The sequence below is a fragment of the Hermetia illucens genome, chromosome 4, assembly GCF_905115235.1.
Source record: "Hermetia illucens chromosome 4, iHerIll2.2.curated.20191125, whole genome shotgun sequence".
NCBI classification, from domain to species: Eukaryota; Metazoa; Arthropoda; class Insecta; order Diptera; family Stratiomyidae; genus Hermetia; species Hermetia illucens.
The window spans coordinates 93,033,567-93,177,745 of record NC_051852.1 but is presented as its reverse complement, the minus strand read 5'-3'; the positions used below and the strand labels follow the sequence as shown (position 1 = coordinate 93,177,745).

Below are 144,179 nucleotides of genomic sequence, written 5' to 3'. Positions count from 1 at the left end.
GCGCGATCTCCTGATTGTGTGTTCTGCAATAGAGTGCCGGATGACGCTGAACACACCTTTTTCTCTTGCGAGAGGTGGGATGGCCTCCGCCAGCAGCTTTATGCAGACACAGGCGAGCTCTCTCCAGACAACATTGTCAGAGAGATGCTGAAGAGCGCTGGCAGCTGGAATCGTATTGCGCATTATGTTCGGGCTCTTCTTACTGCGAAGAAGATTGAACTCGACCGGCAGAGGGATCGGACGGTAAGGGGTTCCCTGAACTAACAACTCCCTTCCTCCCCTCCCCTCCCGTTGGTGAAAGGAATTCCCTGACTTGAAGGCTCCCAAAGCCGGGAGAGCGGGAGGGCTAGCCCGAAGTAATGTGTCAAACGGTTCCAGGCTAGTTCTCTGATGACAGGGAGGTGTTTAGTTGGTAGTCCGCCAGCGTGCTGTTGCGGGAGTCCAACACTCTGTGCGTAAACGCATTCACCTACCCTACTCGAAAAAAAAAAAAAAAAAAAAAAAGGTCTCGGTCTTATGGATCTTTCATCGTAGAAGGTCCTAGCCCCCTTCTCTGAGGCAGTGCCGCATATTCTATTAAATCGAACCCACGGTTCTTGCATCAGAAAAATATACGGGTAGTCCTGCAACTTTGTTAGCCTCGCTGCCAGCAGGTAGCAAGATATTTTGGCATGCTGCAGATTATTTTGACCAATATTTATGTTTTTCGACATAAACTTAGCCTAATGTGTAATGGAAAACTGTTAGAAGCATATGCCGCGGTCCGCCTGTGATGGGGTTTCCCCCACACCCTATCGCTAGAGACTCGGACTCCTACTGGTTGTTTTACCTGAGAATAACCGCAATTCCCATGTCCTTATCCATGAAAGGTCCCATCTCATCCCGCAGAGCATTCGTCTGTTTTCTACTTAACACCCTTACTGGTTTACGGTGTCCGGTTTGCATAGATTCGATCACTCGGACTGGCATGAAGTCAGTTCCGTTCAAGTTTCTGCCTTCCCTTTCTTCCGCCTGTTTCGGAAATGGTGTAGAAGAAGTTACTAGTAGGTAGAATTCACCCTGTAGTCCCCTCGCCAATGCGAACCTCCGCCACTGTATGCATTATCCTCCGCGCGCAACCCCATTGTAAGAAAGCGCATCAAAGGTGCTCCAGCGTGCTCTATATTATGCTCGTTGAACACCATTATTGTTCTTCGCTCTCAAAGTAGAGATGATGCTCTACAGTTTCCTGATATGATCGAATTTCAATCTATAATATCTAGTAAAAGCGGAGCACCATATGGTGACTTCCGTTGAGCACATTCCGACTCTTTTGGTCCATTTGGAATACCAAGCTAAAACCCTACACGTTCGTAAATTTGTCCTTCCTGGCATTCATGAACTTTACCCTCCAGTGTCCGAAGTCCATACCCGGGTTCTGTTTACCCAACATGGGAATGATGCCCACTGCCTTCCTTTGAGGGCCCGGTAACCAACATTGGACATGTTCTGTCCCGCAGATCTCAGTGTTCGCAATAGTAAACTTGGGCCGACCGCCAGAACTCAAACCTGCTGGCGCAACTTTAAAGCAACCTCATCAGTGTACTACCCCTACAGCAGCAGTCAGAAATGAGGCTGCAGCTTGCGCATACGTTCTCCTCCAGACCAGCTTCATTGAAATCTCGCTCGCTGATTTGATCAGCTCGCGGCACAGCGATCCTAATCCTCGCGAGAGGCGCGGATGTAGGAGCACAATAAAACAATTTCTCACCACATAAGTGTTTGTTTTACGCTTCTTGCGCGCGTTACCGCAGACAGAAGAGTTTGGTGCATCCAGTATGAATATCACCGGGTTTATCAGTTTATCCCCCCCGAAAGATTCCGCTTCTTTACGTCCGATTTCTCTGGACATTGCCACACCTAGTGGTACAGCCATGTCGATGTCTTTATTCCCAAGGTACTTTATCTTTCTTCGCAGGACCGACTTGGGGCCATCCCAGGGTCACGGTGTCCGAGCCGCTAGGGTCCATTTACACATATTGGCGTTAAACCAGTAGCTTCCATGACACCAGCCCCTTCGCGGTAGGCACTAAGTGCAAGCTTTTCATTGAGTCGAAAAACATGCTTTCTACAGACTACTCCGCAGGGGGGCATGAATATGGTGAGGCCTCCAAAATCGGCACCTCGGTCGTGACGTGATTGCTCATGATCGCGGGTGGATTGGATACCATTTGAAGAGTTCAAATCCCTAGTTTCAATATTGATGTTTAGGTAAAACTACTACAGGTTCCCCCACCACGACAAGGCGGGGTCCGAAGGAGAAGTGGATATTCTTGTACTTATTAATTGAACTGTGATTTGGTTTTCTTAAGTTCTCTCTCAAATTCATGGCTAGGTGTTATCTATGTGTATCTGCTCCATTTGCAAGAATGACTATGATCCAAACAAAATTCAAGCTTTCGAAATATTAATGGAAATGATAGCAACGCATCGTACTTCATCAAAGGCATGTGTAACCTACGACGTTAGTTCTTCCCGAATATGTTTATTGAAGATTGAGCCAATTCGGGAGGAACCTGATTTCTTTCCGAGCGTTTCTAATCGACCAATGAATTTCATAATTTGAAGTTTCTCCCAGGCGCCCTGTGTGAATTATCTTTCATGGACGGAAGGTGTTAAAGAGCCTCAAGCATATTATTACTTGTATTCCGCCGCTTTTATTGCATTGCCCATCAAATGGATATTCAAGCTGATCGAAGCAGTCTCGAAAGAACGAAATTTTTAGAGCCAAATAGAATCTCTTCATCTACAAGCGTCATTGACGAGCTGTATCGCTTTCTGACATCTCATGGTCATCAAATAGCAGCAGAGGTTTTTTACTCTCTTCCATATCTCGAGGCTTCAGGGAGTTATGGACCCCGCCAACAGCCTCCTATTTCAGTTTTTTGTCTGCGTTCTATAAAAATGATTTCGTTCCATTCTTCGGTTTACCTTATCAAACAATTTTTTGTTTGAACTCATGACTTTTTCTTACCTAAACTTTGTAGATAGATCTTTAGCGACGTTGAGTATGAATGTGGACCCAGGTCGAGATCTCTAGACTTAGATGAAGTGACAGATTTTTGGGGAAGAACAAGTTTCTACCTCACGCAAGAACGAACATGGGTCCAAAAACGACTGGCATTATTTTTGATTACTATCTTCAGATGCTGGCATTTAATTTTTGAGATGTTTTTAAAGTGGTAAGAAGTAATTTATTCTAATTTAATTTGAAGATACGCACACCTATGCATTAGCACTATGAAATCTTATGGATATCATCATAATAATATAGTTCGGCTTCATACCTGGGCGGATTTTTAAAACGTAAATTCGCAGCGGAATTCACATGTAATAGAGTTATTTTAACATGCCGTCGATGATTTATATGCTAATATGCATTTAGAAAATCTCTGGCTTTTTGTTTTATTTCTGGAGGAGAATTTCTTGTTTCTGATGGATGATGTAATAGGAATGCCGCAGCTACCGTCATATCAAAAAATAACATTTGGTGCTGCCCACTTTTAAGAATATGGCAAAGAAAGTTTAGATTTTTGTACACTTTGAAACCCAAGGAACAATTTAATCCTTTAAATAACAAGTAAACCTCATCAAATCATTAGCAATAAATAAATCCGGGACTCTTATCCGTTGCTACTAAATGTTACGAATCTGCTAAAATCTCATCAGTGAGGGCGCTGGCTTGACTTGGAGTTCATCTTTTGAATGAAGATGTTAACAAAGTACAATGAGAAGCAACTTACTAGCAAACTTATTACACATTACACGTACGTGGATAATTAAAGAATTTTACGGTCTGTATTTAATACCAGCGAATGCGGACGCATTCTGGCCTAAGACTCAGCAAAACGCTTGCTAGATACATGATAATGATAATCACTTCAAACTAACAAAAGTGTGAGGCGGGACAGGCTGAAATCTCTGAAATTAGGGGGAAGACAAGAAATGAATTTGAATGAACCAGAAGAGGAGAGATCAAGACAAAACGTGGACAAAGTCATGATCTTTAATTACTTTTAATGACTGGTACTTTTCGGGCTTGCATTCAGATGATCTGGTAAATAATTACAATTTTTACAAGAGTATAATGATATAGCGCCGGTATCAAATTAGAAGACATTTCATTGAGCATCCTTTTATTTGATATTTAGCAGCGAATGTTCTCGTTTTTCAATAATTGGTTGCAATCCTTTGTTCCAGCACTTCTTGAAACTGCACCTGCATATAGAGGGTCACAAACATATTCTGGATTATAATATACATTCTACCCGTCATTATGGAAAAAGCTTCATTTGATTATAAACTGAATATTAGTTTTCATATTCTCATTTCACATACCGACCTTTGATCAGATTGACAATTATTGCTGTTAAGATTTTAGATGAAGTATATGGTAGTTGGATTTTGAATTTGGATTGGATTTTAGATGAAGTATATGATAGTACCACAGGGAGCTGGAACTCACGATCAAACATAAAACTTGGGAAACGTCTCCTGAACTAATATCAAACCTATCTCCGGCAACGAAAACAGATAAACGATTTTTATATTTTCTTTATGCGTTACAAAATATTCGATGCAATTCACCTGTCTAACGGAATACCCCAGCTTCATATACTTATCGCTGGATTTCCGTTAGTAGATGTGATGCTACCTGCTTCAGTCGGAGCACATCAGCACCAAAAATCGAATGTCTGATGCGTTCATAGGCAGGTCACTCACATAGAACATGTTGTGATGAAAAGACTGATCAATACCCTCAACGCAGTTTGACTATCACTACAGATTGCGATGCGCCTGCCCTTCAATCGCCCGTGCATCACCCAGGTTGCCGCCCTTAGGATCACATACACTTCAGCCTGAAAGAACGTTCTACATTCTCCCAAGGAAAAAGCCCCCTGCTCCAGAACCCTATTCTATTTTGGAGCCATCGATGTATATCCTGCCACGCATTCTTCTGGTTCATCCTAGTTTTTCTACATTTGATAACTTCGTATCTTCTACCAAACAGATTCAATATTCTGTGTCTCACGTCCATTGTTTCTCTATAAATTTAATCGAATTCGTCTCTGAACTGCTCCCATTGTGGTGCTCCGAATGAACATATCCAAGGGTTGCAAATTGAGTGATACATTTAGAGCTACGCCGCATGACACCGGTAATACCTAGAAATTTTTTTTTGTTTCACCTTAACCCACCACACTAAGGATGCATAAGTGACTGTCGGCCTAATGATAGTGTAGGGAAAAAGAACTTTAAAACTTCAAGTCGTAGTATTATAAAACAAAATGAATATTTTTAATATTAGTCTATGCGACGGTGTGGTTTAGTGATCTAGCGTTTTCTGCTGATCCTTTCCTACTACTTTCAATTTTCGTCTTCTTCTTATTGCGTATTTGATATTTAAAAATGGGAAACACAGGAAATTATCAGAAATATAAATAATTTTTACTTGTTTGGATATTACCAATCTCTACAATTCGGCCATCCTGGCATGCCATTCGCCTTGAATGACTAAGTAGATGATGGTTTTAGATAGCCAGCGCAAATACTCGTCGACGTACGATCTTCACCATTAGATACACGTCGCCCATCATATGTGCCATTAGGTTTTACTTTTAAAATTTTTTACGGGCCAAAGAACTTAGTCTCGGTATCAACTGAATGCTTCTAATGGCTACAAGATCATCTTCTGCATATGTTGATGCCTCTTTTTTGGCGTAAACTGCAGAATTTTCTGAATTTTGGAAATTTGAAGCTTAGCTGGCCGTCGTAGTGCATTTCTCGACTCATCGAATTGGATTTGCAACTCCATCACCAAAATTTCTTTTAATATAAGGTCTTCTGATTTTCGCATCTTAGTTCCTGTTAGTAACCGAAAGGAAGTCATCCCCGATGGAACGTCCAATTTAAGGTTTGTTTAAGCTTGTTGACATGCTGATCCTATTTTCTTGGATTATTAATGGCCGTTTTTGACAAAGTTGAAATAATAACTCGATTGAGCCTCTCAACTTGTCGGTTAGGTTTTGGCAAACCGCTTAATCAAATGATGTTGTTGACTCAGGAGGGCAAGAGAGATCTATATCAAATTGTCAGTTTTGCCTTCTGAATCAAAACAACTTGCCAAGAAGATATTGCACGTGATGACTCCAGGAAGCACTGTATTCACGTTGATTTGCGGATGGTGATGCAATAGGTGAATGCTCCGCGTTCATATGTCACAAGAGAATTCCTGAGACGTGTGTTTTCAGCCCGGTTACATATGGTTGACCGCTAATTGAGAGCCGCTAAGGTTGAGGTCAGGTCCAAGCGGATAAGACACTTTTGGGCCTCCAGCGTGGAGTTCCGCTTACAACTCGTGCGCCGTACCCCGTAGTTCGGTAGGTCTTGCATTCACCAATATGAATGCTGAGCCACGCACTCAGTATAGACTGGTACCATTGTGGCTTTTCACAGCCGAAAATTGATTGTGGTCACATTCGTGTTTTAAAAAGACCATAGGGTTAGGTCTAATCGGCGGGTACTCACGTAAAGCCAGGAGAAAAGAACGGAGCCAGACGACATCGTATCTAAGCTTTGGAAAGCGAAGAGGTGGGATCTAACACTGTAGCTTTGTAGGTTCTTCAATCGAGTTGTTGAGGATTGTAGAAAACCATCTACCTGGCAACAAAGCACCATCATTTCAATCTGAAAAAAGAAAGGTAGCCGCGCGGAATGTTCAAATTACCCTATGCATTCTTAACAACCAAATTTTGGAAATCGTTTAAATAACCGTGAATCAAGCAAGTTTTGTTAAGAACTGCGGAACTACTGGGGTAAGATGTGTGGTACACTTACCAGTGGAGAATATTATAGAGAATATTATAATTACCCTCTTTACAATGTATTTCTGGATCTAAAGAAGGCGTTTGACGGTGGAACCCGTACATTTATCACTAGTTTAATTTGCCTAGTGTTGATCCGAAAATTAAAGCTCAAAGTGCGGCGGGTATGATAAAACCGTTTCGTGTCTCCGGCGGTGTGCATGAAAAAAGCGTCCTCTCGTACGTCCTGTTTGTTCTTGTTGTGGACACTGTCTCACGGGATATCCGAGTATAAAGCTCTATGCACTTCTTTCTGAAGATCATGTTTCCTCGAGCAATTTGTTCAAAAATAGGTCTCAAACTAAATCAATATAAAGCATCTGCCGATTTGCATGAAAAACACACTGTCCCTCTCAGTAGCAGTGACCTACCCGAAACTGAGTGATCTAAATATCTCGGATCAATGTGATGAGCCACTAGTGAATTGCATTATAAAGGTGCTTCACGCGTCAGCGCCACCTGGATGAAGTGGTGTTCCACAACTGATGTTCTTTATGGTCGACGTATCAACGAACGTCTCAAATTCAAAATTTACCGCTATATCGTCTGCCCCGCTACCTCCCATGGTTCTTAATGTTGGGCGACTTTGATAGTCAATGTACGGCATCTCCTGAGTCGATTGGTATTCGACGTCAAATCACGATTCAAATCCCACTGCCACCAGTGTGATTTGAACCCCGACCTTCCGTATGACAGCTTTGTACTCTAACCAATCAGCTATCCGGACACAATGCTCCTTGATGCTAGCATTATTTGGGCCATTATCCTTTCCACCCCATCGTGGATGGGCAGTCGACAGTTGATGTCTAACAGAACCATCCAAAGATTGTGTGACCACTTGCAAGTTCTTTCGTGATACGTTTGCTGCTTCTTTTTCCCTGACCAGCGCAATAGCAAATTTCCCTTGTCATAGCGGACACTAGGCTGAAATTCTCGGAATTTTGCTCGCTATAGGAGTTCGAACGCGTCATGCCCGCCATTACTCCCAACGGTCAGTAAAGCGTTCAACCCCTTCCGTCCATCGATCCTTTTCTACGACTCTGCAGTCAGCCCAATCTTATGACGACCCTTCGCAACGTTGACGACTCGTACAGCACCCAAGAAAATAGTCCAATTTTTATCGATATTTTCAGGCGGGTCCAAAAGTCTAATCAGCAAAATAGTTCTCCCATTGTTGAGCGAAAATCGGATCATACAAGCGATCGATGTTGAACTTAAGGGGTCATAGCTTCCCAAGCCGGTAAAAAATGCCAGACGCAATGCGCACGCGAAGACTTGTGACCATCAGGTGGTGACCCTTTTCAGGCCGACGTCAGTGATCAGTGGTCAATATGATTTCCTGTACGGCGTCGGTAAATTGAAATCCAACTGACCTTATGACAGCCTCTGTGCTCGAATAATGAGCCACCAACAACAAAGCGGTAGAAGTTGCAGAAATTTACAGACTCCTCCCACTATCGATACCGTCATCAAGACCGTGATTCCCACCTTGGCATTTAGATCACCCATCACACCACTATATCGAAAGTCGCGTACACCGAAAGCACCAGATCTGACCACGAGACTGCCCTTTTGAAAACCATCCATCGCTGTGTGCGGAGCTTTTTTTGTGTTCTGATCAATTTAATTAAAAACTGTGCAGTATTTTGAAAGTTTGATTTCTTTCAATTTAAAAGTTAGTGATACTACAGTCGCACCATATTTCTTCGCTTAGGACCAGAATGTACAGCTTATATCGTTGGAATTCTCCTTCACGTTTTAGGAAACCAGCATCCTGAACCCTCGCTACTGTCGTCAAAAAGCAAGGTCAGTCCCTATCCGAGGCGTTGCTACGTTTCGGTTGCAATGAAGTTTCACAATTTGCAGGTTGCTAGCCAATAACTTTTTATCCCGTTTAGTCGCGTCTTATGACAAACTGGGAGAGCTTTGAATATATTTTTAAGCCCCAACTAACAAAGAAAAATTTAGATAATGTTTATCTGTTTATAGGATAGTTTATATTTCCAATATGTGTACACATATATCTTAGATAAAAGCTCACTGAGGATGAGGGCAACTGATTCTCGAAATACCAATATATGAGGAAAACTCACTATTTATCATTCAAAAATAAAATTTGTCTTTTTCCGCCATTATGTATGTATCACTATGTATGAATAGAAAAACGAGCACAGACACATTCTCATATAAAAAGAACACCAAACTTTTACACCCGAAGTGCCTAACCTCTGGTATTTCAACTTATTTTACATTTTTGAATTGAATATCCTATTGAAGTTGTCCGGAACTTGGTTCACTAATGATTGAGAAGGACTTTTTTAAGTTATAATTTTGACAAGTTTTAATGAGATATTTCTCATAAGCGAACTGAGAAATAACTAAATTGTAAAATCCACAACACTACCTGGAAGGAATTTTTGAACTGTACATACCAAACGGTCCTCCAGGTTGGGGGTTGGGTAGGGCTGACAACCCTACACGGAAAACCGATGTTACGAAGCCACGAAAGAGGCCTCGGACAGGATGGATCTTACAACGACGAACCCGCCAATGACAACAGATTAACGATTTGCGCATTTTCTCTTGGAACGTGCGCTCCCTGTACAGACCGAATGCTGCTGAGCAACTAGCCGATACCCTGTCCCAATATAAGGCTGATGTAACAGCGTTGCAAGAGATGCCATGGACAGAGACCGGTTTCCTGGAGAAGAGTCGCTACACCATATATTATAGTGGCCATCCTGTAAACCACGTGCTCGGAGTACATTTCTTAGTCAACCAAACAATGAAACCTGCTGTTATCGGCTTTGAAAATACAAGCGAACGGCTATGCACTCCGCGTTTGCGAGGCAAGTTTAGAAATATAAGCATCAACGTTCAAGCCCCTACAGAGGAGACTGCAGAGTCGACGAAGGATACCTTCTACCAAGCAATTGAGCGGACCCTCGAAGCCTGTTCCAAGTATGATATTAAAATCATACTTGCTGATCTCAACAGTCAAGTAGGGACGGAGCCCGTATTCAGGCGATACGTCGGCCCCCATACGTCACAAAGCTACTTTGCCCCAGCTGCAAAAAAAGTTGCAACGGCTGGTTTGATGATGAATGTAAGCTAGCAACGGAACGGATGAATGCTACATACTGAGTAATGTTGCATTCTCAAAAAACGCGGGTACGCGCAGACACTTATCACGAACTCCGTTGAGCGGAGAGCGACTTCACAGACGGAAAAAGGAAGCCTAGGAGGACCAACAAGTCTGTGAACTAGAAAAGTACAGGGAGCAACCGCACCAGGCGCGCAAGTTTTACCAACAAGTCAGCAGGATGAAGCCTTATACACCTCGATGCTCATCCTGCGGAGACAAAGAGGAGAGCGATGAGTTGAGTACTTTGATGAACTACTGAACAACCAGAACATCGGCAAGTTGGGAGTCCCGCCAACTGAAGACGACGGACCAAGTATAGGAGAAACAGTCCATGCAATTCATCGGCTTAAAAATCATAAGTCACCAGGTGCCGATGGAATTACAGCCGAATTCGTTAAATATGGAGGCGACCGGTTATATCAAGTGGTTCATCAACTTGTGTTCAAGGTATGGGGCAGCGAATCAATGCCTGACGATTGGCAATGAGGCATTATCTGTCTCATACATAAAAAGAGAAATGTCACATAGTGCAGCAATTATAGAGGTATCACATTGCTGAGTACCATCTACAAGATACATTCTCTATCTTGCTCGGATAGCCCCATACGCCCAGAACATCATTGGCCCATACCAAAGAAGCTTCGCTCCAGGCAAATCAGCAACAGATCAGATCAGTTGGAATATGGACAACAGTTACCCCATCTATTCATCGACTTTAAAGCCACCTATAATAGCATAGCCAGAGTTCCGACGAAACTGATAAGACTGACTGGACTGGCCCTGACCAATGTGCGAGGTCAGATAAAAGCAGCAGGATCACTCTCGAGACCATTGAATATCAACAACGGTCCAAGACAAGATGATGCCCTATCATACGTCCTCTTTAACCTGGCCCTCGAGAAAGTGATCCGTGATGCCGAGGTAAATGCGATAGGTACCATCCTCTTTAAGTCCACCCAACTACTGGTCTATGCTGACGATATCGACTTGATGGGGAGAACCCCCCGAAACGTACAAACTGCCTTCATCCAGATCGAGCAGGCGGCGCGAAATCAATAAAGAGAAGGAAAAAAAAAATACAATACAAAATACAATACGTTAGTGGCAACGTCAAGACCCAAAACCAACCAACCAATAATCAAATCGCATTGGTCAAACGGGAAGAATAAAGATAGGAGACTATAACTTTCAGACCGTTAATAATTTCTACTATCTAGGGTCGAAAATCACAACCGATAACAGCTACGTGGATGAAATCCGCGCACGCTTGTTGTCAGCCAACAGAGCCAATTTCAGCTTACAAAAACTGTTCCGCTCGAAACGTCTCACCATAGGGTCAAAGTATTTGTATTACTGGACAAGACAATGATCTCGCCAGTGCTCATTTATTCCTCGGAGACTTGGGCAAGAAGAATTGCGAATTCTTGGCCGCGTTCGAGAGAAGAATCCTCCGAAGAATTTTTGGCCCTCTACATGAAGATGAACGATTCCGTAGCCTACATAACGACGAAATCTATGAGCGATACCATGACCCTCCGGTTATGGATAAAATCCGGCTCAATAGGGTACGGTGGCCGGGTCACTTAATTCATATGGATGAAGATGATCTAGCCCGGAAAGTCTATAAGGGCGATGTCTATGGTAGAAAAAGAAGACGAGGCAGACCCTGCCTAAGATGGAGTGATGGCATAGGTCAGGACGCCAGACAGCTTGTAAGGATATCAAATTTGGCGGATAACCGGGATGTCCGGAGTTCCTTATTAAGTCAGGCCTAAACCGGGTACCGGTTGTTGCGCCGTTGATGATGATGAAAAATAACTACTTCACAATTTCAATCCAAAGTTTTTGCTTTCTTACTGTTTATCTATTTATTATAAAATACATTTGATACTGTACAATACTTCCTTATGATTAACTAAAACCTTTTAAATTTGTGTCTGGATAGCTGGTGGTTAGGGCACAAAGTAGTCGTACGGAAGGTCGCGGTTCAAATCTCACTCGTGGCAGTGGCATTTATATCGTGATTTGACGTTGGATACCAATCGACTCAGCTGTGAATGAGTACCTGATTTAAATCAGGGTAATAATCTCGGGCGAGCGTAATGCTGGCCATATTACCTTCTACAGTGTACTGTTATCCTGTAGCGTACCGTTACGGTCTTGCATGAAGTAGTCTAACACACTTCAAGACCCTGATCCAATGTGGATTGTTGCACCAACGATTATTATTATTTTCCGAGTTATCACAATCTCGGCAGATGCCGGATTTTACCTAATACAAGCACTAAGTGCCAAGCATTTAGGCTCGGGCGATCCTACCTACTTAAAAACTAAAGGGGCACTGGTGGTAGGTCAGTGGGAGAATCCGTCGAGTACTCCCCGCAACATCGAGCACGTATGCAGAATGGTGTACTTCTGCATGGTTTGAACCAAACTGTGCGGAAGTCCCAGGACATCAAGGGAAGCCGTGAGGGATTTAGGTACAATACCTGTAGCTGACAATATTATGGGAACTACAACCACCCGCTCGAGACGCAAAATTTCTTTGATTTCCCGAGCCAATGGCTCATAGTTCACCTTTTTCTCCACGTATTTCCGTTCAATGTTGCTTTTATGGTGGATAGCAACATCAATAATATACGCGGAGTGACCCGCCTTGTCAACTAACAGTACGTCAGGCTTGTTGGGTGCGGTATGGCGATCAGTCAGAACTTGCCGGTCCCAATACATGCTGTAAGCAGAACTATCAAGTACTGCTTGCGGCTCATATCGGTAAACCGGACAAGTTCCCGTGATCAGCCCATGCTTATATGCAAGGTTTTGATGGATAACCTTACGTACAGCATTATGTCTGGTGATGTTTTGCACCGGTGCCATAACAGTACAGCCAGAAATGAGATGGTCCAACGTCTCTAACGCCGAACCACACATTCTGTACTGGTCGTTCTCCACCCGTTCTTTCATGATGAGCTTTTTATAAGCTCGGGTGGCGACCATGCCATCCTGAATTTGGACAGCAGAGCTTCCTTCAGATCACCAACTCGAGCATGGGTTCATTGCAGAATTCCTAAGTACTTGTAGAAGTCTGTCTCGGTCATAGCTTCGATGTGGCTGTCACCAATGCTATGTCCGGCATGCGGCTCGTGATGACCTTTGCGGATGGCTTGGATTCGACATTTGCCTAATCCAAACTCCATCCGAATATCACGGCTGAACATGTCGATTATTCGCAACAGACTTCTAAGATGGTTGTCAGTACCAGCATACAGCTTGATGTCATCTAGGTACATCAAGTGTGTCAATTCGCACTTAGCACGTAGCCCATACTTTATTGCAAAACCATGCCCTCTAGCATCATTCAGTAGCCATGAGAGGGGGTTCAGTGCCATACAAAACCAAAGAGGACTCAATGAATCCCCCTGGAAGATGCCCCTCCGTATACGGATGGGCTCTGAGGTATTACCACCCTCAGATGTACGCACTGATAAAGTGGTATGCCACCCTTCAATGATTGTCGCCAGAAACTTTATTAGTTTCGGATCAATGCGATACAGATGTAGGATGTCGATTAGCCAGGTATGCGGAACGCTATCAAAAGCCTTGGCATAATCGATATAGCAACTGAAGAGGTTTCTTTGGCCTCTAGTTGCCTGTCCTACAGCTACCGAGTCGATAATTAGTTACTTTTTGCAACCCTTTGACCCAACTCGGCAGCCCTTCTGCTCCTCGGATAGAATGTTGTTGGTCTCGAGGTGCGCATTGATCCTTCCACTAATAATGGACGTGATGAATTTGTAGAGGGTTGGTAAGCAAGTGATCGGTCTTGTGTCTGCGGGGTCCTGCACTGTGTCCTTCTTAGGGATTAGGTAGGTAATCCCTGCAGTGAGGAAGGGTGGATATTCCTCCGGCCGACTTATGATCTCATTGATACTGCGTGCCAACCGACTGCGTACGCTGGTAAATTTCTTATACCAGAAGTTCTGCACCCGATCCAGACCTAGGCCCCTCCAGTTCTTCGAACTTTTTAGGGCTCGTCGAACTTCCTCTTCGGTAACATCCGCAAAATTCATACCAGGTGTATTGGCATGGCGGGTGCCTTCGGCGGTGATCCACTCAGCATGCTCAGCATGCTGGGCAGTTAACCCCCAAAGTCCACCCCAATACTCTTTCGCTTCCGTCACCGAGAACTGTATTGTCTGGGCGCTCTGTTGGGATTCGTTGAGAGATCTGAAAAAGCTCTGCTGGTTCCTCGCGTATGTTGCATTCTGGACACATCTGGAATAACTTTTGCCATACCGTCGTAACCGACTGCATATGACAGAAAGTTTCTGTTTTAGTGTGTCCAGAATTTCAACAACGGGTGTTTCACAGGGGATGGCATAGTTCCGGTAAACTCTCTGCACTTTATCTCTCACCCGTCGGCTGGCATTGCCAGTGCTGATCTGAATCAGTCTAGCAATATCCTGCCTTAGTGAGTCCCGCCGACGTTCCAGACGAATTTTCCATGGTGGATCCCTTTTGTCACTCAAACCAATAACATGAAAGCGAATCTTCTGACCGTGCAATCTGATAGCCGCAACTGCACCACAATACACAAGTGATTGTAGTTGCAGCAGCAACATGTCAGCACACAGCAAAGATGCAATTCCATCATTGATTTGAGATAGAATTCCCGGAGTTGCTGGAGATGCATAGAGCCTGGGAATACCTGGTCTATGCAAAGGATCCATATCCGAGAATTCTATACACGCTCTTTGGAATTCGTCCCGAACCCCAGCGGAAACCTCAGCTGGACGGTGGAGAAGAGTGCTTCGGCGAGTACTGAACCGGTTGCCTGCAGTGCGGCGTGGTGTTGTTGATGCTGCCGCCTCTGCCCCCATCGACTCTCGGTCACCAGTTTCCCCGATGACCTCAAGTCGAACACGTTCCCTGATGGGGGCCGGGATTGTGTCGCTGCGAGTAATAAAGCGGTACTGGTCTGCGGCTCGCTGCACAGTCACGAATCTCTGGTGCAACAAGGGGCGGTAAGACGTTGTACCCGCCTCCGCCGTTATTTCGTAGTAGGAGCGGATGATGAAGAGGTTCATTTCTTCAGTCCATTTCATCCGCTTCCTACGCGAACCTGCTGAAGTGGTCGCCACAGATTGTGGCGAAACAGCTGCAGCAGGCGGAGCTGTGCTCCTGGCCGTCGTGGCGCCTAGACTTCGAACCACCCCACGACTAGCGGTTTCGACGCCTTGCTGTCCATTACGAGAGTCACCAAGTCAGACGACTCCCGCCGGTTATCTGTACCAGACCTTAAATTTCTCCTTCTTCTCATTTTTGGTGGTGCATTTTATCCCTAGCTGCCAGGTGTTGAGATAGCTTCCGTAGTGAGTACTCTGCAAGACTGCAAAGTTCCTGCACTTTCCTCACCTACCCCCTGAGACGCTGCGGTGGCGTACAGCCATTCAGACTGAAGCCGTCCATCCCTCCTCCTTCCCTCCTGTATTTTTTACCGCTATCTCCGAAAGGTATATGTATATGTATAAATTCTTTTGCGTTTTTAATTTCAGTTGTGATACACACTATAATTATTGTTATATATAGAATGTTCTGGTCCACTGGATTAGAAACGTATTATGACTAGGCTTCAATCCATTTTGGCAATATTCTCATTTCATTATGTCAACGAAAATTGCAAACATTCATTTTCACTTCAAATATGGTTGGCTTTTATTACAAAATATACATATTGTTTGCAATTAGTGAACTATCACATGAGGGTAATATCATACGTTACCGAGCCGCTTGATAACAATGTGAAACAGGAAAAAGCTTAACATTTTGCGTCCTTTAATTACTTACGCTGCTTGTCTAGAGCTTGCAATGAAAGCGTATAACTACGGCGATAACCCCTTTAGGAAGCTTTTGCCTGTTGTCGCTACCCTCACATCCCCAATATATTATGTCAACAATAATCCGATTCCCTTGTATCCATTTGTCCTACTTGGAATCATGATGCTCGTGGCTTACGTAACTCGTACGGTATTCTGTGTTGTCGCACTTGAACAGGTGTCATTACATGACTTCCACTATCGAAAATCCTGTACAATTAATCCGTTCTCATGGAAGCGCCGGTGGGAGGCGGTCCTGATTAAAGCAAGCAATAGGCTGCTCCTATATTCAGCTGGGCTTCCTACTACGTAATTATCAACAAATTTCCGATGAAATTCTGCTCTGCTCTCCGCGTTATCGTTAATATTAATTGTAATGCATTCCTACTTTATCCATATTCCGGCCCCTGTTGGGTAGTTTTCAATCTGGGCAGAATTCCCACGGTCCATAGTCCTCGTATTACCATATCTCGTAAACTGAAATACGTGCCCTCAACGTTTTCCGGTCACAGGATTACAGTTCATTTACAAAATAAATTTGCAAAAGTTTTTCCGAAATGGCAGTGCTAAGAAACGTAAAAATAGTTAATTTCGTGACCATTGCAGTATATAATACGAAGAAAGTTGATTCGCAAGCTCAAACGTATATCTTTTCCTCGAATCTAGACTCCATTGTACTTTGTTCTGAGTAAAAACTCACCAAGATGCACGGTACCGGAAATTGTTTAAAAAAAGACCAGGTTGAACTTTTCGGCTTTGAAATTTACTCCATCTTATTTAAATTTATTATTAATTATTTTTAATTTTTTGAAAATTTGTAAAGCAACCTAAGAAACAAATTGTGTGGCAGTTCTCTACTTTATTATGCAGACATGAAGTCTGAGTCCAGGGTTGACCTTAGGAAACTAGTGTCAAAACACTAAGAGGTTTACTGAAACGTGCCCCGCTACATGTGAAATTCGACATAGTTCCGTTTTATACTGTATATTATCCTCTTTTTTTATATTGTCTTTCGTTTCCGTCCATATCCTCTTAAAAATTCACTCTGACATTCCAATGACTCGTGGGGATTTCAATTCAAATCCATTGGGAGGGAGATGTAGAAGGGCAAAATGCATGTCCGCTTTTATCTACGATTCAATAATTAATCGAATTTCGAATCAATTTTCCGGAATAATACAATGAAAGCAGAATAAATGACCAAATTCTCTAAAGAGTGTTTGTGTTTCCCTGCGGGCGAGGTGGAAAGGACTATCGATGCACTGATTACATACGTGAACAAAAACATTGTTACTGCCAGCGAGGCTACAAAATGAGCGTCAAATTATTGTTATTAAAATGTTTACAAAAAAGTAGAAATCTGAATAGCAGAAACAACAATTGCCGATGATTGCCACTTATATGAGAATTCATAATAAAATTTCGTGTAGTGAAAAGAGGATACGTGGTTTAACGTTTATATGTTGAGGGTAGTCAAATAAATTGGCTTTAATTAAGTTCGCTAATTGGATTTTAATTATGAAAATCATGAAAAGTCCATGGATGATTATGCGGAATACTGCACCCATTTTCGACGGCATAGACGATAATAGCGAAAGTGAATTAGGTCAATTTTAATCCGATGAATCCGTGATAATACGCCTATAATTTTTGATATCGCCTTACTGCATATTCGTTCGCCAACTGGACAATTTATATGGTTTTCACGTTCGAAACCTTCATGATTAATTCATTTGTTTCGATTGAGCCGAGGATATACGGCGAAAGTTATTCAAAGCTCTCCAGTTTAAAGAAACTATATTAAGAGGATTTATATTGCGTTTGAAGAACGCATATTATGTAAAACAAACAAATCAGTTTACTATCTGTCTGTTCGTCTATATCTCTGTTTGTCACAGACACGGCCCTCCCAGAAAAGGTTAATTTTATTAATGCGAATAGTAACAAGGTTGGAACGGTGAGCCCAACTCATATAGTGAGTAATATCCTTCCATGTTGAGTATATTATTCGCGCCCCTTTTACTAGTTATAGTGCATCCCTTAACTACAGCATTTCAAACAAGTCAGTAACCGATGAGAATTTATACATATTTCCTTCTTCCAAGTTGTGTTACACTTCGCAATGAACATGCAGGCAATGTCCGTAAATATTCCTAGCTTCTCCAGGTATTCCCTGGTAAGTATTTCGGCCATAATCTGGGTGAGGTTTAAAAATCCTTTGAGGACTGAGGTACGTATCCCCTCATGAACAACTTGGACTGCTCCACTCCTACTAGGTTCACCTAGTACATCTTCATTTTTCAATGTCGTTGCCATGAACCGGTTTCCAATTCCACAGAAGTGTTCTGGTCCGTGTAGAGAGGCCCATGTTACCTTCTTAGCCAGCTCGACCGCTGCCTCATTGGCTTGTCACAACGAGCGTGGTTGTTCTGTGGTAAAAAAGTTTCTTCCGGAATTGTTTATTTGTTTTTATAAACATGGTAAAGTTTATGGCTTGCGGTTTCGTCCAGGGCAGAGGAAGCTCATCAGACACTGCCTCACCTCTGCCCTGGGAGCAGCGGGACCGAAGTAGTTACAAGGTGGTGTTTGATCCCTTTTATTCATTCAAAAATATGTTATCTGTATGAATAATAACGAACGCAAATATGCCTTGCAAAAATTTTTAGGCCTAAACCGGCCGATAATCAACTAAAATTTTGTTTAAGAATCGAAGTATTCCTAAGTCCACCATCCAGTTAATGGCGGACCGGACCAATTGGAATGCAACATGATTTCACGATTTTGAGCCACGAAACCCTCATCCTTGGGCAATTTCTTCCAAATTGTTTGTTTAAAGTTCAGCCCGTAGACCCCGCTGTCCATCGGCAGACGTCACTATCATAAGAGGTTGAGCGTTACTAAAATTGAAGTTCAGACAGAGGAGAGCAATGAACAAATCCATATAGGAATTTAGCCCCGAGTAGGTTGGAATATTTGATCCGTACAATTTGTTTTCATACTCTATCTGGAATTGCTCCATCCAAGATGTGAAGAATACCCTCTGGATTGTTTGGGGCGTTTAGTGATAAGAAATATCTACCACTTGGCTCGATTGTAATCCATTGCATAGACCAAAAAGATGTATAAATTCTCTCCTCTATCCAGTTAAAACAGAACACAAGAGACTTTCATGCAATTACATACAACTTCAAATCCAGGCCTATTATTTTGCCTGAAATAAGAATGTCGACCCGCCACCGATACTTCTTTCCCCATTACAATGCCTGTCATTTCCCACAAATTCGAAACCCCCCCCCCCCCCAAAACCCCCTGCAATTAAAGCTTACCAGCGCCAAGAATTTGATATCCTGATGCGTTCATAGACTAGACACTCATATAGAAAATGTTCTGTGGATTCCGCTTCTTTATTGCATCTTAGAGAATCCCAATTCTGAACATCTGTCCAGCTAGCAAATTATGACCAGTCAGAATGCCCATAATACTTCTACAAGTATTCCTGCTTTTCAACCGGATAAACTTTGTCGTATCTTTGTTTAGTCCCACCACAACCGAGTACCCCGAGCAGTTCCACCGTATTGAATTTGGAAACAGAGTTTAATCGACTTCAACCTTACTGAACGATTTTTAAAGTGATCAAAATACCGTCGTATGCTCCGAAGAGAAATGCCCACTTATCGTTTTTATTCGGGTTGACTTCTGCTCCCTGAACCATGTTCCGGGAATCAGAAGGCAGCGCAAAAACTGGACCAGAATGTCTAAAATAACTCCTAGGAGTTTCACTAGTTCGGAAAGTTGAAGGGTTGTACCCCTCATCTCTGGAAGGCAAAGACCACTCATTTTCCTCCCTTTTGTAAATAATACCATTGTGGTTTCATTTGGATTTATTGGAAGCCCATGCCTGAGGCACCAATTGTCAATCAAACCAGCGGCACTTTGTGTAGTTCTATACACCGTTCCAAAATCTCGACCAACAACTAGCGCAGCCACGTAACCAGCGTAAGCTTGAACGTTATTAGCAGATTTTGCAGTTCATATTGTAGTCAGTTGGTCAACATACTTCACAAAAGTAGCGATTGCACACTTCCTTGAGGATAAGCCTTTCGTCGCTTCCGTTGTTAGGTAGCAATCAACACCCACGTGAGCATAGCGTAGATCCACTTAATTAAAGTTTCATCAACACCATGCTCTCTGGCGCCATCACAGAGCTTTTAGAGGGGCGTCTAGTCAAATGCCCTTTCAATGTTCATGAACACCCCCATCGCGTACTCGCCTTTCAGAATTGCATCCTGCATCATGAAGAGCAGACTCACAGGACATTCACGTTGGTAAGCATGTTAATTTTTATTTAGTGGTTGGGAACTTAGCGCCTTCTTGCATATGTGACGCTCAACCAGTTTCTCCAGTTATTTCAGCGAAAATAATGTTATCCAGCTTTCCCAGGATCAGGTGTGAAGACTACTTTAGCCTTCTGCCAAGAGGAAGGCATGTAGCCTAGAGCAAGAGATCCTCGAAAAATATTTCTTAGCAACAGCTCTAATTGCTCGATACCCTCCTTTAGCATTGCTGGATAGATCCATCGATGTCGGGTGTTTTGAAGTGCTCAAATGATAGTATAGCAGCTCTCACCTTTTCATTGGTAACAACCGCTTTCACAGTGTCCCAATTCCCCTTGCAACACCTTCATCTTGAAAGATTACAGAAACCGCCAATTCTCTCCCTCTCACTTCTGAAACCTATTCTTCTGGATGGTGAGTCTGTGTCTGAGTGTCTGAGTCTCAATTCACTAGTTCGTAAAAGTACCATCCGGTTTTTAAGAGAGTCCAGCTTCATTGAAACATCGTTATTATGGACTCTGCACAGTCTGTAAGTCTCCCGTTACCTTCCAGTTCCTCACAGTATGCTCTAAAGGAGTCTTGCTTCGAACGTTTTACGAGCCTCTTATATTCACGTTCCGAAGTTAGGAAGTTTAACTACTCTGCATTCTTATTGCTTTTGCAAGCACGGTTTGTTTAGAAGTCGTCTGATTTATTTCCTGAATCTGTGCGTTTCTCTGTTCCACTACTGAACCGTTTTACTGCATTGGCTTCGAGAAATAGGACACGCCTCTTCAAACCACTCTGGAAGTATGCGATTCAGAGTTTCCAATTGATCGCCAAAGGAGTCCTGAGTCGCCAAGAAGTTCGTTGAACTGTGTCCAGTCCATTTTCCTAGGATTCTGTCTTTGTATTACAGACTATTCGAAATTCAAAGAAACGGTGATCTTAGAATGAGACTTCATCTAGCGCTCGCCAGTCTCCAATTAACTCTAATAACTCTAACTGTGAAGTGCAGATTGTTAGGTCAATTACTTCACTTTTTCCTGGCCCCACCAATGTTTAAGAATACTCTACTTTCGCGGTCTTCAGACCAACTGAAGTGATTAAACCAAAGAGCTTCTTTCCTCTAAGATCGCATTTGCTACTTCCCTAACAATTATGCTGAGCGATCGCAGCACAACCTTTTACAAATTTCTGGGAACAGAATTGCCTCAGTATGATTGGTTCTAACAATTTTGACATCAGAGCACAATCCCTCGGCCTCAAGGATCTCTTATCGAAGAAGATCCTAGTCACCTTGACTGATCCAATATTACAGATTTTGTTAAAACGAATCCATACCCTTGTACCAAAACTACATAAAGATAGTCAGTCGATAGGCCAAGGCTTTGGCATGCTGCAGGTTAATTTGACTAACTCAAATGTTTGTAGATATAAATGTAGTCTAATATGAAAACTGCTTCTTACTGATAAGTCTGCTGCGTTCAGTGGGATCTCACCGAGGTTAACAGATTGTCTTCACTATCTGTCGAAAGTACCGCCTTCTTGTGTACAATTTCGCTGCATATCGCCCATGTCCTAATTCCCAAGAAACTTTGCCTTCTTTCGCAGTACCTTCCGTGGTCGTCAGCTGGAAATCCAGATAGGTTCACGGTGTCAGGCCTGCAGAGATCTGCTTCTACATACTTGAACACGACCAGTTGCATCCTACTCACCAGCTTTCCTTTCTTCCGCCTTTCCCAGTGGAGGCGAAGGAGAAGGCTCTGACTAGTAAGCTTGTAGTCCCTTCTCCTTTGCGGCTGAAGTTTCCTTCTGCCGAGCCTTCCTTTCCCGTTTTTTTAAGGGTTAGGTAACAATGTCACTAACAGGCGGCGGTTGGCAGGTTTCCAGTTCCTCTTATTAAGGGAGTTGCTGTACTGCCTTTTCTGGCTGTCTGTGTGTGGCTGTGGGTGGATTCGAAGTCTGTAACTTCGCAATTGGAGAGTTACTATTCCTCGTTTCCATCTTTTGTGTATTACCCTTGTGTACACCATTAGTGTAGTAATAAACTACTACAGGCTTGCCCACCACGACGAGGTGGTGTCCAAGTGGCAGGTAGGCGGCCATCCTTTTTGAGAAAATATTCTAAAATATTGTTTATTTTTGTGCTGCGTGCAGTTTATGTTACATGTTTTTATACATCATTTAGGCTCCCCTTGTCTGACTACCTCTGCAAAGGGGATCTCCTGGACAATTAGTGACCCCTTCGCCCTTTGGGCCGGTCTCGGCGCCTGCTGCACTGCGACATCTACGGTTCGGAGCGGTTGGAACAGAAGGTTTTACCTTTACCCTCCGCTACCAGTCAGCGAACATTCGCCTCTGCTATGTCCTTTCAATATTGCCTGCGGCTTACTGTTGATTAAATCGCTTCTGCGTCTCTCCAGACTTATCTGCACGAAGAGGTGCCAGAGAATTCGTGTTTCTCTCAGACAGATCTCCTTTTACTTAAACGAGACACCGAGGGAAACTTGACCTCAGTTCTCGTGGAGCATTTTGAGCACCGTATCGGTCTCCTTGTTCGTATCCAAACCTTTCAGAAAGATGGTTTGCACCATTTCTTGCTTTGGGGTGTAGGCGATGTGAAGGGTTCTTCGCTCACTCACTCTCTTGTAGTTCGTTATTTGTTGGCATTTTATTCAAGTTTCCTTAGTCCCTGTCTGTTTTATTATAAATTTTGAAAACCCCACGCACGTTTGTTTTGTTGAAAACAAAACTTTATTAAACCTGGTTTACTGTATGTCTGCCTTTTTGGCTCATGCCATACTGTTATGTGAGGCTTTTACTCAATTAAACCACCCCGCTTTCTACGGTTACCCAAGGAGACTGCCATTTCGGTATCAGGTAGAGGAGCAGTATCAGCATCGAACTGTGGTTCGTGTCGTAGTCGTGCTTAAATGCATCATGTCTTCCTCTGATCCACGTTTAGACATGTGGGATAAACCCGTGAGTTAGGGTTGCTAGTTTGCTAGTTGCTAGTTGCGACGATCGGTACAGGATTCGCCGATTGCATATATTCACCTACATTCACACGCATTTTTGCTAACAATGTTGTAACCCCTGATTTCAGTCTTTGGTCAATCATTCCTTCGCTTGGTGACCAAAACTACCTCGGTTCTATGCTCTACGCGCGCCAGACTAGCGTCTTCTAGCCAAGATGTAGTTTTAAAAATTGCCCCGCAACTCCAAAAAAAAAATTGTGCACCCCCCTTTTGCATTTATGAGGACCCCCCTTAAATTCAACGTAAAAGGATGTAACTCACTATATGTGTGAGGGTTCACAGTTCTCACCTTTTTACCAAATTTGGTGTCAATCGCTATAACCGTCTCCGAGAAAAATGCATATGACGGACACACAGACGGACAGACAGACAGTTACCCCATTTTAATAAGGTTTTGCGTTTACACAAAACCTTAAAAAGGGATAGATCACACATGCAGCAATTACAGGGGTATCAGGATGACCTACCATGCGTCCTCTTTAATCTGGCTTTGGAAAAGGTGATCCGTGATGCTGAGGTAAATTCAAGAGGTACGATCCTCCTTAATTCTCTTATCTAGGGTCGAAAATCACAATCGATAACAGCTACGTTGATAAAATCCGTGCACGGGTCAAAGGTCAAAGCTCTTACTGTACAAGACAATGATCTTGTCAGCCCTCATGTATTCCTCCAAGACCTGGGTTCTTAGCAAGAAAAATTGCGAACTTTCCGCCGCGTTCGAGAGAAAAATCCTCCAAAAAATCATTGGACCCCTACATGAGGATGGACGATTTTATAACCTACATAACGTCGAAATCTATGAGCGATACCATGACCGTCAGGTTGTGGATAAAATCCGGCTCAATAGGCAATGATGGGCGGGTCACTTAATCCGTGTGGATGAGGATGATCCAGCCCGAAATGTCTATAAGGGCAATATCTTTGGTAGACAAAGAAGAAGGGGCAGACCCTACCTGAGATGGTGCGATAGCGTAGGTCAACTTGCCAGACAGAGATTTCATCCCAGTGCCGCACGTGACATTCAGCGCCTTATTATGTCACTCTGATAATAGCTATTAGCTTCACCAAATTTACGTTGACACTCCATGCTCGAGTTATTGAAAGCCTTCTCGAAATCCACGGATGTAGCGAAGATCGAAACTCCATACACTGTTCCACAATAGTCCCCGGGTTGTTGACGTGGGCAATGCACGTGGATCTACAGTGTAAATCTCCCTGCTATGATTCGATCAAACTTTCAGGGTAATCTTGATGCGTTTGAAGCTTATCTTTGCGACGGCCGTAAGTACGCAAATAGCCCTCCAATTATCACAATCAGGAAGGATGCCCTTTTTTGGAATGTTAAAGATCATCCCTTTCTTCTTCTTTGTGAAATGTCTCGGGCTACGAGTGGCTTCAGCAGATCCAGAGCGATGAATAACTCTACGGAGAGAACGTCAAGTTCAGCGGCTTTACTTTGTTTGAGTTCATTGATGGGCAAAACGATTTTCCTTCTGGTTGGAGGAGCAGTCCGTATGCACACCCTACGATGACTACCCACTTCATCAACAAGACCCTTCACCGGATGCGATATGTTTAAGAGCTGTGGTGAAGTGTTTTTTCACCTCTTCTGGTGATCATCATCGTCAGAATGTTTAGGAAGGTTTACGATCACATGTAGGTTTTTCGGGATGCAGTATGTACTTCTGAAACCAATACGGCACATTTCGCTTCCATAATCAGCGCAATAACAAATTCCCTTTTATAACGGGGCACAACACGTTGAACTTGCCGGGATTTCGCTTGGTATCCGATCTCCAACGTATCACATTAGCCATCACCTGTAGCGATCAACTGAGCATTCAATCCTTTTCGTTAATAGTTCTGCTTAAACGCTCGTTTAGTGAGCCAGACATTATGACCCCAATTCAGCACGTAGTTGAGGACCCGAGTAGGACCCGAAAAAAGAGCACTTTTCTGTGGCAGCCCATTATTCATTGATATTCTCAGGCGGGTTTTTCAGGGTATCTGCATCAGATCAGCGAGATAGCTACCGTCTCTAGCGACAGTGGCATCATATAAGTAACCGATGCTGAACTTGGTGAGTTCCAGCTCTGCAACCATGCTAGAAGTGGCGAACATTATGTGCAAACGAAGGAAATCAACCATCAGATGATAATCCTTTTCGGGGTTTATTTCAGCATCTTTCTTGTGACGTATCCGCATCCTGACGACAACTCGTAAATCTACAGCTAATGGCAAAGTAGACAATCTGGTTACTCGTAGGGTCACGCTCAGTTTAAACCCAACTGACCTTATGGGAAGCTCAGTACTGGAACAATACGCCACCAACGACAAGGTGGTAGAAGATGTAGAAATTCACTAATAATAATAATCGTTGGCGCAACAATCCAATTGGATCAGGGCCATGAAGTGCGTTAAAGCACTTCATTTGAGGGGGTCATCCCGTGTGTTGGGTTGGAGAAATCGATGGTTTTTTTTTTGCATGAATTGGATCTATATATAGTGGAGAATATGTGGGCAAAGGGATTTTCCGATATTCCGAGTCATTCAGGTTGCAGCCGCGGCTAGAGTACTCGATGAGAAAGAGCATCAAATCTGTTTTTACCTGTTAGTTTTTTACCTGAGCCTTATAAATTCGAACACCGGTATAAATATAAAAAGATGGAAAACCAATCAATTGTCTAAACTTATTTGCTGTTTGGAATAAAATGGATAATCCAGTCTAGAGTGAGCACTGAAAGGCTTTCAAGCTATACTCAGTCATATTTTGTTGTAAGTATTGTGCTGTTTGTGTATTCAGTGATTTTTTTAAATGGATCGTACGAAGGGAGATCGCTTTAACTTTCAACGTCATGCTCGCATTAAAAAAAACGAGTATTTCATGGGAATCGATACTTATCAGAGAAGAAAATGGACTTCGCATCAACATAAGCAAAGAAACTGTTAGCAAGCATGAATATGGATGTTCCAATTGCGATAAGTTTTGTATATTGTATATTGGATTTTGCTGGAGTTTTCTCCGGTATTTCTGCAAATTTCTGCAAATAATAAAATATACGTAATAGTAAACAAGTCGGGAAACCGGAAGCTGGACGCTTCAGGTACGAAAGGTTTTGTGTATTTCTTAGTACGTAGCACGTAATATAAGTATATGTCCGCTTTCGGGTGATATTGACATTGATAGTCTTCAATTTTCAAAGAAGCAACAACTTCGATGTATTATAAATTTGTTAGTAATAGTGCGATTTCCATCAAACTTGGTACGATCATGCTCTACATTATAGCCTACATCACTGTCGAATTTCGCGCTGCTAGGATGAATTTAAGGGGGGTTTCTAGCCAATTACAAAAAATTATAGTAATATACTATTATTAACTGTCTTTGAACAGATATCGGTATGAAGGGTATTTCGGAGCCAAGGCACCATATAGTGGCAGCCTCCTGATTTTTTTCAGATTTTTCGGTTTAGTAGTTTCTGAGAATGACCCCCTTAAAGAAATGATCACTTTCAACCCCCCGCACTCCCCACATTTCCATGAAATGTCAAAACTAAGACCGGCTTCGAAAAGTACTAATCGAGACCTTTTATTTGATATCCCACATGACTATATTTGATGAAAAAAAATTTTACACCTCCCTTTTGCATGTATGGGGACCCCCCCTTAAATTCAACGTAAAAGGATGTAACTCACTGTATGTGTGAGCGTTCACAGTTCCCACCTTTCTACCAAATTTGGTGTCAATCGCTATAACCGTTTCCGAGAAAAATGCGTGTGACGGACAGACAGACAGACAGACAGACAGACAGACAGACGGACAGACAGACAGACAGTAAACCGATTTTAATAAGGTTTTGTGTTTACACAAAACCTTAAAAAGGAATGCGTAGGCCATGTCGAGAAAAGAATGCGAACGCGCCTTAGAAATACAAAGAAGAATCACAAAGGCTTTGGTGGAAAAAAGGTTGGAAATCTTACTGATAAGGCTATTAACGACCTCACAACATTTTTTGGGCTAGCTATTCGTCGACACGCAAATTCGATAGAAGGAATGAGGCAAGCAATTTGGGCAACTTTCTTCCATAAATGTTCTACAGACGAAAATCCTCAGCATCACAATTGTCCAGCAGGCGAGGACATTTGGTGCAAATGGCGGAAAGCGGATGCTAAAGGAGAACTGGATAGTTTCCACCACGAGAAGGCACCTTTGACTGAAGAAGATTTGCACGAGATGATCTCTTGAACAGATGTTTAGGAGCAGAGACCCAGAATAACAATGAGTCGTTAAATGCATTGATCTGGACTTTCGCTCCTAAGCACCTTCATTCTGGGGCCAAAGTCGTAGAAATAGCCACTTTTCTGGCTGTAATTATTTTCAATGCAGAATTCAATGGCATTTTCAAAATCCTAGTGACAATGGGATGTCACGTTGGTCACATATGTCAGGTTTATGTCGACCGCCGTAATGGAGCACGAATTTGGCGGTCCGAACGACGATCGACTGACCTCGCTGAAAGAGCCAGAATTGAAACTAGAGAGCAACAATCGGCCTTACAAGACCTTTTTGAAGAAATGGAGGGTGCTCTCTATAGACCAGGTATCGCAGATGAATGCTGAGTTAAAATTTTACTGTTGATAATCACATTTAAATTTTCAAATGCGTTTATCTCGAAACTGCATCTTGAAAATCGGCCACCATAGCTCAATATCTATCCAACCACTTCTTTAATACATACGGTCCGCAAACTAGGATAATTGTAATCGGACGGGTCGTTTTTTTATTCATAAAAAAAGCCGTAAAAAACACCAAAATCCAAAAAATTAAGTTTAAAAGCCCACCAAAAATTTATCTTTTAATATTTTCTAATTATCCTAGTTTTGCGGACCGTGGAATATTGTCCACATTGAAATGCCGTTTAGTTTTTTTTCTCAGATGAACACGGCGCCCTCCAACGTGGCAGCAGAAAAACACCTTTTTTTGGAGATGGGTGCATAAATTGACACGTATTCCAAAAACTAGCTACGATATCAAGCTGAAATTTACCACATATACTAAAGATATCAATAAACATATGGTGAAAAAATCACGTTCCTATCTTCATCCAGTCCTCCAAAATAATTTTTCAAAAAAGGCAAAAAAAACGGCCTTCACACGGGATGACCCCCTTAAGACCCTAACGGTACACTACAGGATTACAGTACCCTATAGGAGGCAATGTGGTCAGCATTGCGTTCGCCCGAGATTATTACCCTGATTTGACTGAGGAACCCATTCACAACTGAGTCGATTGGGGTCCGATGTCAAATCACGATACAGAGAGATTTGAACCGCGGCCTTCCATATGACAACCTTGTGTTCTAACTATTCAACTATCGGGACACTCCGGAAATCCACTAGCCATTCTTGTGACAGTAATCAAGACCATGTTTCCCCATCACATGTCCGAGTAAGGTGTTGTCAGAGCCCACCTTGGCATACCATTACGATTACAATGTCACCTTTAGGAAGCCTCCCTTGAACTGGATGTAACAGACTCCCTGCATTATAGAACCCATACACTATCAAACAAATTGGACAACTCAGGCTGTTGCGCAATAATATGCTAATGTATGGGCGCATTTGATGCGTTGCGCAAATGTTTGACGAAATTCAAACATGTTTGAAATCTTTTACGCTACTGAGACTTTGCGGAACGCGCTGTGTTGTGTATGGGGATATTGTGCTCCGTTGCACAATATTTGTCAGGTGGCAACTGAAATATAATTTTCAAGAAAGCACAATTTTCAACCTTGTCCCCGGAGGAGGTGGAAAGTTTATAGAGGAGGAAGGAGATGGTGCCTCCTGTTCAAACCGGGTCAAAACCCAATGCGCCCATCGCCCTTAAAAGGTTATTGTCATTCAAAGTGGGGTTCCTTTTAAATCAGCATGACCAAGTTGAATTTTCAAACCTACCCCATGAGGAGGATAGAATAGGGAGGATAGGTAGAGGAAAGAAAGGTTCTCTTCTTCTAAAGCCGTTAAAGGACAGCGAAACCCTTCAAACGATAGGGTTTAATTTTGAGCCGTATCCCCGCAGTGATAAAAGATGTCCTCTCTCTCAAATTCCCTCCATCTAATGGGGGGTATTTTGTTATCATCATGGTAAATTGAGTTTGCTAACCACACCCCCGGAGAGTAGGAGTGTAAAGAGGATATATAGAAGGAAAAAACATGTCCCTCCTTTCCACTTCTGTCAAAGTTATGGCGCTCCGAAAGGAGCAATTTTCGAATCATAAATAAGGTAGAGTAATTATCGTCCCAATGTGGAAGCGGGGCTACAGAGGGGGTCACCCCCACCATTCTCCCCCTCCCGATAACAATACAGAGAAATGCAATATAATTTTAATGGCATGTTACTCGTTCCATTTCCAACTTGTAACTAATGTTTGAACAAAATTTCACTAAGCGTATGAGAATTACAATTGCACAGCGCAACGTTGCGCATTGCTCCGTTGTGCAATTTGCTTGACAGTGTATGGGCCCTATTAGAAAACAATTACGTGTTTTTCTATACCAAGGTAGTAGTTTCACCTGCCCAATTATCATATCCGTTGCAAAGAAAACCAATTCAGAACGCTCATTTATTAATTATAATGGTTTAAAAATTGAATTCTCACAAGACGAGAAAGAAAACACGGTGATTGGCATGTGACGTCATGGAGCGAACAATTTGAATCTTATCTACGTGAAGGTTATTAGTAGAAAAGTGGGTTATTTTTGCATGAGAGGACAATCCTTCAATTTACCTTATGTTTCGGCAGTAATGATAATAACGTATGTAGCAAATTCTGACATCTTTTCCTGGGTGGCGATAAAACATACGTTTCTGAAAGATTCACAGGGGGCAAAAAACTGAGCACTGAGCAGAATTCGAACCCTGGCCCGGTTGAATATTCTGTGACTTAATTTGAATTTGAATATCAGTGACGTTTGAAAAATGTTAACTCACATTCAAATAATCCCCAAAATTTAACTTTGAGATTTTGAAGATTTAATGAGCAACTGGCAGTTGTTGGTCTACTGAAGCTTCTTGACGCGATTTGTGACGTCACACACAATGGCGAGGGTTTTTCAGTGCGTTTGAGTTTGGTTGAAATTTAAAATTTTTAAAATAAAAATTTTCTCAAAAACGGTCTTTGAGGGTTTTGTTAGATGGTACCATAGAAATTATTTCCGTCCTTGCTGTACATAAGGCGGGAAGTCTATTGCTCATAGGAAGCATCCTTCTCCACTATGTCAGAAGTCTCCGTTGGTACATAACACTGTTAAATTATGATCCTCCTTACTCTGGACCAGAATCTTGAAGTCAGCTGCCTATGAAAAACTGGCATCCAGGCCAAGAGTTTGCACCTTGGCAAAAGGGCGAGAATAGGTCTCTGGTGTTGAATCGTATGCAAGACATGAGAATCATCATGTTTCATATACCACATTCAACATAAGTATAAGCTGTATCGGTCATATAGCATTCTATAATCACAACCCTGAGATACGTCTTTTATACACGAATGGATTTACACATATTCATTAGTCATAATTAGAACATGTAACGCTCATATGAACAGTGACCTGCTTTGCAATAAATCCTTAATGACTCAATTTAAAGACAATAGCATAGATCACGAAATTGACACAATTAGCCACCTCATAATGCAATGAAATGTAATTATAGTGACAATGCACTGCTGAGTTAATGACTGCAATATAAACAGTCAAACAGAATATAGGTCGGTTCTACGAGTATAAATAGCATTAAAGAAATGTATTGGCTTAAGGTGAATAAATTATTTAAATTAGAGGCATTCCACTTTTTATTTTTACACTGGCAATTAAAATGACATTGCATCCTTCAATCATCGGAATCCAATCCAAGATGCTGGAGCGGTAGATGGAAAAGTTTTCAACACCAGGGTCCCACCATCTTATTTCGTTTAGGCCCAGAATGTTTGGCTTGCGTGCGCATATTGGCGAAACCAATCACGGCTTTGGTTAGCCAAAGGTCGTGGCCGTGAATTCCTATCCGAGGCGTTCCGATCCGATACCAAACTCGCAGAAGTGATACGTGCAGCCGGAGATTTATCTCCCCGGCAGTTTGGTTTTAAAACAGGAAAATCCACAGTTAATGCGGTCATGCAAGTCGTGGATGCCACTCCACGAGCGGAGGCACATGGCTCGACGGGCGGTGCTCCTCATAACGCTGGACGTTAGAAATGCCTTCAATTCCGTAAGATGGGAAGACATTTTAGGTACACTAGACAATACTTTCCACGTACCGAACTATCTGTTACGGGTATTGAGGGACTCTCTGAGGAACCGCTCTCTGCTCTATGAAACACTAGAGGGTCAAAGGAGGATGGAGATCACGTCGGGAGTAGCACAGGGATCCATCCTCTGGAACGCTACCTATGATAGTCTATTTATACTCAACATGCCAGAAGAGTCGTTTCTCGTCGGCTATGATATAGCTTCGCTCGTTTCTGGACACACAGGCACAGGCGTCAAACAGACTTGGTAATTTGATGTGACGGGTAAGCAGATGGATGACCACTCATGGTTTCAACCTTGCTCTGGAAAAAAATGAAGTACTCATCCTGACTAAAAAGAGCATCCCGACCCCCACATCGTTCGGCGAGTCCATAATCGACTCAAAATCAGCGGTAAAGTATCTCGGGCTGATGTTTGACTCAAAGATGAGCTTTTTTGAGCAAATCAAAGCAGCAGCGAACAAGGCTGCAGCTGGATTTTCGGCGTTAAGTAGATTAATGGCAAATATTGGGGGTCCTATGTCTAGCAGGAGGCGTCTCCTGATGAATTCCACGCAGTCTGTCCTGCTCTACGGTGCTGAAGTATGGGCTGACGCTCTTGGCAAAGAGGTATATCGTAAGCGTCTCGCGCAAGTACAGAGACGAGGAGCTTTGCGGGTGGCGTCTGCGTACCGCACTGTCTCTGCACCACTTCTTGCTAAGGAGCGTCAAGCCATGTACAAGCGCAAGGGAGATGAGCCAAGGGAGGTTGCTGCTTGTTGGCAAAATGAAACTAGAGGCAGATGAATTGCGCGGCTCATCGCAACTTAGGTGCGTGGCTGAATCGGGACCATAGTGAGACTTAATATTTCCTTACCCAATTTTTAAGTGGGAAGTTTTCAGTCCTACTTGGGATTGGAAAGGTGCGATCTCCGGATTGTGTGTTTTGCAGTGGAGTTGTGGACGACGCCCACCACATCTTTTTTTTGTGGAAAGTTTGATGTGATTCATCAGCAGCTCTATTTAAACACACTGGATCTCTCTCCAGACAACATCTTCGAAGAGATGCTGAGGAGCGCTGACAGGTAGAGCCGTGTTGCCCATTACGTTCGGGTCCTTCTGGTTGCTAAGAAGATTGAGCTCGACCGGTGGAGGAGCCGGATGCCAGGGGGTTCCCTTCCTCCTCTCCCCTCCGGTTGGTGAAAGGAATTCCCTGGTTTGAAGGCTCTGCAAGGCAAGAGAGGTTGGGGCCTAGCCCGGTTCCTGGCTAGCTCTCTGACGATGGGGAGGTGTTTAGTTGGTAGTCCGATGGCGTATCAAACCGGGAGTACAACACTGTATGCGTAAATGCATTCACCTACCCCACCCCCCAAAAAAAAGTTTAAAAATATGCAAATATGATTACTTTTTCGAAAGGATACCGTCCTGCCGTCCAAATTGCACTTTCTACTTTTGTCGGTGGTCCATACTGCGTTTTCTTCTGTATGGTTTGCTAATAACCGCCATGTCCACATCGAGCTCTGCAACTGACTGGCTCAATAGATCATATCTGACCTCACACTGGGAGGGGAGAGCGTTTCCACTTCCTGCAGCGTGACATTCATGCACTCAGGATCTTTGTCCCAATTTCGTGCCAGGTGTCCTTTTTCGCCACATCATTTACATCGGTCAGACCTATCATGCTTGCTTGTGGAAGATCTGGTTATATGACCATACTCCAGACATTTAAAACATATAGCAAACGATATTTTCTCCCGAATCCTATAGACAACCCATCTGATTTTGACGTTGCCAGCTTCCAGAGACTCGTTTGCCCAAACAACTAGCAAACTGGCAAGTTTGTCATTTGCCTGCTTAGCATCGGATCTCCCTTGACCTTCCGCAGAATCTCAGCGTAACAAGAGTCGCCTCTTCATTGCATCCGAATGGGGCTTCCTTTTGTTACCTGCTTCCTTGGCTTCATATTTGCTCCCACCTTGTAGAATTTCATTTGTGAAGCCGATTTGAAGTTCAATCGTTGCACTCCCCCCATTATTGGTTCTTTGGTCTTTCGGCTTATCGTTGGTATTAGAAGCTTTACGCCTGTATCCCCAATTCCTTCTCTGCTCCTTTTTACGCCCTCTACAATTTTCCATTTTGGACTTGTTTGAGTGGCTCGTTCCATTCGTTTGGTAGTAATAGGTACCTGCCATAATGGCGTCACCGTATATCACACACACTTTTTCAGAAACGGTTGTACCGAATGATACCAAATTTGTCGGGAGGGCGGGTACTGTGAACGCCCGCGCAAAGCTATATAGTGCCTAGGCTTCGAAATAGCCTCCATGTCGACATCTGTTCAAATAAAGTTGATAATAGTATATAAGATTATTTTTTGTAATTTTACTAACAAAGTCACAGTTACAGACTTTGAGCGCCATGCATGAATATATGCATACACATTACGTGTTGGGCACAAATTGGACAAATATCCACTCAAATAGTTTCACTATATATAAGAAATACATGAAACATTTCATACCTGACGCGTCCAGCTTGCGGTTTTCCCACTGGTTCCTAACTAGGAGTTAGGAATATTCGATATTAATTTTAGGATTTGGCCGTAGAACTACTGGTATCAGGCGTTTCCCTGACAGATATTGTTGTCTGGAGCTGTAAGTACAAGGACTACTATTATACATTATTAAGGATAAACTAAAACCATTGCCGGGTCATTTTAAATCCAATAAAAAAATATAAGTATTAATTACATTCTTGTCTGGGAGGGCAAAAACAGCTTCCCACAGCTCACCTTAAGTGACTAGATTTAATCTAAGCTAGACAGTTTTCAGAATAAGATTAAAATCGTTGAGAATAGCCAGAAAGTGAAGTTCTATTTTAAATACTTTTTGTTAGCTAACGAAATACTTCCATTTTTACGAAAATAAATATAAATGCATATACAAAAACACTCCTTCAAAATAAAGCGTAGAATCGATATTATTCTGTAAAAAATAATATTTTCTTAGAAACGCTCGTCTATGATCTTAAGTAGAACTCTTAATATAGAGGTTTTATTCTCGTCTAGACATTGCATGGCTTTTCTGCAGACGCCAAAGTTTCGCAATTTCAAAAGAACTCGAGGACATTCCGCTAAATTTATCCCTTTTGACTCCAGCTAATACAAATCTCGACAGTAAATTGACTTGTTGAAGTCGAAGTAATATTCACGAATGACTTGAAGCAGCAGTCACACGTCGCATTCGGAACGTTCACCTCACAAATAATAGGAAATTGTTTAGTGCTTCTATGCAGATATTTGCTCATACCTAGCCGTATGTCATATATCTTTCTATATCATTGGTAAAAGTTCAAATATTCCAAGGACCGGTTTATTCCTTGCAGAGTAACTCGCGCTACGCTTCGTTGAGGCTAGTATGACGCTTTGCTGATCCAACTTCCAATTAAAGCATCAAACAAATTCCACTAAAATTCCACTTCAGACGTATGTAGCCCTCGATGCATCATATCACCCAAAAGATATCCTATGTTCGTGGGTACCAGATATTCCCTAGTTCAAAGGAAATCACATCACTTCTTGTGACATCATAAAACTGACTGGGAACCGTATCATTGCCATTAGCACAGCCAAATGAAATCATCTGTGAATTATGATTCTTGTTAGAACAGAGCGTCATATCTCCAGTTCAGAATCCTTTTACAGCTTGTCGAGCGCAATGGAATGGCATTACATTGAAGCCGACATCCATTCACAGATAGTGAATGTGCCTGCCTCATTTATTGGAAACGTTAAGAGCATACTTGCCGCTCGATAGTGCTTAAGTTCAAATAAATTAACAGCTTAGGAGTTGCTTTATGGCTCGCATCTACGTACAGTCGACGGTAGAAAAGCAATCTGTCGATTTTATCTGATTGCCAACACCAGCCTGAGAAATTTTCCTGCTAAAGACTTTTGATGACGATGAAAATTAAGTTGTCTTGCGTTCAATTATCCTTAAACTTAACGACGGGAAATCGCTTCCCTAACAATCGCAAAAGCAACTTAAAACTCATTTCTCAAACAAATATGCGACATTTATCATTGTGTTACTGATAACAAAGCTTATTTTTCTAGGAAGTGCTACTTGTTTTGAGCATCAGATGTGTTAGCATGCATCCTCGGATAATTTTGTCCCAGTACATCTCCTTGATGCCTTATGACTTTTTCGCTCCACGCCTTAAAGCAATCCTTCGTTGCCATAACTTCTCAAGATGGATGGATCAACATTTTGCGAAATTGCGTGCACATATGTCTCTTACAACTCAGTCTCACCACATTAACGAGCTTTGAGATCTTTGCACACAACATTAAACATTGAGCCCAACCTCAGATATGCAACTGTAGCATCATCATCATCATCACCATCACTTTCGTCGCCCAGGAAAAAATTCAGTAACAAAAGTGTCGTTGCTTGAAAACTTCTACTTTATGGAGGTGAGGAAATGCTTTAAGGACGATTAGTTATGTTCATGGTTATCGTGATTAAGGAGAGTTCTGGTTTAGACAGTCGTGAGAAAAAATGTATCTCCATTTGGATAATTTTTTAAGGAAATGTCACATCAAATTATCAGTCCAAAAAGACGAAAATTCTTTGATCAGTTACCTCAACATAATGTCTCCATTAGCAAATCTAACATAAAAAAATTATTTTGCGGGATAACAAAAAATGTAATTTACGCAGATTGATTGAAGTTGGCAACATTCTTAAAAAAATTCTAATTCTTCTTAGTTACCCAATGTTTGTGCCATTTAAGAAGATCTGCATGAAACTGCTAATTGTACCAAAAATAAGCAGGAACTGTGGTAGGGGTGGTGGACCACATGGTTAACTACAGAAGTTTCCCGGTCTATGCTGAAATGAAGCGAAAATCGCAACCAAAACAACGAATTCTACGCGTCGGGATATGTATTTTTAAGGGCTTCTCCCAACATCGACTTAAAAGAAGAATCAATTTATGATCTCAGTACAAAACGTGATGGAAGAAATGATGCGACCCAGATCTTCTTCTGGACTACAAATAGTGTCAGCAAGGACAATATAACACTTCCTGTTTGACAAAGAAATCGACAAAATGGTCATATTCCAAAAGCATCTCACCCACAAAATCAATTTTCAAATTGATGAAGAGTCCTTCTGTAACACTAAGCATCCGGAAGGGAAAGCCCATGCCTGCAGTGGAATACATATCAGATTTCATATTAAGCATTATCTTCTAGAAGATTACTGCAAAGACCGGCTTCAAGCAACTGCCGTGGAACGCCGAGATAAGCATCACTGCGATCTACTACCCTCCAAAATTTGAACTGACACATTGAAAATATTTTTTTAATATTCTAGGGAACAAATAAGACTAAAGGCACTCATTGGAGATCAAGAATGATCACTCCTAAAAATCCCGGGCCTGACTTACTTTGGTGCTACTTAAAAAGTGAGGCGGGAACTAAGTTCCCCTCGCTTCACCATTATAACATTTGCGAGGATCAATTAACTCAGTGAATTTACGAAAATATATACGCGCTTGATGACCTGGTACAAGGTAGCACAAATTCTGTGAAACGTATCCTACCTCTACTTCCACGCAGTGACCACTGGATGTTTTGCCATCAAAACAGCAGGCGGAAAAGGGTGAAGGAAAACTTTCCGCGCCATAAAATTGAAAAAGACTATCTGGACTGACCCTTTTCGCAGCGCGTTGAACAAAGGGCTAATGGCACTTTCTCGGAAAATATCAACGTATCCAGCAACCCAGAATACAACCTCAGATTGGATGGGACAAACGGCAACGACTTCGACAACGTAAAATGGACTACTCTTTTGCATCTTGGAATGTGCCATCCCTTTTTCGAACGAATGCACTGCATAAGCTTCTCTAGGAAGTATCCCGTAACAACATTAACATCCACGTGCTCCAAGAAACGAAATTGAGTAAATAATTCTGTACCTTACACAATATTTCATCATCAACGGAGCAACAACCGATATCCGGTCTAATCCTGCCTTAATATGGACTTCCAGACACTCCGGTTTTATGCGGAAGTCCATCAATTCAATATCCCTAAAAGCTCTCTGGCATCCAGACCTACGACATCACTCCCCTTCATGCAGAGTCTGCATCGTCTTCTTTTCCTACCATAGGCCTTATAGACTTTCCCGGCTTGGATCGGATCATCCTTATCCATAGGAACTAGGTGACCCGACCACCGCAACCTGTTGAGCCGAATTTAGATAGCAAAAATTATCAACGGTCTCAAAGTTGTAATTTCCTACAGTTCACTGTAGTGTACCGTTACGGTCTTGAATGAAGTGCTCTAACACACTTCAAGGCCCTGATCCAATATGGATTGTTGCGCCAACGATTATTATTTCCGAGTTATCACAATCTCGGCAGATGCCGGATTTTACCTAATACTAGCACTAAGTGCCAAGCATTTAGGCTCGGACGATCCTACCTACTTAAAAACTAAAGGGGCACTGGTGGTGGTGGCCGGTGGTAGGTCAGTGGGAGAATCCGTCGAGTACCGCCCGCAACATCGAGCACGTATGCAGAATGGTGTACTTCTGCATGGTTTGAACCAGACTGTGCGAAAGTCCCAGGACATCAAGGGAAGCCGTGAGGGATTTAGGTACAATACCTGTAGCTGACAATATTATGGGAACTACAACCACCCGTTCGAGACGCCAAATTTCTTTGATTTCCCGAGCCAATGGCTCATAGTTCACCTTCTTCTCCACGTATTTCCGTTCAATGTTGCTATTATGGGGGATAGCAACATCAATAATATACGCGGAGCGACCCGTCTTGTCAACTAGCAGTACGTCAGGCTTGTTGTGTGCGGTATGGCGATCAGTCAGAACTTGCCGGTCCCAATACATGCTGTAAGCAGAACTATCAAGTACTGCTTGCGGCTCATATCGGTAAACCGGACATGTTCCCGTGATCAGCCCATGCTTATATGCAAGGTTTTGATGGATAACCTTACATACAGCATTATGCCTGGTGATGTATTGCACCGGTGCCATAACAGTACAGTCAGAAATGAGATGGTCCAACGTCTCTAACGCCGAAAGACACATTCTGCACCGGTCGTTCTCCACCCGTTCTTTCATGATGAGCTTTTTATAAGCTCGGGTGGCGACCACGCCATCCTGAATGGCACACATGAACCCCTCCGTTTCAGCAAAGAGCTCCCCAGCACACAGCCACCTGTTCGACAGATGCAAATCGACAAATGGCTGCCAAAGACAATTCACGTGTTTACCGTGCATTGCCTTTGACTTCCATTCCTCGATCCGCTCCTGGTCCGACTTCACCCCACTCAGAGGATTGAAAGATCGATCCTTCAAGTTTAGTGGAGTCAGTCCACAGTCTGCCTTACAGACAGCCGCATGCAAGGGGCTCGCCTGCTCTTTACTGTAAAAATAAGCGCGCAGCGAGTCGACTTGGCGATGATGTTGTGCCGCCACGTCAACCACGCCCCTACCTCCGATGTCACGAGGCAGGTTCATCCGCTGCACGGCAGACTTTGGGTGATGCATTCGGAATTTGGACATAGTTGTCCGTATCCGCCGCTGGACGTTTTCCAGGTCGGTCTTCGTCCACGGCAATATTCCGAATGCATAAGCCAGTGAAGGGATGGCGAATACATTCAACGCGCTCACTTTATTCTTCCCCGAGAGATGCGATTTCAGCACCAGCTTTACACGTCGCAGGAATTCGGACAGCAGAGCTTCCTTCAGATCACCAACTCGAGCATGGGTTCCTTGCAGAATTCCTAGGTACTTGTAGAAGTCTGTCTCGGTCATAGCTTCGATGTGGAGGTCACCAATGCTATGTCCGGCATGCGGCTCGTGATGACCTTTGCGAATGGCTTGGATTCGACATTTGTCTAATCCAAACTCCATCCGAATATCACGGCTGAACATGTCTATTATTCGCAACAGACTTCTAAGATGGTTGTCAGTACCAGCATACAGCTTGATGTCATCTAGGTACATCAAGTGTGTCAGTTCGCACTTAGCACGTAGGCCATATTTTATTGCAAAACCATGCCCTCTAGCATCATTCAGTAGCCATGAAAGGGGGTTCAGTGCCATACAAAACCAAAGAGGACTCAATGAATCCCCCTGGAAGATGCCCCTCCGAATACGGATGGGCTCTGAGGTATTAGCACCCTCAGAAGTACGGACTGACAAGGTGGTATGCCACCCTTCCATGACTGTCGCTAAAAACTTTATTAGTTTCGGATCAATGCGATACAGATGTAGGATGTCGATTAGCCAGGTATGCGGAACGCTATCAAAAGCCTTGCATAATCGATATAGCAACTGAAGAGGTTTCTTTGGCCTCTAGTTGCTTGTCCTACATTATTATTGTTTTCGTTTGGCCAATGCGTTTTGATGTTGTCCGTTCTTTGGTTTTTGGCGCTGCCTGTTCGATCTGGATAAAGGTAGACTATACATCTTTCTGTTGATCTTCCAATAATGTTAATATGGTCAGCGTAGGCTAGTAGTTGAGTGAACCTGAAGAGGATAGTGCCTATCGCATTTACCTCAACATCGCAAATCACCTTCTCCAGGGCCAGGACGCATGATAGGACATCCCCGTTGTTGATGTCGAATGGTCTCGAGAATGATCTTGCCGCCTTTATCTCGCCTCGCACATTGGTCAGGGTCAGCCAAGTCAGTCTTATCAATTTCGTCGGGATACCGATTTCTCTCATGGCCGTATACAGGTTTACCCTCGCTATGGTGTCATAGGCGGCTTTAAAATCAATGAAAAGATGGTGCAACTGATCTGTTCCTGATTTGCTTTTTTAGTATGGGCCAATGATATTCTGACCATATGGGGCTATCCTAGCAAGATAGCGGAGAATATCTTATAGATGGTACTCAACAACGTGATACCTCTATAATTGTTGCACTGCTTGATATCCCCCTTTTTATGTATGGGACACGTAATGCCCCATTGCTAGTCGTCAGGCATTGATTCGCTGTTGCATACTTTGGGTATCAGTTGAAGAACCGCTTGGTGTAATTAGTCTCCTCTATATTTAACCAATTCGGCTATAATTCCATCGGCTCCTCGCGGCTTATGGTTTTTATGCCAATGACTTGTACGGACTTCTATGCTTGGTTTTGGCAGCATTTGTGAGTTGTCTTCAGTTGGCGGGACCTCCAACTCGCCAATGTTTTGGTTATTGAGCAGTTCATCAAAATAATCAATAATCCAATATGCCCATTCTGTCGGAAATCAGATTTCCCTCTTTGTCTCGGCAGTATGAGTATGGAGGTGTATAAGGCTTCATCCTGCTTGCGCGCCTGGTGTGGTTGCTCCCTGTACGTTTCCAGTTTGCAGTCTGTGAAGTCGCTACTCCGCTCGACGGAGTTCGCGATAAGTCTCCGTGCGTGTTCGCGTTCTTTGAGAATGCAGCACTACCCGATATGTGGCATTCTTCCGTTCCGTTGCTAGCTTGCATTCATCGTCAAACCAGCCGTTCTGACTCTTTTTGCGGCTGGGGCCAAGTATCTTTGTGGCCGTATCAATGATGACGTTTTTCAGGTGGTTCTGAAGGTCATTTGTTGATGCTTCATCTCCAGGGTCTCTGTTCACTGCGATTATTGCGACATCCATTTCTCCTTTATAGGTGTTACGGAGGGTTGTGTTGTGAATGGTTTCAGTATACACCCTCATCTGATTGTCAGAGGGGATTGTAGGCTGTGTTATAATTCGAGCTCGGAGCATTATGCCTACGAAGTAGCGGCCCCCTTTATGTTCTTACATTTATCAAAGAGGTGGCGGCGTTCGATCAGCACGTGGTCAATTTGATTGAAAGTGATCCCGTCGGGAGGGGCCCATGTTTGTTTGTGGACCGGTTTCGGCGCAAACCAGGAACTTACAACAACCATTTCATGCGATACTACTAACAGAATAATCCGCAGTCCGTTATCATTGGTGTCCCTATGTAAGCTATGGGAGCCAATGTGTCGCCTGGATACGGGCTCCCTCCCTACTTGACTGTTGAAATTTTCAAGTATGAATTTGATATCCTACTTGGGACAGGCTTCGAGAGTCCACTCAACTGCCTCGTAGAAGGTATCCTTCTCCGACTCTGCTGTTTCGTCTGTAGGGGCATGAACGTTAATGAAGTTTGTATTTCAAAATTTGCCTCACAAACGCGGAGTAGCCTTTCACAGCAGGTTTCATTTTATGTCTGACTAAGAAACCTACTCCGAGCATATGGGTGACTGCTGTTACATATGATGAAGCGACTCTTCTCCAGGAAACCGGTACATGTCGAACGCATTTCGTGCAACGCTATTACATCAGCCTTATATTAGGGCAGGGTATCGGCTAGCAGCTCAGTGGCATTCGGTCTGTACAGGGAGCGAACGTTCCATGAGAAAATGCGCAAATTGTTATTCCGGTTTTCCGTGTAGGGTTGTCAGATCTACCCAACCCTCAACCTGGAGAACCAGTTTCGTCCCGTTTCTATACGCGGGAGACTCGCCTACATCCTCTCCCGTCTGCAGTTTTTCATAAAGAAAGAACTCCCAGCGATCACCACGTGGAGGTGGAGGTAGGATTTGGCAGAAGAACTGTTGGTGTTGAGTCAGCAGTCGTTTCCCAGGTTTTATGCTCCATCGTGAGTACTAACACACGTTTCGTCCTGGGGCGCATACTACTCTTTGACCGCTATCGTATCTCGATTAGTACATGAAGAATGTTAAGATAACATATTGAGACGAAGGTAATGCAAATGAATCAGAGAACAAAAAATATGTATTGTATATTCTTAACAAAAACGGTAAGCGTGCGAACGTCTGCACTACAAAGCCGTCAAATTGCTAATATGAACTTACGGAATTCAGCTATGTGGTTCAGCGACACTTCTAATATCCAGTTGCTATAGACAGCCAGTCCAGGATACTACAGTGGTATGTTGGTATATATATGAAAACTGAAAATATCCAGAGCGATTTAAATTTCTGACAATATGAGGAGATTTCATTGCAGATAAAAAGTATAAAGGAAGGTTAGCTTCCCATCCTAACCACTTAGCAAGGAGACTGCTACAACAATCTAGTGTCAGTCGATAAAACAAAATGAACACTTTCCTAAATATGACCAAGCCACCAGAATTCTGTCCTCTAATTAACAGTACCTGGCTTCGACTCCATCTCAGTTTTACATTCCTGATTTGTTCGGGCCAAAGTGTTATTTATTTATTTAATTTAACGGACAACAGACAGAGTAAACTTCAATTATATTGTCCTCAGGAGGAGGAGGAAGCAATAATCTTATCTTATGCTTAAAACTACTTAAAGTAGAGAAGTCAAAAGAACCAAACTGTTCGGGGAATGAAAGTAGACTTCGAGCTCTAGGAAGGACAAGTTGAAAATGTTTGCGTTACGTGTGTCACAAGACGCAGGACAGCAGGATATCGTTAGCGACGGAGCAGTCTATCAGACCCGAGGCAAGTTTAAAAAATGCGCATAGATCCAGATAGGATCTACGCTGTTGTAGGAAGAGAAGATTCAGAAAGCGGAGGCGGGTCCTGTTGCTTTCCCTAGTTTCATTCGTTTAGTTATTTCCTGGACTACAGTGGCGTTGATAGGTGGAATTGCTCCAAATATCGACAGTGCTTGTGGTACTTAAAGTATTCCCGCCATCTAACCATCGTAGCCTGTCAATCGGTTAGTAAAGTATCGATCACGGCATTAACATTACAGAAGCGTACGATATACTGTGTGCGTTGGTGTCGACTTTTGACAAGTCGATGTAAATATCTCTCGTCGTCTCAGGTATCCTGTTTATCGTAAAGATCTCTGTAATGGACCCCTCGGGTCACAACGACAGTTTTCTTCGCTTTCCGGATGACATTCTTGTAGATTTGCCAATTGGCTACGGTTTCATCGCCGAGAGGTCTATGATAGAAGCGTTTCTTCGCAGGAACCTTCATTTGGACATCGTTATTCCAGAAGCTTCTTGAAAGCAACGAAATCAATTGATGAGATGAATACCGTATTAAATGTATCTTTAGATATCTATCCTATCTTAAAAATGAATTATTTATGGAACACCCCAGCAATCATGATCAGCACCGGCAGACCAAACTCTTACGAATGGACTGGTCAAGAATTGGAGGGTGTCAAATGAACTTCCTTTTTCTTCACAGAATAACTAGGCTGGACGTTAAGGGCTACTAGAGGTAGACGGTCATATAAGGGGAAAATTTCGTCTAGAGATGACTGTAATCGTAATGGGTGATCTAAATGCCAAGGTGGCTCTGACAACACCATTCTTGGACATGTGATACGCAAACACAGTCCTGGTGATCGTAACGGTAATGGTGGGAGGTTCATGGATTTTTGCAACTTCCACCGCCTCATCATTGGTGCCACGTTGTTCAAGCCTGTCATAAGATCACCGTACAAGCAATCGAATTGACCACTTCGCGGCCAGCAGAAGATTTTGGAATTGTCTCATCGATGTGTGCGAAAAGAGAGGCACTGATATCAACTTCGAAAGGGATCACAATCTGATCTGGCTGGGACGGGGTTTTCCGCAAGCCGTCCGGCGCGTGGATTGAGAATTTACTACTGCAAAGCTACTTGAAGCGGAAGGTGGCCCAGAACGCAATGATTTCAAGGGCGTATACCGCGTCACGAAAGAACTTACAAATGGTGGCATATCATTCGATGGTCCAGTAAAGGACGACTTCTCATCCATGATGACGAGTAACTGAAAAGGTTTGAAAAACGTTTAACCACAGTTTTTAAACGCACCACATCGAGAGAAGTTCCCACTCTTGTGGATGAAATGCTTAGTACCGCACCGTAACGTACGGGCTGTTCCTCCAAGCAGAAAAGAAATTAGTTTGGCCATTAACGTACTCAAAGAAATTAAAACCGCCGGGCTTCACGATCCCTCCGCAGAGTAATTTATTAGTGCACCTATAGTTACTACAGATCTGCTGCTTCCACTCGGAAATCTAGGAAATCCGAGATTTTTCCGAGATGCATTACCACATCAACACCCAAAGAATCATTTTGGAACAGCACGCGGAGCACAGACTTTCGCTGAAACTTCTCTTCATCGATTTCGATAAAGCCCTCGACAGCATGAACAAGTAGTGTATCTGAAAAGCTCTACGCAGGAGCATTCCGGAGAAAATGCGAGTGATAACCATTATCAGAGCGAGATATGATGGCGCAAAATGTCACATCCTGCATTTAGGTAAAATCTCGGCGCTCCCAAGCGGTGTCTGCCAGGATTGCAGCATGTTACCGATATTATTTCTTCGTCTTATCGGTGATGTCCTCCTGCTGTCTTGTCCGGAGGAAGTAGAGGAGTTCAATTGACTATGCCATTTTTTTCCCAAACACCTCGACTACGCTGATGACACCTGCTTGCTCTCTCACCGGGTCATAGATCTTTTCCAAATAGCTCTGCAGTTGGAAAAAGAGGCAAGAATAGTTCAAGTGAAGATAAACACCTGCAAAACTAATAACAGGTCAATGTTTCAATGAAGTCGAGCTGCATCAACAAACAGTAGTCCCGGTCGCCTTATAATTTATAATGATATTATTTGACCATAAAAATTTGTAGACCAACAAATTTCTAAAAACCGCAAGTGGATTGTTTGTCTTTGTCCAGAACACCTACTAAGCAGATATTTAGTGGTTTGTGCACTGAAATTGGCAGTGCTAACTAATGAGCCAGACATGTTTGACGGCTGCATAAAACATTCCAGTCACAGGACTTATGTGTCAAATGAATAATTTTGATATTTTGTTTTTAAGTTAAGACATTTAATTTTATCATACTGGATCTTCATATACTGGCAAATTTTGCTGCATAAAAATACTTCATTCATCATCATGCGCGATTAACAAAATTTAATCAAACGCAAAATACGTGTGCATCCGAAAATGGATTTTTCGATTAATCGATTTGGACGTTGGCCTCACCTCCCTATATTTACACTACATATTGACACTAATGTTCAGGTTGCGCAGAAAAATAAATCTTCGCGTTCACTTGTCACTTCGAGTCCATTTAATTATTCATGGACGTGTTCAGTGATTTCCTTCGAATTCACGACATTAATTTGTTTAATTATAAGGGAGCACTTTGTTCTGTTTTGGGTCGTCCTCACTATGTATATGGACATAAACTGAATTCGTCAGACCTACATGTACGTGAAATGCTCCGACAACTCATAATGTTTGATGGAAATATCTCCCCTTTTTTGTATACATTGACCTCTCCCAGCCAATACTAGATTGAAGTAATAAATTGGAGCTAATTCCAGACGAAATAGTTTACCCATGAAGACATGTCCTGACCTCGACATAAAAAAATAAATTTTCGTTTACTTCGGACTTGAAGAGCAAATATTTTGGGATCTGGTTTATTTAGGCCGAATCCGTGACTAGACAGAAAGTAGTGGAAAGTTTGGCAAATATAACGGCTCGAGGCGTGGAGTTCCCAAAAAAGGATTTTGAGTTTTATTTTTAGGTCCCCTTAAAAGATATCGTAATTGGATTCTGTCAATGAAAAAGAAGATCGGCACAAAATAAATGACTCTTCAAATTTAGGTAAATCGAAAGGTTCCAAACCCTCAACTATATGTGCCCATAATAAAGTGAAACGAATGTAAGTAACTTATTTCCCAATTACAGGATCAAGCATTCCCTCAACAACCTGTTGTCTCGCCATTGACACACGTTCTTCCCAAATACCTAGGCAAATAAACGAAAATAGTGCAGCCCCCGTTTCCTGACAACTTCATAACTTCACATTTCTCGTAAACTTCCATTCACCTGTAATCAATAAATTCCTTGATGCCTATTAAAGTAATGCGTGCCCTAATCAAATATGTATGCCTGATATCGTGCTTACTTGCACACTGGTAACACTATGCGTCCTCAGCGAGCCTAGCTCAATACGTTTTAATGACTAAGTGGAAAAAATACTAGGGAAAATCGATGAAGTAGCAATAGCAGCAGCTTTCTACCTTTGGCTGGAAAGAAGGTGGCTCGTGCTCGGATATGTGTCGTGATGTGACGTAAGCGGAACCCAGTCACCTGGGCTCCTGCCTCAAGTCATTTCCATCATCAGTATTCAAGACCATGCGAAAGGAATATAAGCGACAATAATGGGGAGTTATATTTGTCTGCATACATAGTTAGGTCCCCTGATGAACTATGGCCTGTGGGTTACGGCGTTAATGTATTACATCTTGATAATTTTCTTTGTTTTCCTGTAAGCGAACTGATAAGATGGTCGATGAACTTTTGCTCACGGGGATGAAGCAAAACGCGAACTTGTAGCCGTAGTACTTGTTTAATGTTGAACATTCCAAATCCATTTTTACCTTGAAATGTTCAGTAATGTCCACTCCTAATTTTCTAGTGCTTTATTGAATTTATCTACCAATGAATTGGACTTACATGTGATGCTGCAGCTTACGATACGACAGACTAGTTTTGTGGTAGTGAATGCTTTGACGATAATTATTTGATGGTAAAAATGTTGTGTCCATCAAGGATGATTGACACATAGTCCGAGCCAATTTGCACATCACAACGAGCAAAATACAATGATTATTCTCTTCTTCCAACAGAGTCTGATAGGAGTTAATATAAGTTTCTGCTTCTCTCTGTACCCCGATGACATTAAGATAGAATACAATTCGCGATTTTAGCTACCATTTGATCGCTTCTTTTCTGCTATAGCGGTACGGACGGATATCGGTCCTTTATCTTTGGAGGTTCTCGTCTCCATTCTTCCTGCTCGAGCGAATGAGTTCTCTACTGTGGAAACCGAACTGTGTGTCACTTGCATTTTAACTGAATCCTCCCATCTGGTTCAGTGGTCTTTTACCATCCGCCTTGCCTCGAGCTTCTATGCCGTAACCAAGAAGACTATACGAAGAAGTAGCAGCTTCAGCGGCAGAGAGGCACGGAATCTCATTGGTGTGCCGGTTATCCCAACAGAAAACGGATGCTTCGGAAAGATTGACCTTGAATGCATCCACTTATTTGCCTCTCACTTCCTCGGAGAGCAAACATAGAGATATTACCGAGAATTTTGCCCGTACCCACTAACATCAGCCGTTATGAGCGAGATTTTGCTCGTGCAACTCCCGTCGCGGTTGAACGTGTGCAAGAATTTTTCGTTTCCATAAAATTGGAAAGAATGTGCTGGGAGTTGAATTTCCTGTATATAGTCTTCGTAGCCGTATCACAGGACCGAATCAAAGTAATATGACGGCTTCACACACGCACCACACGCCAAAATATTTACCTTCATTTTGAGTATCAATACGGCCCTCGTCTACAAGTGCCTTATACTAGTTAGAGACATACTACCAAGTTGCCAAACAATTTGTTGGTTAGCAAGAGGTCACACGTATGTGAGAAAGTTTGCGTTTACCGCAACCTGATCGCGCACAAGCTTTTGGAAAAATGTTTGATTGGTCTAAGCCACTTACTCAGGGGCAGTGAAACGAATAAAAGTTTTAAGAGGAAGACTGCTATAGACATCACTGGGTAAGTGAAAATTTTATATTATTATATAGTATATTATAGGAAAAACATAAGTTTCATTTTATTTAATTAAAGCAAGTAAGCAAAATTCTGTTTTTGAACCCCGTACATTAAAAATATTTTTGATTCATTCGTTTCCTGCTGATAAACTCCCAAGAACATGCGAGGCGAGGTCCAATTCGCTTGCAACTGCCATGTACAATGGACATTCGACGTTGGCGAAGTTCATTCCGAGTCAGCAAGTTTCACCACAAACTGCATTTCACACCGCGCCTTCATCTCGCATCCTCCCTTAGATTTTTACCAAAAAAAACGAACCTTCTCTCGGATTGGCGACAAGCGCTAGGTATAGTCAACTTTGTTTTACTGTTCCAAGTCACATAATTTTGCCAATTAGATGCTTGTCTAATACTGAGGAATCCGCGAACCACAAGCACTGTAAATAAACTGCTTGCCAACTAGTCCGCTCCCCCATCAAGTGGATGACAGACTTAAGTCTCCGTCAATTTTCTAAAAAAAATTAGATTAACTTCGGCCGGTTGAATTTGACTAGGCGGTTTTTGTCCTGACTACAATTCAGGCACATGCCGCGTTTTTTAATTCAATAAGTGGACTCCCAAGGAAAATGTCGATGAGATTATTATGCTTCTACTGGAATTCCTTGCGTTCTCGTTAGTTATAATGCAGAAACTATGGTTTCAGCAGTTCCAGCTGGTCCAATTTTTATTCCATTTTACGTTAACGCCATCGAGTACTAGAAATATAAGTTTATTCTAAATATTATAATGATATTATTCTGTTAGGTTATAGTGGAACTATTTATAGTATGTCAAGCAAGCTTAGAACTGTCAGGAATTTTATTATATTCACTACTTCCAAGTATTTCAATGTGGCATCTAATATCGAGTAGGTGCCTCGACTTACGTTGGACAAGTACCGAATAGTGAGTATTCCAACTATAATCCAGAGGTTCTTCTTGGTGAGGTTTAAACGGTCGTATGAGCGCTCGGGTTGTTATCCCCCCATAAACATGCTGGACTGCTCTATTCCTGGTAGGCACGCTTAGTATAGTTCCCTCAGCCATCCCATGTAAAGTACTCCCTGCTCCCTTCCTGGCCAGTTTATGCACTGCCTCGTTGCCTTCGAAGCCAACATGCCCTAGAACCCAAACCATCCCAACCATATTTTGGAAGCCAAGCGTATTCAGTCTTTCAAAGCATTCCCATATCAGTTTAGAGTTCACCTGGTTGGACCTAAGTCCCTTAATCCCCGGTTGGTTGTGTATCAGTAATATTCTGTCCCTGTAGTTCCTCCTCCACACTGTGTATATTTGCGCCGGGAATGTGCTAGTGTGCTTATCCATTGGTTCAAAGTACATTTTCCCTGGACCATTGACCCCGGCACTTGCTTCCCCCGCTGTAAGAAATCCGTCAATATACCAAGTAATCAGTTGCTGGTTTAAAACGTATCTCACAATCACGCTTTCCCAGTTTGCCCTATTACTCCAAAGTGTTTCAAACTTCTTACCGAAATGAAACCTCATTATAATCTAATCCCTTGATATCAAGAGTTTGAGATAACCGCCTAGGAAGAATATCAATTTTCCTTCGGTTCAGCCGGCAGCTCCACGCCTCACTAACACTGACGGCCACCGTGTATGTGCAGATGGAAGGGAATTAATCCCAGAAGGACCTGTAAGGATGCCGTTGGGCATGTCCTCATTACCCCACTGATACACACGCAGTTGGAGTTTGTCTAAATCCCTGGTTATTGTGCTGAGTTCAGTTCTTTCTGCCCAAATTACCACCCCATAGGTAATCATTGGCCTTACTATTGCAGTGTATATCCAAAGTAGGATCTTCGGGGTATAATCTCATTTTTTTCCTGTTATAAAACCTGCAAGTTATCAGAGCCCTCTTAGCGACAACTATTTTTGACATGCGTCTTCCAGAGTGACATTTGGTCTGGTCTAATTCCCAAATATTTGACCTCTGCTTCTGGTTTCTCCTCCATATCATGTAACTTTATAGCTCTCAGGTGATCAACCTTATGCTTCGTAGTGAATGGTACTATGGTAGTTTTGACTAGATTGATGCGCAGCCCCGTCTTCCTGCACCAGGCACTAGTATCCAGTTTGGATTCTATCACATAGGGTACCCTCATATTTTTCCCTGTAGAATAAAATAATGTAATCGGCGTAACCCTGGGCTGTATTCCGCTATTTTTTGGCTTATCAAAGATTTAATCTAATACCATACTATACATAGTACCTAGTGGGCAACCATGAGTAGTATTCATGACAATATAATTTATACCTGTCGGTACTTCTATTCGCCTAAGATCTAACATTCTGTCCATCCAAAAAGCCAGGGTATTTTCCACTCCTTTGGGAATCAGGGAATGTCGTATCTGCGCGTGGGATGTATTATCGAATACTCCTTCGATATCCAAAAACGCACACTGCCATATTTATTTTATTTGTATGAAATCCCGCAATACATCCGTAAGCTGATACAAAGCAGCTTCGGTTGACCGTCCTGCCCGGTAAGAGTGTTGACACTGATGTAGGGGATTGCGCATTAGAGCGTAAATTCTAATATAGTTGTCAACCACCGTTTTTGTACGAATCATGCTAGGCAAATTGGTCTGAACGATTTAAGGTGAAACCGATCTCTTTTACTCGCTTTTGGAGTAAAAGCAGCTTTCCCCCGCCTCTATTCAGTTGGGATATATGGCAGGGTTATACTCCGGCTTCTAGTGAGACTTGCACAGTCACAAGATCCCTGGTCAGGCACTTTGAAAGGCACATATATTTTAAATTTTTAAATTAAATTTAAGAATGATGCAAGCATGTCGGTTTTTCGCAAGAGGAGTCCTAACTTACCTGCATGGAGACCACGACTCTGTACCAGTACATCCGCGGTTCCAGAGTTAGCACTATTTCAATTCTATGCTTGGAGCTTGCCCTGGTAATTACTGCAGAAGCAACTTCTGCATGGTGAAGATTTACCTAGGCTATCATAGTACTGATCATTGGCCCCGCTAGTGTTTGGAGCTCTTCTCCACTATCAGAGTATCGCCCTCCTCCTCCGACGTGGTGGTTTCTTGCAAGTCGCTGTCCACCATAAGCCCTAAAAATCTAGGTCGTCCAGGTTCTCCTTCCATTGGACAGCAGGTCTACTTCCCTGATTGATCCAGCCCTTTCAGTTTCGATAGCCTACGACATTCCCTCGGGGAAATCGGTAGATTTCGTACCCGAGCACGAGCACAGATATATTGCCAAATCTACAGTTGATATGACAACCTCGACATTTGATCGCCACCAGGGATCGATACTGCTAACTGAATAATCCGCAGTCCGTTATCATTAGCATCCCTATAGAAACTATGGGAGCCAACGTATCCCCTGAATACGGGCTCCTTCCCTACTTGACTTTTGAAATCTAAAAGCATTATTTTGATATCATACTTGAGACAAGCTCCGAGGGTCCACTCAACTGCCTCGTAGAAGGTATCTTTCTCCGACTCTGCAGTTTCCTCTGTAGGGGCGTGAACGTTTATGAGGCTTATATTTCTAAACTTGCTTTGCAAACGCAGAGTGCATAGCCTTTCGCTTATATTTTTAAAGCCGATAACAGCAGGTTTCATTTTATGGCTGACTAAGAAACTTACTCCGAGCACATGGTTTACTGGATGGCCACTATAATATATGGTGTAGCGGCTCTTCTCCAGGAAACCAGTCCCTGTTCAGCGCATCTCTTGAAAGGCTGTTGCATCAGCCTTATATTGGGACAGAGTACCGGCTAACTGCTCAACAGCATTCTGCACAGGAAGCACACGTTCCAAGAGAAAATGCGCAAATCCTTAATCCGTTGTCGTTGCCGGGTTCGTCGTTGTAAAATTCATCCTGTTCCAGGCTCCTTTCGTGGCTTCGTAACATCGGTTTTCCGTATAGGGTTGTCAGTCCTACCCAATATATTTTGCCCCGTTTTTAAGCACGCCTTTGAGCTGACAATAAGTTGCCATCCTCAAAGAGGACGACATTCCCAGTTTGCATATGGAGAAATTGTCGGTGCCACTTTCATCACCACCACAAATATTCTTGTGGATTCGGTGGAACAAATGTCACTTTTTGATTCGCTTCCCTGAAACACGGGTAATAAGTATTTTTTCTAACAGACAGTTAGACGAAGATAACACTAATTTGGTGTCTCGGTCTTCGGTCGAAGTTTAATAACACCAAAGTTCACGTAAACCTCGATGTGTCTAATTTTTCCGGCCAGAAGGAAAGGAAGAGCTAGAATTTGCGAAGGCAATGTTGCCATGGTATCCTAAGTGTCTTGTTAAGAGAGCCAAGAGCGTACCCAGCTCAATATAAAGTACAAGCGTAAACACCTGTTCTAGTTCATAAACCCTGTTTATAGAAGTTTCAAGAAGATTTTGACGAGAAGGAGTCGACCTAGGAATATAAGCTACAGTTCCCAGCAAGCGTCATAGCTGGTTAATTCGATCCAGTTGGGAAATAATAATCTTGTCAATTGGTCGGGTGGTGCGCGAATCATAGCCGCTGAAGTCACAATGATCGGATGCTTCCCTTACCGGGAGAAGGTACTATTATCCTGAGTACCTTTGAAGTGCTGTGGAATCGTCTTCGAGGTAGACGTGGAAATCTGGACATCATCTCATTTTTAAATGTATGTCCATGTCCCGGTCTTCGATAAGGCAGACCTAATGCTAACTGTTCGAAAGTTCCTCGCGGACATAAGTCGCTTTTCAGTAGCCATGTGCGCGCTGGAAGGTGGCTAGTATTATGTCATCGAGACTTAGGGATTTGTATGGCTTAATTAGTTTGTGGCCCCACTGATTTTATCCTCGATGATTACCGGTTCCATATTCTCAAACGACTGAGGCTACATAAACAAACTAGGTTCTCATTTACGGTCCATTTCGCTAGTAACGAAGTCCTTCTGGACTGGTATCTCCAGAATTTTCATGCTCCTCTTAAGAAAGGATGGATTCATATGTTCCTTTCACGAAATCTAACCGAGTCTCATAGAATCACTGATTCTTTCGATATTATGACAAATTTAAAGTTAAAGTAGCTTCCTTGCAGTACTGATGATCCACTGATGATTTACTTCGAAACAGCAGGAGAAATTGTAACGAAATGGTGGTGGTCAGAAAATGTGGTCTGCAAATCCCTTTATATAAAGCAAGTGGCGCCATTTTGTGTTGTTTCATATAGAACGGGGTCGTAAATTTCTTTTTTTTCATAGAATATGATCATGTGAGCAGAGCTCAATCAGTACCTTTTTAAACTGATTTTATTTGTGATATTTGGTGAAACATAGGGGAGTGAGGGCTCAAAATGTATGCCCCGAAAAGTGTAAGAGGTCTCGTTCACAGAAGTTATCCAACTGACAAATCTGAAAAAAATCTTCTACTATCATATTAATTCCCTAGTGACTTTCTCAGTTCACAAGTCGCTAAGACCAACTACATCTGAGAAGGCACGCGGCTCATGGCCATCTAATGTGACGCCATTCCAAAGGAACCTGTTAATCACATCTGCTTTACTAAAATCCTTATGCATAAGGATAATCTCGTAAACTCGCTCCGCCTTCAAAGTCCTTAGATCCTTATAGACGAATAGTTGATGATCAAGCAGTCGAAACTAAAAAGCCAACTTTTCTACTATGCATGAATAAGGAACGCTTGGAAACACTACAAATGGCAAACTACAGAGTGCTGTTCAGAATCAAGAATACAATGGTCAAAGTATTTCGCTCCAGCTGACGACTGGGAGTGAGTTGATGTCGTCAACGAGCTGTTAGCGTAGGCCCATGCCAAAAAGAGTGCGGGCAGGCTTATCTGCGCAGCGCGCTTCGGCTAACCTCCCGGTCTTCATCCGAAAGAAAGATATACGAACCTTCAATCAGCGGGGGTCGAATCATCAAAGGGCTCCAAAACAAACATTGCTACTTATTCTACAGCAGATCGCGAAAGACCTAGAAGATGAATTCTTTTCTGGGTCCAGACCTAACCTAATCTAACTTAAGCTAAATTATAACAGCCGCGAGCAGACAATGTCTATCGGTTGGCTCACGACCAATCCTGAAGATGTTTGATGATAGTTCCAGAAGCCTGGCTTCAAGGTTTAACCATGCCTTCGGAGTTAGTTTTTTGCTAGCTGAATTACTATCGAAGTCTATATACTAGCCCGAGCTCCCTCTTGGGCACCCAGTCCTCGGCGAAAGCGGCTTCACCACAACTTTGGGTCCTATTGGAACTTTTTATAGTCCAGGAAGGAGGGTCCATCCCCCGTCTTCAATATATATGTGCATATATGAATTTTGAAATATACGAAGGAATCCTTAGCTCTCGAAACCCACCAGTGCTCATTATTAACACAACACATATCAAATTAATTTGGCTACGAAAATCTGCACTAATTATATATAATATTTCCGTCCTTGATATTTAATCGTGTAACCTTAGTTAGTTTCCTATTGCCTATAACGTTGCATCAACTTTACCGGCACAGATACTCTCAGTTTAATGGTAATAGTTGACACATTTAGTACGTATCCCAAAGGAGGGAGGGCTAACAAGTCTGATATTAAAATTAAGAGCGCGTTCAAGCGTTTCAAAGTTCACCGCAAGATACCAGAGCGCAAATGTTGCGTCACATGACATTGCTTCAGCATCAGGCCGCCGGGCTATGTATGTATGTACATCCGTGTGTCTCCTTGCATATATTACATTCATTACATTCCAATAAAGACGTAATGAGTTCTTGTGTTTAAAGCAATTACTTCCACTGTTTCAAACCCGTCACGTCTTTGATGGCGGTACGTCTTCATATTTTTAGTGGTCTGGAGTTGAATTTGATGTTTACTATCTGCTGCCTCTTGCTGATGTCATAACGCCAGAACCATTGAGGTGAACTTCTTGGATGTATGTCGTTCGGTTACGAAGCAGTTTAGAGGAAAAGACAGGGTTGCTAGTCGTCCCTTTTTTGCCGAAAATAGATTCTGTGCAAAAACTTATATATTGTAATCATGGTATCTGTAATCTCAAATCTCCAAAAGGACCTGGCAATATGTTTGTTGTTATGCCGATGCCCAAAAAATTTTTCTTGGAAATGCAAATGTATGAATCATTCCTAAATACTCGTAGATAACGCGGCAGATTTGTATCTATAGTTGCAAAGTTTGATAAGATTCCTTATCGAAATCAGTCAATCTTTGACCTCCTCATTTATTTTGAGCAGAAAATCATCTGAGTAGGTAGCACCGATAATTAGCAGTTCGACAACTCGAAATTCGCTTCTGCTTGCGTAGTTTTCACAAACGCGTTTTTACCCCCAGGTTCCAGCCTTGATGCTTGGTCTACAGTTTTCCGCCGCTACCGAAGAGACAAGCCTCACATGCACGGAGGCTCCATTTTCCAGTACAGTGCGTAAATTTGATAGTAAAGGGTAGATAAGCCTTCATCACAATGAACATGTCAAGAGCCTCGGTTACATCGCAACGACATAATGTTTGTTTCCTTTTCATTCTTGGGCAATAAACGCGCCCTCCCTCTTCGGAGCTGTTTTCCAACTCTTGCGTATGAGCTCGTATCGCTGCACGATCCATTGATAAAAATTCCTTGCGGCTTGAAAATAGTGGGCCTAGTATATAAATAAAGGTATTCACCCGTCCAATTTGTGTCACAGAGGACGACTATTAATACGTCATTAAAAGAAGTGTATAAACGTATTCCCTAATTACGACCGTTTTGCACCACGAGGTGCACTGGGGCAAACGGTAGAACTCGCTCATGGACAAAAATTCCATCCAGTAATGGAAAACCATTGTCGGCTGTTAGCTATTGTGTCAATTAGAACAATTTTGGAAAGACGGGAATGATATCAACGCAATAAGACTTTAATTAGATTTTACACATTTCCCTCGCTTAGATGAAATTAGTTTTAAGTGCTGAATTCGTTCTGGGAATTATTAGGGCAGAGTAGAATAGCGGTGTTGAGGAAAACAGCTTTTCGTGTCCTTCGGATAAATACTTGTAATTCAATTTGTCGCTTTGCGGTTCATGAATACTTCATTAGGTTTTTATAAATGAGTGTCACATTTGAATAAATGAGGACATGTGAAATGTTTGTTCTCCAAAAAGGACTCTACAGCCCGGTAATACCAAATTGTATATGTAGGTATATAAATGAGTCCAGTATCTAAACCGGACGTTGCGTTGTTAACGTAAGTATAAATATCCACCTACAAGAAATCCACAAGGGACAACCCAATATGTTTTAATTGGCATCTCGTACTGGCGGAAATCCGTGGCCTCACTTAATGGATGTCCTTGTTTACACCAGTCCGTGGTACTTTTTCCCTGAACAAACCAACAATTAATCTTCATTTCCATCAACTCACTTTCAATTGGTGTCGCACAACTTGTCGCGTTTGATTAAGCGTAATCAAGGTTACTTTTTGCTTCAACAAAGCATAAATATCTCCATTCGTAATCGATTTCCAGAGCTTACGAAGAAGCTGAAAGAAAAACAAGTTCCACTCGCATTCTTGTACTGTAATAACTGAGCGTGGCTTGCCCTCGTGTGGGACACGTCTATTGTTGTAACGAATTCCAATCTGCATTTACCCTTTGAATTGAATCGGAAGCCTTTATGCTCGTTGACACATGATTTGTCCATTTACATATCGCGCTTGAAGGATTTCAGTGCGTTCATGGCTTTTCTCAGTATCAGAGCGTGGCGTGGAGTATTTGTAGTCGAGGTATTAACGGCAAACAGGCCGCTGATACCGGGGCCCCTCGGCGGTGCAGTGGCTTAAATGACGGCTATTCAGAGTGATATAGCGATTACGAAAAAAAGTTAAAGCGAAAAAAGCATCAGATGAAAGAATAAACTGATGCTCGGACGCAATGCAAAATCTATCAAAATCGCAGGCAAATCCGAAGTGACGGATTAGCATAATGACTTATTACCCAGCGAAACGCTCAAGTTGAGCTGTCTGGGTTCGTTAGTGCTTTCGCGTAATTGTGCAAGAGCGGATGCTATGCTGATTTAGTGAAGCGAATGTTTTGTGCGCATAAAAATTCATTGATTCATGGAGAAAGAATCGGGGATGGGCGACTTGAAGAACGGTCCAGACCACACAGTTGGAACCGTACTTTTCAATCCAATATTTTATTAGCCCAGCACTTAAAATGTGCATCTATGGCAGATTCAACTCATCTGGGTTTAATTTTCCTAACAGATATGGAATGGTCAAATATCTCCCTCATTGAAAAGATATGACAATATGAAATACTGGAATATGTCTCAATACTGGTTTATACAATAATATACTTTATACCACACTGCAACCATCAATAAACATCCGGCTATCAATTGTCCACTCTGGGTTCTAATCAATGCAGTAATTCGTATCTAGACAGCATGCTAATTCAATTCTACATAAAAAGCCGAGCCGGAAGTCTTCAAGCTAATCCTTAAAATTTACAAAAACACTACCTCGGCACAGTTTTCTCAAATGCATAATGCTACGAAACTTGGCTATTGAGAATGGATGTCTAGAATGTGCTCTTGCTCTTCGATAACAGCACCGATATAAGAGCAGTTTGGGCCTAAGCGAAGTATGATGGTGGGACTGTGGAATGTACTCCTCTTGCTGTTGCGGCAATTTGCTTTTGTACTCTGCAGAGTCCAGTGATTGCAAACGCGAATCCAGTGTCAGGTTGCTTCTGACGGCTACCGCAAGGCTCTCTTGACCTTAGAGCCAGTTTCTGACAAACTTCTAATTGCAAGATTCCGGTCTAAATTAAGGAGCGTCACTATTGTACAATGGTACGCACCAACGAAGACTTCCAATATGAGAGACAAAGGAAGAGGGGAAGAGGGAATTGCATGCCGCTAAAGGTCACATTGTAAGCGTGATGGCTGATTCGAATTTCAAGATGGGCTCTGACAATAACTCTCAGATATGTGACAGAGGAACACGCTCTTGACGACCATAACGGTATGTTGGCGGGTTTGCTGATTTCTGCAACTTCCACCGCCTCCTCGTTGGTAGTGCATTGTTCGAACACAGAACCTGCCATAAAGTCAGTTAGATTTCAACTGACCGACACCTACGAGCAATCAATTCAACCGTTTCTCGACCAGGGGCAACCATCAAAAATGCTCTTTTCTCGGGTGATAGATAGGTCACCGTCCTCGTTCCAAAGGGGAATTGGCTGACTGGGAATCGCGAAAACGGACCAATGAGGGGAAAGAGTTGAAGTCTCCATTGACCGCTGCGAGTGAAGCCTCGTGTGGCGCCCTCAAACTCCGACAGTGAACACCGCGACAAGAGGAAATTTGCTATTGCGCTGGTCAAGAAGGCGGATGATGCCACAGAACGCGACGATTTCAGAAATGTAAACCACTTGACGAAAGAGCTTGCATGATCCAATGGAGGACGTTAACGGTCAATTTCCCATCCACGATGACGAATAACTGAAGAGGTGGAAAGAATACTTCACCATGGTTTTTAACCCTCTCGCATCTGATAAGGTTCTTCCTTTTGTGGATGAAATGGCTAGTGATATAGACTGTACAAGGAAAATCATTTCAACTGTCAATGTACTCAAACGGAGTAAAGCCGACTTGGAATCCGAGACATTTCCCAAAGAGTGAAAGAAGGGGATTTTGAGTTGACAGTCGAAACTAAAAGCCATTATCGAGACTACATATAATGTGATGTTGCATGGATGTAGGAGGATTTTAAGGTGGAAAACGGAGTCTCCCAGGGTTACGTTCTGCCACCGATATTATTTCTCTTGTTATCGGTTAAATTCTACATGCTGCCTTGTTCGGAGGACGTGAAGCAATTCACCTTCACTACAACATCTACTTTTTCCCTCACCGGTTAATGGGCCAAACTGGATGTTGGCAGACCCATTAGCAGCACTCTCTGCGACGTATCATTTGAGAACGCTGGCCTAACACTATCTCACGAACTTCTCGGTCGACCCACAGGCCTGGCACTCAAATGCACTGCAATCGAAAGTGGAAAGTGGCTGTGAATAAGTCACGCATTGAGGGGGGCGACAATTTCATTGCTGACTACGCCATGCTTTGGAATCCATTCTGCGAAGATTGCTGAAGAGGATCATGATCCAAGAACAGTTGGCGTAGAACAGCAAACAAGATGACTGAGCCTCTAAGAAAATCGTTGAAAGTTGAAGGCCATTTCCGGTAGCCGGAAACGGCGGCGCGTAGCTGTGTGGTTGACGCGTTATACATCACCAAGGGGTGAATGGCAACCATATATTTATAGTTAAAGAAGCCCGCGAACCCTCTTCCCGCCCAACCGGAAGGCAACAAATACTTCAAGCAATGACGCGGTGATTCTATACTACAAAGACATGGATCTTAAATGGAAGACAGTACGAATTAAGATTGGAGCCCACTAAGTCAAATTGTTACCAAAGAGGACTCTTCGGACTATAGCACAGGTTGCAACGATAACCACTTTTTGCATCTCCATGTATAGTCCAGCCCTAAGATCGAGCGTTTTCAGCGCTTTATGCAAATTTTGCGGGACAAATCCTGTCGCTGGAATTACTACTGGGACTACTCCGATCTTTTGTAGTCTCCAATTCTCCTTCATATCGTCGGCTAAGGGGCCGTAGTTTCAGATTTTTTCGTGCTGTTTTTCAACAGTGTTCCGGTCCAACGGTACGGCTACATCGATTATGAAGCACGCTGGTTCTTCTGAGAAGTAGAACTAGATCGGGTCTGTTGTGATTAGCACTGTGGTCGGTGGCAATAGTACGATCCCACAGTAGTTTGACCCGATCATTTTCCAAGATTCTCTGCGGAGTATACTTATAACAAGGATGGTAGGTTGCCACTAAGTTATAATTCAACGCAAGGTTTTGATAGAGAATCTTGTAGACGGAGTTACAACGACTGGTGTATTCGGTACTGTTAAACATCCTGCACGCAGATGCTATGTACTGAATGGTCTCCTCTTCACAGTTGCATAACGTACAACTGGTGATTGAAGAGTCATGAAGAATGTACCGTTTATAATTTTTTGTTGGGAGCGAAGCATCCTGAATTGAAGTTAGGAAGAAAAGTACACCATTAGTCAACCATTTGTTGGAGGCTTCTATATCAATGCCTGGCAACAACAAATTATTGATATGGCCTGCGTGAATGGGTGTCCCTTTCCACAGGTCGATCTTCTTTTGGACTGAAGTAACATTCGACATGGGATTCCATTCTCTGCTTCTCAAGTTCAAAGGAGATAATTTATTATCTGCCATGACGGTTGCCTGGTGTAATTGGCTAGAGGATTGTTTCTCAAAGAAAACTCTCGAAGAGAATCATCATCAACGGCGCAAAAACCGGTATCCGGTCTAGGCCTGCCTTAATAAGGAACTCCAGACATCCCGGTTTTGCGCCGAGGTCCACCAATTCGATATCCCTAAAAGCTGTCTGGCGTCCTGACCTACGCCATCGCACCATCTCACGCAGGGTCTGCCTCGTCTTCCTTTTCTACCATAGATATTGCCCTTATAGACTTTCGGGGCTGGATCATCCTCATCCATACGGATTAAGTGACCCGCCCACCGTAACCTATTGAGCCGGAGTTTATCCAGAACCGGACGGTCATGATATCACTCATAGATTTCGACATTATGTAACTACGGAATCGTCCATCCTCATGTAGGGGGCCAAAAATTCTTCGGAGAATTCTTCTTTCGAACGCGGCCAAGAGTTCGCAATTCTTCTTGCTAAGATAAGTCTCGGAGGAATACATGAAGACTGGCAAGATCATTGTCTTGTACAGTAAGAGCTTTGACCCTATGTTGAGAGGTTTCGAGCGGAACAGTTTTTGTAAGCTGAAATAGGCTCTGCTAGCTAACCACACCCGTGCGCAGATTTCATCATCGTGGGTGGTGCTGCCCATGATGTCGAGATCGTCAGCATAGACCAGTAGTTGGGTGGACTTAAAGGGGATCGTACCTTTTTCATTTACCTCAGCATCACGGATCACGAGGGCCAGGTTAAAGAGGACGTATGATAGGGCATCCCCTCGAAGAGAATGCACTTGATTATAGTGCAATGTTTTCAAATCAATTACCCCCCTTTCTCCCTGGGGACATGGGATAGTGATCCTCAATTTTTCGGCAGCTCTATTGTGCATGTTGTTGCTTGCAAGAACTACCCTTACCCGTCTATTGAAAGATTCTAAATCCGTATTACTCCACTGGCGAAGAAGGAATGGCGAAGGTGTTGATCACCATGATTTTACATTTCCCGAACAGCTCAGTTCGAAGGACAAGATCCAGACGCCGTTGAAATTCCTCCAGCAACTTTGATTTAATTATTGCCACAGCAGGTGTTGTTGCACCCAGTGGTAATTTCAGCGACGGGATTAGCCCCGCAAAATTTGCTTAAAGCGCTGAAAACGCTCGATCTTAGGGCTAGAATATAGATGGAAATGCAAAAAATGGTTATCCTTGCAACCTGCAACAATATATACATAGGTTTGTTTACCGCCAATCTTCCCTCTAGAGTGTCGCATGGAAGTAAATTCGAAATGACCGCCATTGATATTCAAAATCGTCAAAACGTGGATTCCTCGTGGCATATTGGGTAGGTGGCTCTAGAAATATGTGATCCAGGAAAGTAGTGGAGCAGCTTAAGCTTCATAGGAAGTTGGCAGAAGAAGAATCTGAAATTCATTAACAGGAACGAAGGCACCAAAGAATCCTGTTAGCCAGAATTGCATATCTAAATATTTGCACATAAAAAAGCTGTATAGCTTTCGTGTAAGGAGACTGCAATCCGCTTCTCAGCTAAAGCATTTTATCCTTTTGCTGAAATTCCGGGAATTCACACGCTAATTCTTTATCATCTGTTCCGACTCGTAATTAATCAACTCAAGGGAAGACATCTTTTCGGGAGCAGCGTAGATGAATCGAACTACCAACCAAACACCTTCCAATCATCAGATAACAAACCTAAAACCGTTTGACACTTTAGTTTGGCCTAGTCCCCCACTTTTGGATTAGGGAGCCTTGAAATTAGAGAATTTCTTTCACCAAGGAGAAAGGAGGAAGGGAATTGTTAGTTCAATGCACTTCTTGCCATCCAATCCTTCCACCAGTCGAACTCTATCTTCTTCGCAACAACAAGAACCCGAACATAATGCGGAACACAATTTCATCTAGCAGCACTCTTCGATATCTCCTTGATAATGTTACCAGGGCAGAGCTGTGTTTGCATAAAGTTACTGACGAAAGCCCTCTTATATTTCGTAAAAGAGTGCGTTCGGCGTCGTCCTCAACTGTATTACAGAACACTCAATCAGGAGACCATGCCTTCCCATCCTCTCGAGTGCAGGTAAAACTAAAAACCTGTATGGCCACTAAGAAGTTCGGTATGGAAATGGTCTAGCCTATCTGTCTCTTGACTAATTTTACCGAGAGATTTGCCACTGCATACGTTTGCGTTGACGTTCTCCACGAGCAACCACCTCCCTATAATCTTCATTCTTACAGCTGTAGGTAGTTCGTTAACATGGAGGGCAACAGGTACCACTTCGGCGAACGCCATCACGGCCAGCTTCGTACTTAGACAAAACGCAAGGGCAACAGACAATACCGCCATGACATAGAATAGAGCAAACTGCGTTACTCCCATAAGAAAACGTCTCCTGGTGGATATAGGATGCCCAATATTGGCCATTAACCGACTCAAGGCCTAGACTCCAGCGGGAGTCCTGTCCACTGCTGCTTTGATTTGCTCAACGAAGCCCACAATGTACCACAATGTCGCGTGCATAACCAACGAGGGGCGACTGTTCAGGCATGTCGAGTCTTAGGAAGCGTTCCAGAAGTCGGGTCTTAGGATGGAACTCTGTGTTACTCCCGACGTGATCTCCATTCTCATAGCGTCTCATAAAGGAGGAAACAGTCTCTCAAAGAGTCCCCCAATATGCTGAAGGAAAAGCTCGGCAAGAATGTGTTCCGATATGCTTTGCATATCTGTCCATCTTAATAAATTGATCGTTTCAACGAGTCTATTCCTGACGAGCTTTTCGAGCACTTTCCCGGTCTATCAAGCATACACAGCGGTCGGTATGCAGACGGTAGCTCAAGTCTCCTTTTCTTTCGCCCGAGAGTCGCCACCTTTCATGGGCAAGGAGAAATGCACTAATTCAGGCAAGCTTTGAACACTCTGAACAGCAAATCTGGTCGTTAGCGGAACACCAATTTGTAAACTTCCAACAGGACGATCGGGACCTGGTGCCTTTTTTTTTGTTGTTTTGTTTTGTGTGAAACAAAACCTAATTAGAAAACATGTGGTCTGTGAATCCCTTTACATACACCAAGTGGCGCCATTTTGTTTGATATGGTCATGGGCAGTATCAAACTTATGTTATTTCCGATATCTGAAAGATAGGGGGCTGAGCGTTCAAAATGTATCCCCCGAAAAGTGTAACAGATCTCGATCTCAGAAACTATGCAACTGAAAACTCTGAACAATATTACATTGGTGTATCTACATAAAATCTACGCTTCCAAATACATGCCATTCCGATACCTGCTCAAATAAAGTTAACAATAGTATATTACCATATTTTAAAAATTTGCCCGAAACCCCCTTAACTTTATCCTAGAGAAACCTTGATACCGCCATAAGTAATAATATAATACATAACACTAGAAAGTTTGAAAAATATACAACAATCATCAACAAAGTTATAGAAGGTCAAAGTTATGTATTTTACGTGAATTTATCGCAATCTAAGACGTGTGTTAGATCGTGTTCGTATAAAGTGAACTCATATGAATGGCGGAGCTAGATATTCAAGGAGTATTTTGAATTGTTGGCTATGTGCGAATGGAAAAAGTGCATAGGAAATTGTTCACACAAGATGAACCCAAAACCTTTATACCCGAACCGCCCAGCTTCTGGTATTCCGACTTGTTTTCGCTGTGAGAACTTCTTCTTCGAGCTCTTTCTTTTTGAAAGTGGGTAGTCTTCGACACTTCCGCGCGGTTAGTCTTAACCCGTACGGGAAGTAGGCGAAATAGTGCCCGTACAATGCGGTCCATCTGTTCGGTACTTAGTATGCAGGGTTTCCGCTGATCCCTGATTTCCCGACCGAGAAGGGAAGGTATCTTGATCACGACTATCTTAATTTTTTTCGGACCCGCTGATCGTTACTCCAAATGATTTCTCATAATTATGGAAAATTAGTTATTTTTCTGGATGCAATCTAAACCTAAGGACGCATTTCATGCATTAAAACAACATTTGTAGATTTTCCAAGTAATTTATTGATGCAGTTTTTTCTCTTGTGTTGTGTATTTTTAAGTAATTTCTGTTTTCTTTCATTCTTTTCTTATATTGTTCAATTTATTTATTAATAGCATTTTCATTTTATATCATTTTTTTACATACCTACACTATAGTACATATCACAAATATATTTTCATCATTTCTTACTCTCTTAAGCTTTTCGCATGTTTTTAGGTTTTATTTTAATTTTCATTTTATTCATTAGTTTATTTTGCAGTTCTATTTTAATTTCTCTTCTCGAAATATATAATCATCGAAATTCTTTTAGTTGCTTTACAATATAGTCTTAGATAGTAGTTTATATTATATACTGTAGTTGCTAATTAAGTTAAATTATTTTAAAGTCAGTTTGTTTGTTGTTGTGTGTATTTCTTTACAGAAATACATTCGGTAATTCAGAAATTAGCATTTCGTTTTGAGTTTTGATTTTTTATAAAGTTTCGTATAAGGTTTCACATTCTGGATTTGATTCAATATACCTAAAAGTATTTTGAATGCTTCCTCTGCAAATTGTAGAATTTTGTTCTTTCCATTGTTTAATAATTGAAATATGCAAATATTTATTGAGTAGAATTTTTCTATGTAATAGGATTTTTTTTGTTCATTTTTCTCGTTACTTTTTTGTGTTGTGAGCTGTTCACGTATCTCACTATGCAAATTATTCCTTTCAGTTTCACTGTATTATTTAAAACAATAATAAAGTTATTTTCGTCCTTCCCGTTGGAGAGTTTGGTATATTTAGTAGATTAAGGATCTGATGTAGCCTGTGTACTCGCTATTCACGCCAGTTCTAAATTCTGCTTGAAGTTATATTCTAGGCTTTTTACTTTTCGGATAGTTATAGTAACAGTAAAGCTATTTACAATAAATACAATCAATATTATCTGTTCTCTTTCGCTATGTCTCACTCAGTCTCTATTTAATGTTGTTTTCGAATTGTTCCTATACTTACTAGAGTCTCCGCGATAGTGCCTTATTTTATGCGTTTAGGACAATTATGTAATGAATCACACGAATGGCAATAAAGAAGGTTTATACAAGCACCTGGAATGGAAGGGAAAAATATATTAGTTTAATTAAACTCACTTTTCAATAATTTGTACGTACATGGATATTTGCTTAGCATGCACAAATGAAAGAATTGAAAAGATACCTTTGAATGCGTACAGTACTTTTTGCAAAAAAAAATGAACACCACTAATAGCTTTTTCGAGATATCATTTTCTTATGTTTATTTATGAAAACTTGCAAAAAAGCTAACTTAAAGCAGTACCTTTCCCACTTTCGCAGCTTATTGGACTCATTTCATTCCATCACAAGCATTTGCCTCCCACTCCGTGTAAACATCAATTTGTAGTAAATCAATCAACACCTCAATTTCATTAGTTAAATTATCAAAAAATACTCCTACAAATTGATAGATTTAAATAATTCACTATCATTTAATATTCATAAACGTTGACTATAATCTGGTAGCGGTATATCTTTTTTTAAAATACGACAACCATATTAAACTGACGTTTTTTCATAGTTTAATGAGGCACCACCTCTGGTGCAAGTTTCCAAAATTTTTGTACACACTGCGTGTGATCTATGCCGTTTTATGATAGTCACCCCGCTGTGGTTTAGCTGGTTTGGGTTTGCTGTTCGAGTTCAAGTTCAGATGGATAAACACGAGGAAATTAATTTATAATAGCAACCAGGTCTGATGCGATCGTAGAAATATATATAAATACATGGTAAAAGTGCAATGAATATTCATGGCGAATTAATAGTAGCATTTAGAATTGAAAAAATATAAACACAGCTTAAAACGGTGCGTCTTTTGCAGAGGCGAATATTTAGACGACTAATAACTGACCTCATTTAATTTGGAGTTAATGTGACGTTCCTTTTAGAATAGATGTTGGATTAAAAAGATGGCAATTATGAAATAAGGTCAGAGCATCCGGTCATAACGTGTGTCAAATATAATTAAAAATATATATATAATATAAAACGCCAAATAATTCTCCAACGGGTCTATTGCTAATGGAACCTTATTTTGCATACCAAATAAGCGTCCCACCTTTGCTGTTCCCAGAAATTCGAGTATCCGAAACGATAGCCTTTTTATTTGTTGTGAGCACTCAGAACACATTAATTTTCTTCTTTTTACCGGCTAGTTGGAATTCAGTTTAAAGTACAATATGATACCAATTATCCTAAGTGCCAGACTCGACTATTCCAATGCACACAAACTGACTTACTAGTTCACTCCTGCCTATTAACTTCATTAAGCACAGAATGATCGCGGACTTGACAATCTTCCCATAATCCTTAAAAAATGCTCTGTCTCCAGCAGTCCATTCCTGTCAACATTATTCAACCATTACTTGTTGAACGCTTATTTTCACCCATCCCAAAGAAAATCAAGTTGGGGTACCTGAAGCTGGGAGCCTCGGGTAAAAAGGTTTATGTTCAGCTTATTTGAAAAACTCTCTATGCACAATTTTCTATTCGTACATAACTAAGAACCCAAAATATTTCTCTATGTTTTGCCAACCTGACTATATTCAAACTTAGCGAAAACTCGCGCCTCTCGCTGCATGTAATTTACAGAGACAACATATTCTTACCAAATTTCGTGACAATCGGTTCAGCAGTTTCTGAGTAAATCGGGTGTCACAGACGGACGGACAGGCAGACCGACGGACAGATGGATAGACGGACAGGCAGACATTGAATTGATTTCAATAAAGTTTTGTTTCACACAAAACGGTAACAAAAATCCCCTCTTTCTGAATAGCTACAAACCCAGCTTTACCCCTTCAACTTCGGCCAAAATCTTCGAACTAATGGTAGCTATACACTGCGATAAAAACACTTCTAGCCCGGACTTCCAGTTTGGCAAAGGTACAGGTCATTCAGTTGACCATGGCCTCCTTTTCTTGAAAACCAACATCTTTCTCGTAATTAATCACAAGCCACCTACAATAGCCTGTCTTCTTGGCATAATAAAAGCTTTTGAATCCATATGGCAATACAGATTAGCTTATAAACCAATGAATATACTGCACTCCCGTCCACTCCTCTGTAAACTAATCTTTAGCCTTTTGAAGAACCGCAATACCAAGAAAAAGTTCCTTTTCCTTCCTTTTCTTACACCAATCTAGCTGGTATCCCACAAGACTCAGTCCTCTTCGCAATCCATTTCTCACTCTTTACCGCAGATATCCCGAAACCTGCTTCCACACCCAATTCTATTAGCATCCTTCAATATGCCGATGACCTTATCGGCTTCACCAGTACGAGGACATAGTATGCCGTGGAGCTAATTATAATTCTCAGGGCAAAACATGACGTCGAATTATATTGAGTGGCCCAAAGTATGGACGGATTTACGCTCAATATAATTCGTAGCAATATTGTGTTCTGCGAACTAAAGAATTTAGGGTTCAACCCCATCTCCAGGAAGGGTGGAAAGTTCATAGAGGGGGGAAAGGAAGTTCCCCGCCTCTTTAACTTCGATGAAAAATCACGGCGGTCGCTCTAAGTTGTGGCACTTCAAACCGAGAATACTTTGATAGTATCATGGTAAAGTTTGATTTCCCAGCCTCACCCTCGGATTGAAAAGAGCAAAGAGGGGATGTAGGAGAAAAAGAAATGTCGTTACGATGGTTCATCTGTGCAGGTGCAAGGGAATTGGGGGTAAGGGAAGCCCCTCTCTTTAATAACCGCTGAACTAAAAATAACTCTATTAATTATTGCCAAAGTAGCAACTTTTCTTGGCAAATAGTCAACAGCAACAACAAGAACTCTATGCAAAATTGATTAACATCAAAGTTCTGGACGGCAAACTATTCATTGGAATTACAGCTTTAGAAAGAGGGGCCATTTTCTTGCTCCTACATACTCTTCTTAACCCCTCCCAGCGCCATAATTTTGTAAGGGGCCGATAGATGGCCGCCAAAATTCTCTAACGTAACTAGAAGGGGGACGATCGTTTCCTTCTTCATACATTTATCCCTGGTTTCTCTTCCTCAGGGGGTAGCGTTGGCAATTCAAACTTTAGGAAGATGATACAAAAAATCCCCCTTTTACCGGCTATAACTTTTCAAGGGGGGTGATTGAAATGAATTTTCATCGGGGTTGAATGGAGGTAACCTTGTTCCCTCCCTCCTCCATAAACTCCTTCCTTCCGAAGATGGGGATGAAGTTCTATTCTTTACCAAAAGTACTTAAAAACCCTTCTATCTATCGCTTGCCTGTACCATTTCTCATGTAGACTAACCCTTTGGTCGCCCATACAGAAAAAATCAGAAACGACTGCCAGTGAAAGACAATTAATCCTAATAATGTCCAAATAAGCAAACCGATAAAAGTCATAAGTAAGTATTTGGAACAATATTAACAATCTGGCTAGAATCCTGCATCCTTATGTGGAACCAAGCTAACCCTTCTGAAACATTTAGTAATAACTTCAATTGAATCTGTTATAAACTATATATATATTCCCGGCCTTTTTTATATTTCGAAGAACCAGTTCTAGTCTAATTCCCTGATAAAGTTTTCTAAGAATTTTTCTTGTAACCCAGGACCATATACTGGGGAACAATAAAAACTAATGCGAGAAAACCAGAGGAAAATGAACAATATTCTCGCTCAAATCAAACATATCTAATCCAAAAGTTCAATCCCCTCTGAGCACAGACTGAACTCAGACTAAGTGCAATGGATTCCATTTAATACAACAATTAAATGCTTTTATGTAATCTTGCTCACTAATAATAACCAGTCCAATAACTTGTGTGCAAGCCGCCTTCATCTTCATCTTAAATCACAGTATGACTTGCCTTACAATTTCTCATGCCTCTCATGCCACGAGTGTGTATCATGTATGAGATTTTGTACTGCATTCTCCGCAAGATTCCTCTCGTGGCTCACTGAAAAGATAATGATGATGCTGATACAATGAAAAGATGGTAGATACAGAAGAATTGGTCGAAAGACTCTAATTACATATCTCACATAGTAAAAAGTAAAAGTTGAGACTACAATTAGCTCTCATTGTCATTGTTTACATCGTATAGCTATCAGCTATGGTGGCGAGGCCTAATGGGACTCTTGATGCACGAAAACCCTACATATTTGACACAGCGTACATATGAGTTGTGATCATGGAAGTTGACTAAAGGGAAGAGTTGCCATATGGAGAGTGAGCCATTTGAGGTCCAACTTTAGGGATTGGTCTACTCCCTTTTATCTGTGCAAATGTAATTTGCATTCGGGAGCGATAGGACGTATAGCAGAATGTTAAGTTAAGTCAAACCAAAAAAACCAGGGTTAACCTAAATCATGGGTGCACATACCGCAATATATCGCAGCGAACACTTCTAATAACCAGTAAGGCTTCGTTTATTCATATTTATGATGGATCATAGGCCATTCATACATTCATTCGCCAACACTGTCCGCTAAATCTTAACGCCGCGTTTATCTCCTCGAGATACCATTCGCTTTTTATCTTCAAATCCGCTGAAATGAATTGCCTACATCCGTTCATTTCTTGGTCACAAACTGTCCACGATGCTCGGTCTCCAGCATTATTCAATAGAAAACTAAAAAATCGTATTTATTGCGTAATCCTGCAATGTCATTGTTTCGCCCATTCACCCCACGTCGCAGTGAGATTTCGGAATTGGCCTACCAAGTGTGAGAACTTAATGCTTCTGCACGGGGCTGATTTTTACTAGACTTTATTCTCCCTCCCCCATGAAATGTTCGCATTGCACTCCCCGGAATCAGAACTGGGCACAATGAAAGCAGATAGCGCAACTTCGATTCGAATCCATTAAAGTTAATTGCCTCCCAGCTTTGACGAATCATCGGTTACGATTGGAGCTATTTCTCTGTTCAACTGAGAGTTGGCTTCGTTGTTTTCAAATTTTTTTGAAAGCTATCTGGCCCGACCATCTCTTTGTCCACAAAACGAATGCTGCTGCTCCAATGCGGATACTCCTTTGTATTACCATTATATTTTTATTATTGGAACCGATTATTACGAGTAGGTAATGCGATGGCCGATAGCACATCGATACCTGTGCGTATAATTTTCAGCTTTTCGGTATCACCTCACGGAAGGCTTACAAGCTGTGCTGTAAGGAGGGTCACAAAAACACTTTCTTACCATTTTCTCTATTTCAAAAGATCTTAGATCTTTAACGAATTGTAGTTGAATACATAGCCACTGAGAAGTGCATGAAAGTATTGCAAAAGGCTCAAATTTTTGATGAAGAACTAGAAACTGCTACAACTGATAAGATACAATTTACGATGCCGTCGAGGAGTTTCCATGAATAGTTTATTGTCCAAGACGTTGATCTTAATCAATTTTTCATCGTTCTCTCGCTGTTTGTTTCCCACCAAAGTGCGAGTTATGGCGCACACTATAAAATATCCGGACGAGGCTTCCTGGCCGGGACAGAAGCAATAGTGGGCGTAGTGGAAAAGGGCGTGCATTTCTCTTTCTCTAAACGCGCTGAATGGGAAAATTTAAGGTATCGATTTTTCAGAAAATTTCAGTCAATGCTGTATGTTTCGTAGAGTGATTTTTTCTTTCCGATGAAAACCAGCCAGTTCTCGAATTATTTCCGTTGTGATTGTTGTAAATAATACTTGGATATCAAATTGATGTTATAGATGGCTATGAATGAGTGGCTGGGATGTGCACATAGCCAAGGGAGCTTGTATCCGAGTTACTAGGAGGTGTCTGTCCGCAGCGATTCCTATTTTCATTGCTACCCATGCTATGTGAATTTTTCACTGGCAAAGCAGGTGATTTACCCTTGAGAAACTTTTGATTTTTCCACTTGATTAATAATCTACAATAACGTTCAGAGTATCGTATTGAACTCGTTTACGAGAATTTTTCACTTTTTTCTGCCTCCCTTATGGGTGCTTTGACGTAGGCGGCTACATAAATATGGACGTGTGCGTAGATACATGATAATGTGCACATAAGAGAAATGTAGGTAACAGAGGGATTAATAATCAGTGATCAAAATGAACACCATTTCATATTTTATGTCTCCTTTGATACCAATGATCCTTATGATAGACGTAAAATTATTATGGCCATTCATAAACCGTATTTTATGCGCATATGTATTTAAATATACATAAATAGAGAGGAAGCTGCACAGGAGAAAAATCTAAATTATTATGATATTTCACAAGTATCCATACGAACTTCATTCGATAGTGTCGATAAAATACTCCTTTCGGTTCTGACTCGCAAGTAATTTTCTTTACTACCCACCAAATCATATTTGTTTCACAGCACAAAAGTACTTGCTCAAGGAAAACGGTCAATATCGGGAATAGACGAAAACCCTAAAATCTTAGGTCAGATAAGATAATGCGGTTCACTTCGGACATCTCGAAATGTATTTTATTGGTAAAGCCACGCTTTTTTTGCCAACAATAAACGATTCTGGTATTATTTCCGTATAATCACATAGAACAAGTTGGTTGCTTTTCCTAGGGATGCTTTCCTTATGTACTGTTTCAGCACATTTCCACGAACCGAGAGCGATAGGAGAGAGTTGTGGTTTACACAACTAGAACTTCAACTGCGATAAACTGTGCACCGACATTTCCTGATTTCAATCGCCATTTTTCAAAAGACAAGCTGTTTGACTTAACAGACTCACAGCAGAAATATACCACTGCGGTCTAGGTCATCCTTGCATCATCCAACTTAATCCAACAACCATCAAAGCATTTGTGTATCCGTCAGGAGGAGAAAATGAGGCAATGAATGAAGAGTATTTCAATAGGTCATGAAGGACCTACTAAATTCTACGCCAGCTGATTAGCCTTGGTGGCACTGCGTCTCTGGAGCCACTGATGCAATCTATGGGCACCAACCATCTGGTCTTTTGCCGATTTTTGTGACATTAAATGGCTAGCGGCAACAAAACTGCAGCCGAATTGAGGAAACAACGTCAAACATTCCAACATTCTCTCCTTCAGTGCTAACACGCTTAACGCAACTAGGTCGAACACCTAGGCTTTAGTTCTTTGAGAAAGTTGCCTTTTTCACAACAGACTTGGGAAGAGCACTTAAACGAGATCCTTGTAGCTGACGTAGAGAGGTTACAACATTCAAAGCAGCAATGCTGTCGTGCACAAGTTAGAAAAAAGCTTCGGCGCAATCATTGTAAAAATGGCATATGATCTGCTAAGTGAGCTCTTCAACTCACAATACAACAACAAGCAAGTATATAAGTTTAGCTAACAATGAAAGTCGACTCAATAACAAACTTGCCAACAATGTGCGCTCCGGAGAGAGACATCCCAAAAATTGGTCAAACTACTATTTAACAATCTGCAGTGGCAAACACAAAGCGCTTCAAAAACTCGATTGTCGGTCTTCGAAAAGAATAGGTATTTCGCCTCATCAAAGTGCAAAATGATACGAAGGATTGACAGAGTCAGAGTCAGTCTTTATATACTTGTCAACCCGTAGGAAAATTCCTTCCAGCCGACAGTTCCAACATTACCTAATATGAAAAAAAGAATAAATCTTGACGTTACTTATAGATGGTCCAAAGCTCGTATGATAGAAGTTGAGTTGCGCCAACATCTCTATGCACTTTTTACAACCCCAGGTCCCCACTGGAGAATATCATTCAGGGGGTGCTATACAAAAAATGCCCTGTGACAGGGGCCATTTTAAAATAAAATAGATACGCCCAACAGTACTCTCTCTTAAGGCCCAGGTTGTAGTCTTTCAGAAAACATATTTGGTCAAATTTATATTTTATAACCCGAGCCTAAGAAATACGCTATGTAATACACACCTTGTACGCTACCTGACGGCCAGCTAATAGTAACAGCAGTGTACAGAGAAATATTTTTTTGCATCTTGGCAAAACCACCATGTTATTGCAATGTCTACTAAGTGGAATAAAAAAAACTAATTGAATATGATAAAATTCCAAACATTTCACTGAAAAATGTTGTGCAAATATTAGCCCGCTTTTGTCCCCTCCATCTTCGAGAAACCATGGCTTGTCAAACACCCATTTCCCTCCGAATTGGAACTGCGTCCCAATCATATATACCACAGTTGACAGTCAACTTTCGAGCTGAAATCAATTATTGATGAATTTTGTCATTTCTGCAACCCTCTTTTTACCCTTTCCACCCTTTCACACCTCCACAATTGATGCCCGCCTTTAGAAGCCTGTTCACCAGAATTCGCACTTCTTATATTACATCCCCATAGTTAATCAATTGCTTGCATTAAAGCAATCCTAAAGTGGAATACTACTACTAAAATACTAGTTTTTCTGCAATAAAAGGTGTAGTTAAAAGGGAGGATCACAGAGTGCGGCAATTATGGAGGCATTACGTCTCTGACTGCCACCTATAAGATATCTTCCTCATCCGGCCCCATACATACCAAGAAGGCTTCACTTCTTCTGTTAAATCACCAGTAGATCTTTCTGGGGGAAGCGATGGAAAATTCGTCGACTTCAAGGTCTATGCCTATAATAGCATAATCAGGATAAACCTGTACACAGCATAAGAAAATTCGGTATCCGGACGACATTGATTGGATCGATTAAGTGAGCCTGACCAATTCGCCAAAGACACTATCCTCTTCAAGTCCATGTGGGTGAAGATGATCCAGCCCGTAAAGTCTATAAGGGCAATATCGGTGGTAAAAAAGAAGCATTGGCAGACCCGGCCTCAGATAAAGCCATAGCGCAGACCAGGGCGCCCAACAACTTTTAAAAAAAATTGTCTAATTGGTGGACCTCGACGCAAAACCGGGATGTCTGGAATTCCTCACGAAGTCAGGAGTAGACCAGATACCGGTTATTGCGCCGTTGATGATGATGAGCTAGAAAACGATTTGGAAGTCCATCAGGACCAGGTCTGATATAGATCGAGTTTATCCATGATAAATTCAACTAAAGAAGGAGTAGGTCTACATGTAGAAATACGCATAGACGAGGTACAAATGTTGAAAGAATTAAGAATAAAGTAATCCACTAGAGATAGGCAGCTTTTGAGTTAGTCGACTCCATTGTGCTTCTCCGTCCATTGAGCCAGAAAAAAGAGTTTTCATTTAAGTTTAGTTCGTGGAAATAAGTAACTTTTAAGTTTTGGGAGGAGCTAAAGCTAGTTGCCAAAACTGTTATTCCCCCTAAGGAATTTATAGCGGCTATTATAAGTACATACGTTATATAAAAACTACTTTGACTTGTGTAAAAAGCCCACTGGAGTTCACATCTGATAATTACATACAGGCAACAATAGTCGAGGTGCGGGGGCAGAGAGGACGTATTAACTGCATAGAAATAGTTCAAATGTTCTAGTTTCACAAATAAAAAGGTCATAATGACTTAACAGATAAACGCGAATTGAAAAGTAAGCTGCACAAAAATATTCTGTATTAACTTCATATTTTCTTTAAATCAAGGGAAATCGGTCCGACTCAATATCTCATGTAATTAAATCTACCAGCATCTGTACTACACTTCCATCTTCATCCCTAATATTTATCCCAATTCACTCTGATTATATCACAAATTTCCTGTATTTGACAATTTATTTAAGGACAGCTTTAAGTACGTGCGCCTCTCACTCGAAAATGTGCACACACTTCTTCAAGAGGACAAAATACGAACGTTAAAACGAGAGGATAAAAATAGCAAAAACACTGAAGGAAGAATATAAAGAAAGAATTCAGAACAAATCGGAATATTGTACTCCTTCCTACCATACAAATGTTCAAATGTTCATGCCATTCCCCCCACAAACGGAAAAAATAAAAACAGACTACAAAATGTGATGACGACTCTTCTGAAGTGTAGTAAAAAAGAAAATTGGGTTTTCCTCGTGCCATAACACATTGCATACAATTGCCCAGAATTTTCCCTTTGATGTTGAGCCGTCAAAGACTTGTCTTTGTTGTTATCATCATCAACATCATATGCATATGTACGTATATACTTCACGTAACTAGATATGTATATCCGTACGCAAAGTCATTGTCTCGCAGTCGTCATAGGCGAACCATACTTCTCAGCTCATTCACAACTTTCCTCGGATTTTCAAGCCCTCATCGCCCGGTTGTACTTTGCCCAGAAAACCGTCCCCGTCCATTCACAATAGGCCGAGCCTTTTTTGCATTGTTCCAAATATAAGGGAGTACGAGCCGTCACCATGTTCACCGGCCGACCCAATACTCTGCATAGTGCACAAGGTTACCGGAGCATAAGCGCACTTGAGATACATATTCACCTACAAAGATACATACTTTCTTTGTACCTCAATGCTCAGCAGTTCAGCACTTTGTGGGAGAAGTATAGATGAAGACATAAAGGATATTTTTGAATAACAGGGAAGCGTCCATCAAAACAGAAATCCTTCAAATCGTCGACCGGCAATCCCAAACATGACATCCTATCACTATTCACCCCCAATTGTCGGCAGTAGGGGTAGAAGATATTTCACTTTAATTCGATGTGCGGTGATTAAAGTATTATTTGTACGGCTTAGTCAAAGTCAAAGTAAAATAATTGGATGTTAATTAAAAGGTTTGAACATTCGAGCGCACACCCGACATACGGCCAGCATTCGTGTTTCGCAAACACTAATCCGTCGGGATTAACCTTTTTGCGGGAATAATGAATATACTTATGTCTATTGTAGAGTATCAAATAGTACATTCTGCTAGGCCTACGTTTTTTGGAGGGCGAAATACGGTTGGGTTGGGTGATGTCGATATTTTTGGGTCAGTGGGGAACTTCGAACTGGGAGTATTGAGACTTTACCTTTTAGAACATAACAAGTCGGGAAACCGGAAGCTGGAGGCTTCAGGTATGAAAGGTTTTGTTTATTTCTTTTATAAAAACATTTGAGTGTGCATTTGTTCCATTAGTACATAGCACATGATATATGCATATGTTATGTGAGAATATCCACATTCAGATGACATTGACATTCAAAGTTTTGAATTTGCAGACTCGCAACTTTGACGTATTATAACTTTGTTAGTGATAGTGCGATTTCCACCAAACTTGGTGGGATCATACTTTATTTTATATCCCACATTGTTTCCCGATGCTAGAAGGAACTTAAGGGGGTTTCCAGCACAATTACTAAAAATTATGCTAATATACTATTATTAACTTTATTTGAACAGATATCGCTTTGGAGGGTATTTCGCGACCTAGGCATCATATTGTGCAGATTTTTCAGTTCAGAGTAGTATCTGAGAATGAGTCCATTAAAGAAATGACCACACAAATGTCAAAACGAATGCCGACATCAGAAAGTACTAACCTAGACCTTTCATTTGATACCCCACAAGACTACATTTGATAAAAACAAAATTAAACAAGGCAAAAACGCAATACGGATTCTTTCAGCAGCATACAGAAAGCATGTAAACTTCTAGTACTTTCAGAATATTTTGGATAATAGTAGGCTATATCCCCCAGTTTTCGGCAGCATAGTTCAGAATTATTCTGCAGTATACCACCCCTTTATGATGAGCAGTAAATGGGAAATGAGCCAGCCGACAAGCTGTTCACCGTACAATATTTTCTTAGAACCAGAACCTTACATTGCATCACAAATACACTGAAGACTGCGACAACAGAAGAAGGACTATGAGTTTGAAGCTTGGCGCTGTTAAAGCACTCTTCAAGCAGATCGAAAGGTACAACGTCAATGCTTGGACTTCCGAACAACAGAAATTCATAGGCAGTGGGGTATTTTACTTCCAAACCCATACTATATTTAAAAACAGAAGAAAGTCCAGAGCGCGCGAATGCGATCTGACTTTTGTCGTTGGCAGTGATTTCATCACACATTTCACATATTTCTAACCAATGGATTGATGCGCTTCGTGTGACAAACGAAATTTTCAAAGTTTGGCTCATCAACGTTTGTGCTCCAACGGAAGACAAGGATGGCTCATGTTGTGTCAGACGGTGCTTTCGTATACTTTGACGCAAACTCACAAAAGATCATTCATGAAACTTTAATTCGTCCGGTCCTATGATACGGCGGAAAGATGGAGGGATGAGCCACGCAAAAACGTAAACAATTCGGGAAACCAGAAGTTGCACGCTTCAGGTATGAAAGGTTTTATGTATTTCCTTTATAAAGACATTTGAGTGTAAATTTGCCCCATTAGTATGTAACACGTAATATACGCATATATTATGTGAGAATATCCACTTTCGGGTGATATTGACATCCAAAATCTTGAATTTCCAAAGAAGTGGCAACTTTGACCTATTATAACTTTGTTAGTAATAGTTCGATTTCCACCAATCTTGGTAGGATCAAGCTCTATATTATAGCCTGCAGCCAACTACTGAAAATATAGTAATATTCTATTATTAACTTTATTTGAAGGAATATCAGTATGGGACGTATCTCGGAGCCTAGCCACCATATAGTGGCAGCCTCTTGATTTCTTTTAGATTTTTCGGTTGAGCAGTTTCTGAGAATGGCCCCGTTAAATAAATGATCACTTTGGACTCCCCGAACTCCCCGCCTTTCCAACAAATGTCAAAACTAAGACCGCCTTCGGAAAGTATTAACCGACACCTTCTATTTGATACCCCACATGACTATATTTAGAAAGGGGACCCCTCCTTAAATTCGACGTAACAGAATGTAACTTACTGAATGTATGAGCGTTCACAGTTTCCACCTTTCCACCAAATTCGTTGTGAGTTGCTACTACAGTCTCCGAGAAAAATTCGGACGGACGGACAGACAGACAGACAGTAAACCGATTTTAATAAGGTTTCGTCTTACATAACACCTTAAAAATGAATACTTCCCAGTAACAGGTCTTAAGGATAATCTTAGCCCCAGTCAGCGTGAACAGCAGATGAGAAATAAGGTTGTACCTATTATAACATATGACAAACCAGAAGCTCCAATGGACAAGCCATGTAGAGCGTATCGGGGACAGAATATTTACCAGACGTCTAGTTGAAAGCAAAGTGGAACAAGCCCGAAACAGATCAGAAGACTCAGTAGTTAATTCAAATTATTGTCTTTTGTATTCCGGAAATTGCACAACGCAGTCGCTCAATCAACAACAGTGGAGACGAAGGGAGGCCATATACCGGTATCGAAATGTAGCGTCCTAGCAGAACAATAGACTGAGTAGTTAGTCCGACATAGATTTTAACAACTGTTACGTGTCACCGTTTCAGAACAATCTAACGTATAGGTACAAATTATGGAAATTTTAGAAACGTCACTTTTGTTATTTGGAAAATCGTAAGGAAAATGAAATTTGCCTATTGATTGCATTTTGACTGCGCAAGGCGGACTGAATAATTGTTTTAGAAACTACCGCAGAAAAATTAATAATTGCCCAATGATGATTTTGAGCGCTTGTGTGGGTGCCACGTTTGCCGAATTCATCGCTATACTCTTGGATCAAAGGGAAACGAAGCGAAGCCAAACCACGGATAAAGATGAAGAACTACGTCAAGACAACGCATTTTATTATAAGTCCATCCCAACCAGGAGGAAAGTTACACATCCATTTGCTTCTGCACCCACCATAATCTTTAGATTGAATTCCCGGCGATTTATGGCTATTTACAGGAATAAACATAATGCTCCACGGGAGAATATTTGAACTAAACCCTGAAGGGATCTAGAATGAAATAGAAGAATTTAAGTTCCTGTACACTAATCACTTCGTGAGTGCTACATTAACATCGATCTGGCTGGCATTTTTGGGGCCAAATGAACACGGGCAGACAGGGCAAAGTTTCTAGATGACAACAATCCTTGTTTATTTCCGAACGAAGTCAACTCACACCTCCGGGTAAGTAGCCCCGGGTGGCGAGCAGGCATGCTATGTACTTATGATTTGAGGAACGATTTGGCATTTCCTGGAAACGGCTTATAGTTTCGTCCATCCTAATAATAATCTTTGTATGGCTGCAAGTACGTTCGAAGCTATGGGACCATCAAGTTGGCAGTACAGGCTAAGTTGAGATGGACTCCTGACTAGCACCTGATCTTGATTCTAAATTCAATCTGGAATGAGGATTTGTGCCAACCTACGCGTGGCCTCTTTGCTAGCATATACTATCACGACCATCATTTAAGATAACTGCACAACCGACAACAGCCGAAATTTTTGGAAAAACAGCGTTATACCACATTCACCGCTTTTGGCAGCTAACATGTGACATTCTACTATAAATCCCTTCGCAAAAAGAGTATACGACGATCAGCTACTAAAAAAGTAGAAAGATCTTCTGTTCCGTAAAAGATAAAAGTTCTAGTAGCCAAAATGGAGAGAAGCGGACGAAAAGATAGCAAAGTCCGAGCTGGATGGCACTCCCTTGTTAAGAAGAAAAATAAATAAACCTTCCTCCAGAGAGGATGACCCCCATCAAAAAGACGAGGTAGAGGAAGAAAGGCTACTCGAGCAATGCTTAGTGGTTTTATCGAAAATGAAGGCTGTCACCATCGAACAGAGAAATATCTACATGGATATCAAAAATAACATAATTGATGTGGAGGAACTCCTAGGCCTTATTACATATCAGCGAAACTCCTTGAAGAAAACCGAAAAGGAGCGGAGGAAAAAGCAAAACGCTAGCGGAGCCCCTAATGAATTATAACAAACAATTGATAAAAGAAGACGAGAGGGAAAAACGTAGATCTGGTCGTAGCATGAAAAATGAACAAACAGTGTCGAAAAAAGACCAAAATTCGATAGCAACTACATAAGTTGAATATCAACGGCAGTGACTCAACTATAGGAAATTCGACAACAACAGCAGCGACAAAAAAAATTGAAAGGGGCAAACTGCTGTCGGAGACTCTTATCATTAGATCGAGCTCGTGCCCAGAAATTATTTTAAACTTGACCAACGAAATTCCAATTAGAAGAACATGAAATAATCGTTTGCGGTTTGCTCTGCATTGCCTAAGAGTTTCAGGAACAGGACCGGAAATGAAGGAGTTAACTGATCTTCAATTGACTATGACAGTTTTTTTTCAAACACTTCAACTAAGCTGATTAAATCTCTTTGCACTGTCGCCGAATCAAGGACCTTAACCAATTTATTGTGAATTTCGGGAACAAGAGAAGTAGACTCAGACTGCCAAGGTGTAGACTTGTTTGTATGTCTAGGAAGCGTTGCTCCTGTGGACGACGAAAACAATGAAAACAGCTTTGCGAGCGCTTGGGGCAGGCATCCCTGGCCGTGTTGATGAGAAAGTCTCATTGTCATTAGACGCACAATGGAAAAAGGCTACAGATCCATTGCGGTTTATGAGATGCAGTGAAATTCACTATCACAGGATTGCCGACGAAAGGGTTTTCCTAGAGTTACATCGAACAGAACAGTGGAGGAGAGTACACGCTTCTCGGAAAGTCATAGGAAGATAACGATAGCGCGCAAATGTGCTTGACCCTATGATCCATTTAGTGATAAATGGCAGTCATGTAGTTACTTCGGTGGGGTTCTAAAATTTGTCCCACATTGGGCGCCATTTTGACGAGTTTCTAAATAGGTAAAAATTCCCTGAAATTGAAAGATTTTCGTTTAAATTACAGAATAGCATAAGAAACTTTATTCAAGAATATCATGGTTCGAAGTGATTTCGATTGAAAGGTACAGCAAGATTTGCGAAAAAAAGTCCGTGGTCACTAGTTCGACGTGAACAAAAAGAAGGGAGGTTTCAAATAATGGGAAATAGTCAAAATAGAAAAACTGGTAAACGGTAGTATCTCAGATATAATACAGAAGTGGAGAAATTAACTAAAAAATTTTTAACCTCGATATTTGTATTATTGTTTAGAATTCGAGGAAAAGAAGCAAAATTAGTGGTCGCTTAGTTTGCGCCAGATGGGAGGCATTAAAGTGGTACATGGCTTGAGTTGATGTTAATCAAGCTGGGGAGATAGTGACTTAGCAGTAAATTTGGCGTAGTGATGGCAGAGATAGAGCATGCCGTCTTGCAGCAACTACTGATAACCTCATATTTGCTTTTTATTGGGATGTCTAATCATGGACAAATGTGAAAGACATTCTGGCAGTCAGCATCTTATCTACATAATTGCGAAGAAGAAGAATTATTTTTGACACGGTTTCTTAAATAATCCAATAAATTCAATCACCATCACCCATGACTTTTGTATTTTTTTAAAATTTGTAAAAGCATTAAAATTGGTTATTAATAATTTGGACCGACCGACCTCTAACAAAATATGAACTTCACAATTTTTGTTTCTCCTCAATTTATTCATTTGTAAAACTGCAATTATTTTTTCAAACTTTATGTGAATCAACTTTGCCGAAGTTGGAACCAGATACAAACTACTTATGTTAATATCAACACAAAACCAGATACACTCTGTTCAGGTATAATTACTAGGTCTGAAATTAACGAGCCAGAAGCCTCTGGTACGGAACTTCAATTTCGATACAATACTTGAGAAGGTTATCCGCGCTCTACTCCTAGCTAAAAAACATTTCCATGTAAGACCTTTTATAATGCATCCAAAATCAGCCGATATCCAACTACAACTTTCGAAACGAGATAATTACATGGATTAGATTAATTCGAATCACAATGCATGGTCGAGTGTTGAGATTTCGAGGACCACGCCAACCACCACCGTCGTCGGCGTTACAATTTCAATTTGTTCCGTAATTTCTGGTTCACAATATATGCGTTTGGTAAGATATGTATCATTCTGTTCGAGAGTGTTAAGCCGAAGTCAAGGTCTAAGCACCCAAAAGCACTGCAGCCATTTGACGACAATAGAGCAGCGTGCTTTCGACACTTTCGAAACCCGTTACATTGATCCAAGTATCTTGGGTACTAAATGAATATCAGATTTTAATTTCAGGGAATTCAGCCAATGCACTAATTACAATGATTATATTTGCTGAAGTACGTAGCCCCGGCGTTCGAGGTCCAGCATCTCTCCATGTGCGTATAGGTTGTGTGGAATGTGAAAGGTGCGCAGCAGAAAAACCATCGGCCCGTTGGCAATGTCAGCAAATGGGTCACATTTGAAATGTAGAAAATTATTGAATGGATATTATTGTTGTACCTGCGTTTTGATAGTTTTGGTTTGAATACTAAACTTTGCTTGGAGTTCTTCAGCAGAACATACCTTGCGTGTAGAAGATAACTCACATTCGACGTGTTGCCTAGAAGCAAAATACATTTGTCGGAAATGAGGTCTTATTTCAAGAACGTATCATCTGCTTGTCTAGGGACCAATTTAACTCAACATAAGTAGGTGTCGGAAGAAATATTGCGTTCATTCTTATCCCAGTTGTTACCTAAACTGATGGAACTATGCTACCAGAGCACAGACACTTCGTTGCGCCAAGATTGATTCTTTACGAGGAGCTGCAACTTCAAGCACTCAGCTATTTTCTTAGGTCTATGGTATTGTGCCCTGAAATCGCATATTCCACAACTAATTCTAGCAACTTCACCTTTCGGAGTAAATTTGCCAGTTGATAGCTCTGGTCCCACTATTATGGAGCCAGTCTGTCAAGTTTCTCATTACCAACAATGTTCGAACAATCACGACTCGTTCAGTCAGCTAAGCTTGGAATATGGTTGGCATTTTTTCGAGTTCCATACTTGGCTTTTCAGAAAACACACCTAGACCATATCCCCAATGAAAGAAGAGTCTGCATTTCCGAAAAATTCGTGGTCATTCGGCGAACTTTTTTTTCTGCTTACGGGATGGCATGTCCATATATGTAGAAATTATATGTTTAGTTGGCAGCAACTTGTGACTACACCAAACCAGCTAGTTTGATATGGTATTGCTATAGTGCTGATACTGCTATTTTTGGTCCAAAAAATTTTTTTGCTATCAATAAAATAGCCTAAATATCTACTTGGAATTTGGTTTGCATCTTTCTGAAAGGAGATTTAGTTCCATACTCAGTCTTCCAAAAGCAACTCTGCGCCCATTTCGTCTTCCATGACCCGTCTGTGAAGATTAATAACACTGTAATCATAAAAGATTCGTGGGCCATTTGTCGGCCATTTTCCTCTTTTGGGGATTACCACAAAGTAGGTATTTTCAAAGATCATATTACCAGCAAACATCGGAGCCGCCTGATGCTTGCTAGGGGCGTCCAGATGAACGCACGACCTCCGGGCCTTCCCACGGACCAAGTTCCCAGGTTCTACCTATCGCAGTTGTATAGCACAAGAGAAATCTACATTGTTTCTACTATTGTTCCCGCATATGATAATTCCACAATAGTTTGGAGTCGAGATTTTCTCCTAAATAGTTTGTACTGGCCGAATTTCCACCCTAGGTAGTATCTAGCTGCACCGCTTCACGTTCCTAGTGACCTACTCCAACCGCACTTGCGACCACCATGAGTTCATTGCGGAAATGCCATCATCTGCAGAGTGATATTCAAGTGACCAGCAACTATAGCAAAGAAACCTTTTGATATGTCTCCGTGCGTAGCTGTGCCTCTGTGCGCTTCGTCGAGCAGAGAAGCGACTTAGCAGACAGAAAAGGAAGTCTGGGAAACTTAATAGATCAGTGAACTTAAGAAGTACAGAGAGCAACTGCACTAGGCACGGAAGTTTTACCAACAAGTCAGTAGAACAAAGCAATTTACACCTAGATGCTCATCCTGCCCAGACAAAGGGTGAAATCTGATCTCCGATGGTATGGCCATATTGGAGCGATGGGTTGAGTACCTTAATGAATTACCACCAGCAAGCGTGATAGAAGCAATATCTGCAATTCATCAGCTTGACAATCATATGTCGCCAAGAACCGCTAGAATTATACGAATTAGTTAAATATGGAGGCTACCAATCACACAACATAGTTCATCAGGAGAGCTCCAGGAGAGAGCGATTAAATGCCTGATAACAAGTAGCGAGGCATTAGCTGCCCCAGACATGTGAAGAACGATATCACACAGTGCAGCAATGATGGCGATATCACGTTGCTAGGTATTATTCTTAAGATTTTCTCTGTTATCTTACTGGGGCGTCATCCCCATTCGCCCAGAATATCATCGGCCAATACCAAATATGTTTCATCCCAGTGAAGTTAGCAACATAGTAGATTTTCCTTTGCGGCAAGCGATGTAGAAACTGTTGAAAATGATCATCAGTTGCACCATCTTTTCATCCGCTTATGATCACATAGCCTAGATAAAAATGTACACGACCATGAGAGAATTTCCAGGCTCGATTGATAAGGTTGACCGTGACCAGTATGCGAGGCCAGACAAAAGCAGCAGAATCGGCCTCAATACCATTCACCACCAATAACGGTGTAGAGCAGGGGAATGGCCTATTATGCATTCTTCTGCTCTGATAAAAGGGATTCGTGGTGCTGACATAAATGCGAGAAACACCATCCTCTTTAAGTCCCTCGGCTATTCATCTGTGCCGTGTAGCCCGAAATATACAATCTACCTTTAGCCAGGTCGAACAAGTAGGACGAGATCTTGGACTACACATTAATGAAGTTGAATAGCTTTTGCTATACAAGACAATGATCTTGCTAGTCTTCATATATGCCACCGAGATGGAGTAGGTTGCGAACTCTAGGAAGCAGCTCTTTACAACAACTCTTTACATGATGAAATTTATGAGCGATACAGCGATGGTCTGGTTGTGGATAAAATCCGGCTCAATAGATCGTAGTGGGCAAATCACTGAATTCGCATGGATGAACATAACCCAGCCCGGAAAGTATACCAGAGATTTCTCCTCTATGATCTATGCTGAAAAATCAAACTTGCCTGACCCTTCGTAACATGAAGCGATGGCGTAGGCGCCTGATAACTTTTAGGGATCGACTTGGTGCAACTGAGCGCTAAGCCGGGGTGTCTTGAGTTTCTTACAAAGCTAGGCCTATACCGGATGCCGGTTGTTACGCCGTTGGTGATGATGATGATAACTGGGGAGAGAAAATCTATGGCATATGACCTCAATTGAGTTTTGTTTGAACATAATATGGATGTTTCTCCGCTAAAGCAAATCCAACAGTGTGGAATCGGAATGGATCTTTTTGCCTCCATGTAGGTCATTACATCACCCCAAGTATTCCATCTACTCCCTCTATTATTAAGGCAGTAATGATCCCGTCCGGGCTTGCAGATGTGTACCTATAGGACAACGCATTTCACTTGCTGCACTGACACTATTTTGCATGCCATCGGGCAGCCCCTCGTTTGAAGACTCTACATGACTGTCCATTCTGAGCTGTGATTTTGAATGTTGACTGGAAGGCGCATTGGTTTCCCGTTTCCTCATCGCTCTCTGTGAACCTTCAACTTTGCAAACGTAGATTAAACTGTTGCTGGCTACGATCTTTGAAAATAATCTGCTCTAATTTCGAGGTCGTTTGAGGTCTGCTGTCCAAATGGCTCAAGTGATTAGAGCGCTGGGCTGCCGTAGCGGAAGGTCTCGATTCAAATCTCATTGGTGGCAGAGGGATTTCTGTCGTTACTGGATGTCTAGTGAAATCAGGGTAATAATCTCGGGCGAGTGCAATGCTGACCACATTGCCTCATACAGTGTATAGTGTAGTGTACCATTACGGTCTTGGATAAAGTGCTCTAACACACTTCAAAGCCCTGATCGAATTGGATTTTTACGCCCACGATTATTATTATTATTGAGGTCTTTTATCAAACGATGTTCGTTAAACCGAACTTATGCTCTTCTTCGAAGCTTTCTCAGATTCTTTGTGACGCTTCCCAACAACTGAATCAGGCTTCAGAGCTCGCTTGAGGAGTGCTCTTGTCGTCCTCCTCTGTTTTGCAAAATCCGAGTACCACCATGGTATTTTACCTTCCTTTGGCATACTGAGTGGACTAGTCTAGTTGTGATCATCTGAGTTATTTTCTCAATTCCTGCAATAGCTTTGATACGTTCCTCAGAGATCGTAGCTCGAGCGTTCAGTTCTAGAATTTATGTCGCCCAAGGTAGATCCTTCCCCATCTCTAGCATAGGTTGTAATATTATATGATATTTCACGACGCTTCTTTGTGAAGGTCATGCGTTAGATGACTATTCATATAATATAAGATACACAAAGCTCAACAATACTCGCCTTGAAGATGAGTGCCGCTCATTACAATTACAATTCCCATACCCATGCAGTAGCAATATTTTAATCATTCAAAGCTTCCCATTATTCCATAACGATTTTTAAGCAACTTATGAAATTATTATCCAAATAACTCGATAGCCATTTTAAAACAATTTGTAAACAATCTTACAACATTCCCTGGCTAAACCAGGTTAACGAGCTATAATCAAGACAGATTAGACATTTCGTATCAATTATAATTTTGAAGGGGAAAAGCGATTTGTTACAAACTCGATGGCAAAACTTTCAATCTTTAAAAAGAAAATTGTTAGTTCGATATGCGCAGTTATCTGAAGAAAATTAGCCATGAAATTGAAATCTAGCCACGCATTTACATGGCATGCCATACCCACGTCGGATTTTGTATGCGTCCGAGAAAGAAGAACAACCGTCGTTACCGCAGTTGAAGGCTATTGTTATGCAGACTCTTTTAATCCGCGTCCAAGCCATGTCTAATGCAAGTCACAGTTTGGTCATCAGCCTCTGCGCAAAGAAGCGCAATTCAACGACTATCGAAATCCCAAGGAAGCGACAAAAAACTCCTACAAGTTTGCTTCACTCAGATAGAGGTAACGACGACGTAACAACCTGCTACAACAAGATGATGGCTAATTATCTTGGGAGGGTTTTCAATTAGGATTTTTTCCCTTCTCACTTCGGGGCTAAGTGAAGTTCTTTCTCTCGTTTCAAGTGTCCGGGTGAAAGTCTAAAATTAGTTGCCACTTTTTTCGGGAGTGGATATACTCAGCCTTGCTGTGCCCATGCCATTCTTCTATATCTCCATGATTTTGCATCGTTCCAACTAAGCCGCGAGGCTTCACAACATGATAATGGAGATGCCGCGCGTAATGTAACGCAAAGCTGCGAAGTTGGACTCTCCAGCAAAACAAGCATGGCCGGGTCCAGCAGGCCCAAGTGAAAAAGTACTCTTCAAAGTAATTGTTATGTGGAAATTACGACGCTGGCGCTCTTACGGAAAATGGCTCTCTAGCACCAAAATTGCCCTAAACAGAAATGCTAATGGGGGGCATTTTGTTCGGAAGCGATACGATCCCGTACCGTGTTTTGTATTGATTGGCGTTTGATAGAGTCAAACGACCGAGGAAATGGTATCATTAAGTATATCTTGAATTACATTTTGTTGGTGGCTAGGAGGAAGCGTTGCAGTAAATTTCTGCAGATGAAATTGTTGTTTTATTATATTGGGTATTTGTAGCGGCTTAAAGCTTACTTTTTCATTCTGTTTCGGGGAAGTATCTTTCTCTTCCCGCTAAAGAAGGTAGAGTTCGAACTTTATTGATCCATTAAATGAGTTTTTTAAAGAGAAATTCCGATAATCGTTAGCACTTAGTTCTACTATGATGAGTTGTTTGTTACTAAATCCATTACATCTTCAAGGGATATAGAGGTACAATTTCCGCAAGAAGGTTATGAACTAATGAAAATACGCTCACTCTTTGCAAAAGCATTTACACTATATTTGTACCGCATACGACTAATTACTTTAACTCATAGTAGACCTTGCATAACCACTAAATTTATTGGTCACGATTCAACTATGGAATTTCTTTATAAAACAACTTGATAATGTAACTGGGGGTGGGCAGTATCACTTGCTACCATCGTTGTCTTTCCCTTTAAATATTGAATTTTAGCTGGATTGCAGGACTCCAGAGTTTTGCCATTGTTGTACGTACTAAAATCTTCGACACTTTTTCGACAGGGAAACTATTTTAATTCAAAATTGTCCTCAGGGGTTATTTAGATATCAATAACCAGCAAAGAAAACTTCGGCTTTTGATCATTTAGTAACACTACAACAAAAAAAAACCTTCAAAGACCATTCTTTTAAAAAATTAATTTAGCCAATCATAGATGAAAACATGTCAGTGCTATTGCAATGACTCTAATTCGATCATAAAAGACCTACAAAACTGTAATTGCTAGAAGCAACTATGCTGAAACGATTCTGGAACCTGGACTCACCTGCGATTATTCCGCAATGCCAACTTAAGGGCCCTACGAGAAGTGAAAAAAAACAAAACTTCCTATATCAATCTCTGAGTATTTCAAAACACCCAGCATGGACGGTGCGTATAGCACTACTAAAAGAGGGTATGGATTTTTTAAAGCAATTTTAAAGGAATGTCTAGCTGGGAAGTCATTCTGTGGGCTACGTCAGTACCTCTTGGTAGATGATTATGGAACCCTTCATACTAAAGCCTGAAAAAATGACTTTTGAAACCCAAAGAACTTCCAAACACTATTCTCGCTGAAATATCCGGAGGAAACTGGGTTGACGAAAAGGGGCTAAAGTTGTACCCGCTGAATGAAAACTAGCTTGGAAAGTTCTGTGAGTTCTAAAAAAGATACTCCTTTGAAGCAAACATTTAGAGGCAAAGAAGAAACTAACTTAATGAAACAAATAAATTGAACGATATTTTTCAAAATAGATTTGAAAAATTTCGAGATGTTCCTCCGGCATATTCATGATGAATTGCCATGTCATACTAACTTCAAAATAATCAAGAACTGTCAAAATCACTGTGGTAAGAAAGAGTGTCGCCAATTTAAATTTGTCCGTCTTTGAAAAACATGGGATGTTAGTAGCGACAAACTGTGCATGGCAGCGATATCCAAGCAGCCCTGCAGTGTTGAGCAATTTTCCCAGAGATCGTTCAGAAATAAAAAACTTATGTGAACTCTTTATCTAAATCCAATACGTGATGATTCAGTCTCTCACATTCCGACAGCCAGCAATAGGAGTTTCGATATACTTGGCAAATACTACTATTCAAACATCTTATAAAAAGGAGGCACAGAGCCTAAGTGTCGCTAACCACATTGAACTGATTCTATCAGGACCAAATAAATATTCTGCAAGGTTTCTCCTGTATAAAAGCTGGAAGATATGTATTCTTACTGACTATAACTCACTAGGTGGACATTCGTTCAAAATATGAATACTGTAAGATTATACGTATCCATCCTGTAATGAAAATTACAAGAAATATGTGAGGACTGCCAAGATGATTATCACGTAGAGTAGGAGCTTTAACTGTATACATAGACGCTTCGAAAGAGGCTTTTTTAAGGTTTTGTTTGCAAAACAAAACCTTATTAAAATCGGTTCAATGTCTGTCTGTCTGTCTGTCTGTCTGTCTGTCTGTCACACATACTTTCCTCAGAAACAGCTATACTGATTAACGTGAAATTTGGTGAGGAGGTGGGAACTGCGAACGCCCAGACATGCAGTGACTGATATCCTTCTACATTACATTACATTAAGATGAGAGAAAATTTCTTTTCACCGAATATAGTCATGTGGGGTATCAAATGAAAGCTCTCGATTGGTACTTTTCGATGCCGCTTTGAGATTCGTTAGAAAGGCGGGGAGTGGGAGGGTGGAAAGTGATGATTTCTTTAACGGACCCATTCTCAGAAACCCAACCGAAAAATCTGAACACATTCATGAAGCTGCCTCTATATGGTGCCCATGCCTCAAAATACTCTCCATATCGATATCTGGCCAAATTAAGTTAATATATATATACTACACTATATTTTTCGAAAAATTGAGTAAAACCCCCCTTAAGTTTATCCCAGAGTTATAAAAGTTGGTATGGTAGTAGGATAAAATATAATATGAAGCATATTATCTCCAAGTTTGATCAAAATCATACTATTAGTAACAAAATTACAGTAGCTCAAAGTTGTCTTTACCGTGTAAATTTACAATCCAAAGTACTAAATCTGATGAATCTGATCTGAAATGCATATACGGGCTACGTACAAATGGGATAGTTCTACACTCAAATATACTCACAGAAGAAGCAAACAAAACCTTTCATACCTAAAGCGCCCAGTTTGCGGTTTCCCGACTTGTTGTAAACTACATAGGCTCAGTCTGTCATCCCAATAGAAACTTAATAAAACCGGGACAGTTTATGTCAATATTCTATACTAAATATATAAATAATTGGAATGAACCAAATTCGGTAGGATCGTAGAAAGCACGCAACAAAATATGGATGATGGTTGAATGTGGAATGGAGATAATTTCGAATACATGATAGATAAGGCTAGGGTATCAATTTCAAATAGATAGATGGTCTTGTCAGTCTTCATTTACTCCTTGGAAACTTTGATTCTTAGCAATAAAAATTGCGATAGGATTCGATGAGGATAATCCAGCCTAAAAAATTTATAAGGGCAATATCTATGGTAGATAAGGAAGGCATGGCAGACCCTGCCTCAAATGGAGCGATGTAGTAGGCCAGGACACCAAACAGGGCAAAGCTGCGATGTTTGGAGGAAGGCTTAGACCGAATTCCGGTTCTTGCGCCATTGCTGATCGTGATAAATTTCAAATAGGTAGCATAGTAATATATCTTCAGCTACCTTGTAACTGCGACAATTTGTTCAAATAAATTGTATAGGTAATGTGTCTATAAACTGAAAATTACGAAAAATTACAAAGGAAGAGCTGCCTAGAGGAACAACCTCCTGAGAAAGAGAATATTGGACAGGGGCAGAGTATCCATAACACTCACGCCTCTTGACGAACGTACTATACGGAATTTTAGGTATACAGTTGGACTAAAAACAAAATACTGGATAGGAGGTAGGAACACAGCACTTTATCTTGGACAGAAGTGCATCCGATGTACTTGTGCTGAAACCCCTATTCCATTTGCCAGACAGGGAAGCATGGAACAAACATGAGGTGCGATATATTATCCTCAACGCAAACACGTTTAAGAAGGTATTCAAGCCGGCATTGGCACTGAATCTTCCTATTTCTCCAATGAAACTTTGGTAGTGAATCTGTGAAGCGAATAATGCTACAAGTTAGGTACACATACCGATGGATTCTGCTGCTAAATACAGGAGAGATTGAATTAGTTGTTCCTTGCGATGAGTTTTCAGAGCGTTCGAAAAATCAACGTTATATTTTTGAAAATCATTTCTGTTCTTCAGCCGCTTCCGCAAACAAAATTTGGTATATTACTATATTATATTATATTATATTATTATATTATATAATATTATATTATATATTATTCTTTATTACTATAATTTTTAGTAATTGGCTGCAGAGCCCCCTTAAGTTCATCCAAGAACCTCGAGCAATATAGACTATAACATAGAGCACGATCCTAAAGTTTGGTGGAAATTGCACTATTACTAACAAAGTTATAATAGGTCAAAATTGTCAATATCACGCGAAAGTGAATGTTCTCACATAATACACTATATACATATATTACGCGCTAGATACTAGTGAGACAAATGTCTTTACAAAGGAAATACACAAAACCTTTCATACCTGAAGCGCCAAGCTTCCGGTTTCTCCACCTGTGTAAGTTAGTGCGGCTTTCAATGCGACTTTAGGAAAGCGAATTGATAATTTTCGGTTGATCAGTTTGTGGAAGCACCCTGACCCCGAGCTTTTTCCGATTTTAATATCTTGTAGTTTGCCAAAGTCTGGAATATCTAAATGATTCAAAAATCAGAACCAAACCACCATCCATACGCTCGTCTAAAAGAATACCCAAAAGACTTCAAATTCATTTTGCAGGTAGGAAAAGGCATATAGAATAGTACAAAACAGGACGTTTTCGGCGAATTTTTTGAAGATAGCTGATTTGTGTGCTTATCGTAAGTGCAATGGATCCTTCTCAAGATTGTGTACGGCCAAAAAGGTCTGAAAATCAACCCCTATTGAAAGAGGACCGTGCGATTATACCTACGCGGCAGACACTCCAGGACCTTCAGTATATGTAACATTATTCTGAAAGCAACAAATTTCGAGTATGCCGGACCGATTTTGTTTCATTATGCAAATTTTTTCGCACGCTTCAAAGAACGAGTTTTATTTTTATTTCAAACAATTGAACACAGATTTCAATTTTATCAAAACCCCCAGTAATTTCCAGATTTTTAGTGGAATGGCACTCAGTGCGATATGCGCATTTGAAAGAAAGATATAGTAGAAGGCAGATTACATGAAGAGAACTAATACCAATTGATAAAAGTAAATCTTACCATTAAAAATTCGATGTAGATTTAGAATCTTTCACTTCTATTCTCAAGCAGCTATACCTTCTTGCTTATACGATTTCCCCAATAATTCACTTATTTGTCCTCAAACAACTTATTTCTCTCCACCCCAAATAAGTTCTTCCTACTCCCGGATTGAAACTTTTTACAGATTCAAACTAAAAATCGAAACTCAAAGGTTTACAGGAACATCATCCCTTCAGAATAATCGTAATGCGATTAGTGTAACTCAAGGAGGAAAAATCCTATTTCCAACATCTGCTCCAATCGATTTTCTCTAAAAATTGGGTGAAACTTGTTTATTTTTAGAAAATAAGCTTCGAACACCTTTTCATTTTTCACCATCAAACATAGCCAGAAAGGTATAAAGCGTACACAGAAAACATTACAAACGCACGTCAACCTTGTCAACAAACTGGTAGTAAAGGCCGGGATATTCCTAACCTGCACAATAAGCCTTGACAAAGTATCCCCGAGAATCGACCAAGCAGCTCATTCGTTCACTCTCCAAATTAAAATGCCATCAATTATGCCCTAATAAATTAAAAATTCAAAAATGTTCTGCTCCGAACTAATTTACGAAGTTATCATTGAGAGCCTCCTGCTATTTCCCGTAGAACTCCGGTCTCCTTATCCCGTCGAGAAATTAGAAGTAAACCGTCAGCCATCAACCCAATTTCCAATTTCTGGGGTAGCTTAGGTCAGCATTTCACTGAAATTTCGGGCTACACAGCAAAATGAACGCTCACACGTTTAAATTTGTCGCAGTAGTCCATTAGAGTAGAAGGTAGAGGGCCCTTAAACCCCGCACCGGGAAGCAGTAACATGGGAAAGAATCAACGTCAAAATGCCTTAGATGGTTGACCTATGACATTGTACTCCGGTTAGAAGCTGGAAACTGAAAACATGTGACGAAAACGACGCCGCCCTTGCCTATAGGCTCCTCTGCTGTATGTCGATTCTAGATTTTTTCAGTGTCATCGTCGACGCGACGTTACAACGTGAAAAGAGCGAACGGGGCTGTAAAAGGGTTGCGAAGCGGAAGTTCCTGTCCTAATTTCAATGGTAAGAGGCCAGTTAAGCCAATCCCAAAATAAATCAACGATAAAATGTTGCTCTAAACTCGTTTCGGGTGTGAGTGAGCTCCTTGTAGCGTACCTTCCTACCGGGACCAGAATCTAATACATATTGGGAATGTGTGTGGAATTTAATGTCCTCTAATGTGTTCCGTTTTGAATGAGTTGAAAAAAGGGTGCCTTTCGTGTAGGCCGCCGCTGTGGGTTGTAGAATTATTGATAAGGTGTTACGCACTAATCGCCAGAAAGGAAAATTCACCGTAGTCAGTCCATTCAGATTTGTAGAAATTTGTTCAGTGGAAAACTAGAGGAAATAAGTTTTTATTGCATTTGAGTTTCGGGATTGGAAACAAGAAAGAATATGCTAAAGTTAGATTGGAATCACATTATATGTATCTTCCCCTATGCAGTATTTATATACATATTTATGTTAATGAAATACAACAGAATGACTGCATTCTATCCAAGCAGCAATGCATACGTACAAATACATCCTCGTAGAATAGAATGCAATTATTTGCTGTCATTTCATCGATCAGATTATCTTTAGGATTCTATTTAAATCTATAAACTGTCAATAGTTTACTATATGTGTTTCTTTTGCAGATTACTTATTTATATTATCGCCAGTCAATGGGGAAACTAGGCCGCCTGGCTAAAAATACGCCAACACCGTATTGAAATATTCATAGTCATGAATACTTGATAAATAACATCAGATATTCACGATTATTTATAAATATTCATTGCGAGCTCCTGTATTTTGATAATATGTCTTAGCTATAGATTTTGCTAATATATATATACATACGAACCAGGAAACTTGAAAATGATTGTAAATACGGTCTACCAGAGTATTGCAAGTCGGAAACCAGAAAGTTCGCGCCTCAGGTATGAGAGGTTACGGATGTAACATTAGAATATTTCGCTGTCGCCTAAGAAAACTCAGAAAACAGAGTCTTGGTTGAAAGTGGTGACAATGCTAGGGAAGCCCAGCGTAGCAGGCACACGGGTGAAATCGTCAGATTTTGAAGGGGCCTTAGTAACCGAAGGCAAATAAAGTTGATTCAAATAAACTTCAGCCACAACCCACATAGCGTAGGACCCACTATTGTGGAATGTCATATATAATGAAGCCCTTAATATCTTGGATGACCACGATGGCGGCAAAGCAGTGCTTGCAGTTGCAAAACGTTTATGTTGAACTGTATGCATTCCAATCAATCACTTCTATAAGAGCTTCCAAGATAATGATAAACACTAAGTTGAACTTTAAGCAGTATATATGGATTAAGGCATCCAACGCCAGTGTGACCTTGGCGAGAATGATGTTGGAGATTCACGATGTATTCGTAGGCAACTCAGCCAGAATAATAGGCTTAATGCTGCTCCACGCAACACTGGTCTAAGCGACAGGACTCCTACAGCTGCAATGCCTAAGAAGATAATACCGTTTAAACGAGGACAGCACAGAAAGAAGTTGTGTTATGCCTCCAGAACCGTCTTACGTGACGCCAAATATGATGCTATAGGAGTGATACCAATGGAAAACTTGGCCGATGAGATGATCATCTATCATCTATGATGAGCCTGAGCTGGTGACAACAACAACAGGAACGATCGGGAAGGCTGATTGCACAGGCTCCAACTTTAAAATCTGACAATACAGAGACCACAGAGATAATAATTATAATGCCAACAAATTTTCCACGCACATGGTTTAAACTGAGCAGTTCACCGGGCTGTTCTATTATAGTTGCGATGGTGTCAGACCCAAACCATGTCTACCTTCATTGCACTAGATTTGGAAATGAAAGAAGGGATCTGGAGGAGACATTGGAAAAATTTCTAGCTGGGAAAATGCTCGGTTTCTAAGGAAATTGGAACTAAGTTAATTGAAAGTAAGAGGAAACTGCTACTGCGATCGATCAGTGAGAGGAGAGGTAGAACTAAATTTGCATGGAAATTTAATTTTTGCCGATATTTCCACAAGGAGGGGCTGGAGTGAGGAGGTGCTTTTAGTAACTGAGGCCTTTTGAAGGTTGCCAATTATGAACAGAAAGGGGAAAGGTTGACATACAAATAGTCAGAGATGGATTCTTTGCCGACTGCACGGTACCATAGAAGTGGCTGAGCCGTTGGCCGGTACCCCTTTCCATATGATGTAGCTTGTTTTCTGGTGGGACTACCAGAACCTCGATATAACCGTATTACTCTGAGTCCAATGCCAAAGTTAAGCTTCACAAAGTGTTACGAATGGACCACAGTCAACCGTTCGCATTTACGTCAAATCTTCTAATACCCGTGCGATATTCCATTCAACAACCTGTTTCGCTTATCTTTTCGATCAAGAATGGGTTGCGCAGCTCTACATGACCGCTGACTATGCTTTTATGTCAATAACCGAGTCTTCAGCAATGTTCGTTTTTGTGTCGCTGACCTCACAGCGAGGTATACGACTCTTCGCTTTTCCATTGTTTCTATTTCGCTTTCCAAGATTTTCCTCTGGCACTGCTTCCTGAACCCCAAAATACATTTATAGTCCCACCTTCCTTGTGGATGCGATAGTTGAAGAGGCAAACCCACAGCGTCTTAATCTCATTGCTCTGAGTTTAAATCCCAATCGTCATGGGTGCCTCTGTCCATCTGGCTACCGGGAGTTTACTATTCGCACGGCATTAAGTGTGTTGATAATGAAACTAAAGCACAAATTGAACGAAAAATCGAAAAAAAAGCCCCCCCCCCGTCCCCCCGTCCGTCGCCTTCTTTATTTCCCGAGGGTCTCCTTATGCCCGTCAATTGGTTTATGGTTGCGCCGTTCGCAACACCTGAACATTTTTTGTTCTTCAGCAGTTCCTTGCAAAAATCTCTAAATGCAAATAAGAACTGCTGCGTAATAAGCTCTTCCGGCGTTACATTGCGAACTCCGCCATGTTTACATTTAAAAACATCTATAATTCTCCTCGTATATAGGACATTTTCGCTTCAATCCCATCCCCTTGTCATTGCCTAACTACGGCTGCCTTCAGCTTGGTCTTAGTGTTTGTGAGTCTGAAAAGTGCTTTTCCTCCACTTCCACCATTTTCGGTAACGGCCCTGCTAGCACGCAAAATGAGTCCGTTCAAGTGGTCGGATATGCTCCTGTAACTGCGAGATTTACGATATGCTCATTTACCGTGCCTATTCTTTGTTCTATAAGATAAAATCAGCACCGATAACCCCCTGTAATGGATGATCAACCAGACCCCACCATTTATTAAGTCGCCAAGTTGATTGAAAATTTTTTTTTGGCTGTCCAATACCATTTCTATGATAGTCCCTTACACTTTCAGTTGTGCCCTCCTGGATAGTTTGCCTGTATTTTCCTCGCTGAGAGATTAAGTTTTAGATTGCTGCACAATTAACTTATACTGCGCATGGTATTTCAGGCAAGGTGTTCAATTTCGCCCCCAATCAGGCCCTCAATGAGGAGAATGGTGTCCGCATAATCAGCCGGAATAATTTGTTCCGATATACTGGACAGCAAGACAACATTTCACAAACTCTGCCCTTATATGGATACCTGAAGGGAACGCCCACCTTTTTTCTCTTCCATCTCGAAATTGTCTCCCTAGGCATCCCGCTGACTCCAAGATGGCTATAGGTAAGCCCCTTGTTTCTAACTCTTCATGTACCGCTGGCATTAAGGACGCTCGAAGGATCTCCCAATATCAAAGACGATTGTAAACACTAAAGGCTTTTGGCTAGTTTCCATAATATATTCCACTTCATAAATGGCATTCTCAGTGTTTCTTCCTGTATGGAATCCAAACTGATCCTGCGCGACTCTAAGGCCCTCGTTTGGTATGAAGTTGAGTTTTGAACCTTTCCAGATCTCTGTTAGCCACCGGCGGCAAGCATATTAGCATATATTACATGCCTTCCTCGTCCTTTCCCTCTGCCTTTTATATTGATCAAATTGATCCAATTTTCCGAATTTCCAGGAAGGCTTCCCCCTAAAAACACCGATTATACATGCACGGCATCTGCTGTGGAATCGTATTTATCATCATTTGGAAAATCTCTGCCTGGATTTGGTTATTTCCTGGCGCCACACTACTAAAACGTCTAGTAACGGTGGTGTATCAATTCATAAATGATAACCACTCTCAAGAGTTTAAACCTTTGCCAGACAAAAAGCCGTAGAGGCAGCACTGCGCGAGCTTATGGCAATAATTGGAGAGGCGACTATTTGAATTATTATTGGTAAGTGCTGGGAGCTTCCACCACAATAGGTCCACTGGATACACACATCCAGTATAAAGTTCAGTTGTATGCATGCATTAACTGATAGCCAATAGCAGGAAGCTACTAACACAGATCCAAGTACTCCGTTGCCTAGCTAGTACTACCGTGTGCAAACTACGCTATCTGCGGCCCTGTCTTCAATCTTGATACCATTGGTGCTTGGAATGGCGACCAATCGTACGTAATCTCACTGACGGGTGGGGTATAGATGGCGGAGTCGTCTCTAGATCGACTTTTTATTGTGTCTAAGGGCTTAAACTATCAATTGGAAAAAATGGGATTGATGGTCCAAACTGTATGTAGCCAATATGGGGAAGAAGAGGAGATGGCGCTGCTTTTCACACACCGCCTTATATCTCAGATGGAGAGACGAGAGTAGGTTTTTTTCAACGAAGAATCTGCACACTGGTTGGCTCTGGAAGACGTTCTCAGAGTCGTAAAAATCTGGAAACGACGCAGCCAGGACGCCGTTGAATAATCGACTTTAGATGATATTACGATGGGCCTAACAGAAGCTGACTACTTACCTTACCCTAAGCTAAGGGAACATTTGAGTAAGAAGATGAACGTTTACTTAACAACCTTAAACAAATTTAGGCGCATCATTATGGAGCAGACATTTGAGAACCATACCAGCTAACTTAATTGTTACGTAGTAAATAAAAACCCAAACATCCGCGAGTAAAGTCCGTTTGCCGGTTTTGGAGCAACTATGGTGGAGTGAACCTTAAATATCTTTTAGAGCAGAACACCAATGTTTAAGGTTCTTATAGATCTTAAAAAATGAATACGATATAAAAAATATGTACATAATATAAACAAAATATATTCTAATAATATTCTGTTTTTATTATATTTTAAATTTTGAAAGCTTTCTAAAATCTAGAGATCCAGTTATCTCTTAACACCAAGGTCCTTTCTGTGTTGCTATTTGGGAGTAGCGCATGAAAAGTGATCCCCCCCCCCCGCATGTTACTCAAAAGTGCCAAGCTTTCGTGAAAACTTTTCTGCGGCGTATCATCAAGGCACGCTCTCCTGATGCCATTTCGAACGAAGAACTTGGTCCTGATACAGACCGGTTACCCGTAAAGGTGTTGATGAGAAAGCGAAAGTCGCAGTCACGAGGTCACACATTAAGGAAGGGTGACAACTGCGCAACTGTCTTGCTGGATTCGCCATGCAGTGAAATCCGTTCCCCAAGATGGCCGACGAGTGAGTCGGCCTAAGAGCACTTGGCGCAGAAAACTACAGGAGGAGTGTAGAGTCCTCGAGAAGTCCTTTTCGGATTTGCAATCCATTTCAGCGAACCGTGAACGATAACGCGTGGGTATGGTTGATTATATATTATAAGAATATTCAATATTTATATGCAAGCCACTGCCGAAAAAATGAAATCAAATTATTATTTACTAAATTAGTATCCAATTTGGTTTGCTAAAATAGGTGTATCTATAATAGTAGACTTACAACCAGCAATACTTGATTAACCTACAGGTTGGCTTCATTTTTACCATTCGCGATATTTGGCAAACATGCTTATTGAGATCACTATTGTTTGATCCGTTCCTGGATACCACTGCGAGACTTCTCCTTGAATAAATTTAGATCTTAAATTTCATTTTCGAAGTATTACTTCCTGTAAATTATCTTATGTTTTGAACAAGCCCATTGAAAAATGTTCAATTTATGTCTGCTGCCGGTAGCACCAGAAGCTTTTCAATAAAAGCAAATGGGAATGATTTCCAAGGACCAGGTGTTTTCAGACGGAGGGATTAAATAGCTCCCAATCTGCTGGACAAAAAGGCATTTTCAGGACGGGAGATTATGTGGGAAAAGAATCTATTTTTGGAAGCAAGAGTAAATAAGGTTACAGATGAAAAAATATAGTCCCGGTTATACAATATTTGATACAGCTTCAGTTGTGGGATCGCACCCAATGTTAAACAAAAATGAGATACTATAATCGATGTTTTGTGTCGCCTATACGACTGTTTGTTAGGAAATATAACGTTTATTAACCTTTATAGAACTAGATTCTTGCAAAAAGGGATTTAAGCAATATACTACAAATTGCAAATTTAGGAGCGCTGACGCATTCATCCGAATTACTTTTGGTGGCATTCATGTTGCTATGATATTACTGTACAAGGAAAATTTGATTTCATCCGAACTGATGCCGATTATATGAATAGGAATTGATAATGAATAATGGCATAAATTTAGGTGGAGTTTAAAGGGGGGCTCCCCATACATGCAAAGGGGGATTCAACAATTTTTTTCACCGAATATAGTTGTGTTGGGTATCAAATGAAAGGTAAAGTGCGTGAGTAGGGAGTCAAAATGTACGCACTTGAAGTGAGACAGGACTCATTTTCGGAAACTACCCAACCTTAAAATCCGAAAAAAACCAGGGTGGTGCGGTGCGCCTAGATAAAATCTAGGCCTCAAAATATGTCCCATCCCGATATCTGCTCAAATAAACTTACCAACAAACTACTACTTTTTAGAAATTTACTGAAAAACCCCCCTTTAATTCATCCTAGGACTTCCGAATTTTGCACCAGTATAGAGGACAACATTTCGTATATACATGCTGAATTTCGTCGAAATCTGGCAATTAAGTTATAGCAATTCAAATTAAGCAATTTCGCGCGAATTTACCGCTTCCAAAGCCAAGAATCTATTTATCTGCAGCCCTTTTTAAGGTTTTGTGTAAAACACCTATGTGAAATCTAATCTTCGAGAGATGTCCCATTCCGGTATCTGTTCAAATAAATTTACTAATAGCATATTATCAACTTTTAGAAATTGACTAAAAAACTCCCCTTAAGTTCATCCTAGGTGTACCAAATTTTCCACAGACATCGAGGACAGTCTCGTGCATACACGTGCCAAGTTCCATGAAAATCCAACTATTAGTGTCAAAGTTATAGAAGTTCAAACTTATCAATTTCGTGCTAATTAACAGCATCCTAAACCATACAAATAAGATGCTGACGTCATAATTAACGAGAATAACTGAAATTCGAGTGAAATATTAAAATTCCATTCAAGAAGAATCTAATTTTCCCTAGCCCTTTTTAAGGTTTTGTGTAAACACAAAACCTTATTAAAATCGGTTTACTGTCTCTCTGTCTGTCTGTCTGTCTGTCCGTCTGTCTGTCTGTCTGTCTGTCCGTCACACGCATTTTTCTCGGAGACGGTTATAGTGATTGACACCAAATTTGGTAGAAAGGTGGGAACTGTGAACGCTCACGCATACAGTGAATTACATCCTTTTAGGTCGAATTTAAGGGGGGGTCCCCATACATGCAAAAGGGAGGTGTAAAATTTTTTTTCATCAAATATAGTCATGTGGGGTATCAAATTAAAGGTCTCGATTAGTACTTTTCGAAGCCGGTCTTAGTTTTGAAATTCGTTGGAAGGGTGGAGAGCGTGGGGGGTTGAAAGTGATCACTTCTTTAAGGGGGCCATTCTCAGAAACTACCAAACCGAAAAATCTGAAAAAAATCAGGAGGCTGCCACTATATGGTGCCTGGGCTCCGAAATACCTTCCATGCCGATATCTGTTTAAATAAAGTTAATAATAGTATATTACTACAATTTTTTGTACTTGGTTAGAAACCCCCCTTAGGTTCATCCTAGTACAATAAAATTTTGCAGTGATATAGGCTATAATATAGAGCATGATCCTACCAAGTTTGGTGGAACTCGCACTATTACTAACAAAGTTATAATACCTCAAATTTGTTGCTTCTTTGAAAATTGAAGACTATGAATGTCAATATCACCCGAAAGTGGATAATCTCACATAATATATGGATATATTACGTGCTACATACTAAGAAATACACAAAACCTTTCGTACCTGAAGCGTCCAGCTTCCGGTTTCCCGACTTATTTGTATTTGATGTTGGTGAAATACACAAAACCTTTCGTACCTGAAGCGTCCAGCTTCCGGTTTCCTGACTTATTTGTATTTGATGTTGGTGAGGTTGTGAGGTTGATTATCATCAATACGGGGGTTTCCATCAAATTATTTATTTAAAACGCTTTCTAGAAAATAGAGGGCAATGGAATTTTTAGCTGTATTATACGGAGCTTTCGTGCACTCGTCGCTCGTCACATCCTTTTCTTTTTCTTCAGCCTTCAGTTCACAAGCGGGGTCGGCTCGGGGTGATCGATTTCGTCATTTTATTTTATCAAATACCTGATCAGGATGTAATCGCGAGACCTTTAAATCCCCATCCAGTGTATCAAGCCACCATTGTTTTGGCCGGCTTTTTGGTTGCTTACCATTGCTTTCGATGTTCTGACCAATATTGGTTGCTGAATTCTCGTTAATGTGAATTACGTGACCACACCATCGGTAAACGCCTCTCTTGCAGTTTTTCCACGATCGATGCAAACCCATATCGATCGCGGATATTCTAACTTCAGACGTAATCAAAACGTGTCACGCCACCAGTGCAATGCAACATCTTCGTCCCCATTACCGCAAGACGCCGTTCATTGACCTTTATAGTCGGCCAATACTCAGAACTATAGAGAGCGGCAGACGGACGACATTGCAGTAAATTTTAGATTTGGGACGTGCGCTGATACGTCGATCACAAAGAACACCAGTTGGGGAATGCCACTTCATCCAGGTTGCATTAATGTGTGAAACAATTTCATTGTGCAGTTCTCCATTGGCTGATAGCATTGACTCGAGATATTTAAATCGCTGAGTTCTGGAAATGACAGTAACCTGCCCTTGGAGATATTTAAATCGCTCAGTTCTGGCAATGGCAGTAACCTGCCCAGAACTGAGCGATTTCAATATCTCGGGTCAATGCTATAAGCCAATGGAGAACTACGTTATGCCCCTCACATAGGGAAACACAAAACCTTTTATACCTGAAGCGTCAAGCTTCCTGTTTCCCGACTTGTTCTTTTTTTCTTTTTACCTAACTTCCCTTTTCTTAAAGTAATCCTTGGTTTTTGCATCTGCAGTAGGAAAGTTTTTGAAGAAGACGTCTCTCATAAATACAGATCCGTCGCAGTTGTGATTATATTTAAAAGAAGTATACAATAAAGTCAATTACAGAACTGAAAATATTGACTTGTCCCGGAATATGTCCGCGAACACTTCTCTAGGATTTGCTAACTCTACTTTACCATTTCCCAAGAATAACAAACTATCTAATATCAATGGTAACATAAAATTAATATGGCATTTTACAGCCTCACGTTACTTACTTTGTCCATTCGGCAAGTGTGACCCACCCTGAACTAGAAGTTAAGTAGGCACTAAACTCGTACCTACTCGAAACATTCACAAAATTTTACAACCCAATCATAAAACTTGAAATAACTTAGCCGGGTCGCTAAATGCACCTGAGCCAAAGAAGTGCACGATAAGAGAACAGGTAAATCAAATCTTATCTGACCGCTTGTTAAACAAGGATTTTCAGTTATAAATTGTTGGTAAAGTCAGGAAATGGCTATTTGTATTTTTTTAAAAATATTCCGGGTATGTTTTCCTCTTTGCTTCAGTAAATCTGTGATCCTTTGTTACACTTTTCCCCGTATTGGGTTTATCAAGATTTTGAGGAATTTGATATGGAATTCTATTTTTCTGATTTTTTAGGATTGAAGTGAATAATGTAAGGAAAGGAAAGAAGCTAGTAAGAGAAAGATATGGGATTATAACTTTCTTCAATGACTTGTGGAATGCATTAGAACCTCTTCAATCTAATGAATTTGTACGAAAGCCTCAAATTCGTGCAGCATATTTTCGGAAGCGGAAAACTAATGTTTGAATGGTTTACCGGAAACCCATTAAAGAAAAAAAAGTTGAACACCGGAAGCTAGGCGCTTTAGGTATGAAAGGTTTGGTTGATTTGACTACACGATAGTCCCACTTATATATAGCTTGTAGTGAATATAAGTTAAATATTCAACATGGTACTGACATTTTATCTCATAGGGAGTAACAATTTGACGCAAAAGGGGCAATTTTGACCTACTATAACTTTGTTAATAATAATAATCGTTGGCGCAACAATCCAATTGGATCAGGGCATTGAAGTGTGTTAGAGCGCTTCATTCAAGACCGTAACGGTACACTACAGTACACTGTGGGAGGCAGAATTGTGTTCGTCCGTGATTATTACCTTGATTTGACTCAGCTTTGTCGACTGGCATCCGATATCCAGTCACGATAACAAACCCCTCTGCCATCAGTGAGATTTTAACCGCGACCTTTGGCAGCCCAGCGTTCTAACTACTTGAGCCATCCGGGCACTCAATAAATATATTATTATTAACTTGTTTTGAGCAGGTATCGTAAAATATTTTGAAGCCTAGATATCTTGAGCATGAACCACCATGATTAGTTTCTGAGAATGAGTCCTTGAAATAATTAACACTTTTCGGACCCCCGCACTCCTCCCTTTTGCAATAAATGTCAAAACTACCGTTTGCTTCGAAAAATACTAATTGAGACCTTTTATTTGATATCACAAAATTTACATCTCCTTTTGCATTTATGGGGACCCCCCTTAAACTTAACGTGGACCGATGTTACTCACTACATGCAAAAGGATTCACTGTTCCTCTTCCCACCTCCCACCGAACTTTTCTATCAATAGGAGAAACCGTTTCTGAGGAAATAGGTGCGGCATACAGACAGACAAATAGATAGACAGACTGTCAGTAAACAGATTTTAAAAATCGGGAGATCGCAAGTTGAACGGTTCAGGTTTTGTGTTTCCTTATGTAAAGTACTTTAAATGCATGAAAGGTCCACGTGCATAAATTTTGTCAAAAATTCAATTGTGCTGCATTTTTAAAGACCACGAAATCTTAAAAAGAAAATGAAAAGTATGTGTCATCCAAATTCAATTTAAAAGTTTACAAAGGCGGTTCTTGAAAAAAAAACTGATTTCAAATCGTTCTACGCTCCAACCTCACTAATTAGGACATTATTCTGAAAAAATAATTGAATCGAAGAGGATCAGAGGAATATACTGATTTGTTTGAATGTCAGAAGATTTCATGAGAGGGGGTTCTGCAGGCAAGATGAAATTCTTTCAATCTCTGAAATGTTCTTAGCCGCTCAAGATAAGTTGGGATCAAAAACTTTGAAATCCTTATTAGATATCAACTCGTTTGCCAAAAACGTCCAATTGTAAAGAGAGAGTGCACTAGCTATGTGGCTTCGAAATACAAAAAAGCCAGCAGAAACTTTGCGGCAGGTGTAAATTAATCAATGCGCTAACTAAAGAATTATCCCAATATTTTGGACCAACAATGAAGAGAGAGATTAACAGTGCAGAAAAATCTACCCCAATTACTACCACCTACGGACGAAAATTCACAGCATAATTTCGCCCTACTGAAGCCAACCACTGGAACCAGTTGAGAAAAGCCGAACTTTTAGAAGCAGCACTCTCTTGCACCGCAACCCCAAGTTCAAAAGTGTGTTCCACCTGTTTACGGAGATTTGGCAAAAAGTGATTTGTTGAAGGTGTGTTTGGGTAAACTTGAGCTTAACAGTGTGGCAGCTTATTCCGAAGCAACTGCATTCCCGCAGCCTTTTAGCGGTCGGAATATTCAGTGGAGGCTATTCATCTAGTTTAAGAGTTATGGCTGGTTTACAGTTCCAAATTGGGTCAACCTGTAAAACTTTGTTTTCTGCAATTATATATTGCTTTCTTCAACAACAAATGCAAAAAATTTTACGTAAAATTGCAGCCAATTTAAAACTGCTCCCGCACTTTTTTTCTTCGGTTATCTGTGTCGTTTTTTCGTCTTATATTATAATGAAAAAAAAAACAATTTTTTTTTAAGTGCCGAATAGTGATTTTTTTATTCCTCATATACCGCTATTTCGGGAACCAGTTGCCCTCTTCCTCATTGAGTTTTTGTCTTAACTCAATGAGAAAGAGGTATACGAGGATTAAAAAACTCACTGTTTGCATTTAAAAAATAAATTTGTGTTTTTGTGTTTTTTTTTCATTATTACAAAAAATGTTTTTCTACATTGTTCTCAATTCTATAGTTTCATCTGTGTGGATTGCTGATTTCTAGTTAAAGCAAAAACAATCTAAAACATAAGCTTTTTTCGCATAAATATGTATCTCTCCTTGGTCCTTGGTTTGCATCAAACTTTTATCCCAGTCGGGCTGAGAACCTATATCCACATTTTATGTAGAATTTCGGAAATCAGTTGCAGTAATGTGACTGAACTCGGGATCTTTTTGAATCGTTGCATCGACAGTGCCTCAGTTCCATTACCATCACCATCAGTGCTATCCCAATGATAAACCTACAGCAGGAGCAACACAGAGATGAATACAAACATTCATAACCAAGTGGAATGCGAGTCACCTTACGTTTATTAGGAAGGAGTATTTTCAATTTACATTTTTTTCCCTGCAGTAGTTTGCAGTTAAGAAAATAATATATTAACTGTAACTTCAGGAATCCTCACTGAAAAAACATTCAAAACCTGAATGTTGCCCAAGTTTTATTTCTAACCTCTATTCTCTCTAGCTTTTGTCTTCATTCCCAGCGAATAGTTCAATATCAATCATAAAATTATGTGATGATTCCTGAAAACGGTAAATAGGATCCTCTCCAGACCCTATGATACGTAACTTATTTCAGAGTTAATATCGTTTATGTTATTCCGCACTATTGTCACCCTTAAAGGTCGAAAATGCGATATTACTGGAAATTGAGACCCTCCCTCAATTCACGCTCGTAGCTTTTTTGTTTAGTTGCCTCTTCCAGAAGTAATTCAGTTTGATTTTGAATTTGTGTTTAGTAGAACTGACTGGAGAGGAAAGTTTTCTAAAATTAACGATCCACTGAAGGTTTTTTCTAAGGCTGTCTTACCTGTGTACAAAGAGCCGGTCTGTCCGTCATCACGTAGATATGGACTCAAAACACCCTCATTCCTTGAACAAAATTAGAATTACTGAATGTTTAAATTGAAAGGAGAAGAAGAAAGAAGAAGTTGTAGCGGATTTCAGAGGCATGTTTTTCTCAAGATGACTTTCTGCTTCGAAAAACCATGTGTTCGCAGTTATCAAAAGATCATCTAACATTACTTCTTGCAGTGGAAGAGTAACAATGGAAAAGTTGGTCCCATTTTGGAGATAATGTATCCTTTTACTGCACACTGTAAAGGTAAGATTGGTTCCTTTTAGAGCATGCAAAATCTGACCAATATGGTATAAAGATCTGTATACTGGCTGACAGCAGCACAGCTTAATCGAAGAATTTCCGATTCCCACTCTAGGGGAAAACAGATGGACAGTTGGAAACAAATCAGCGGAATGTTGAAGATTGAATGGGCATAGCAGAGGAAGGGAACGAAATTACTACCGATAATTTTTTCCTGTAGCTGAATATGGCTGAGGAACTTGTTGATAGCAAGTTTCTGAGAGTCTAAGAAAAGGAAAATATGAACTCCTTAGTTCAAGAAATTGACAATTGTGTTATTCGCTTCCCAACATGAAGTGACATTAATGTCTTACTTCACACATGTGAATAGATGTGAAATGTTGCATTACTTGGACCAATAATAAGGAAACGGTTCAATGACGCATCTCTCCGAAACACACAACCCTCAACAGGAGATGTCTAGGTGTCTGAAAAACATCGCAAAAATCGAAAAGATGGACCTTCTACGGACGGAAGACTGTTCAATATGTAAGAAGTTTGTATGCAAAGTCTGGAGCGCAGAGAAAATAATATTTTTAATATATAAGGAAGTTATATGTTTCAATTATATTCTTCCGTCTTTATGATATATCGTCTTTTTTTCAAAATAAATGTTCCTAAGCGGTATATTTAATGTATTGATTTCAAAATATTAACGAAGATTTGAAAATTTTAAAGGAAACTGCTAAAAAAAATCTAGCCAAAAACTGGAAACTGTTCCGTAGGAGCTGCGTGGTATCCTACGTTTCTACAGAATCATAGTGCTGGAGTCGTTAAAGCCATTCCGCGAAGCATTACTATTTTTCTTTACCTTTAATTTGCAACGAAACAATGCTACAATGTCATTATCATTAAACTTAATGTCATAATATATAGACAGAGAGTGAATAACTATCAAAATTAGGACTGAAGGAACGTTAGAAAGTCTACATCCTGAGGAAACCGACTAAAAACGGAATGCTTAAAAAGACTAAATATAAAAACAATCCTGGTTATTCTCAATTTCGAAACGAGGACCCGCTGTTAAGGTAAGAGGAATTAATGTAAGTTTGCCTCCTATTATCTATGCTGTTCAATCGTTTTTGTGGTGTAAGGCACAATCTTACTTTTCGGCTGTGCCTCAGTTTCATTATGATCACACTCAATGCTATAGAATTGACTATCCTTAAGCAGCGAAACATCGCAAATACAAACACACACATCTAATACGAATCGGAATTCGAACCCGGCGCAATGAGATCATGAAACTGACGCTTATGCATTTCGACCATTACACCGCCCAAGGGGTGTTCTAGGTGGACGACGAATTCATCGAAAATTTATTTGACAGTGCCACATATACGACAATTCCAGCCGGTTCAAACATTATCAATGATTGATTACTCTAACCCTTTATATAGTAGGCGGGTTTACTATATCTTATTGGTAGCACTTCCATGACTCATATGCAAGCCAAATGTAATTTTTTATAGTGTAATGCAGACTAAATCGGTCACTCCTCCATCTACTGTAAGAAGTTATGTATCAGTTGGACATCACAACAAAACTAGTTTATTTGACGAAAAGAACCATGATGGGCTGAATTCCGCAGTTGCGAATTCAAACCGGTCTGACTGATTCATTTTTAACACAGAACAGTCTTTAATAACTGACGGGTAGGCCCCAATGCTTTTCACATTTGACTTTTATGCTGCTCCTTAAGTCAAGGTTGATAACTTCACATGTTTAGGGAGTAAATTATCGAAGGACGCTTACGAAGCACATAGAAGACTCGATGGTTACGGATGCCAAATTTGGACTTTTAAAAAATCTTCTGAAAAATTCCTAAATATTTTGGAAAGGAAGGTTCTAATAAAAGAAAACTCCGGGCAGTCTGCGAGAATGACGGACGACGAATCAGGTACAACGAAGAGTTTTACCGTCCATATGACTACCCGGAAGTTTTAAAGGTGATAAAATTGCAAAAGCTCCGGTAGGCGGGCCACGTTCAAAGAATGGGCGGCTTGAAAATACCCAAAAGGGCATTAGAAAGAAAACCAATGACTCCAGATCAGTTGGGAAAATGAGAGAACTATGGGGGGACTCAGTCGATGCCGACAGCGTTTCAGTATTAGATATAAGGAAAGGCCATTGAGTTGAGAGGAATCACCGAAAACCGAGATTTGAACCCGCGCAACAACAGCGAAAGAATGACGCTTAGTCGTTGTAATAATAAAACAAGTCGGAATACCAGAAGCTCGTGCTTCGGGTATAAAGGTTTTGTGTTCATCTTATCTAAGAAATTTCAACGCACATTTTTCTACCCGTATACAGCTACAAAACTACGAGACATACGTACATATTACAGCCGTAGATGTTACGCTCACCCTAAACAAACAAACTACCTATTTTCGAATACTGTATACTTATAGGCACGTATATAAATTGATCGTATCTATATTTCCGATTTACTTCTTATATCTATCTGAATTAGGCTCTACCCGCAAAGTTCATTAGCACGCATATACTATATAACTACATACACACATGTCTCGTTGGAATAATTGATATTCATATACAAATGATTAAAGAACTAAAACAAAATAATTCTTTTCCACCCAATTCATACGAACTTACTTCGTTGTGGTATTGACGAATTGATATGTGATGATGACGTCATCAGATTGTAGAGTGCATGAAATTCACAAAAAATTGTAAAGTTTTATCTCCTATAACTTTGTTAGTAATAGTTGGATTTTCCTCAAACTTGACCAAATTGTGCGCTATATTCTTCATTATACCCATGCCAAATTTTGTACTTCTGGGATGAACATAAGGGGGGTGCAGGGTAAATTTCTAAAATGTGGAAATATACTATTATTAACTTTATTTGTGCAGATATCGGAACCGGATATATTTTGAGGCCTAGATTTCGTAGAGATACACTATTGAGATTTTTTTCAGATTTTTCAGTTGGATAGGTTCTGAGAACGAGACCTGTTACACTTTTTGGGGGTCATATTTTGAGCCCTCACTCCCCTATGTTTCACCCAATATCAAATATTGAACCAGTTTCGAAAAGTACTAATTGAGGCCTTTCATTTGATACCCCACATGGCCACATTTTATGAAAAAAAATTTTGCACCCTCCTTTCACATGTATGGGGAGCCTCCCCTTAGACTTAACACAAAATGGCGTCAGTTGCTGCATGTAAAGGGAACAGCTGATTACATACTCCTACCAATTTTCGTGACAATTGGTTCAGCCGTTTCCGAATAAATCGGCTGTGACAGACAGACAGACAGACAGACAGACAGACGGACAGACAGACAGACAGACAGACAGACAGACAGACAGACAGACAGACAGACGGACAGACAGACATCGAATCGATTCTAATAAGGTTTTGTTTCACACAAAACCTTAAAAAACAATCGATGGAAAAATAAATGCAGGAGGATTACTTACACTAGAAAAAGAAAATGTTGATCTACGAAGTCATCAACCCCTCTCTCAATTGCTAGATAAGGCAATGTTTCTCCTTGAATTTGCTTGTATCATTTGTCTTTTACTTATCCTTACCATTTAAGTGGTCAATATAATTGATTACCTTTTACTGGAAGGTTAAATATACCCCCTTTCAATGAATAAATTTTTGTTTGTAAGGTAACAACAGAATAGCTTAAATTATTTCCATGAGAACTGATTCGTTTCTAATTATTGCTCCATCAGTGTATACACATGTATTTCCACAAACAACGATTTCAAATATATATAAATCGGCTGAATTCCAAGGTTACGGAAGTGAGGATCATTATAAAAATAATCACTGAAACAATATCAAAAAATGGACTTTTGCCAGAAGGGTATGCCAAGTTTAACGTGAAGTACCCAAAAATGTTCACCATGAAGAAAATTGATTAAGAAACAAAACAAAAATGAATATGGTGATTTCCGGAGGAAAACCAATAATATATTAATACAAAATAGCAAAAGATATTTTAATGTGTCAGGGACCGAAGTAAAGACTTGTGGATTAAGTGTACCTATATATACTATATATACCTAATTATTTAATATCATAGAAGTTGATTTCCAGAGGGTAATCATACTTTGGCCATATTTTTATTGTAATGGCAAAACAACAACTACTCAGGCGCTCAGAAGTCAGAAATAATTCATATTATTAAATTTGTTGCTGTCACTGATTTTATTTTCACTACTTTACATTCTGCTAGAAGAAATCGGGAAATTGAAGATAATTATCAATATCATAACTAAAATAAAATTAGAAAATTAAATTAAAAATTAAAATAATTAAAATTAAAAGTAGCAACTAATTTAGCCCGTTATGCCTGAAATAAATGAAAATTAAAATAACATAGACAGTTTCTCGATCCCAGAAAGAAGAATCATCATTACTTTGGCTATATTCTGAGTCTCTATGACTGCTGATGTCATGGTATTTCACAACCAAAAACAAAATATACCGAAGTTAAGGCACTGCCCTTGAAAAGGTTTTCCAATGCAACTCTCTACTTGAATTAAATCTGTAGATTGGCGATAAATTCGTCGAAAATTTAATTGGCGATACCACTGACATAATAGTTATAGTCTCTTCAATAATTACCGATAATTGATTTCTCTAATATTTTATATCGTAGGTCGCTCTCCCGTATCTGGTTAGTAAAAAAGATGTATAGGAACCTCCTATGGTAAGGGTATGTTGAATTTTTTTTGATATCGCCGCCATGGAGCGAAAAATAGAACGGGTGCTAAATTAAAAAAAAAACAAAGGATGGCTGCGAAAAGCAGGAAAATACCTTCGAATGAAAAGATCCTTTCTCAGCAGATTGACGAGTAGATGTAACGAGGCAGGCAGTATCAATGAACTGACAGGGGGCATCAAGGAATGCCAACTGGAAAATTACTTCTGAAAATTGACAGTACGGAATTGTGAGGGGCTACAGATGTTCTGTCCGAATGTAGTGTGGACGCCTTAAGAATAAAGAGGTCTAATAAAAACCTATTGCTTCAAAGGTCCCTTTTTATGCACACTTTTCGACGTAAGGTTTTTCACAGTTGTTTTATCGCAAGAAAATCTCCCCATCAATAGAAAATTAATGAAGTTCCAAATATCTAGAATTTTTTTTTTAATTTATTTTAGAACAAACAACAATGGTCATTCTCACCACGGTATCCGCGCGAATTTGTCGGAAATTGGTTTTGTAAATACTGGCCAAATACCAACAACAGAGGATTTAACATTCAATTATAATAATAGGTCAGATATGGCAAATATTGGTCTTCTTTTTCTTGTTTAGTCCCTGTCGAGTTCACTAGTGGTCCGGATTTATCTACATCGCATAGAAGTGAACTTCCTGAATAGAGCGATGGAAGCAAGTCTAAGTTGCTTGCAAAAAGTTGCCGGACCAAAAATACACAAACAGGAACATCAAATTAGGTGAGGAAGCCAAAAAATAAGAACCAAAATGTTGGAGTGCACCACTATAAAGATAATGATTTAATAACGATGCTAATTAAGTTCAAACTATCATAGCCGAGGCCTGAAACCACACGAAGCTGAACAAAATATAAAAATAGCTTGCCTTACTTTCTCCGGAGAATAAAATTGAATAAAACCAAAGCTTTTCATCTACCTGCAACACAACGAATACCTCAAAGAATTTTTTTATATCAAAACTGTCAGTGCTTCAACTGCTTTTTCACATCAGTTAAAAATAAAGGAAAGACTTCTTAAGGAGCTATCCTAGTGTAAGCACTTTTTTCATTTTTCGATAGTTTATGCCGTGTAGAAAAACGTATTAAAATTTCGGGAACAAACTCGGAACAGTTTTGAAGTGGTAGGGATGTAGAGATCCACGAAAAAGGCGTTTGGTGGGAGAATTGCTTAAATGACATGACGCTCGTCTAAATGTGACACTAATACTACATCTGTACGAGAAGCCGAGTTTTTATCGTTGTGGTATATGCGAATACACATTTTGATTAATTAATTATTAAATTAATATTATTTAATAAAGGGAAGCAATACTCAGAATAACCATGAAAATTATAATGGTTTGCCCTGGCACTTTGCTCCTCTATAATAGAGCAACAACTATTCAACTTGCTAACTCTCTTACTGTTCCAATATTTGATGACGGTTTTAAAAGCGTGTTTCGAGTAATGGGCTTCCAATAGCAGCCAATGCACATGCTGAGAACAAAGATAATCACAGAATTGATCAAGCAGCATATTGAGACAAAACCAGCGTTTGAGGATATATTTACGTAAAAATTCCAATTACTGACGTCCCAAGATTCCGGAGCCTCAGGGATCGTGGCGGTTCATTTCTAGAGGAGAGCTAAACTTTATAGTGTTCGAAAGGAGGTTTGCCCTTTTTTGAATGACGAACAGCTTATCATGCAGACTTTTCCTATTAATCGGCAAACGTCCTAGTCATCTTGCGACGCTTAACGGAAGCGGCGAAAATGTTAAAGTAGTCTTGATGCCACTTCCCTGGACTAAGGGATAATTGCTTCCTTTAAAGGCGACCATTTACACCAAGGTTAAAGGATGGCATAAAATCTGACCAGAAGTATTCATATTGACAGCGATTAAGAAAAGGTGGTCAACGGATTGAGAGGAATTTACCTCGAGGATTCCATTTTTGGGAAGGCCCTCGTTCTAACGAAAACTCACGAGAAAATTCAAACAATTATAGAAAAGAGCTTTCTATCCGAAATTTTTCAAATTTTTTAAAAACTTTGAAAAAGCTAAGTCGAGTTACTCCTGAACAGTACTGTCTGAACACAGCTCCGAACAATAGTTTCCGCAGAGATACCTTTACACAGCGTATCCAAAGGAAGATACGACAATTGCAAAGGCAAATATTGGCTAGTCGCAACCAAAAAAATAACACGTGAAAATGGGAATGTAATTCATCAAAAACCGAAAACTGAGAAAAGCACAATCTACAAAATATGCATACGACAAACGAAAGGGTTGCAGAGCGAATCGATGAAGTGAAACGTACAAAAAGATGCAGTGATCCACAGATGAGATTAGGAGTGACGAAACATTGTAGAACAAAGAATCTAAAGCTCATGAGAAAATGCAAAAACGAAATTCTTACTAAAACTGATGTATCCCTGATCTCCAAAAAATAAACACTGTCATCGGAAACCATCATTCCTACATATCATTTCGTAGTTTTATGCTTTTTATTCTAAACAATTTGCTATTAGGCAAAGTATTGTCCACCATTCCAAAGAGAATTTTCCCCTCTACAGAACTGTGATGACCGATTTTTTAATAATTTCACTTTTTAATATCTTACTGCCTCATAAGAGGCAAAACCCAATTGTACGGAGGTTTCAACGGTAGATTTTCTGTACAAAAGTGATTTGCAGGAATCAAAAATGACCTAAAAATTGTCCTCCCTTCGGACAGCCAACCAAATTGCTGTTACCTTAAATCAGTCAGTTTTACTCAAATTATGGCACCACACGGGCTTATCGAAACATCCTACCCGTCACCGAGCACCACGTAACATCGAGCTACGATTTGTGTACTGAACATCACCAGGGACAAGATATCTTTAGCTTAATTTGGAACAAAGCAAGGAATAGATAACACAAGGAGTCGCACCTGTCCCAAGAGTAAAACAAGGAAACAATTAGAAGAAGAAGACGAACTCCATCAAGTTCCTTTGTTTAGCAATGCTATACCGTCTAAATGAGGCTTTTCGCTGGTCGGGATGGCACTAAGCTATTGAAACGCTAACAAAAGGAATTTGAATCGTCACTGGATATCGGATACTAAACAACTCGGTACCATTGAGTATTGGTACATTGCTTACCTCCGCTGAGGCGAAACGGACATAGCCTAGATCCAAATTGGAATTAGCGCTGTCGGTTAATACAATTATTTGGCTCGAAGCTCGAACAAATCATCCTGCTCCGCAACTATAGTAAAAGATTCTACGGCCTCCGCCGTACTCTCTAGAACTTCCACAATGGGTTATTACCTTTCAATGCCAAACCAAATGAGGAGCGTCATCTGAAACAACAACAGAAACCTCAGAGACTGGCTCAACTTCTTCGATAAGCAATAGAGTAGGGTGCCAAAAGCGTAAGACTGCTGTTTAAGTATCCCCGGGAAAAAAAACCTGCTCAAAACTTCTAAAGATGTTTTTTTGTTAAAAAATGCATTTTCGAATTAATATTATGTTTTACTATTTTTATATTGCATTAGATATGTAATATCAATTTTTGGAAAAAGTTGTCATAAAGTAACCAGTTTCATTTTTGCCAGTTTCGTCAGTTTAAAGGTCGAAAAAAAAGTACTCAAAGTAGGCTAACCAAAATTTATGCTGTTTTCAACAGATGGATTCCGTCATATTTGACTACCTTTTGGAAAATATTATGTTATGTCATCTGTCAGCCGTTAGATATGTTGGTATAATCTTTCTTTTTTCTTGAAATAGTTGGCCTAAGGTTTAAGGTCATAGGTGTAATAACTGCTGCATACATATTTAGGCCATTTACTTAAAGATGAAATTGACATTCTGCATATCATGCTTAGATTGAAGTAAATTTACGTGGAAGGATAAATATAACCTGCTCCGTGTTGGCAATGGTAGGATTTCTAGAAAACTTTTCAAAATTATGCTCCATTTGGCCGGCGATATTATCGTAGTCGTTTTTAGGATCCCTTTGAGTGTGTTCAAACTAAATTTGCAAAATATAGTATTAACTTTGCTTAAGCAGATATCTTTGAGGTCTAGATGTCATAATATCATATTTTTTCAGATTTTTCAGTTTGGTAGTCTCTGAGAATGGTCTTTGGCTTCGTTCGTGTTCTCTCTTTACAACTAATGTCAGAATTAAGGGAAAGTGCTAATTGAAACCTTTTTTAATATCTCATATGGCTATATGCGGTGAAAAACGTTTGCATATGTGAGGATTTCAAATCTATAAACAAATTCACAACACCCCGGGTTTAGTAAATGACGCTATTCGTTCAGCAACGCTTTCATCTCCCAACAATTTCTTTAATCACTTCATTATTTCTTATTTGATTTGATATTCTCTAGTTATTCGGAGTAAGATTGAGGTAAAGAGAACCACGTTAGAAAATAACTACTTCCCTGGACAAGTAGTTTGTATCTTAGCTACGATAAAGCATACGATTTAGTGTTTGTTGGTTCCAACTTTTGAAGTAATTCAGTTTTTAATAGAGAGGAGTGAAAATGTCAGGTGGTTACGTGGAAGGACAATCGTACAATTTACCTTAAGTTTCGACGGTAATGGAGGATGAATGAATGCTGGGAGTCCTCAACAAAATAATCACTTCGGCTTGGTCTAGGTTTGAACTTGGGACGGATTTCATTCAATATAATTCGCACTCATGTCGTGTTTACAATTATATATAAATGGAGCGATTACCACTTGTCGCTAAGGCAGGGGTGAAGAAGCGTCTCATGAGTTGCCTCTGCCCTGAACGAAACCGTGCGTCACGTTTTGTTCTTCTTATTGGAGTTTAAGTTTATAAAATGTTAACTCGCGTTGAAATGATCCTCAATATATAAACCTGACTGCAAAGAAACCGAATTTCGACTTGCAGCGGGATTTTTGTGGAGTTATTTATGCAACAGATACGGGATAATATTTTACCGTTCTTTTTGATATTTCATCGCCGACGTTGACTTTGATACTTTGATATTTTCATGACCAACTGCCGGCTGCCAGTCTACTGAAGTATCTCGATTTGACTTCTGACGCCACACGACCTGGCGGGGAGTTTTCAATGCTTTTGAATTTGGTTGAAATTTGAAATGCTGATAATTTGAAACAAATGGTCTTTGAGAGCTTTATCAGATTACACTATAAAACTGATTTCCGTCATTAGTGAAAATAAAGCGGGGAGCCTATTAGCAGATTAGGGTAAAACCGGGATACTGCAGATACAAATTGTTATGCCGGGTAGCCCCACAATGACACCTCTTTACGATCATCATCATGCACGACCCTGTGTTGAGATGGACCAGTAAGCGAAGTAGGCTCCGTTGGCTGTCAAGCACCGTGCGCAGATTTCGTCATCATAGATGTATCGGATCTGAAGTCGAGCAACATCAGATAAGAGGAATACTCAACGATTTCAGTTGATCAGAGCTATTTAAAGTTGTTTTTGCTTTCCTTGTTAGTGTTTCCGTTGCCACCGTGCACTTCTCCTTGCTTCCATAAATGTGCAGAAGAACTCGTTCCGATCGGCGCCTACTCGATCTGGATGCAGGCAGTTTGTACATCTCAAGCTGTTCTTCCCGTAATGTCAATATCATCATCGTAAGGCAGCATTTAGGTGGACTGGAAGAATCACTTTTCCAAGGCCAAATTAAAAATGAATCATAGAGCATCCCTTTCTCTTAGGCCGTTGTCGATGGGGAAAGGTCTGGAAAATGAAACTGTTAACTTTTCTGCCCTCACACATTGGTCAGGGTCAGTCTAGTCAATCTTATTAATATTGTTGGATACGAATTTTCACACGGTTATGTAAAGTTTTACTCTCACTTTGCTAGTATTCATAGTTGACCTTGAGGTCGATGAAAAAATAGTGTTTCTTATGCTCTAGCAGTTTCCCACCGGCTGCCGCAGAGAGAAAGCGTGTTCTTTTGCTGATTTGGCTGGAGTGAAGCCTTTTTGATAAAAGCTTGATGATGTTGTAGGAGCTATTCAACCTAGCAAGATAGCTGTGTACATCTTATAGATTATACCCAGCAACGTGTTTATAATCAATGAGTGACATCTCGTTTTTACGCGTGGGGCAGTTAATACCTCGTTGGCAATTACCAAGGGTTGATTCGCTGTCTCAAACTTCGGGGATAAGTTGGTGGTGGTTGGTTGTCAATATATTTAACAAATTTGGCTGTAATGTGATTTTAGAGCTGATTAATTGCAATGGGCCGTTTTGTCTGTGTGTTTGGTGGTGGCAGGTGAAAACAGTCAATCCTCAATTCTCTCTGCAATACCTGGTGCTGTTTAAAGTTTTATCAGCGAAAAAAATCGGGCTGACCAAGACGCAAGATCATATCATTGCATATTGTGGATATGTTATAGTTTATTTATTATATTGTTCTCAGTTACCGCTTCAATCTTGTAGTCGTCGCTAAATACCATCTTCAGTTACCATTTTAAGTTTTTTGACTTTTGGAATTTTTAGAATCGGATTAGGTCTTTCCACCATACGCCTCAATTTAGGACTGACTCCATAGTCATTCCCTTAGGTTCCTATTCCAAAGTTTGATACAAACTTTTTAACAACAAAAAACTGTTGTCAGACCTTTTGGATTATTTTTTGTTCTATTTAAGGAGCAACTTAAATGCAATAGACCACGGACTTGTCATTATTACATGATGAGGACAAATCTCTTGTCTGTTACTAGCTTGCCCTTGATTTTCATTGTCCTTTTTAATCGTTATCATCTTCATTCGGTGATAAATGTCCTATCCACCTACGAGATCTGGAAGCGACCATTTTCTTAACTTTCATAAGCAATTATAGCTGTCTTTTCTCAGAATAAATATACAGCACTTCACTCTTCTATTACCCATTCATTACTGCAGAGGTGTTAGATAGGCCCCGCATCCATCCGAACAGGATTTTGTAATTGCAGAGAGACTTTTTTACTTAGTTTTAAGGACGGCGGGATATTCCGTGTGGTGCATATTCTACTTAATATTTGTATAGGTAAAAAGTTGTAAACTGTATTCTAAAAAGGAAACAGGCGGCAAGTTCCGAAAAATTAGTCTCATTCCAATTGTTTAGCAAAGTCAATAGAATCTGCATAGACTATTTCTCAAAATGCAAATCAAAAGTTTCCTTTTTTGACTGACAATTTTTACTGAATTACCGTAAACACAGTATTGCGAGAATCATCTGTTCTATTAGATCTTATGTGAATAATTTGAGAAGATACTCTACCAACGATTATTCAATATAAACGTTTGTGGAAAAAAGGACCTTTTTTAATTCAGTTAGATTTATTAGTTCACTCCAGAAATATTAAAAAGTGTGGGCTAAGGAGACAAGCGAGTATAACTCTCAAACTTAGCGCTATACTTGAAATCATCGCGGGTAGTTATACGAATATGCGTTTTACATCTGTAGGACCACCCCCAATTTCGCCGGTTTGGCCTTTGCGCTATACGACTTAAATTTATTGTGCTTGAAAAAGGACCCCCTTAAATACTTGTCATCACTTTACACATTTTATCGATAAAATATTGGGGGAAACAATAAAAATTGGAAATTTGTTCGTTTCAAAAACAAGAGATTTATCTATGAAAAATTCACTATACGGACGAGCTTTTTTTATTCTGAATACTGTACTTTGAAATTCACCACATGACACGCATCACAGCAAAAATATGAATCACAAAAAGCCCAATTGAACGTAAAAGTATGAGTAATAAATGATTTATCGTGGTAAATTAATCAAATTTTACGGAGATAGGCCAAGCAGGGATTTGGAAAATAAATTATTTTATCTGACTCAGTTGGGGATCCAAATATTTCTGCTAGTATCCTGCCAAAAGTTAATATTAGTCATCGTCCAACTGAACGTACGTTCATTAGGCAGGACTTTTGCCAAATATTTTAGCAAAATTTTGAATTTATCTTACTCGGTAGAAGATTTTGTGAATGAATTAAGGGTTGAAAAGCGAATTTTTATTCTGAACTAAGGAAGTGATAACTATTTATCGCTGAAGGTGCAATCTTCCCTGTGACTTTAGTTTAAGAGATAACATTCGAAAAATACTACTGCACTGAGAAGAATAACTTTTCACCTAATTTTGCGTTTCCGAATTTCATATAATTAAAAAGCAAACATAATTTTTAACGAAAAAGAATTAATTTATTGGTTTTTTCCTTTTAATAAAATTATCTCATAGTGACTCATTCATTTTTAGGCTTATATTACATAATACTTCATGCTTACTGTACACATTCAATACGTATTTTCTCAGCCACATAAATTAAGCGAGGACAATACAATTGCCCGAAAGGATACAATTCAAATAAAGATAAACTCATTCAGAAATCATTCAAATATCAGATAGTGTATATGATACAGGAAATATACAGCCCTTACAGCTAAAAATGACTCTTAAAACAAAAATTTAATATACAATTAGCAAAACTTGCGTTATTTACATGTTGACGTCATTACACCAAGTAGGCCTGCACATGTTGACCCGGCGGTGAACCGTTTCCGCCCCCGTGGTGTCCCCCAGGTTGCTGTTGATGCTGCTGGTGCTGTTGTGGTCTCCACGTTTGATGGATGTTCTGCTGATGTTGTTGCTGCTGCTGGTGGTGAAAAGCAGCCCGATGGGGATGCGGGGCAGTGTTGCTACTGCTGGAGTGACTGTTATTGCTACCACCGCTCGACATGAGACCGGCAGCCTGCTCGTTGTCCAGGGTGCTGTAGTCTGAATCAATACTGGAGTAGATATGCTCGGATGGAGGTCGGTTATTATACTGGCCATGATGGTGTTGCTGATGGAGTGGTTGTTGCGGTTGGGGCTGTTGATGCACGAGATGGTGATGATGATGGGGCGAGGCTTGTGGATGAACGTGCTCGCCACTACCTCCTCGTCGATTCGGCCGAGGGCTAGGGGTGGCAGTAGTTGCTGAAGAGTAGTTGGGATCCTCGCCGTCTGGACAATAGGCTGGTGGAGGGGCCTGACGGAACATTATTCCAGGACTGGCAGGTTGCTTGATTCGTTCATGATTATGATCTAGGGTGTAGTTGTTCGTGCGATAGGGAAACTCAACAGGAAGCGCGTATCGGAGCTTTTCCCAGAAGTGCCGATCGCTTCTTCGAATTCGATTCACAGCTGTCGTTTTTAAGTACGGCAAGAGTTCGACATCACTTTCGGCTTCAAGCATCACTTCAGGTTCTTCAACAATCACCAGCTTATGAGGTCGACCTCGCAGTGCATCGTGCACAGCTCGTCTCAACTCACATCGACTCCATTCAGTTTGCAGAAAATTTCGAGACAGCAAGATCACTACTCGCCGGGAAGCCCGGGCCGCTTCTAGCACCTGCATATGTGTTGCATCGTGAGATAAGTCTCGATGTTGAAGACATATTCGGAGTGGAGGACGGCCAGTTTCTAACTCTCCAATGAGGGACTGAGCGACAAATTCTGAATCTTTCGCAGAATGCAACAATACTGCATCATAAAGTTTCTCGGATTCCTCGCAGCGCGGACCGAAAACGCGAACACCGTAATGAGCGAAGAGCCAAATACGAACGGATTCACGGAAAACGAAAATTATCACAAGAATGACGAGCAAGAACACCAAAGCCAGTGCAGCTGCCAAGAGAGGTATGTAGGATTTGGGAATACCATTCTGCAGCACCGATCCTCCAGCATAGTAATCGCTGCAAGCTGCAGTCGCGTTAAAGTCCAGTTCCCGTTTTATAGCGCCTTCAACACAGTAGATGTCCTGGGAATCTTGCACAATCAAAGCATTATCAGCAACATAGGAAGTCAAGTCCTGAAGGAACTTGCAGCGGCAGCTCCAAACGTTTCGCCCCAAGGACAATGATTTCAGATTCCTAAGTGGCTGGTTATGGAACTGCCAAATCGGAATTGAGTGCAGTCGGTTGCCATCAATCCTAAGGACTTGCAATGACATCAAGGGGGAAAACGTTGCATTTTCTATATGAGTCAGCAAATTGTTTTGTAGGTAAAGCTCTTTCAATTTCGTCAAATGTTCAAACTCGTAACCGTGGAGCGTATGAATTCTATTATCTTCCAAGTGCAGCACTTGCAACGAAGTCAGGCTGGCGAAAGTGCGATTCTGGATACTGGCCACATTGCTCGCATTTACAAACAACGATTTCAAGTTCTTTCTTCCGATGAAGGCGTGATTCTGCAATACTGGAAAATTGTTTCCATCCAAATAAACAGCTGTGGAATCCATAGGAACTCGTTTTGGTAACTCGATCGTTTTCTGGCCTCCGCAATCGACAACGTTCGTGCTCCATGTTTGATCATGGTAGCAGGTACAGTTCGTTGGACAGGTCATTTCGCAATCGCATGCATCGAAGTCGCAACAATGGCATAGAGCAAAGCAATGGGCCTCATATTTGCACAAAAAGTCCTTCGATTTTAGTGAAGCTAGCGGTCTTATGGGCATTCCCCGGGTATGTGGCATGACGCACTCAATATTTGCGAGATCCATGACTCTGGGGTGCTGCCTCGATGTCAGATTGTTGACTCGCTGCAACCATTCCATGGAGCAATCACATTCAAACGGGTTTCCACCCAAGTAGAACTCTGGCAGAGGTTTCTCTGGCGGAACTGGGGTCAATCGCAGAGTATGCAATTGCAGCTTATTCAGAGCATTGGCGTACAGGTCGACCCTCGTCAAATTCACCTTATCAACGAAGGTGTTGGCATGAACACTGCTGATAAGATTGTTGTTAATGAAAAGTAATTCGATCGTGTTTGGGACGGACATGGCGTCGATTTTCGTGATCCTGTTGTGACTCGCGTCTAGAGTTTTCACACGAATTTCCTTTTGCAATGTGTAGTAATTCCCGAGCTCCGCAATATAATTTCCATGAATATCCAACCATTTTAAATTACTCGGAATGAAGGCATAGTCAAACCAAACCAAATGATTTTCGGATAAATTGAGCCAAAGCAACGACGCAAGTGTTGCAAAAACGCCGTTTATATCGGTTAAGAAGTTTCTATCCAACCGAATAGCTTCCAACTCAATATTTCTGTCGAATGATCCTATTTCGATTCCTTGGACTCGATTTTTGGCGAGATTCAATACGCTCAACCTCGGCAGGTCCCAGAACATCCCTTTTGAGATATTTCCAATTTGGTTGTCAATCAATCGCAAACCAGTCAGTTGATGCAAATTCCGGAAGGATCCATTTTCAAAAGTTGAAATTTGATTTTCTCCTAAATCCAGCGTTCGCAGCATGGATAAGTCTTGGAGGGCGCGTGGCACCTCGGTCAGCTGATTTGAGCTTAGATCAAGTTCCTTCAAATCTGAGCAGTTTTTGAATACGGACGGTTCAACCACACTTATCAAATTATTATTCAGTGTTAGTTTCGACAGGACAAAAAGGCCATTGAATAGTTTATCGTCTAATGTGTGCAGCCTGTTTTCAGCTAAGTTCAGTGTATGCAAGTTGTACAGAGGCAGGAAGGCGTTTTCTTCAATATGTCCGATGGAGTTGTTTCGAAGGTTCAATATTTGTAGAAAATACAGTTCTTTGAAAGTTCGGTAATCGATTCTGGTAAGAGCATTGTGCGCTAAGTTCAGTACCACGAGTCGTATTAGGCCAGCAAATGTTGTGTTGTCGATGTGGTGGCTGGTCAGCTGGTTTCCTGACAAGTCTAAAACCAGTAACTGCTCCAGTCTATGAAATAAACCTTTAGGCAGTTCATATAAGTCGTTGTGCTCCAGATGGATTTCTCGCAATTCTTTTGACCCAGCGAATAAGCCTTCGGGAAGTGTTTCCAGATGGTTATGGCTCAAGTTCAGCGTCCTCAGCGAGCTTAAGCCAGCAAAGGCCTCTCCGGATAACTCAGTGATGTTGTTATTCTGCAGGTTCAGATGCTGCAGTCTTCTAAGTCTCGATATACCCCAGTTCTCAGGGATCGACCTCAGTTCATTGAAACTTGCGTCTAAGGCCTGCAGCTCGCTACCTCCATTGCATGTCATGTGAGCAAACCCAAGATTATCTGCTGAGCGAATGCGATTTCGGGTCAAATTCAGTATTTGCAAGTTTCCAACGGGACACAGAAAACTTGGCGGTAGTACTCTGAGATTATTTTCACTCAGATCAAGTTCGATCAGCTGCTTCAATCCAACCAGCGAATCTGGTTGCAGTTCCAAGCTCTTGCCGGGACCCCAATCGGAATTTTTGGAATTGATACTTAAAGTCTTCAAGGTTCCTAGGCCATCGAAAACTTTATTAGGCAAATGAAGTAATTTACAGGAGTCGAAGTGCAGCTCCTCCAGGATCTGCAGGCGTGAGAACGTATTCTGCGGTAATTGACTTTCGAAGAGGAATACCTCGCTGCACTGCACCCGCAACCTCGACGATCCATCCGCTCCTTGGAGATCTAAGCCGGCTCGATCGACAGTGCGAAGTCGACACGTGGTCACAGTTTTGTTATATTCCCATGAACACTGATTGGTCGTGGGCAATGAGGGAGAGGAAGTCACTGATAGTGTGGCAGGCGGTGACTGTGACAGAGCCACATTCTCTGCGATTACCAGAAGTAGCGCTAGACTAGCTAAGTAGTAGGTTCTGATGATGGGTACTAGGCCGCTCATATCGGGGAGTGTTTTCATATTTTCTGCATATATTTACTGTTTTCCGGCTACGTTATCAGTAATACCTCTTCAACCGTTTCTAGTTGTTTTTAAGCACACACTGGGCGCTAAATCAGCAGGTTTGTCATAATAGGCCTGGACCTACCATTTTACCGGGAAAGTTGCATATGATTTTAGTTTTTGACTGTAACGAACATTTTTAGATTTTTCACATTTTCACTTGCAGGTGTAAACTCGCTAACCGAATTTTCATTCGAAATTTTTTTGAGTAATTTTCTTCTCTTCACAACCACTTTCGACTCTACGCGGTGTCGCTCTAACTATCACTTAGCACATTTTCCAATTTTTTCACAAGTTATATTTTCCTTACAGGACTCAACAACACTCGCAGCATTCACTATCTGATTTTCGCAGAAATCATTCAGATTTTTTTCGCATCACTGGGAGTCCAAGCACAATCTAAGTTCATGTCGGGAACACTCAATTTCCCTCTTATCCCGATTTCCTTGCTCCTGTAGGAAAACACACCAGAAAATCTTTAATCGCGCCGTCGACTGAAATGCATCCACCCGTCACGATAGCCGAACTCAAACTGATCACACGGCAGAAAAATCCACTCGCAGCGAATCGGACAAATGGGAAACCAGAGCGAAGGGAGGGTGCGGATGAGCGGCGAGCACTGTTAACGGAGAGCGGAGCACGCATTCTAGTGACAGCACCCGCCGCAATAGAAACATTGGCGCCACAGTCCACGTCTTGCGCAGATTACGGAGGAAGAAATGGCTCTCCCGGCCCACGGCGCGAACTGCTCTCAAGCAGAGAGCATGTTATAACTCTCCCGCGCCAAAGGCCAAAGCGGGACAACTGTACAGTTCCACTGGGTTCACTCAGTTGTGACAAATTTGGGGCGGAAAAGGTGGTCTTTGGCGTGGTGTGAGCGTGGCTCGACCGCTTCTTCGGTAGTTTTTCGCGCTGTGTCGTGTAGGATGGCGGTGGTGCGATGGAGTCAAAGGGGTGGTTATCGCGCTCTCGTTCTCGTTTTGGGAGTCGCGGCATTGAACGCATTCTGAGCTGCACAGTTTCACGGTCCGCGTTGTTTTTAAAGTCACAGCGTGGCGCGGCATAGCTTTGGGGCGACCTTGCTCCACGCTAGTCCGCCGCAGCTGCAGACGCTGGGCGTTTTCACTAGTTGCTTTCGCGATGCCGCCATTCTTTGGCATGGCCCGGCTCGACTTGTCATAATCAGGTCCACATCTTCGGCCACGGTAGCACCGGCTGCGAAATTGATGGAGCCCAGTCGTGCTCCACAAAGCAGAAGTCATTTTGCACAACTTCTCGATTATCGCGTTACTTCATTTTCGCCCGCATTGGGTGTTGTTTTGTGGCCCGGTCGTGCGTCTACCAACGCCTCTTGGCCTAGGTGGCCGGGCTGAGCGTGTGGTTCCTCCAGCGAACAATTTCATTGAGTTGCATTTTAATAAGTGATGGCTTTTTGTGATTTGGGCAGGTAATTAAAATTCTAATTTTCAGTTGAAGAATGGAAGCGGCGTACTCGGGGGTTCAGCGATGTAGAAATCACTGCAACTTGTGGAAATTACGGAACATTTCCATTAATACAGCGAACGGATTGCGAGGTAAGCAAGAGTCACGCAACTTTCCGCCGATGATGAAAGGCAGGTACATGCACACGTGCCAGCAGATGTTGCAGGTTGAGGCGAATTCGCATTATGAGATTCAATATGTGACGGAAAGGAAGAAATTACCGTAGCAAATTTCCATTGCTAGTATTCATGCTAATATTTTCCTTTATTTTTTCCATATTAACAGGATTGTCAGCAAAATTTTATGGGTAGGTAATTCGGGGGAAGTTATCAAGAAAAGGTAAGTTCTGTTGGAAATGGACCATCTTGATGAATTTGCAATACGCCCTTTGCGGCTTCGAGTGCCGGCCGACAACCAAAAACAATGAATCCTCCTGAGACAAGATTTCGTATGAAATGAGAAAACCTGCGATCGATATAACTGCGCCTATCGTGGAGGCTTTTGCGAGGAAGGTGTCCTCGATTGTATGGTCATGTATATAATTCACGCCAATGAGAATCTAAATTTCCAAATCAATGGGACGGAAACAGTGATGGCTTGGTATACCAGATGATGATTTAAGAACGTTTTTTTCCTCCGGATCAAACCAAGAATGAGAAAAAAGACATCTATGTTATCCGCTATCAGATAAGGCAAAAGCTTAAGAAGAAACAGTTGAGACGTGCAGCACTGAAGTGGTTGCCGAATTACCGCTATATGCATGTTAAAATAAAAAATTCTGGCGAAAAAGGAAAACCGTCTAGTCATATCGTCGAAGTTGAAATGTTAACGTCGCCCATGCAGATGCTTATAAAGGAATGGGGTTTCATTGCGGTATTCGCGTGCATCGCCTTGTGAATCGGGGTTTGTAAACACACGCAAAGCATTTTCTGCTTATAAAAGAGGCGAAAAGTGATGGCAATTTGAAGGCTAGCAACCTACATGTTCAACGCCTCCAAACATCAACGAGCCCTCGAATAGTAAATGATTCCACATTTGATTATCGAACAGTTTATGCAACGTGGGCTGCCTCTACAGATTGAATGCAGCCAAACAGCTAGCTAATATCCTGTCCGAATATAAGGCTCGTATAACAGCGTTGCAAGAGATGCGCTGGACAGAGTCCGATCTCCCGGTCAAAAGCATTACACTATATATAACAGCGACCATTCAGTAAACCATATGCTCGGAGTAGTTCTCTTAGTAAGCCAACGAATGAAATCCGCGGTTACCGGTTTCGAAAACAAGCGAAAAGCTATGCATAATATAATATAAGCTGCAAAATTTCGTGATTATAGGACTTAAGTGGGGCTTTGCAGTCAATAAAAATTATAGTAATTATTAACTCTATTTGAACAGGTATCGACATGAAGAGTATTCCGAGCCTAGGCACCATATAGTTGCAGTCTCTTGATTTTTTTCAGATTTTTCGGTTGGATAGTTTCTGAGAATGAGTCCGTTACAAAAGTGATTACTTTCGACACCCGGCACTCCCCACCTTTCTACCAAATGTCAAAACTAAGCCCGGCTTCGGAAAGTACTAATCGAGACCGTTCATTTGATATTTACGTGACTGTATTTGACGTAAAAAACGTACACCCCTCTTGCATTTACATCCTTATTTTCGAGAATGATATAGCTCACTGTATGCGTGAGCGTTCACAGTTCCCCAGACAGAAGGACAGACAGCAAACCGATTTTAATAAGATTTTGTTCTACTCAAAATCTGAGACGGCTCGCAAATGTTTTTTGCGCTCCCTTTTATATATAAATCAACCTGAAGTTTTTTACATTTATCAAGTTTATTTTTATCATTTAATTATAAAAAATACAATAAAACTCAGTTCATAAAATTTAAACCCAGAATATCGTGAACTTTTAACTTTTTCTTTTATGTATTGAAGGATGTTCTCATTTTAAACGCCCACAATAATTGTTGACTGCGGTTATTGCTGCATGCATTTCTCTCTTATAGGTGTTGCGGAAGGCTGTGTTGTGAATGGCTTCAGTGTTAACTCTCACCTGATTGTCAGAGGGAATTTTGGGTGGTGTTGTTATTCGAGCTCGGAGCACCATGCCAACGAGATAGTGATCTGAGTCTATTTTGGCCCCCCTATATGTTCTGACATTCATCAAGGCTGAGAGGTGGCGGCGTTCGATCAATACGTGATCAATTTGGTTGAAAGTGGTGCCGTCTGGAGAGGCCCACGTTTGTTTGTGGACCGCTTTCCGCGTAAACCAGGTACTTCCAATAATCATTTCGTGTGACACTTTTAATTGAATAATCCGCAGTCCGTTATCATCTGTGTTTTGATGTAAGCTATGGGAGCCTCTACTTGGCTGTTAAAATCACCAATTATGATTTTGATATCATATCTGGGACAGACTTCGAAGGTTCGTCCCACTGCCTCCTAGAAGTATCGTTCTTCGACTCTGTAGTTGATGAGTGTTGAGTTGAGTGAACGTTAATGAGGCTTATATTTCTAAATTTCCCTCGCAAGCGCAGAGTGCATAGCTGTTCGCTTATGTTTTCAAAGCCGATAACAGCAGATTTCATTTTATGGCTGACTAAGAAAACTACTTCGAGCACAGGGTTTACTGGATGACCGCTATAATATATGGTGTAGTGGCTCTTCCCTATGAAACCGGTCCCTGTCCGGCGCATCTCTAGCAACGCTATTACATCAGCTGCATATTGGAACAGGGTATCGGCTAGCTGATTGGCAGCTTCATCTCACGTTCTATGAGAAAATGCGCAAATCGTTATTCCGTTTTCGATGCCGGGTTCGTCGTTGTAAAATCCACCTAGTTCGAGTTTTCTATTGTGGCTTCGTAACAAGTTGTTTTCCGTGTAGGGTTGTCAACCACACCCAACCCCTAACCTGGAGGGTCAGTTGGTACAATTTGACCCGTTTTTAGGTGTGGGAGACTCGCCTTCATCCTTCTCCGTCTACAGATTTTCGTTAAGAAAGAGCTCCCAGCGGTCACCACGTGGAGATGAAGATATGATTTGGTAGTAGAGCTGTTGGTGTTGGTTCAGAAGGGGTTTCCCAGGTTTTATGCTCCATCGTGGGTACCAATCCACGTTTTACCCTGGGACCTATACTACCTTCTGACCACCTGTATAATGTAATCTTTACTTGGCATTATTAAAGTTTGTCTATCACACACAAAATTATCTTTTCAGATCAAAGCGTACCCAGAGAATAGATTCACAACCGCACTTGCACTCGATAGTCGCCTTGGCCGCTTGTACTAGGAAATAAGCCATAAACACATCAACCAGCGGCCGACATTCATTCCAAACCGAAAAATTACAAATCAATTACTTAAAGCTAAGAATCCGCGTCCCCATATTCCCATGCACCTGAAATCATTTTCTAACCCAAAGTCAACCCGAAACCAACCCAAAAGCCAGGCCCAAGTCAATCCAAAGCCAGCCTAAAGCCAAGCGGATACTCGATCGCGCTCGGTGATGGTAATGTGATATTACATACATCCTTTATGCGGTATAGACTTCTGAAATCATTTCGTTCTGCGGCATCTTCCGCTCCCCTGATCAGTGCAATAGCAAATTTCCTACTGTCATAGCGTTGAACTTCCGGGGATTTCGCTTAATATAAGACTTCGTGCGCGTCACGCCCACCATCATTCGCAGCGGTCGACAGAGTCCTCACTTGCTTCCGTTCATCGATCCGCTTCCACGATTCTATAGTTAACCAGTTCTTATGACGCCTTTTCGGGACAAGGCCGATGACCTGGGGAGCATTCGAGAAAAGAGCAGTTTTGATGGTAGCCCAATGCGTATCAATATTCTCAGGCGGGCTACGCAATATATCTACTGCCCGATCAGCAAAATAACTCTCCCACTGCCGTGCGACAAATGGATCATACAAGCGGTCAATGTTGAACTTTGGGGACTACAGCGCCCCTACGGTGCGGGAAGTGGCAAACGTAACACGCAAGCGAATGTAAGCCACTATCAGATGTTGATCGCTTTCGAGGCCGATGCCGGAAACTCTCTTGTTACCCACATTTGGGAGACAACTCTTAAATCTACTGCTAAACACAAAGTGGTCGATGTAATTGCTCGTGCCACAGACTCTGTGCTCAAACAATGTGGTGCATCGCCCCGTAGAATTATGATGCGCCCTTAATCTAGACCGAAATCTTACAGCCAGAAATCAATCAACCAAACCGACTCTTAAGTCAAGATGGCGCGTCTTGCGGTAGCCATCAGAAGCAATCTGACAACGGACTTGCATCTGGTATTACTTGGCTTTATAGAGTACAAAAGCGCATTGCCGCAAGAGGGAGAGGAGTATTCTCCAGAGTCCCACCATTCTACTTCGCTTAGGCTCAGAATGTCCAGCTTATATCGTTGGAATTCCCGCTCAAGTTCGACAAAGCGAGCTTTCTGAAGGCCCTCGCTACCGGTGTCGATAAACGTGCGAACATTCCAGAAAAAAATTATAGTCCGTTTTCAATACCCAAAAGTCTTTGGCGAGGTCAGTCCCTATCCGAGGCGTTGTTGACATTTCGATGCAGAAGAGATTGAAAATTTGCAGGTTGCTATCCCCCAAATTTCTATTCCTTTTAGTTGCCTCTTAGGATAAGGGGAAACTCTTTTGAGTGTACTCGTAAGTTCTAATCCAGAAAGTTAAATTGAGCCTTTTTGATTACCAAAATGTTTCCGTAATTTTGTTAGTCTCTATTCTGGCCGTTGAGAAAATTTCCTGCCTGGGTGAATCAAGCTTTCCCACTTCCCTGTTTTCATACCTGAATGCAACATATTATTGGATTGTCTCTCTGTTAATCATATAACTTCTTCTTTTTCTTTAGTCTTTGTCCCATTTACAAGCGGTGTCGGCTCGTTGTGATCAGTTGCGTTATTTTGTTCTATCATAAGCTTGATCTGGATGCAATCACGAGGCTGGCAAATCACCATCCAACGTATCAGGCCACCGTTGTTTCGGCAGGGCTTTTGGTCGCTTACCATCGACCAATCTTGGCGAATTACATGACCATAGCATCGCACTCCATATATATCGTGGATATCCTCATTTCGAATGTGATCGAAATGTGTTACGCCGCTACTCCAATGCAACATCTTCGTCTCCATTATCGCAAGACGCCGTTAATTGTCTTTTATAGTTAGCCAACATTCGGAACCATAAATTTTAGATTTGAGACGTTCGGTGATACGTCGATCACAAAGAACACCAGTGATTGTGCGTGTTTCATTGAAACCGGTTGTCCAAAATTCAGTTTTATGCAGATTCAATCTGGGACCGTGTTGCTTGAGGCGATCATTCCATTTTTAGACAAGTCGCTCGAGATCATTTTTGCTATTAGATCCTAGTAAAACATCATCTGCATGAGGCATTGTATAGGGCACTGGATGCTGGATATCCCGTGTGACAGTGTCCATAACAAGAACTCAATTAAATAAATCAGCAGATGAGGCCTGAAGTTAGCGAAAATCAGTTTTGACTTTATTGATGATCCTCATCGTCATTTTACTAACTAGATTTGCGATGAGTGTGTGTTAAGAGTTAGTTCCTCAAACATGTTGGGAGTTACTTTAAATTTTGAAGGGCAGTAGATCTCCGAAATCTTGCATCCAATTTGGTAAATTAATTTAGTTCAAAAATTCAATTGATGTTGCTTGAAAGCCACACCAGTTCCATTTTGCATAATGGAAAAAAGAGAAAAATGCATTTCACCCCTCAGCATATTGCGACAAACCATGTATGTACATAATATATTGTACACAAGTCCTCTTTTTTAAAGATGTACAGAATGAAAGTTCTTTATGTCCTGATTTAATTCATAATTATTTGCGGTTTGGATTGTAATGCAGATTAAAAGTCACAGTTATTATCTTATTTATGTTGCAAATTTAATGTACATAATGTCCCGGAATTCATTACCATTTAGCCAGTAATAAGTAGAACTCAAACGAGGGAAATAATACTCCCTAACAAGGTATAACCTCTTACCCGTGACATTAAGTCCTTAGCTCAGCAACGGTAGCGCTACGTCTAACACTAGCATTAAAAATGCACGCTCAACCGATTTCATGTTTTAATATTGTTCAACAAAACGTAAGCTACCCCAAAGACCTCACATACTCGTATATATGTACATAAGTCTGAATATCTTCCACAAATTCACCCTTTCGGAAAGTGCTTATTACGGCGGGTAAGTGGCTGTTAGGACGCATAATTGCAACCTTCGTAACTAGGGTTAGGACAGGAAGGAATTCATTTAGCATAACGTGCGTGAATAATATTTTTCGTATTAGCCTTAATGTTGTGTGTTCGCAGTACGTATAAGGTACTCGCGGACAGCTGACAGTGCCTACGTAACAATGAGCGACAATTCAATGCATTGAATTTGTTGGCCTAGTGGGGGCACTGGTGATTATACCATAATTTGAGAGTGGGTAAAAAGTGCCTGTTCAAGGTTCAGTTAACAAATTGTCAAGGAAATGCAATAAATGTTCGAAGCGAAGTTTTTTGGAAGATTTTTTACAATGAATTCCCGAAACTGAAATTTATTCACTCAGCTGGAAGTGGAGGTTGCGTGATTGAATGCGTTTACGCAAAGAATGTTCGATTCTCGCAACGGTAAGCTGTCGGACTATCAACTAACCGTCAACAGTGCACCAGGCTGAAATCGCTAGATATATTACGTCGGACCAACCCCCTCCCCCTCCCCTTCTTCATGCCTTGGTGCAGTGTTGGCCATATTTGTATTCGTAAATACGAATAAATTCGTACGATGATTTTCTAGAACCAACAAGTCTGTGAACTCGAAAAGTACAGGGAGCAACAGCACCAGGCGCGGAAGTTTTACCAACAAGTCAGCAGGATGAAGCCTTATACACCACGATGCTCATCCTGCCGAGACAAAGAGGGAAATATGATTTCCCACAGGATGGGTTGAGTACTTTGATGAGCTACTGAATAAACAGAATATCGGCGGGTTGCAGGTCTCGCCAACCGAAGACGAGGTATCACGTTTCTGAGTACCATCTATAAGATATTCTCCACTATCTTGCTAGGCCGAATAGCCCCATACGCCCAGAACATCATTGGCCCATACCAAAGAGGCTTCACTCCAGGCAATCAACAACAGATCAGATTTCCTTTCTGCGGCAAGCGATGGAAAACTGTTGAAATATGGGCACCAGTTGCACCATCTATTCATCGACTTTAAAGCCGCCTATGAAAGCATAGCCAGGGTAAAACTGTGCACGGCCATGAGAGAATTCGGTATCCCGACGAAATTGATAAGAGTAACTAAGCTGATCCTGACCAATGTGCGAGGCCCGATAAAAGCAGCAGGATCAAGACCATTCGACAACAACGGTCTACGAAAAGGGGATGCTCTATCATGCCTCCTCTTTAACCTGGTCCTCGAGAAAGTGATCGGGGATGCCGAGGTGATTGCAAGAGGTACATCCTCTTCAAGTCCACCCAACTACTGGCCTATGCTGACGATATCGACATCATGGGAAGAACCACCCGAGACGTACAAACTGCCTTTATCCAGATCGAGCAGGTGGCAATTGAGGTGAGATTTTGGGCTGCACATCAATGAAGGCGAGACAAAGTTTACGGTGGCAACGTCAGCACCGAAAATCAACCAACCAACAACATCAAACCGCACTGGTCAAACGGGAAGAATAAAGATAGGTGAATACAATTTTGAGACCGTTGATAATTTCTCCTATCTAGGGTCAAAAATCACAACCGATAACAGCTACAATGATGAAATCCGCGCACGGTTGTTGGCTGCGAACAGAGCCTATTTAAGCTTATAAAAACTGTTCAGACAAATGTCTGTTTCAGATAATCCTTCTAAGTCAAGATGGCCTCTTCGATTTTGTCCAGCGCAGGGCTGAAACCATGGGCAGTCCATCCATCTGCTTAAAGGTATTAAAATGCCAAGAGTGTTTTGCACCCATTCAACGGACCATCGGGCACACCATCTGCATAACCAACTCTTGTGGCATATCGAGTCTTAGCAGACTATTGTATCAAGCGCTCCGGCTCTAAGATAGACCTGTTGCAACCCTCGGTCCAACTTTCTTTGCTGCTTCAGCATCTCATAGACCAGGATATGATCTCTTGAACATATCCACAAGAGGTACCCCGGCTCTGCATACAACGTTCTAGCATATCAACCCATCTTGGAGGAAACCACATTCATTGCCTTAATGGCAGCATCCATCGTGAAACTGTGAAAGCGAGCTGCCATCTTCAGTAAAACATAATGAAAGCGACATGATATTATTTACGAAAGGAGGTCTTTGCTTTCCAGAGATGAGGAGTTCAGTTATTCTAGATTCTTTTGAATAATCATGTGGAGGTACAAACGAGATCATGTTTCAGCGTTTATGGGCTGTGCAGGCTAGGTCTTATGTAGGAACGTGGACATATGTTGCTATCATAACGCCGATGTTCGCTTATGAATTCGTAGTGTGATGGATTAAGGCAACACAAAAAGGAGTTCATTGTAAACTACCCTCACTGAATTGCTGCTTACCATTTGAACTTTGGCCGGATCCACATGAATTGTGTGAAGGGTAGTGGCATTCATATCATGTGGAAAAGGTTTGTAACAATATCGGGTAGCAGGTTGAGGCAAAAACTGCTTCCATACACAATTGCTTAAATTGTCGCTTTTACTTTGTACCACCCGAGATGTACAAACTGCCTTCATCCATATCGAGCAGGCGGCGCGAGCTCTTGGGCTACACATCAATGAAGGCAAGACAAAATATACGGTGGCAACGTCAGCACCGAAGACGAATCAACCAACAACATCAAACCGCACTGGTCAAACGGGAAGAATAAAGATAGGAGAATACAACTTTGAGACCGTTGACAATTTCTCCTATCTAGGGTCGAAAATCACAACCGATAACAACTACGATGATGAAATCCGCGCACGGTTGTTGTCAGCCAACAGAGCCTATTTCAGCTTACAAAGACTGTTCCGCTCGAAACGTCTCACCATAGGGTCAAAGCTCTTATTGTGCAAGACTATGATCTTGCCAGTCCTCATGTATTCCTCGGAAACTTGGGTTCTTAGCAAGAAAAATTGCGAACTCTTGGCCGCGTTCGAAAGAAGAATCCTCCGAAGAATTTTTGGCCCCCTACATGAGGATGGACGATTCCGTAGCCTACACAATGACGAAATCTATGAGCGATACCATGACCGTCCGATTGTGGATAAAATCCGGCTCAATAGGTTACGGTGGGCGGGTCACTTAATCCGTATGGAAGAGGATGATCCCACCCGGAAAGTCTACAAGGGCAATATCTATGGTAGAAAAAGAAGACGAGGCAGACCCTGCCTAAGATGGAGCGACGGCGTGGGTCAGGACGCAAGACAGCTTTTAGGGATATCGAATTGGTGGACCTCGGCGCAAAACCGGGATGTCTGAAGTTCCTTATTAAGGCAGGCCTAGACCGGATACAGGTTGTTGCGCCGTTGATGCTGATGATGATGATCAAAAATGTTCGTAACCGAACAAATGATTACGTTCTTTGGGCGGTTGCGATGATGATTTGTCGATTTCTTACTTCCGGGACCTCTAACTGCAATTATTACATTTGATTGTCAGAGGAAGTGGTGTTCTTATTCGAGCCCGGAACATCATCTCAGGCGAAACAGTGATCTGAGCCTATCTTGATCCCCTGCTCTAAATGTGCTGATATTCATCGAAGCTGAGAGGATGCGACAGCACATGGTCAATTTGGTTAAAAGTGGTCCCGTGTGGAAAGACGCATGTTTGTTTGGAGACCTCTTTCCGTTTTTTGTTCATGTTTTTAGAACCGAAAGCAGCCTTCATTTTTTAGCTGTTTAAGAGACCTTCACCGACTACATGGTTTACTGGATGGTTGCTATAGTATATGGTATTCAACGCATCTCTCTAATGCCGTGACATTAGCCTTATAATGAACCAGGGTATAAGTTAGCTGCGTAGCAACCCCTGCTCTGTATGTTCTATGAGAGAATGCGCAAATTGTTTGTCCAGTCAGAGGCGTTTTTTATGTCTTCGTAATGTGGAGTTTTCTGTATAGGGTTGTCAACCTACGTAACCTTTAACCTCGAGGATCAGTTGGTACAATTTGTCACGTTTTTGGATGCGGGAGACTCATCCTTATCCTTCTCCATCTGTTGTTTTTCTATAAGAAAAAACTCGCAGCGATTCCCAGGTGGGGGTGTTTTGGTAGTAGGTATATTGGTATCGGTTTTACAGGTTTTTCCCAGGTAAATATTTTTACATAAAAAAAATATAAAATCTTTCATTTTCGAACAGACGAAATTCTGGTTTCAGGCTGTTTTTTTTTGTTTCTCCATCATTCTTATCCGTTTTGACTTTAGGTAGTTCCTACCGAAGTGCCAAACTATTTCGTCTTGTCATTCTTTGCTTTCTGTTTTTATGCCTTGTATACTATTTGAACGAAGTCTCCTCCAGGGGCATTTTCCTTAGTTTCGCTTTTTCCTTAGTTTGCTTTGCAAATGTTTATATCATCATAGAGGCAAATACGCCCGCTTCCGCTTTTTACACGTCTAATCATGTTCACTATCGTTTACACGTAAATTCAATGCCAACTGACCGGTTTAAGTAATCTCCTTAGAACTTACTCCGGGAGCAGGAGCACCGCAGATTACTACTCGTCGGACGTGTAGCACTGAAGTTCCCGAAATATCGGTGTTTGCGAATAAAATAAACAAGCCAGGAAACCGGAAGCTGGACGCTTCAGGTATGAAAATTTTTGTGTATCTCTTTTATAAAGACATTTGAGTGTGGTTTTTGTCCCATTAGTATGCATCACGTAATATATGCATATATTATGTGAGAATAACTACTTTTGGGTGATTCATTCAAAGTCTTGAATTTGCAAAGAAGTGACAACTTTGACCTACCATAACTTTGTGAGTCATAGTGCGATTTTCAAGAAACGTGGTAGGATCATGCACTACATCGTAGTCTATATTGCTGCAGGTGCTTGGTGCTAGGTTGAAATTAATGGGGGTTATGCAGCTAATTACTGATAATTTTCAGTATACTGAAATGCAAATTAAAGTTAATAATAGTATATTGAAGTATACTTTATTATATCGCTATGGAGGGTATTTCGGAGCCTGGGCACCAAATAGTGGAGCATCTTGATTTTTTTCAGATTTTCCGGTTGAGTAGTTTTGGAGAATGGGTCTGTTAAACAAATGATCAATTTCGACCCCAACCCCAACAAAAGTGCTAATCGAGACCTTTCATTTGATACCTTACATGACTATATTCGATGAAAAGAAAATTTACACCCCCCTTTTGCATGTATGTAACTAACTCTATGCGCGTGCGTTCACAGTTCCTACCTTTCCACCAAATTTGGTGTCAATCGCTATAACCGTCTCCGAGGAAAATGGGCGTGACAGACAGGCAGTCAGTAAACCGATTTTAATAAGGTTTGTTTCACACAAAACTAGCGAAAAAGCAAAAACCGTCTAATTATTTCAAATAATTTAGTCGTTAGAAACACCGCATGATTACAATTAGAGATTATTTTAGTTTTTGCCTCGGTACCCACAGTCAAGTAACTTTGGGAGACTTGCTTTATATTGTGTAGGCACTGTGCCCAATGTGCCCAAGCGCAGCCAACTGTTGATCCTTCCCCACTATTTTTTGGTTTGTTAAGTAGTTTGCTTCTATAACTTCCTCGAGGATTATGAACTTTGTCGTGGTGAGGAAGCTCAGTAAGGAAGATCCTCTAGGGAACCAGAAGTGGCACCTGAAGTTAAGCGGTAATCGAAGCCCGAAACTGAGGTGTGGTCACACGGGTAAAAATGTGGCCTCGAACGATGAACTCTGGTTAACAGGTGGTCCTCATTTTCAAATAGCCATGATTCGGAAAAAATGGGCTGCAGTAAAATCGACCTATTTCCCGATCCAACCTTGTATGAAGAAGCAATCCTGAGTTCGTCGCTGCAACGGACCAGTCGAACGATGCCTTTTTTGTTAGCATTCCTGACCTCGGGCATCAGCTGGCGCCGCCTGCTGAAGCTAAAATCTTGTCGACTGGAAAGACTGGACTGGAAAGAAATAATACCTTCAGGAAAACCGCCTTCTGCAAATCGCCTCTAGCTAAATCACAACCTCTGGTTTGTGCCAAGGTTGAGCTAACATGGAAGCACCATATCCATGGATAATATTAGAAATCCAACAGATTGCTCTGGTACTGTAAGACTGCGTTTGGTAAGACCTATGAACTTTGACACCTCCCTGTCATCAGGGAACTATCCTGGAATAGTTTAACACATTACTTCGGGCTAGCTCTCCTGCTTTCCCGGCTTTGGAAGCCTTCAGGGGGGAGAAGATGTTAGTTCACCCCTTGCCATCCGGTGCTTCCGCCGATCGAGTGGTTACGGGCAACCACCTCTATTACATTTTCGCCCTGGCTCTACGCTCCTTAGCAAGGAGGGCAACGGGTTTACTCCTACGATTACCATCACGGCCTGTTCTGAGACAGTGTGTTAAACAGACGCCACTCGCAAGCTCCCCGTCTCTGCACTTGATTATGCACTTCATTGTCAAGGGCATCGGCTCATACCTCTGCGCCATAGAGCAGAACGGACTGTGTTGCTCCCATAAGAAGACGTCTTCTGGTAGATACCGGGCACCCAATATTCGCCATTACCCGACTCAAGGCCGAGACTCCAGCTGCAGCTCTGTCCACTGTTGCTTTGATTTGTTCGAAAAAGCTGATCTTCGAGTTGAGCAAGCGATGAGCAGTCATCGATCCGCTTACCCGTCGCAACAAGTGCCGCAGCGTCTTCTGCATAACCGACCAGGAGCCACTTGTCTGGCATGTCGTGTCTAAGAAGACCATCGTAGGAATCGTCCCAGAGGCCCGGCCCTAAAATGGATCCCCGTCCTACTCCCGACGTGATCTCAATCCTCCTCTGGCCATCTAGCGTCTCGCAGAGCAGGGACCACTTTTTCAGATAACCTCTCAACATACAGAAGAGATAGGTTGGCACGTGGAGTGAGATTGATTCAATGGATACATACACCCAAAATGAGTCTCAACTCTGTCCTAAATCTACACTTCATTCATTTGGAAGTGAAGCAGAAAATAGCTAACAACGCATATCGACTTGATACCAATGGTGCGTAAAAAGGCGGCCAATCATACGGTTATGCGTCCATCTGGAAATTTTATGGCAAACATCAGGTAGCTCTGACGCCAGCCGATCATATGGTTTCCAGATTCGTCTTTGAAAGGACATACTCCGTCGTAATAACCAAACTAGATGAAGTAGGATCGGACGCAGGGGAGTTCCCGCAAAATCTCGTTTTGAAACTGCCCTGAAAACTCCGAAAAATTACGATGAAACTGCATTCGAAGAAGCATTATCAGAAAAATGGCGAGGTACCGGGGTATCTGTTCCGCCAGTCGGGCAGTGTTATCAGCACTAAACGCACTAGCCAGTAGAAGTAGAATATCCACCAGATACTGTTGAAACTTGGCCAATCGGAACGGAACACTGCTAATTTGTGTGTTAGGGCACTTGAACATCGCTGCTAACAGGGATGCTGACATGCTAGTTCGCCAGGAGGGTGGACCCATAATGGTGGATCTAGAGCCAGCTTTTGGCGTCCGGGTATCCATCGTCAAGTCTTTTTTTAAGGGTAAAATTGCAAGGATTCATGAGCCGAATGGAAGGATTTGAATTCCTGCCGGCAGCTGAAGATCTTCATGAAAGAGGCCACATCCGCTAGAGTGGCATTTTTGGTTTCCCTTAAGAAGTGGGACATGAAAACCATAGTATGGCTTTTAAGAGCATACTGCTCTTTAAGCCAGCACATGGAAAAAGTTGTGGTGGACTGGGCTATATGTGGCCAATGTGTGGAAGAGGAGGAAACGGCTCAACACGTCATATGCAGCTGCAAGGTTTTCTTCAGAGAGGGGACCTAACAAAACGTCTAAGCTTGGAGCTTTGACTTCCATCACTAAACTAACTGGCTTTTATATCAGCTTGATTGATCTATATTACATTTTGAATGTGGAAAGCGATAACTGCAGCAACGGCTGCCAAAATTAAAAATCAATTATATTTATTTATTACCAATTAGTGCTTCTATTTATACTGCTACTCGTCATTAGGATCAACTAAGTTAAGTATAGTTTACAGCTCGGTATCCGATATCCATACTGTCTGGTATGCCAAGAAAGTGCAAAAACTTAAATTCAGACATGTTAATTTGCAAACATTTCAAAGATTCACATTGAAAGAAAGAATAAATAATTATCACGCGATGAAACCAGCTTTGCATTCTGGCCCAGTTTCATACCGAAGGCGAAGTTGGGAACTTACCAAATTCATCTCGAAAACAACATATCGGAGAGATTATATACAATTTGAAATCTAGAAAGTCTACTATTTAAGTCGAGGAGAAACTTTCGACTTTTTCTTTCGCTTTGATTAATAATAGATTATAACTATCCCTTGCATTCAGGATGATGAGTCTAAAAGAAAGGTTAAATGGTGAAATGAAAGGGTACTGAAGACGATGCTGCTGCCGATGGAGGTAATGATGATGAATTTATCCCGAAGGAATATCAAGCTTGCTTGCTTGTTGCAAATGTTCCGACAAGACGTCGGTATATTATTTGGAGTAAAAATTGCTGAAGGCATTACACATTTCATTCGGTCGGAAGGCAAGAGAAAATTCAAGCGATCAGGTAAGTATGCAATTAAAATCACATTGACACTAATCTCGTGTTAGGCATTCATGTAAGCTGGGATTAACTTTTGTTGGGATCTTTTGTCTTGAAGCCTAGACAAATACGCTTTCGAAAATTCGATTAACGAAACATCTCAACATGCTTTCGACATGAGTTGTGCCCGCATACTCGAGAGCTGCCTACACAATTCTGTGATAAGCAATCTAATAGATCAATTTATATCAGTGTTACATTCAATTAGAGGTCAAGGTCGTTACAATATGCTTCGGGATACACATTCCATCAGTCATTATAGTCCAAATTGAATTGAGGCAATTTGGTGTATGCATAGCGTTTGCTGGGATTGAATATGAACGATAAATTGAAACCAATTTCAATTGAGGAAACACTCCTTTGTGCGTGGTGGACAATAACTTCGAATTAGATAAATTTGGAGCGAAAAAATTCATGGGCTTTTCTGCTAGCACTGTATGATATAAATTAAAATTTGGGTACACAAATAAACTCGATTAACTATACAGGGATCCACAGATTTGCAACGTGGTATGGCCACTGTGATAAATTCAATCTCTTCATCGAATCAAGATATTACAGAATCTGTGTTAATCAACTCCACATATGACCGTGTTGAAACCATATATGCCACACTTTCGTTAGCTTTGAATATGGCTCATGATTTGAAATAGTCATAACGCCACATACAGACATATGTCTTATCGCGTTAAATCGATAAAAAAAACAACACATGACAATTAAATAGCATTCACGAATCCACACATCTATCATTTTAAACATTCATAACATTGTTCGAGTTAAGCCGTTCGGAGTACAAACTCAACTCAATTAGGTGACTCAGATTTTCAAGAAACAATTTCATTGAACTGCCCGACTTACATCAAGGGGAGGTCAAGGAAGTAATAAGTAAGTAGTTACTACAATTGAGATTGGGGCAGAGATCCGCATTAAAACCGGAAATACTCAAGTAACAGACACTGTGCCAATCAAATAGCATCTTAAATCGTTCTAATTTTTTACAGGTGATATCTTTGAGGCTACCGAGGCAGCCCAGGAAAACCACAAAATTCAGCAAACTTAGAGAAACTATAATCAACGAGATAATTGCACGTTTTACTTAGAAGTAGTTTTCCTTCTTTTTCATTTGGGCATTATTTAAGTAGATGTTGGAGGTAGATCAGAGGCTGATGTTTACATTATTTTATTATGACTCTGATTCCATTTCAATTATCGCCGATGTGTACTTGTACGATAGTTTCCGACATTTTTGTGTTCAAGATCCGAATTGTTATACTTTGGATGAACATAACGACAGTTAGTCGGATGTCTATTTTTATTGAAATTTTGCCTTCATTCTAGATCATCCTATCTTTCTTGGAATAATAATGTGACAGAGTGAACAAAACATAATACCATCAGCTATTAAATATCAAATTCGTTTAATCGTTGGGTGGATTCTGAGAGTGAAATTGTAATGCAGTATATATTGTTTATAACAACATCAGTTATTACGACCAACCTTTTATAGCGAGGAACAATTCACCGATGAATTGGCTGAATTTGAATCTTATAACGACAACACAGTAAGTAAAACACCAAGGAATCATCAAATTAGGGGAACTACCGAGTTAAGAAAGAAGCACAATTTCGATGCGTGCGTAATGCGCACGCAGCTTCAATGTACAATGAAGATTTCAAGTCCGCAAAGTTCGTTCCATGTCGGCAAGGTTCGTTCTTCAATTTGGCTGCGATTTTCGTTCTCGGCTGCAACTTTTGAATGTAATTAATTTGAATGAATTCATTTTGAGAATTGCGGAAGGCACTATTTGCGTTGCAAGTGCTAATTATTAATGTCACTTGCATTAGTCCCGTCGCTTCCATTCATAAAAATTAAATGTAAGGGGGTCATTCCGTGTCAAGGTCGTTTTTTTTTCGCTTTTCTTTAGGAATTTTTTGTGACGAACTGGATAAAGGTACAAATATGAATTTTTCACCATATATTTATTGATATCTTGAGCATGCATAGTAATTTTTCCAGCATGGTAACATCGCTGATTATTGAAATACAGAGCGACGTATACACCCATCTCCAAAAAAAGCTGTTTTCCTGCTGCCACGCTAGAGGACGCTGTGATCATCTTAAAGAAAAAATGTAAACCACTGTCCGCAATCTAGGATTATTAAAAAATATTGAAAGGTAAATTTTTGGGCGCCGTGTTAAACTTTTTTTTGTGAATTTTGGTGTTTTTTAAAGGTTTCTTTAATGAATAAAAAAAAGCTACTGAATGAATCGCAATTATCCTAGTTTGCGGACCGTAGAAATATGTTCTGAATAAGTCCTGAAAATTTTAAAAAATTTTGTTGGATAGTTTTTGGGCTATGGTGGCAGTCGATTTTTAATATGCAGTTTCGAGAAAAATGCATTTAAAAAGGAGACTGCGATTTTCAACCGTAAAATCTTAACTGACCATTAAACTGCTATACCTAGCTCACACATGTACAGCCTTGGCTTTAATTCTTATGATTTTAGCGAAGTCATTCGAACGTCATTTGGACCGATAAATACGTGCTTTATTACCGCGATCGACATAAACCTGCCCATATATTCTACACAATATCTAGATACAATTGATGCCAAAAAAAAAACGATTCCTCGGATCCGACACACGGGATGGCCCCCTTAAATCGGAAGTATGTTTACTCTTATTGACGTTTGATTGTATGATTTTCATAACATAAAATATGCACGCAGGTCGATAGTCTGCGCGGCACTGTACATAATCTTCAAGTTTCTACAATTAGCCTGCATGGCTAATCCTATATTTTATGTTATGAAATTCATACAATTAAATGCCACTAAAAGTGCACATACTTCCGGCTTAAATTTATTTTTTATGAATGGAAGCTACGCTACTAATGCTAGTGACATTAATAAATAGCACTTGCAACGCAAATAGTGTTTACCGCAGTTCTCAAACGAAAGTGCCGTCATATTGGAAATAACGCAACAAACTATTATCTGTCACGCACGCAGTCACTCCAGGGTTGTGTTTGGGCCTCAATAAAAAGCCAGCGGGACAGAACGTATGAAATCA

General features: G+C 41.1%; 1 protein-coding gene across 1 annotated transcript; it reads right to left on the bottom strand.

Annotated features, from left to right (window-relative positions):
* Positions 1-64,508: 64,508 nt before the first annotated feature.
* LOC119654573 (toll-like receptor 7) lies at positions 64,509-125,295 on the bottom strand. Its single transcript, XM_038060027.1, has 2 exons — positions 120,557-125,295; positions 64,509-65,586 (listed from the first exon to the last, which is right to left on the bottom strand). Exon 1 carries the CDS (start codon positions 124,733-124,735, stop codon positions 120,569-120,571), a length of 4,167 nt encoding a protein of 1,388 aa, XP_037915955.1. The 5' UTR covers positions 124,736-125,295; the 3' UTR covers positions 64,509-65,586; positions 120,557-120,568.
* Positions 125,296-144,179: the final 18,884 nt, after the last annotated feature.

What these genes read in the sequence shown, in the direction of transcription:
- LOC119654573 (XM_038060027.1), bottom strand. Translation starts at nt 124,735, where the DNA reads ATGAAAACACTCCCCGATATGAGCGGCCTAGTACCCATCATCAGAACC.